The sequence below is a fragment of the Spea bombifrons genome, chromosome 1 (assembly GCF_027358695.1).
Source record: "Spea bombifrons isolate aSpeBom1 chromosome 1, aSpeBom1.2.pri, whole genome shotgun sequence".
Lineage (NCBI taxonomy): Eukaryota > Metazoa > Chordata > Amphibia > Anura > Pelobatidae > Spea > Spea bombifrons.
This window is the reverse complement of record NC_071087.1, coordinates 108,367,690-108,479,768: the sequence shown is the minus strand read 5'-3', so window position 1 is coordinate 108,479,768 and position 112,079 is coordinate 108,367,690. Positions and strand designations below refer to the sequence as shown.

The 112,079-nt window shown below is 41.6% G+C and overlaps 6 protein-coding genes across 10 annotated transcripts in view; 2 read left to right on the top strand and 4 right to left on the bottom strand.

Moving 5' to 3' along the window:
- Nucleotides 1-11,954: 11,954 nt before the first annotated feature.
- Nucleotides 11,955-20,041, bottom strand: JPH4 (junctophilin 4). Its single transcript, XM_053468328.1, has 5 exons — nt 19,456-20,041; nt 18,485-19,277; nt 16,685-16,803; nt 12,996-13,387; nt 11,955-12,885 (listed from the first exon to the last, which is right to left on the bottom strand). The coding sequence occupies exons 1-5, from the start codon at nt 19,832-19,834 to the stop codon at nt 12,805-12,807; spliced, it is 1,764 nt and encodes a 587-aa protein (XP_053324303.1). The 5' UTR covers nt 19,835-20,041; the 3' UTR covers nt 11,955-12,804.
- Nucleotides 20,042-27,757: 7,716 nt separating this feature from the next.
- LOC128498118 (dehydrogenase/reductase SDR family member 4-like) lies at nt 27,758-44,871 on the bottom strand. Of its 2 annotated transcripts, none has more exons than XM_053468421.1 (9): nt 44,805-44,871; nt 39,882-40,040; nt 38,372-38,549; nt 37,696-37,797; nt 37,110-37,180; nt 35,677-35,728; nt 35,048-35,182; nt 34,854-34,909; nt 27,758-27,948 (listed from the first exon to the last, which is right to left on the bottom strand). In XM_053468421.1, exons 2-9 carry the CDS (start codon nt 40,022-40,024, stop codon nt 27,834-27,836), a joined length of 852 nt encoding a protein of 283 aa, XP_053324396.1. In that variant the 5' UTR covers nt 40,025-40,040; nt 44,805-44,871; the 3' UTR covers nt 27,758-27,833. The 2 variants fall into 2 exon arrangements, with proteins under 2 accessions (XP_053324396.1, XP_053324406.1); XM_053468431.1 differs by having other exon boundaries at nt 44,811-44,828.
- Nucleotides 44,872-50,531: 5,660 nt separating this feature from the next.
- Nucleotides 50,532-67,171, top strand: AP1G2 (adaptor related protein complex 1 subunit gamma 2). 2 transcript variants are annotated; one of them, XM_053456825.1, is made up of 21 exons: nt 50,532-50,923; nt 52,335-52,459; nt 52,557-52,698; nt 52,879-52,975; nt 53,299-53,375; nt 53,491-53,583; nt 54,393-54,473; nt 54,576-54,674; nt 55,350-55,405; nt 55,553-55,666; nt 55,846-55,986; nt 58,125-58,179; nt 58,839-58,961; nt 59,251-59,340; nt 59,470-59,597; nt 60,577-60,681; nt 62,663-62,813; nt 63,210-63,348; nt 65,688-65,848; nt 66,481-66,579; nt 66,676-67,171. In XM_053456825.1, the coding sequence occupies exons 1-21, from the start codon at nt 50,723-50,725 to the stop codon at nt 66,775-66,777; spliced, it is 2,379 nt and encodes a 792-aa protein (XP_053312800.1). In that variant the 5' UTR covers nt 50,532-50,722; the 3' UTR covers nt 66,778-67,171. The 2 variants fall into 2 exon arrangements, with proteins under 2 accessions (XP_053312800.1, XP_053312807.1); XM_053456832.1 differs by having other exon boundaries at nt 50,538-50,923; nt 59,254-59,340.
- A 1,468-nt stretch (nt 67,172-68,639) lies between these two features.
- ZFHX2 (zinc finger homeobox 2) lies at nt 68,640-104,704 on the bottom strand. Of its 3 annotated transcripts, XM_053468191.1 has the most exons (11): nt 104,645-104,704; nt 103,905-104,035; nt 87,073-89,208; nt 85,975-86,528; nt 85,224-85,431; nt 82,978-83,049; nt 82,478-82,536; nt 79,331-79,531; nt 78,728-78,821; nt 74,379-78,554; nt 69,948-71,795 (listed from the first exon to the last, which is right to left on the bottom strand). In XM_053468191.1, the coding sequence occupies exons 3-11, from the start codon at nt 89,165-89,167 to the stop codon at nt 70,990-70,992; spliced, it is 8,265 nt and encodes a 2,754-aa protein (XP_053324166.1). In that variant the 5' UTR covers nt 89,168-89,208; nt 103,905-104,035; nt 104,645-104,704; the 3' UTR covers nt 69,948-70,989. The 3 variants fall into 3 exon arrangements, with proteins under 3 accessions (XP_053324174.1, XP_053324166.1, XP_053324184.1); XM_053468199.1 differs by lacking the exons at nt 69,948-71,795; nt 104,645-104,704 and adding an exon at nt 68,640-69,028 and having other exon boundaries at nt 103,905-104,134; XM_053468209.1 differs by lacking the exon at nt 104,645-104,704 and having other exon boundaries at nt 71,536-71,673; nt 103,905-104,134.
- Nucleotides 104,705-107,650: 2,946 nt separating this feature from the next.
- Nucleotides 107,651-109,445, top strand: THTPA (thiamine triphosphatase). The gene is made up of 3 exons (XM_053468252.1): nt 107,651-107,717; nt 108,216-108,770; nt 109,133-109,445. Exons 2-3 carry the CDS (start codon nt 108,233-108,235, stop codon nt 109,231-109,233), a joined length of 639 nt encoding a protein of 212 aa, XP_053324227.1. The 5' UTR covers nt 107,651-107,717; nt 108,216-108,232; the 3' UTR covers nt 109,234-109,445.
- Nucleotides 109,446-110,516: 1,071 nt separating this feature from the next.
- The window catches only part of NGDN (neuroguidin), a 5,812-nt gene continuing 4,249 nt past the window's right edge, over nt 110,517-112,079 (bottom strand). Inside the window, exons 7-10 of the mRNA XM_053468241.1 lie at nt 111,175-111,343; nt 110,938-111,091; nt 110,687-110,747; nt 110,517-110,598 (exon numbers count right to left, since the gene is read on the bottom strand). Coding sequence (XP_053324216.1) covers nt 110,582-110,598; nt 110,687-110,747; nt 110,938-111,091; nt 111,175-111,343 — 401 coding nt within the window. The 3' untranslated portion in view covers nt 110,517-110,581. The remainder of the gene's footprint in view (nt 110,599-110,686; nt 110,748-110,937; nt 111,092-111,174; nt 111,344-112,079) is intronic.

Genomic DNA, 112,079 nt, shown 5'->3' with positions numbered 1-112,079 from the left:
GCGTTATAAAAAATCGTTTCCCAGAAACACTTTAATGCTTGGCAGGCACCATAGCCTACAGTAATGTGCAGAAAGAAGCCAGCAGAAACTAAATGGAGAATCAAATTATTTGTGTGTTTAGAAAGCGTCAACGCATTTCGCATATAGTAGGCCAACTCGACATCATGGCGGCTGCAGGAGATGGTGGAGGGTTCCTGAACCCCACTCACTTGTGGACATTACTTGGTAGTCATACAGGACATGTTTCATTTTTTTATGGATTGGGGTCTCCTTCATTTGGAATGAAAACCCAGAAATATACATATCCCTTGATTTTGTAATCGCCTCAAAAAATCCCCATGAACGTCCATGCTCTAAATAAAACTAATTGGTGACATTACACATTTGGGATTGCTGAGAAAGGAAGGCATGACAGGACTTGAATAAGATTACAAGTCTAGCCGTTTCTTCATGTTATATAGTTCCGTGTAATAGTCATTATTTATTTCGGATACTGTTATTCACTCATCTAATTAATTTAGTGTAATATCCACACCTTTAAAAGGCTGTTGAAGATAATGGATGTTAATCTGCTAGCTGAACAGTAAACAGGATTTTTCAGGGATGATAAAATAATACGACTTGTAGCATGGCCCTTGCACAGGCCAAATCATCTAGATTTAGGACTTTTTTCTTAAACTGACATTTCATTAACGTTAATTCCGTCCAGTTGAATTCACACAAGCAGGGGAAAGTTAACAGTCTTGGTTATTTTCTAACATGAACCAAGGCAAAACTCTCTGTGTGTGAGATAGCCCTGTGCTTTTTGGGAGCCTCAAGCTAAAATACAGGTACAATTCTATGTTTTTGGGGTCCCTGAGCAAAAAGAGATGTAGGGGCCAATATTTAACATAAAAATGTATCTGCTAAAAAAAAGTTTCTAATGCTTTTGTATCTACTCTGATGAATGAACCACTTTTGTAACCACACGCTGCACTAGTACTAGTACTTTACAATGTCCAAACCCTTCTCAAAAATAATTCTTTAATCGTGTAAAATTCTGCCCAATTCATGTTTGTGGGGAACAGTTATGTGTCATGCGCCACAAACGTATGTGTTGATAGGTTGTTGTCATAGAAGCTGAAACATCTTAAGGCTTATGTAATTAAACATACCCTTACGAAAAAATTACTGCAGTTTTTCTGAAGTAATACTGCAGTTTTTTGGACATGAAAAAACTGCAATACTGCACTTTTACTGCAGTATTACTGCACATTTACTGCAGTTTTACTGCATTTGTACTTCACTGTACTGCAGTTTTACTGCAGTTATTTTTGTACGGAAGTACAATTGCAATAAAGCTGCAGTACATTGAAGTACAATGCAGTATAATTGCAGTAAAAAAAAAAAGCGCAGTAAATACGCAGTAATAATGCAGTACAGTGAAGAACAAATGCAGTAAAACTGCAGTAAACGTGCAGTAATACTGCAGTAAAAGTACAGTATTGCAGTTTTTTCATGTCCAAAAAACTGCAGAAAAACTGCAGTAATTTTTTTGTAAGGGTAAAAACACATTGGCAGATGTAAGAGTGCAAGGAACTTTTGTCTAAGCGGAACACCAACATATCAGCCATGGGAAGCTTCTTAACACACTTGTTTGATGCTTATGGTTAATATTGATCTATGGGGTTCCCATCAGAGAGATGCCTTTGTCAATGTGACACACAAATCTATTTCATTATTATTATTATTATTATTACTATTATTATCATCATGCAGACTAACAGACTATGACAGACTAAGACAAACCAATACATTAGGGAACCTAACCTTTCAATCTAGATGCTATATAGACAGGTGTCCAAACCAACGCATGACTTTTGCCGCCATACCCTCTCACAGCGTTTATCTTGCAGTTGCATACCTGTTTTGCTGCATAATTTGCAAGGCGCATGCACAATGGGACGGGGCAGGGGATGGTGTGACATGCAAAATGTGTCGGGTTGCCGTCCATGTTGTCACCGGAGCATGTCTTCTCTGTAGGTAGCCAAAATAATGTATAACAACACATGCAGTAAAAAAATATGTATATGGTACATTTATGTCATGCTGTATTGAACTAAGAAAATCTGGTGAAGTAATGAAAGTCATAATTATTTGGTTTGATGAGTTGACATAAAAATAGTGGACATTTCATAGTGTAACTGCACATCTACCTTTTTAAAATAACCTTTGAGACATCTCCATGGGCAGTACACCTGCATCCACAAAGCCGACATGTTTCGGGGCTAAAATCCCAGACCAGGACTGATTAGTGTTCAGATCAATATTTTTCACGGCAAAGTCAATAAAACATTTATTGGTTACATTAAGATCCACGGGGCCACTAGGTGTATTCATTTTGGGGTCTGTTCCTTTCTCATTCTTATAACACAGATAATTACTCTATAAGCTCCATCCAGGTCCTATTGTGTGCGCATGGCCTAACGAGAGAGACTCTGCTGGATACACGATATTGGCACTTTCAACACAAAGCGAGTTGGAGATTTAGAGCTCACATCGTCACCAGGTTGCCAGAACTGGCCTTGGGGGTATGTGAGAAATGGGGCACATAGACTCGTGCACCCGTTGCTTAGCCCATTGTGTGTCTCTGTATGCAAACATTGCATTAAATGCCTTAAAAAGCACATTATGTGTATCCACAGCTATGGGTGCACAATTATGTTTTGCAGATCGTCAAATGATTTTTCTGCAATTTCAAAAGCCTCAACTGGGCCCTCTTTCGAAAAGAACAAATATATAATTGTTTCCAATCCGAACATACTTAAGAAGTGTGGAAGTATGTACTTTCGTATTAATGTTATATTATCAACCTGTTTTATGCACTAAGTTAAATTCTGGCTAATGTTACCATAGTAACACTCCGGATCGCCTGCCTAAACTTACATACACCCTCAAGCAATCTTTGTTATTTTAATCCTAGCTTAGGTTTATGGACTCCTTTTTCATCAGAACTACTTGATAGTCACCCAATTGGCCCCAGCCAAAAGTCCACCTATACAGGACCATTCCTCAACAAAGACATGCAAAAGAATCTAGAATTTATTTTAAAACGGAGGTAAACATAATCAAATAAAAACTAATTATTAAATATATTTAAGGTAATTGGCTTAAAATTGTCCTGATCATGAGAATTCACAGAATAGGACAGGTGTACATTTATTAGTATAGCGTTTGTGAATAAATATCAATCTGTGGTGTAAATCACCAAAATAAGTAAATAAGGTATGTAATAGTACCCCGATGTACACCAGTAACCCATATTTGGCCCTCTCCAATGCCTATTCAGAATAATCTATTTATACCCAAATGGCGCTCATAAAAAGGGAGAAAAAAGAACCACAATAATAGTTTAGATAATGGTAATATGTGGTAAACAGTAGTGCACTCACAAAAGAATTCATGCAAGCAGGCTTATCTCAAAATCTTTACCTTCTCTAAAATTAAAAAGAGGTACACCAATGGCACAGCATCTTCAAGATCACATGAAGAAAGAAAGTCTAGAACACGTACGGAATGAAAAGCACATCCTTTAAAGTGCTTGCGATTTTCTTTTAAAAAGGAGGAGACTTTAACTTTCCAAAGTGCAATAGCCATAAATAAATACGTAAATAAAGTCATGGAAAATTTGACAATAAACTGCAAGATCAAAGTCTTCTACAGTCTTTAGCAATACTCAACCATCAAAGCTCGGACTAGCCATGCCTAGGTATGGGTATGAAGAATAAGGAAGGGGGGTGGGAAATAACCAATTTGAATCCGAATTACCGGTATTATATGCAACTATGTTTGGCGTACTGTAATGCATCCACTAATACTGGAGCTTGGTTGAAATCTAATGCATTTCTGTGGAATATTCAGTGAAGTGGAAACTTAAGCACCAGACCATGACCGTTAGATATGCTTTATTAGACGGTTGACGTAATACCCAGTGTGTATTACTGTTAATTTACTGATAAGCATTAAAAAAACATGAACAAGAGTAGTAATATAATGCGCTGCACCATTATTGTTGACAGTGACTGCAGGAAAAGGGTATTCCCATATGTATTACATCCTAGCGTTATTGGGAGAACCGTATCAGAACAGACAAACAGAATATATCCAAACACATAGCATGCTTGAGAAAACATGGAGATATGAATGCATCATTACACCCATATGTCATACTCGGGAAGTATACAGCCGGCACTTGACTTAAGATCTGTGTCCTAAGTGGGACAGCCAGGAACAATCTTGAATATGGTCCAAGAGATCATGGGTAAGACTGGATTAGATAATCCTTGAGAACAGAACTAGCCAGGTATAAATAATAATTCCTCAACAAGGAGGGTTTGTTGCCGATCAGCAGCCACTGACAGTTTAATGCCCATGTCACTCATTACATCAGCAGCTATTTACTATACTCAAAGGGGATAAAGTGGTATCTCAAAATATTATATTGTAGTGATACTACAGAAATTGCTGGGATTGCAATTGCCACCGGTCACATTTTTGATTGATAGGCTGGGGTGGATTAGATGACAGAATGACTTCATAGATAGTTTCACTGTTTGAAAATAAGGGATTGTGGGCAAAGCATGCGTGGCAGCAGGGCAATGGGAATTATCCTGTGAAAACACATGGAAGGTATGATGTAAGTACAGTGAAGAATACAGTAAAGGGAAGACTGGAACCTTTTGTGCCATTGGGCAGGTAGCCAACTGATCTGCCAGTTTTTCCAGGGTACATATTAGATAGGAAGTCACTAGGGATGTCATAATTCCAGATCTTTGCATGGTAGCAGGGACAGGGTGTTTCTACCAGTATGCCAGCCAGCTGACCCCACAATAGATCAGTTGACAGCATGCCACCACTTTAGTCCCACCACCAGGTTCAGTTTCCAAGGTAGCAAGCAGCCATATTGGGGTTCTTGGTCCAAGGGCCGGTATTTACCTTTTTTTCTTTTTTTAGATAAACTGCTGCAGTTTTTCCTCTTCATTTTAAGATAAAAGTCACCATGTTTAATATTGAAGTGTCTAACATAGCAATTTAAAAGTTGTTGATCCAGGGATTATTCTGACTGCCTTTAAGTCATAATTTCCCCCCATACTGTATAACTATGTAATAAGAGGACTTGAATACTCTCCTTCTCAGAAGTATTTATGTTGATTTCAGCATTTACACCCAGTACCACCCACCATCTAAGTTAAACTCACATTGACAGCAAAAAGTTAAAAAAATAATAAATAAAGCAAGAAAAGAAAAATCAAATTACAATAATATCTGGGAAGAGCTGTATTCAAGGCTGTATAGAAAAGTATGGAATAATGATATTTTTAATGTTTAAAGAATATCCATCATTGTAGCTGTTTTAAGGGATGTATTTGTCTGTCTCGGGGAACATTCCTGTATTAGTGGTCAGTGGTTTATTGACCCACCAATGTTACAATGAGGTATATTTACTGAGTGACAAATGTTGCTGTTTCCAGTCTGTTTAGATGTTCTTCTAAAAAGCCTTCGTAGCTGAAAATGGATATTTTAGACATCCAATAAAAACGCTAATGCCTACAACAGACAATAAACAGTACAGTAATTACATTGTAACCACACTGTTTACAAAAGCAATCTGCATTAATAGGGCTGATTTACACCTGTAATTGCCAGTAACTTGTGTTTCAATTTTACAGAAATCCACTCACACAACCCCTAACCTAAGTAGAGTTTATTATGTGAGACTCCTCATACACTAAGATAAATTGCTGTATTTTCCAAAAGGGCCAAAGAACCAAATGCTCAGGGCCCAAACAGTCTCAGGGGCCATCATGTCACAGGTTGACAGGAGTGCCAAGAGGCATATTCACTAAACTCAGAGTTAACATTGTTGAGCTTCTCCAGCAAGAATATCTAAGCTGGCTTTGCATAGTGCATATTTAAGTCAGTGAGGTGTTCAAAGAATTACAGTACTTATGCATTAAACTAGGATAAATCAGCCCTTCTTGCAGGAGGAAATCCCTTTGGTGTTGACCGTTCATCATGTGGCTAGCTGTATTTAACAACCCAAGCCGAAATCATGTGTGTTTCAGATTACAACCAAGATATGTAGTGTGAGAAATGTAGTTACAGTAATATATAGAGGAGCTAGGGCATAAGCAGATATTCCTGGTGGTGCCTTTCATCCACTTCATGGAAGAAGATGTTGGGAGGTCCATCTAGCTTTGTAACACGTGTGCCTAGATGTGCTAACATGACTCAAGTTTCTCCGGTGATTCTGCTATGTTATATATCAAACCTCTTTTTCCATTCGGAGAGATGATGAGACACGTCTCTCACATCTGTGTGTATGGACCCTTCGGTACTGGGTACAGTTATCTTATGGTGTTACTATGCTAAATATTACTGTATATTACTGTATATCATAGTTGTCCAACTGCTGACCCATTAAGGCTGTGTGTATCTATATATTTTTTAACAAAAAAAAAGCTTAAAACATATGATTCTTCTTCGTATTGGGTATAGGAGGATGGTTTTAAAGAAAGGTGTAAATGAAAGGGGAGGATTGGATGAGACATGGATGGAACCAGAGCCTGGTCTGGAGGGTTTTGTTGACCTCAATGCTGGTGTACTGCAAATCTGTATCATTGGCTGCTTGTCCTGCAGCGCCTTCCCCGTGGGATTATGAAAGGAAAAGGAAGAAGGAGATAACAATGATATAGAACTATCAAGGGATAGAAGCATTGTGTTCTATTTTTATATTTTTACATGACCTGAATAATATTACTGTTGTTTCACCTACACCTAAAAGGAAACCTTAAGACTTAGAAATGTTATACTGTACATGTATACATTATTCGCTGGAAAGCAACATCAAGCTTAATGTCTATATCAGCTGGTTTCACATCTGATAAAGAGTATATCAAAGGTATTCTCTCCAGTGATTATGTAACTCATAATTCACATAGCAGAGGATGTTGCAGCTCTCCTCACTATGGTAACAGTTTCCATGGGACCTACCTCTCATATCTTCTGGTTGTCATGGTAACTATATTCATGGTTTGGCTACACGATGTCACTAGGTAGTGGAGGGAGACTGCTTTGGATGATAGATTAGTACAACATACTTAAGCGTGAATAAGTGCATTAAAAACAAAAACAGAAAACATTCACAAAAATCTAGTCTCTGTTTTGTAACCCTGTAAACATGTCAGCCCTATGCATATTCTGGTGTGTACTTCTGCTAATGGTATAGACACATTACTGCAAATTTTACGATTGTACTTTAATTGAAAGTTGGTAATATGTAAGTAATGATGGATAGATAACCTCATCCTCTACCCCCATAGATGGTTACATTAGTGGGAACTTACTTAACAAATATGATGAAGGCAATACTGCAGAAACAGTTTGTAACCGGTTTGCACCTTTATCCCCAGATGACATCGGAGATGGACTGGGAGTAAAATTGAACACTGGCTCCAAATGTTATAGTGCCATTATTGTATGCGTTTGCAGGTCCTAGCCCCCCCCCCCAAATGCTTTCATGTTGTGCATATTATAAATACTTCATACGGTTGTGTTATTCATGTTACTGTGCTATATTATCGTTATACTGTGTTTTGGATCATAGCACGTTGACAGATGTGTTCCTTGCCTGATTGCCCTCTCCATACTCCCTTGAGTCTTCCCAGTGTCTATGTGACCATTTTCAGGTTTGCAAATTGTAATTGTAGGCAGGACTTTGGAGGGTCGCCTCTTCCACCTAATTGGAACCCCATGGTTGGTCTTTGTGTCCCACTTTCCTAGCTTCAAATTCAGTGGTTCCACTCAATTTGTGTTCTGTGCGTTTACCCAGAATTACCATTATTACGCTCTCCTTAAAAACCTGATGTCCTTCTCCAATCAAATGTGTTACTTTGCATCGTGATTGATGTATCACACCGCAGCGCCCATTTTTGCACCAGTGATTCCATGCACATAGCAGGAGGGTAAGCGCTAAATGCATATGGAGGATTCTGCAGAATTGCTTTGCGAATGTCCAATGGGGACCACATGAAAATGTAAAGGCATCTCTATTTTTTGCATTAAAGTGTATATGATGGCTGGAGTGTCCCTTTAAAGGAATATTTCCCCATTCCCCACTAGAAAGCGCAAGCAATCTTATGTTTATCGACTACGTAATATACATTTTCTGCAGCAGCCACTTTTGAACTGCCCTCCACTTAATCTACGATGTAAGGCTTTGCATTCTAGCATACTGCAGCACTGGCAAAGTTAAACCATGCACATTGAAGCTTTGCACTGCAGAACTAAAAAGGTTAAATAATTACCGTCACCCCCTAAAACAAAGCAGCATAGCATACCATGTACAGTTTATCTCTTATAGTGCTTCCTGCTGCCAGCTAGACACACAGGGTCACGTGTTAGGTGGTCCTGCTATTAATCTCAGAGCCTGCTGCTACGAGGAGGAGGTAGCTAACCCCCAGATCAGCCCCAAAGAGACAGCTTACTGGAAAATTGACCAGTATCCCAGTAGAGCAGCCCTGACGGAAGTATACTTGACAAATTGAAAAAAATAAATGCAAAATAATACATTACAGAATCCCGTGATTGATTTCCACCCCAGAGGACACAATAGTGTGCATATTATATATTATAGCCCTGTGCCATGGATCTCCACCCCAGTCCCCAGTAGGGCTGTGACAGGGCAGCTGACTGCAGGAACCGATCCAGCATCATCCCTGTCACATGGGTGTCTTTTGTGCCAGGCGTGTAAGCAGGAGGCGTTGGGAGACACTGCAGCTAACATCACCACCGTCACAGTTTGAGGAGATTGATGGATTATGGTCTCTTTTAGAAGGAACATGCTCAGTTCAGGTATAAAACCTTGCAGGCGCACTCAGTAGGTGCTCAGGGGTAATATCATCGTTCACAGGGTTTATAGTCAAAGACAGGACAAGGTCCAACCAGGAGATACATTTGCCTGACAGTCAGAATCAGAATCAAACTATCTAGGTCAAAATCAGGCTGAGGTCAAACCAGGTGAAGCAGGATAAACATGGGCAGCAGTCATAACCGGTATCACACTACAGGCAGCAGACACCTGAGCACCTACTGAGTGTGCCTGGAGAGGTAACTTAGCATGCTCTGCCCATAGGAGACCCCCTATGCACCAATAACCTCAAGTGGTGATGTTACCCAAAGTCCATGGTCCAGGCCATTGGTCACCCTGCGACAACCTGCAGTCATACACCATGCCGTAACCTTAGCAGTGACTGGTGATGGGACCCACAGTGCAGGATATGCCGGCTAAGTACATGAATTAGCCTGACCAGGGCTTTTCACATTAAGCTACAATTGAAAGCTGCTATGGACGTCTGCAGAAAGTATATGAAAGGTCACAAAATGAGTGAAATCATTTCAGAGCCTGTGGGAATTAAGACAGATATCTAATTATTGTGAGCAAATGCAAGGTAACAGAATAAAAAAGTGCGTGAAAATGTCACAGGGTTCCTTTCTCATAAAATGAAACCTATCATCTAGAAGTTGAAAACATATTATACTTGTAATAGTGTATAAATCATGCTACACTTTCCAAATTCATCTGAAGGATGAACCAGTAACTATTATTAGATGTTTTCAATCTATTCCTGTTTACGTAGTTGCAAAAGTCGTGAAACTTGCTGTCCAAAAATGTCTCTATTCACCAATTTCACAAAGGACAACAAGAGGGTAAACAAACAACTAATTATTTAAGTAAACTAGAATGTCATGATTGTGGCAGCAGCGCAGTATTGGGATTTGGAAGTATTATTTTCTAAGGCCATGAAAGGCTAGAGACAGAAAGACAGAACGAGTAGCCGAAAGAGGGAAGTGTTTATGGCACCAGATGTCTCTGGTCAGACATAGTCTTGGACATTGTGTATAGTCCTGGAGAACCAGTGTCCAGGAGGATATAGATATTCTGGAGAAAGAGCAAAGAAGGGCTACCAAAATGGTGAATGATTTGCAGGAGAAAAATCATCAGGAAAGACTAAAGGACATGCATAGCTTGGAGATGAGAAGAAAGAGAAGTCATAGAAACGCTAAAATACATAAGTTGATCAACAAAGCACATAAAGGAAGTTCAAAGGAAGAGAAATGAATAAGGGGTCATAATTTACAACTAGTTGATCAGAGGATTAAAAGTTTTAATGGACTCAGAAGATGCAAAGGTCTTTCAGCAAAGTGGGGAGGGTTAATATAGTGAGGGGATTTATTTAACCATATATAAAATAGACTTAAAGCAAGGCAAGATCAAGCACCAAATTAACAGGAGGAAGACAATTAGCAGAATAAATGGGTCCAAATGGATTTTATCAGCTGTCAAAGTATTTTCTGTGCTTTTTTCCTGAGATAATAGCTTTATCCTTACTATGCCTTTGTTCATAATCAATGAATAAGGTGTTGCTGATACAAGAGACTGCAAAATCATGAAAGCCTGCAGCCTTGGTTATCCTGGGGCTTATCTCCCTGTGATAGTTGGGGGGGGGGGGATTAGCCCTGGCTGTGGAGTTTATTGCAAAGGTTGGAGAGTAAGGTAGGGTCCAGTACATGTCCACCCCAGTTGTGTTAAACTACCATGCCTTGACTGCTGCTCTGATGAGTGGGGAAGGCCTGACTGCCCCCAAACACCTTTCTTCTGCCATTCTGGGTTGCAACAGTATCCTGTGTGGTGAGGATTATTTTTTTGTCTCAACTGCCCATAAACAAGAACAATCCTCAGCAACATATCGTATCAGGATTTATTTTCCGAATATAATGCCAATTTGACCACCTGGTTCCTTCTACCAACTGTCCAGTTACTTCTAAGGACAACATCCAAAGGGTTGCATTTAAAGTATATCAATACTTTATCCTGAAACCTATATTGTCTAAATTTAAGGCCTCACAAATGATTACTCCAAAATCTGTCTCGTCTTTTGTTGGCGACAAAACAGTGCCCTAAATACTATATTATGTCTTTGGATTTTTTACGTGCCAAATGCATTAATTCACATTTATCCATATTGAACTGCAGCTGCCAGACTCTTGACATTCTTCTAATACAGAGTATATATCAATGTCTTTCCCTGCAACTCCGCTAAGGATTTGTTTTTCCTTAGCACTTCAGTACGCACAGGACTTCAGTAAGCATGCAGGAAACCAATGCACTAAGTAGTGTAAATACATATATATGCACAAATGCACTGTATATCAATGACATTGTTTAGAATATATGCGAGGAAGATACGCAGGTACAGGGTGTAGTTATGTCATTTTATGTTATGTTATTTTTCTTTAGCAAAGGCAGCCGTTCCTTTAACAGGGCCAGCAGAAACCTTTGTTGTATCCTGAGATTTTTGGTTCAGATTGGTAAGTAATTCAATGCCATTTCATCAACGTGGAGGATTAGTTTCACACTAACTAATTAAGGGGGCACATTCATCTGTGTATAACACTAATTTCCCCTTTCACCCACCACAAAGACAACAGGTATATATAACACTGTCAGGATGCCTACATCTGGTTTACGAAAGCACCAATGTGCACCCATGCCTTTATATAGCACCTATGTCCAGATGCTTAAGTGGGAGGCATTATGTTTATGTGCTGTGTATTATTTTTTGGAAACCTTGTATTAATCACCTAACTCCATTGCCTCTATGCACAACTGTATTGGCACTCAGAACAATAAGAAGAATAAGACCTGCCCGCCGTGGTGGCAGAGTTCAGATAAACGTTCCCTCCTCTGTTGCTTGTTCAACATGTGAAATAGAACGTTGTGAAGTGAGATGGGCCTTTCATTTTTCTCCTCTGACACTACATGTTAGCTATAACACATATCTTTGTCCAACACGTATGCAATACTACACACATTGTGCCGCACTGGCATTGGTAGTGACCACCCCATTCTGCAATACATTTTACTTTTTATTAGATCAGGTTTTTCATTTCTTCCTTTTTTTTTTGCATCTTTCATGTTCAAGAGAAGGCAAAATACTGCTACAAAAATAGGAATGTAGTGCATGCTCTGAAAGGGGCGTAAAACACAAGGCAAGGGGGAGCACAAGGCTTTGGGTGAGCTGGCTCATATATTTTGGTGAGAAGAAAGGAGAGGACAAGGAGCTGGGGGTGATGCAGGAGAGGGCAGGGTGTGATGCAGGAGAAGTAAGATGCAGTGCAGGAGAGAAGAGGGAGCTAGACAGGAAGTTACCAGGCAATTGGGAGTTGGGTCACTTTTTAGGTCAGCAATGGAAAAATCTAGCAAATATATTGAGCTGGATGAAATTCCATGAAGATGGTTTCTCAGAGAAGAGAGTAAAAGAGAGAAAAAGTGACGTAGAAGCTATGATGAGGGGTGGTGGCAGAGAAGAGAAAAGAAAGATAAAAAGGGGAGGGTGTTCAACAGTCATAGTCCATATAGTCATTATATCGTGGTTTACAAGACTGCATCTCAGAAAAAGAGAGACAGAGACAGGGAAGAAGCCACAAGAGGACTGGATCCTGATATATGTTATAAAAAAATCTGGGATCTCAAAAAGTACTAATATTGTCAAGAGGAAAATTTGAAAAAATCGGTTTTGTTTTATATAACAGAATCCAGGCCAAAGAGGGAAAGAAAGTGACACAGAGAGAAAGCCCTTTATATGTAAACATTAGGGTGAAAGAGGTAGAAGAAGAGAGCCAAAGAGCAAATGAGAGAAAATAGAGAATGGGAGAGACAAACTGTGTGCAAGAATTTCCGATAAGGGGCACTTCTTCATCCCATCATGTAAGAAAATACGAGATGAGGAATGCAAGCAAGACATCAAGAAACAACACGACAGCCACCACAAGAGGGTCAGCATCCTGCAAAAGAAGAAGACAGATATCAGTAAGGTACAGACACAGAACAAAAGAACACATAGCTTAATGACAGAAAAGTGTAACACTCCTGGGACTTGTCTTGTGCTACTAACCATTTGCATACGTGATATAAGGGGGGGTTCCATTGCCCCCCCAGAGTCCACAACTTCCTCTGTGCGTTCAATGCTGGGTGAAGGGTGAATTAGTCCACTGACAGGGAGGGTTTCAGAAGTCTCCTGCTCTTCTGAGTTGAAAGTTGTATGTGTGGGTGTTTCCACCTCAGGAAGGCTCTCCTCCTCCTGGATGGGAGGACAAGGAGTTCCTTCTCGCAGTGGGCAGCAAGCAGGACCTGGAGGGGTGTCAGGGTGACTTGGAGGCAAGCTTGGATCTGGGGTTTGGTCAGACAAAGGGGTTCCATCATGACATGACTCAGGAGGACGCTGCTTGAGCCAGGGTAACCCACCCTCAGCAGTGTGTTCTTCTCCATCTTGGGCACATAGGGAACCTGCAAGGAAATATTAGTTAGTATGTGGCATCAACGTATAGCCAAACAATTAGTACAGATCCAGATACTATGCACGGATGCTTTTACATACATACAGCAGACATGACAAGATCCATAATGCTTGGGGAACTCAAAAAAGCTTGTCTCAATTTGTAAAGCACTCCAATGTCTAGACTCATGTGGTGTGCACCATAGAGCTATAAAATTGACCATGTTGTGTGCTTACAATGAATGTACATCTATGTTTGTGCACATTAAATTTGCTGGTCTTGTTCCTTTTATACCAAAGTATATAAGTACAGATTATACATGTAACAAGGTCATGAATCTACTGAGGAACATCTACAGATGAGTAAATGCAATACATAGTAGGCAGAGCACAGGTAATTATTTATTTAGGAAGCTTTTGGTGGCTGTGTGGCCATGCACTTGACTGTGTGCTGACTTAGTGGAAATGGATGGAAGTATCCACAGAATTTTAACATGACTTTTTTCCCAAAAGCTCACAATCTAAAATTGTCCCTTGAGTCCCCGACTTTTCTTTATCACTACCAGATGCTTTGTTTTTGCTTGGGAGTCTGTCTACGTGTTAAGATTTTTCAGCTTGGGCAGTCCATTCTTGTGGGGTCATCACACAAAAGCATTCGTAAGAAAGGCAATTAATACTGCTTAATAAATAGGACAGGACATCAAAAGTGGGCACTGCATGACATTGGTAAGCAGCCTATTTATAAAATGTTTGTTGCAGTGCTATATGTCCAATGGTTCTTAAAGGAGCTGTAAAGGCACCAGGTGTTCTTGCAGTGACTCCTCTGTAGCCAAGTGTATATTAGGACTCACTGTCAAACCTTGTGATTGATTCTCGTTGATTGTGTAAATCACAATATGGTATTCTGTTAAACCCTCATGAAACGAAGCAATAATATGCAATGTAATATAAATACTGATTTTAGAGATGTATATGTATGCCCTTGTACAGTCAATGCAACACCAGATTTATAAAATTAAGTTTGCATTTTGCTTCAATCTTCAGGATTACAAAATACTGGGGGGGGGGAAGCGCCAACCAAAGCCTCAAATCTAAAATCCATTCTTGTATACGAGTAAATTAGGGGGTATCTGAGACCATGTGGTAAATGCAGCTGGCTAACTACTACATGGAACCTTGTAGATGAGCTATTAACAGGCTAATATATTGAAGACCATCTAATATCTTGTATGATCCCAAGCATGAGTATGAATTCAATTTAATAGCTTTGATATATTATTATTCTCTATTTATTATTATTCTATATTTGATAGCATCTATGGCTGAAACTTTGCCCGGTTCCTGCTGAGGCACCGGTTCAGAGAGAAGGAATATTTCCCTTATTTACAACATACATTTAAATATACAGGATACAAAAATAAACAGTTTTTTATGATTAAAAAAAACATATTAAAATAAGATATGCATGCAAGGCAGTCAATGTTATTTTCTATAAGCAAGACTACAATCTACAAAAATTAGACTATTTTTTTAAATAAATCAGATGATTTAAAATAAATACACCAGACTGAGGGCTTGAAGGCACATGTATATGTTGAATGCACGCTGCACAACTAAAAAAAACAATGAATGTTTGTTGGTCTGTATATGTGATTTATATAGCATTCCTCCTTTATTGATGGTACCTTCATGGTGTTAATAAATCAAATAAAAAATGAGTATAGCATGTTAATTTAATGTTATTATATTATATGGCACATGTGTGATTCTACAACTGATAAAACCAAAACTGAATCAATGCAACCAATGGCAGTAAATTTTATGTCGTGGATTTTTAAAGTGAAGAAAATATAAAAAAGGTTGCAGATGAGATCCATGGATCTGTAAATAAAACAGCAACACAAACAGGAGATGCTGGGCAGACTGACAGCCTCTGAAAATCCTGCCCACAATACAGCATGCATGTGCCAAGTCACATCACCGAGAGCGCTTGTCTCGCCAACCTCATCAAGAAGAAATAACAGATCCTGAAAGATCCGGCTTCTCCTGAAGAAGAAATGATTTCTCAAGTCGGGATAAGAATTGCGTTAGTGGATGTGAACCAGTGATCTGCATGCATGCAAGCAAATGAATGCTGAATGCTAGCATAACAACCCACATAAGCGTGCACAGATATATCATAGAAGCATAGAATGTGACAGCTGATAACAACCGTTCGGCCCATCTAGTCTGCCCATTTACTGCTTCCCTTTAAACTCCTAACAGCAATAAAAAATTCAGCGGATGCACCATCAAGGCTAAGTGCACGTTCGCACACACAATTATTTCTCATTATCTGTCAAATCAACATTTCTGCGTGACCACAAACAGCAACGTGATAATCCTCGCATTCAGAAACCGTGACCATTGCCCACTATAAGAACAGATGGCATGGCAGAGTGATAGGTCAGCACGGTACAATACCCTTACCAACAGGTATATGGGAAAAGATAGCAGAGGTCAAAATGATAAAAGTTACGTATAGAAATCGGTGAGATTCATTTTAGTCCAGCTTTTCTGCAAACTCCTGGATTAGTGAATACAACCTTTGGAATATTCTTGTATTTTGTGGGGTTTATGTGAAGCCCATGTTTAGAACAGCATTTGTTATTTTATGAGTGTTTTTCTTTTACATCTCATTAAGACCATACCTGAGAACTTTCTAGCCTTGGAGCCCCCCTTGCAGGTTGCGGGTAGGAGGTCCCACTGGCATTGCGGGCAGTCTCGCTGCCGTCAGTGGGCGGCCCTGCTGATATTGCGGGCCCTTCAACCCATTACCGCTGCTGTCCAGGCTATTTTTAATGGGGAAGTGGGCTGGAAATGGGGCATGCCGCAACGCCGCTCCCGCAATCCAGAGTTTGCCCTTAGTGACTCGGAGAAACTTTACCCGGAGTCTCTGGAGGAAACCTGAAGAGTTCCCAGGGATAATTAAGATTTTTGTACAGATAGTATTGCCTGCTATTGAGGTCTCTAATGTGCTCTAATGTATACTTTAAAATCTGTATTCTGAGATATCTGTTGTTGGAATTACATATATACAACGCATCATAAAACATAATTTACACCAATTGGCATGTAACACCACTTTGAATGCAAAAGTTTGCAATGCACTGCGTATTATTATCATTAATTGTTTTATATAGCTCCATCATATTCTGCAGCGCTGTACAACGGGTAAACAGGTTATCCAGAGTGGGTTATTCCAGAAGTCAAACTGGAACTATTGTTTGTATTGCGCCTGCTCTCACATTATCTAACCATACACTCACTTGGCGTCTCCAGGAGCTCCTCCAAGTCATGGGACAGGATCCGGGCAGCATGAGAGGCCTCCAGTGCCTGCTGTGCCGCTACTGATGCGGATTCAGCTTGAACGCGAGCATCTGCAGCACTGCCAGAGGTAAAAGAGAAACTCGGCACGTAAACAACAGTAAGAAAACTGGAGAGGAACTACTGTACATATCATACCAACAGAGTAACCTAGTCGGATTTCTTGAATTTGGGTTATTGTCTATTTTACGTCAAGTTATGGATATATCTACAGGAACGAGTTAGTGTGTTAGCCATATTGATCTGGGCAGTCAGCCAGCTTTTATAGAGCCAGACAGCTCTATTTGCACATCATGAGAATGAAACAGTACTTGGTGCTTCCATGGAGAAGCACATGGGGCAACTATGTCACAACCATCTGAAATTCCCAATCACAAGGCGTTTGCTGCTGAATAGGATAAAATGAGGTGGCTTGGTCAAGGTATATTGCAGGCGGTGTAAAACATTAGAGGGCTTCAAACATGATTACCGAGGAACATGAATAAAAAGCTCTGGGTAGCACCACCATAGCTTTCTAGGCCTCGCTTATCCCGGAGCAGAGGATCACTGGGGTTGGTGCTTCATAATGTATAGTGAAGTCAACTCTCCTATTTGCGAATAAACCACAGAGACTCTGTATCACAGGTACCACGCAGGACATACCAAGCTCAATTTTCTCCCAGATTTAGTGTAACAAACACCACTTCAGTGACTTTAAACACTTAGATTTATAACGTTGAAAGTGGCAACATCTCACATATAATAGAGTATCTGATGGAAAACGCCAGAAAAGAAGAGACATATTAAAATTAAGAATTTAAAGATCATGGAAGTTTTCCCCCAATTCTACATTTGACAGTTCTATGTACTTAATAAACCTTGGAATGTAACCTTCTTTACAGATACCTGTATTAAAAAATCCATTATTATATTAACTAAACCCCACCTAACATGAATGGAAAAGGCATCTTAACTTCCCTTTCTGCATAATTATTACTCCTGCTGATTGTCTTTGGTTCAAGGCAGCCTTTTTAATGAGAATCAGAGAAGGGAGATAACTTTAGGACATGAAATTGTTAAGACGATGCCAGCTCTGCCACATGCTGTCACCTTTCTTGAAAAAATTCAAAATGAAATTACACTGCTTGGTCAAACAAAAGTACAAACTTTAGATAGTTTTAAGTCATGAATTTAGTAAAGGTTAGGATCTGCCACTTCACAAATCCCAATACCAAATTTCCAGTTCCCCTCGTTAATTCTAAATCGAATAATTTTATTTATAGCTTAAAATATGCAATGGACGTAGGATTTCAATGGAATGATTATTCCAAATTCATTTCATTGCTTCCCTTTTGTTAAATTACCTTTGTAGAATGGGCACCATTTTTTGCACATAGTAAAAATATTATAATGAAAATGAAAACATACATATATGAATAACTAAGTTTGCTGAAGACATCTGTGCATCTACCCCGTATCATAAAGAATTGTTTTACCAATAAACTATAAACCTTGGTTTATATATAAGAGATATCTATTTAATAGTAAGAGCAAGCGAGAAGAGCAGACAACAGGACTGAACCTATAGGAAAGAATAAAGCTGTATGCTGCTTGGCTGTAGAAAAAACAGTGGCGCGTTATGGCCAGAGGGAGGCACATGCACAATACTGATCCTGCACTAAACTGACAGGCAAATTGAATTGTACTGTACTGGCAAGAAGGGAGAGAGCGATGCTGGGGTTGTAGTATAAAGACACACTTACCTGGCCACTGCCATCTCTTGCTTCTGTTTTGCAGTACACTCAGCTCTCCTTGCAGCTTCCACAGCTCTTTCCACTTTCTCTCTCCCTTTGCCCCTTCGTAATGGAAACAGGCTCTTGACTTTGCCGCTGGCCAGCATGTTCATTTTATACTTGCCTTCTTCTCGCGAGCCATCTGGGTACGTGGTTCTTCCATAGCCATGCCTTCTGTTCCTCAGCCATTCTCCCTCATAGCAGAGCCCATTGGATCGACGACTGACCCCATACCCACTGCGGCGGTCTCCTCTCCATTCACCTGCATATGTCTCTGTTTCCCAGGCACCAATTGGTAGTTCACTCTCTGTCTCTGCAACACTTGCACTGGAACCATCTTGACTGGCACTAGAGCTCAGGGATCCTCCAGCTCCCCTTGTCTCACTCCTCAAGGAACTACGTTGACTGTCCCGACCGGTAGATGGATTTTTGGCATCTGAGCCACGATGTAGTCGTAAACTATTGAGGATAAGTGAGCGAGTGAAGAAGAATCCTCTTTTTTTTGGCTTCCCATTTCCACCAGCTCCTGGAGGTTCTGAACCAACACCTCTAACTTTTAGGACAAAACCTCCACGGGATCCTGTGGCTGGACTTCCAGGAAGGTGACCGGGAACTGTAGGACAATGTGGACCAGGAGAGTGAGGCAAAGAACCTAGAGTTGGAGTTCGTGGGGAACGTAGGAGAGCCGCCTGATGGTATGGGACACTTTGTCGCACACCATATCCATGTCTCTTACCAGACAGCCACTGGCCTTGATATGTACCTGCATAAGTACATATGTGTAAAATTGGGGGGGAGTTGGGACAGTCAGTCATGTTATAATCATATGTATCAAACATGTACAGAGTTACAAATCTTGATGAAATCTTTGCATGCACTATTTTTCATTATCATATAACACTCATTCTACCAACATATTGCTGAATAGGTTAGTATCTTACCTCCATCTGAGTATGTCTCTACGCCATAACCATCTTGCTGTCCATCTGTCCATAGTCCTTCATAACGTGCTCCAGAAAGGCTCTCTCTCACGCCAAGCCTTCCCTTCAGCCCGTGAGTCCATTCACCCCGGTACAGCCAACGGCCCTTGTGTTCCTCACCTAATCCATTTTTTTTCCCTTGGTCCCAGTATCCACGATATGTGTTCCCACTGGGCCAAGTATAAACTCCCAGAGATTCAAATCCATTACTCCAAAGGCCACTGTACTCTCCCTGCCTTGTGGGACCTTTGCACACACCGTATCCATGTGCTCTGCCATCCTGCCAGTCTCCCACGTAACACCCTCCATCTGAAAACCCAAATGTTCCCCCGCTGAACATGCATGAGCCGTTCTCACATCTAATTCCAACCCCAGGGATGCTCCCAATTAGCTTCCTCGCACACCATGCATTTCTTGCCCCCTCTCTGGTAGTTACAATTTCATAGCACAGCAGAGACCCACAGCCTGCCAGCTGTCAAGAGACAAAACACATTATAGTGCCCCTAGTCTATCTTGGTTGCTTTGCCAGTTTCCCTGGATATCACACACACACAGTGCCCTACTGGTTGCCCAAAATATTATTTTCTCCCAAGATGTCTAAGAGGGATCCCTTTAACTTTACAAGGCTTCTTCTCTTCAGCTGTCTGAGGAAATGCGTGAAAGATTTTCCCTACAAGCTGTCACTGGAGACCTTTTCCAGTGTGTCCTGGACAGCACATGTGCCTGAAAAGAGAAAACATGATAGGTACAGAACATTACTACATTCTATGTTCCAAGCGTATGCAGCTCTGTCCCCGGCTGCATTTATGATTATCCAAGATCACAGGGAACTAGCATAGAAACTTTTGCCCATAATTTGGTATTCATATATTAGAATGTTTAGTGTATATAGCGATAGATAGATAGATAGATAGATAGATAGATAGATAGATAGATATACATATATTTCTAAACACACACATACATAACATTTGCATACAGAAATCAGAATACACCCAGTTTATATGTTTATGTATTATATGAGCCAACTGTCATATCTAGGTCCTCTGATTCTGCAATGAGATTGCATATACTAATAAAGTGACAGTGAACAATAATAGCACATGTGTATACAATATCACATTTGCTTTATTTTATATGTGCACAGTGCCCTACAAAATCATTACTAGCTCAGCACCGATCCACAAGAAAGCAATGTTTATACATGTCAAAACACAAACTCTATTAGTAAATACATTAGAAACATATGAATCTTTTATTATATACCTGTGCACCACCGATTCTATGTATTTAGTGGCATGTGACTCTCAGTTGGTATGATATACATGTATACAACAACCTATATATGTAAATGTTTATTAGCAATACTCGCATCCATACAATATAACATGTACAGTAAACATAAAACAGCACACATTTATTGTTATACCCCAAAACACGACTACTGAAAAATGAAATAAGCAGATCTCCAAATTACACAGATATATACAGAACCCGACATAAGGCTGGTGCTTCTGTGTACATTTAGCTACACGGGACATGCATGCTTGCAAGCATTAAAAAAATAACAGCGAGAATATCTTAGCCAACACGAACATGTGAATACATACACACATCATATATATCACATAGATGAGAATCAGCTCACACGTATCTCTTTACTCACCTCTCAGTGGTTATAGATTCAGTTTGGAGACAGCTGAAGGGGTGGAGGTTTGGAGAAGAAGGAGTGTTCAGAGTGGAGGGTGGAAGAGGGGCTGTGCTGGGGTGGAGGATTGTGAGCAAGGTGCATGGGGGGTAGAATACATGTTTTTGTTTTTAAGGATGGGGTTATAGGGTTTGGCATTCATGGGCTGCATTGCATAAGGTGGACACTTTCATTTTTTGGGTGGGAGATTATCAGCTTTATAGTATGAGCATGGCGAAGGGTCCAAATGGTATATTGTGCTAGGTGTGATAGGTGTTATGAAATTGGAGTGACCACTCGGAGAGGCATTGTAGTCACGATGTGAGATAGGATGTAAAAATACGTAGTATGGGTGCGATTGGGTATAGAATGTTGTGGATGTGTAGGGTTACAGCGATTGTGATTTAGAAAGAAGTTTTTTTTTGCTTTGTAGGAGGTGAAATATAATGGTTAACCCTTTACTGCAATGGTAGTATTTGGTACATGCCTTTTTCATATTGATTCAACAATAAGTGTAACGTAAGTAAATGACTGAAGACTAAAATCATATTTAATGTATGTGGTTATAAATTTAGAAAACTGGCTGTATTTAGCAGGGACCCTACGCTCGCACACTGTATACAGATCTATTCATTAGTGCGCAGTCTTCCTGTCCTCCCTAGTAACATCCTGCAAATGTGCCATGGATACCATTACTATAGCAACAGGAAGAAGAGAGGCGGGTCCTATGGAAACAGTTGCTATGGCGAAGAGGTTTCCAGCATCCTCAGCTATTTTGTTACATACACTGACATACACACACAGACAAATGCATAAAAACACATATGGTGACAAAGGCAAACATATTTTGTGTAATAAATACAACACCCTCAATGTGATCCAAGGTGGACTGCGAAGATCTGAAGATTTGTACCACCATTAGGTTAAAAGTATAAAAGACGGTTTTGTGTGAGAGATTTTAAGCAGATATTTAACTTGGCTCCTCTGAATAAAAATGTTTGTTTAGGACGACAGTACACAAACTTCTGGCATTGACTACACATAGAGCCAAGGTGGCCATTCCGACCGCCAAAATAAAGTTATTTCTCTTAGGTATTTATTACTCAGTTTAAGGGAATATTTTCATGGTTAAATTCACATGGGATCTGCAGCCCCAGCCAAGTTCCAGTTTGCATTTCTTCTAAGCGGTCCAACCTCAGCATCAGGCGATGCAGGTCTGTCTCTACAGGGTAGGAAAAATATACTGCATGCTGTTTCAGTATTAATCCGTAGCCACTGGCACTGTTCACCCCCGGAATAGATGGCAGACTTGCAGTAGGGGCCACACACCACCATGGGGACAGCCTTGCTGTCCGCTATCCAGTTTCAAACTGGACAGTCAGACTTTGCTTTGGTCCAAGAGAAAAAAATAATGTTTTAATCAAAGTTAGTGATATTTTAAGAACCCTAGACACCTTTTCTTGAGTCGAGACCCATTTAAAGTCTGTGTGAGTTTAACCAAGGGAAAATGCTATGAACACATGCTGAGTAAAGCAACTCTGGGATCATTGCATTGACTCCATTCATCAGTCAGACATCTGAGGCTTTCACGGTTAAGTAACCATATTCACGTATGTAGTGGTCCAGTATTATTCATAATAAGCCCAATCATCTATCAAAAGTATATGATAAAATTGTATTTGAAAAGGTACAGCTGCAGTGTGATATGGAACAAAGATCTCTTAAATGTAGGCTGAGAATCTAGTTTTTTGACCTGCTTAGCTAATAACATGCAGTCACCACTTCTACAGGACATGAAAGCAGCATCATCCAAAGATTTCACAGACACTCCCCGTGATCCACAGAGGATTTATTTAAACAGACTGGTCATCCATCAAGCATGTATTGACTAATGCAGTTCTTGGCGAGTAAAAATTGCAGTTAAATCTATGAGAGGAGAAGGGGGCAGGGGGTTACTAAAAGAGCGATGCCATTATGGAGAGGATAGCTGTACAGCAAGATGTGCTTAAATATGATAAAATAATTTAAATGTTTACTTTAAAGCAGATCTGTAGCTTTCTTAAATCCTGCTGTACCGATTAGTATACTAAACAAACGTGTAAACATGGTGTAACAAGGTGCGGGGTGTTGTTGTGGAAGGGGTATACATTCCTCCTCGATTTTGCAGGGTTTTCTATGACATATAGGGCAGACTGGTGCTCCGCCCCGCAGTTTACATGCACCTGGACTGACCCAGGATCCAGGCCAGGAGTTTAAGCTGACTCCAATGCACTGGTCAGCTGCAGGTAATTAGCTGCACTGGCTGCAATATAACCTGACCTGTTGGACAGAAGAGGGAGAGTTTGTTTGGAAGCAGCAGGGCTTGCTTTGCACAAGAGAGACCATCAAAAAGGTTGGTGGGATTACGTTTTGTTTAGTTTTAGACCCTGTGTAGTGAGGGAAGTTATATGTTAGTAAGCGCTCAGACGAGCTAGGCTTTTGTTTGTAGAGAATTTGTATGCAATGTAATCCTGTAAATATCTTCATACGTGGACTACAAATAAATTGTGGGTGATTACCTAATTGAGCTGTGGCGTTAATACCCTAGAGGACCGTGCTGTTTGGTACCCTGTGTGGGTGCAGGATCACAATATGGTGGAGAATGCGGGCATCAGCACATAAAAGGTCTGTGGGTATGCAAAGTCTCTGCCAGTCTGCATATTGAAGATTGTTTGTGAATCGTGGGACACCCACTCAGTACAGTACCTTCATACTAGTCGTCTGCCTTGGTGTTATGATGGAAGAGCTGGTGAAGGCTTTGGTACAGGCGACTGCTGTACAGCAGGAGACTAATCGTTTACTGACTGCACAGGTTGAAAACCTGAGAGAAGCCCAGCATGAGGACAGAGCTGTCCTTGCTAATGTTTTGCAGAAAGTGCTGTCGCCCTCTGCAGGGAGCCCTACTGTGGATAAGGGGCCCCGTATTCGAGCAACTGATTTCCTGCATAAGATGTCAGAGGCGGATGATGTGGAAGCTTATCTCACTACTTTTGAGAGGGTTGCTACCAGAGAAAACTGGCCAGCAAGCCAGTGGGCGGGGTTACTAGCTCCTTGTCTAAGTGGGGAACCCCAGAAAGCCTATGAAGATTTACCTGATGACCAAGCCCAGGACTATGTACAACTCAGAAAAGAAATTCTAACACGTATAGGCATAACCCCTGCCCTTAGAGCCCAAAGGTTTCATAAGTGGGCTTATGACATGGGTAAACCTACACGGACCCAGATGTATGAGTTGCTGAGGCTTGCTCAGAAATGGCTGAAACCTGAGATCAACTCTGCTACTAAAATAATGGAGATGGTGGTCATGGATCGCTTTCTCAGGAACTTGCCTACAGAACTGCGACAATGGGTCAGCCAAGGGGACCCGAGGGATCCAGAGGAGATGATGTGTCTGGTTGAGAGGTATTTGACCGTTAAGGAGCTACGTAGTACTTCTCCACAGCCAAAGTCCAGATCCCTTAACAACCGGACAAGCGTGAAAACCGGAAGCAAAGGACAAAACCCTGTACCCCGCATGGGACAATATGACTATGGTGGTAACAGGCACCCGAAATTCCCATTACGGCCACAAGAGCAGACTGAGGAACAGATAAGATGCTTCAAATGCCACGAGCTGGGACATTTTGCGCGTAATTGTCCAGAGGGCGAAGAGCCCATGCAGTGTGATGTAGGAGCCAGGGCCCTACACAAGACTGTGTTGACTTGTTCAAAAATGTGTGTGGTTACTAGTGCTGTTGATGCAACTCATTTAAGACCAGTGAGGGTGGAGGGGAAGAGTGTACAAGCATTGATTGATTCTGGGAGTGAAGTTACCTTGATAAAAAGTGCTCTGCTTCAGCCAGAGAAAGTAGATACCAGGCAGCTTCTTGATATTGTATGTATACATGGTGACACCCACTCATACCCCACGGCAGAGGTTGATATTGTCACGGATGTAGGAAAGGTCAAATGGCAGGTAGGGGTGGTACCCCTGTTGCCCTACGATGTAGTATTAGGGAGGGACTTCCCCCATTTCCGCAACATAACAGGAAAACCCTCAGTTCCTCAGGTAACGTGCTCTGAGGAAACCCATGAGGAAGAAGGAATGGATAATGTTTTTCCTTTCTCCAGTATTGATTGGGAGCCATGCAAGGAACAAGAGTCACCAGTAGTGTGCCTGGGTAATGAAGTAGAACCTCCCCATAATGAGGCCCCCTTAGCACAAGTAGAGTTTCAGGATCTGGGAGTCCACCCTGGAAAATTCCGAGCTGCCCAATGGGAGGATACAACCCTGACAGCAGCTAGAGAGAATGTGCAAGTAATGGAGGATACCACTGTAAACCCTGACAAGCACTTAAGTTCTCCTTATTTCAAAGTAAAACATAACCTGCTTTACCGGGTAGAGAAGAAAAGGGTTAGGGATCAAAATTTAAAAAAATATCTGGGTTATACAATAGGGCGGGGGCTCCTTAAACCACAACAGAGCAAGGTAGCAGCCATCTCCAATTGGCCACGTCCTGTAACAAAGAAACAAGTAAGGGCATTCTTGGGCTTAACTGGCTATTATCGCAGGTTCATCCCTGACTTTGCCACCATTACTGCCCCGTTGACTGAGCTCACAAAAGCTAAAGGCCCGGTTATGGTTAAGTGGACCCCAGAAGCAGAACATGCCTTTCAGGTCTTGAAAGAGGCATTGTGTTCTGACCCCGTATTGGTAGCTCCGGATTTTTCTAAACAATTCATTGTACAGACCGATGCGTCTGATGTTGGCCTGGGCGCGGTTCTTTCTCAAGCACATGATGGAGAGGAACATCCAGTCATGTATCTAAGTCGGAAGTTAAATCCTCATGAACAGAGGTACTCAGTGGTTGAGAAAGAATGCCTGGCTGTTAAGTGGGCACTAGAGTCCTTGAGGTATTATCTGTTGGGTCGAAGGTTTACACTGATTACTGACCATGCACCTTTAACCTGGATGAGGCAGAACAAGGAAAAGAATGCCAGGGTTACCAGGTGGTTCCTTAGTCTCCAGCCATTCCAGTTTACTATGGTTCACAGGGCTGGTACTGCCCAGGGTAATGTGGATAGCCTCTCCCGAGTTCACTGTTTGTGGTCCAAGGCCGCTCGCCCCGATGGGTCTGAGCTGGGGGGGAGGATATGTAACAAGGTGCGGGGTGTTGTTGTGGAAGGGGTATACATTCCTCCTCGATTTTGCAGGGTTTTCTATGACATATAGGGCAGACTGGTGCTCCGCCCCGCAGTTTACATGCACCTGGACTGACCCAGGATCCAGGCCAGGAGTTTAAGCTGACTCCAATGCACTGGTCAGCTGCAGGTAATTAGCTGCACTGGCTGCAATATAACCTGACCTGTTGGACAGAAGAGGGAGAGTTTGTTTGGAAGCAGCAGGGCTTGCTTTGCACAAGAGAGACCATCAAAAAGGTTGGTGGGATTACGTTTTGTTTAGTTTTAGACCCTGTGTAGTGAGGGAAGTTATATGTTAGTAAGCGCTCAGACGAGCTAGGCTTTTGTTTGTAGAGAATTTGTATGCAATGTAATCCTGTAAATATCTTCATACGTGGACTACAAATAAATTGTGGGTGATTACCTAATTGAGCTGTGGCGTTAATACCCTAGAGGACCGTGCTGTTTGGTACCCTGTGTGGGTGCAGGATCACAATGGTTACAGCCTAAATAGTACGAATAGTACTAAATATCTTATATATATCTTATTTGTATACCATAGGAATAGCCAGTTTAAAGGACAGTTTATTGCTCTAAACAGCCGTGCCAAACTTGTAAGCACTACCTTTGTCTCTGTTTCTTACTTCACTAAGAAATACTCATTCTTTGGGTCCTAAAAAATGTTAATATATATTTTTATGTATATTGAGTAGTTACTGTGGAGGGGAGGGAAATTAGTTAAATAGGGTTAGGGATAACGGTCAGATGACTATTGCCATCGATTGGCTGTTTGATGTAGCCAATCAGTGAAAAGAAAGCGCTCAAATTTAATTCCATGGGGATCTAAACAGGCTCCTGTCCTCAGCATCCGCTGAATCAATGCTAGACCTTACTGGCCGCAAGTATATCACACATCAGACACATCTCCTGCACAGAAAGTAGCTGTAGGAACTCCCCCATGCATTTCCAAGAGGGACACCACTGCTATCATGCACATTAAAGTGCGTAAGGGGTTCAAGCAATCTTGAATTAAATAATAATCATTTGAATAAAAAAAAAAACATGATTAAGATTAATATTTAATTACAAGGTAGTTGAATATACATAAGCAAGGTGTTGATATTCACAGAGACAAATCACTAAGGTTCCAAAAAAAAAAAAATACAACTAAGTAATTAAAAACAGGCAATGAGCGTTCACTCAGAAACCCTTGAGCACAGTACCTGAGTGTGTCTGCCTAACCCAAAAAGCACCCAGAGGGACGTAAGATAGTTGAATCCAAGATGACAAATATATTAATATGGGCTGTGTTTCAAAGGATAGGTGTTCTTCTCAACAGGAGAATATTGCTGTAAACGATAATTAACAGATGTGCTGTTTTATCTTTCATAAATGTATTTTATTTATAGTTTTAATAGTATGCAAAAGGGTATTTCTAATATCACAGTATCACTCATAGACGAGAGTGACTGCCTCCTGACACCACGATAGTTTCCCCGGTGATATATGATGCGTCGGGAGAGCAGAGGAACGAGACTGCTCCAGCACAATCTTCAGGCTCCCCAATCCTGTGAGACAAATAGTAATGTCAGTACACACTATTTTGTGTTAAAAGGCACATGTTTAAGATGTATCTTCTTCCTTTATCCACTATTAAGCAACATTGTTCATTGGATATTCAATTGTTACAGTGGCACTTACAGTACAATAGGACAAGGTGATTGGTTAAATGGGAAACAATATGACCAAGTTTATTTTTTATATGTGTTTGCTGCACGGAGAGGTTTGAATATACCGTATTTGCTCGATTATAGGATGACCCTGATTATAAGACGACCCCCCAAATCTGAATGTTAATTTAGGAAAAAAAGAAAAAGACTGAATATAAGACGACCCTATAGGAAAAAAGTTTTACCAGTAAATGTAAATTCATCTAAACTATTTTTTTTTTAATAAAAGCTATGATTGAGAAAAATATTTTGGTTTTATTTCCTTCTATTTTCCAACCTGCCCCCCAGTTATGCACATCTGCCCCAGAAATGCCTTATACTCCCTATATGCCACTGTGCCGCATTATATGCCTTTTAACCCTCTAAATGCCACTGTGCCCCATGATATGCCTTTTAACCCTATATGCCACTGTGCCCCATGATATGCCTTTTAACCCCCTATGTGCCACTCTGCCTCCAGAAATGCCTTATACCCCTATATGCCACTCTGGCATTTAGAGGGTTAAAAGGCATATTATGGGCAAGAGTGGCATATAGGTAGGTTTAAGGCATTCAGGAGGCAGAGTGGCGTATAGAGGGTTAAAAAGGCATTTCTGGAGGCAGAGTGACATTAAGGGGGTTAAAAGGCATTTCACAGAGCACTCTGCCTCCAGAAATGCCCCCCAGTCATGTAGCCGATCTTAGTCGTCTCATAGTCAGACCTATTTGAGGTCTGATTATAAGACGACCCCGATTATAAGGCATTTGCACTGAAAAAAACCTTGTCTTATAATCGAGCAAATGCGGTATTTACTCCAAACATGTCTGCTTTAAGCGCATGAGCCACAGATCTGCACAACACTATATTAAAGTACGTCTATTATCAAAATGACAGGGTATCACTTTGCATAGGAAAAACCTCCATCTATTATGTGTGTGTCAGTCAATGTACACTCACTGGCCACTTTATTATTAGGTACACCTTGCTAGTACCGGGTTGGACCCCCTTTTGCCTTCATTCTTCGTGGCATACTTTCTACAAGGTGCTGGAAACATTCCTCAGAGATTTTGGTCCATATGGACTTGCTAGCATCACGCAGTTGCTGCAGATTTGTCAGCTGTACATCCATGATGTGAATCTCCCGTTCCACCACATCCCAAAGGTGCTCTATTGGATTGAGATCTGGTGACTGTGGAGGCCATTGGAGTACAGTGAACTCATTGTCATGTTCAAGAAACCAGTTTGAGATGATGTGAGCTTTGTGACATGGTGCATTATCCTGCTGGAAGTAGCCATCAGAAGATGGGTACACTGTGGTCATAAAGGGATGGACATGGTCAGCAAAAATACTCAAGTAGGCTGTTGCATTTAAATGATGCTTAATTGGTACTAGGGGCCCCAAAGTGTGCCGAGAAAATGTCCCCCACCCAATTATACCACCACCAGTCTGAACCGTTGATACAAGGCAGGATGTTGTTTACACCAAAGTCTGACCCTACCATCTGAATGTTGCAGCTGGAATTGAGACTCATCAGACCCCTCAATTGTTCTTCCAGTCTTCCACTGTCCAATTTTGATGAGCCTGTGCGAATTGTAGCCTTAGTTTCCTGTTCTTAGCTGACAGGAGCGGCACCCGGTGTGGTCTTCTGCTGCTGTAGCCCATCTGCTTCAAGGTTCGACGTGTTGTGCATCCAGAGATGGTATTCTGCATAGCTTGGTTATAACGAGTTACTCTTGCCTTTCTGTCATCTCGAACCAGTCTGCTCATTCACCTCAACCATCCATCATCAACAAGGCATTTTCGTCTACACAACTGCCGCTCACTGGATGTTTTCTCTTTTTCAGACTATTCTCTGTCAACTCTAGAGATGACTGTGTGTGAAAACCAACCATGCCACGTTCAAAGTCACTTAAATCCATTTCCTTCCACAGTTTGAACTTCAGCAAGTTGTCTTGACCATGTCCACATGCCTAAATGCATTAAGTTGCTGCCATGTGATTGGCTGATTAGCTACTTGTGTTAACAAGCAATTGAACAGGAATACCTAATAAAGTGGCCAGTAAGTGTATAAGCTATAAAGGTTATAAAGCAAAGACATACAGTAAAACCTAGAAAATATGTCTTTTAGGTTGGCTCTTGCATCCACAATGCACCGTGCAAAGTCAGAATGTAAGGTGGCATTAAATATTCCCATGAAGATATCCTGCTATGTATATAGGAAAATATATAGAATTTGACAGCAGATAAGAAACATTTGGCCCATCTAGTCCCATTTTCCCTTAAATACTCAGACCATAATCAGTCCTTGGTGTAGTCTTAGATACAGGATAGCTTTATGCCTATCCCATGCATATTTTAAATTCCCCACTGTATTAACCTCTACAATTTCTGTTGGGAAGGTGTATTTTCATCTGCCGCCCTCTCAGTGAAGTAAACGTTCCTCACATCTAAGCCTCTAGTCTTAGATTATGGCCCGTTGTGTATAACAAAAGCCCTTGCAAGTATCCAAATGGACGGACCAAACCTCTAACAAAAGGAAGACTTTAAGCTGACTCAACCCCAGTTCGCACACCTACAAGCTTTGCGCCAAGCTGTACACGATGTAATTCATCACAGAATGTAATTCATCATGTATTTAGGCTGACTTGGCCTTTCTCACAGGGGAAATTAACCAGACTGAACTTAAGCAAGTTATCTAAGAATTTAACTGGCATTCGTGAATTCAATCTTCAGACTCAATGTGACCAATGAAAAATTGCAAAACAGATGAGCAAAAAGTCCATATGGCATACTTTCACAGTGTGGGTTGTATTTCCTTAGGGAAGGCCACTGTGGTCAATACAGACAATCATTTTCAGAGTGTCAGAGATCACATAATTGATCTCTAATGCCAGCATAGCCCAACTGGCCCTTTTAACTTGTTTAGGAGTACTTTACAGGGGGAAATGCATCCACAGGAATTGGTGGTCCATGTAAAGATGATGTTAGGTACCATGTGCATCTGCAATACATCTCTCATGTGCTCACGATACAATGCATTCACTGCATTCTGATAGAACCGCATTATAAGTACATGGTGCAAGTATTAATTGTGTCTTAACTGGTTGTTTCTTCAAAGCGACTGTGAAAATACCAATTACCACTATCAATTGCCTTCATCTTTACACAATTGGTCCCATTTCCTCAGCAACCACTGTGCTACTAATGACATATGTGTATGTCGTGCTTTTGTTTGCTAACAAGCCATACCATTTTAACAAGGTAGTATTTCCCAATTAAAATTTCATGGCAGTGCATTCATTAAACCATGAGAGTGGTTGTTATATTCCTTGGGATTAACAGTCGTGCTCATTTACACATCAAGGAAACGGTCCATTGGCTTTTTAGTGCTTGTTACCACTTTATGGACAGTTGTTAAAAAACTGTAATATGTTGGAAAACCCGGTCTTATCCCCAAATATTCTTCCATGGTACCCACAACACAAATTAGTAATCTTGCATGTCAGTATATTCTTTATGTATGACCATCTAATTTTGCAAACAAGTATGCCTGAGGCAAAGAAAAGGGGAGCAGCTTAGACCTAATGAAATGAAAAATGGAAACCTGATACACCACAGAATACTTTTTAGGTAATGTTTTATGATGGCCGAATCCCAGCAATGAGCAGTTAAGAACTGGAGATATAATATGCAGTAGGTCAACAACAGAGTCAGTGTCATCAGAAATAAATTTACTTTGACATTACGTGGCCTATTTCTTAGGAAAAAAATCAGATGCATGTACTGCAAAGATGGCATTATAACCCTTTGATATACTTCTATTTAATAATTTAGACATCTGCAAGTGAAATTGAAAAAAATTTGTACGCATGTTTACAGGCCCCCAGCTTGTCTCTACTTAAGCCACTTTCTGTAATAGGTTTACATGGTTGGGAGACTCCATGGTTGGGAGACTTCAGCTATACTAATGAATGTGATGACGTACAAAGAACAGAGCTTGGGTCAGACTTTTGTGTGTAGGTGCTTGCTTTAGTGCGGTTCAGCAAGTGGCCTCATCAACGGTATTAAACCTCTGCACAAGTCGCTTGTCTCTTTCAGTGCTTTATGGCAACTCTATTACTCTTAACCAGTAGCATTGCTACAGGGGGGCAATTGCCCCCCCCTAGGTTATACCTTGCCCCCCCTGCCGAATTTGGAACCACCCATCCCAGGCTGGCCCACCGGGACACCAGGAGATTTTCCGGTGGACTGGTCGGTCCAAGGCAGTAGCGTACCTAGCAGGAGGCGGGGCTGTCCGTCCAGGTGCTGCTCATCAAGGGGGTGCCACCACGCCGGCACCCCTCCAGAGACGGACTGTAATGTCCGTCTCTAGAGGAGCTGGCTCGGTTGGGGAGACCAAAGATTTCCCTCTAACCGGCTTAAAGACAATCAAGGGTGCGGGAGGTCTGTTAATGCAGACCTCCGATCCTGTTCCCTTGTGATGCGCGCGGCAACTGATGCTGTGCGTCAGGGTTTGATGTCATATCCCGGCGTACAACACTGAAGCCTACCGCACTCACTGCACTGGAGGACAGGACACAGAAGAAGAGCCAAGAAGAAGAATGAAGAGGAGGAGGGGCAGTGACAGAGGAATCCAGTGAGAGTGGATTAGTAAGTGTGTGAGAGTGATGGGTGTTATGCTGTAGTTTATTCTGAATGTTTGTGAATGAGTGTGTGTGTGATAGCATGGATGTGGTGGTGGTGGGGGTGTAGCATGACCTAGGGAGGCTGTAATCACATTCTTATCATGCCCAGGTTCAAGCATGTACTGGCTGCCTGGGCATGATAGGAGTGTGATTGCTGTTAGCAACTATATATCTATATCTATATATATAATATTGTTGATGATTTTTTTGTCCAATTTTGGTGTGTTACTTACTTTTAATAAAAGTGTGGTTAACAACAACAACATTAGACAGAAGAATTCAATAACAATATTAATATATAGATATATATATATATATATATTAACAGCAATCACACTCCTATCATGCCCAGGCAACCAGTACATGCTAGAACCTGGGCATGATAGGAGTGTGATTGCTGTCTTTAAGTTAATAACTTCTAGTTATTCAAACAAAGTCAAGTCGACGTTTCAGTCATTGCTGACTTTCATCAGCAATATACACAATATACACATATTAATAGTGTTATTGATTTTTTTTTGTTTAATTTTGGTGTGTTACTTACTTTTAATAAGTGTTTGTTTTGTTTTTAAAGCTTTTTAAAGGGTCATTTTCGGTTTCTGTCCAGAATTTTCATTTTGGTGCATCCCTACTGTATACTAAGCCATACTAAGGTGAAGTGGTAGGCCTACACCACATCAATGTTTGGCTTAGTATATAGTGATAGCGGTTATGCTGCATTATTGTCAATTTTTGGCGCAATGTATAGTGATAGGTGTTACCACCGTCAATGTGTGCCTCAGTACATAATGATAGGTGTTACGCTGTACCACCGTCAGTGCGTGCCTTAGTATATTATGATAGGTGTTATGCTGTACCACTGTCAATGTTTGCCTCAGTATATGATAACAGTTATGCTGTACCACCCTCAATGTTTGCCTCAGTATATAATGATAACAGTTATGCTGTACCACCGTCAATGTTTGCCTCAGTATATAATGATAACAGTTATGCTGTACCACCGTCAATGTTTGCCTCAGTATATAATGATAACAGTTATGCTGTACCACCATCAACGTTTGCCTCAGTATATAGTGATAGGTGTTATGGTGTACCCCTGTCAATGTTTGCCTAACGATAGAAGCTTTGCAGTTTTAAAGTGTGTGTGTGGGGTGCCACATACAGGATCCGCCCCAGGTGCCAAATACTCTAGGTACGCTCCTGGTCCAAGGGCCGGCACAGCGAGTTTTAAAGTGGCCGCAAGACTGCCTCCGCAGTTTAATTATTTTAAAGCAGCCAGCGTGCCTATTCCATGCCACAGCTCTATGTCCCTCCCCTTTTAAGAAGATATATATATATATATATATATATATATATATACACACACACACACACACACATACATATACATATATCTACAGCGTTTATATGTTTTTTTCAGTGGTATGATTTAATGGTGGACTGTTTTGACTGTGATATCTAATGTGCCCCCCTATATATTGTTTCTAGAGTCGCCACTGCTCTTAACGTGTGATTAAAAGGTGTAGCTGGTCAGGAGAATTTGACATTTTGCATGACTAGACTTTAACTCACCTGAAACATGAATGATTCTAGTAGGCATTCTTTATTTGCTGTAAGGTTGATTTGATGGAGCACAGAACTTAATAAGCATACCCCATAGTGTGACTGCATGCCAGGAGCCAAACAGCAGGGCAAGTAAACTAAATAAGATATATTTATGACTGAAATATTATTTAGCTGTGAGAAGAAATCTTCACTGAGAGGGTGGTAGATAAATGGAACTGTGTCGCACCAAAAGGTGAGAAAATTTAAAGATGCATGGGTTAGACATAAATCTTTCCTGAATCTAAGATGAAAGCAATGACTGACTGAAGTCCTTAATCAGAGACTATAGGCAGACTATCGTCCGTCAAATTATGTTTATTTGGGATTGCTCAGACACAGGAACGTATACAAAAAAGACATGTGCAGAGAAGCAAATATTGAACAATTTCTCAAAGGTTTATGTTTACTTGATCCCATTATTGTTAAGATTTACAGAAGAGTGTAAACAAAAAAAAGCCCATGTGTGACTTACCTGCTGATACCTAGTGTGCTCATCAGGTGGGTAACAACTGCTTCATTCTTCCAAAGCTGCATGGAGAGCAGAGTCATAAACCATTCTGGAGGATGGTACACTATTTAACAATCAACCCATTCCACCTTGCATTTGCATTACAACCATGAATTCACATTTGTACTTGGATGATTAAAATTTCTTTTAAGACTCACGGCTGAGCTGAATTTGGTCTTGATCAGTCCAGGTGCAAGGCAGTTAACTCGGATGTTCATAGGAGTTAATTCTGGTGCCAGAGCCTTGGTAAGGCCAAGGAGTGCCGTCTTACTGACACTGTATGGCCCTAGAGACTAAAGGGACAAAGTTTAAAATTTTGTGTTAAAAACACAGTGTGCTATAGGTGCATGAAATGGCTGTGTGTATATATTAGAGGCGTAGGAAAGGAAGGAATAGCCCAGTCTGTATGTGGAAGGAAAGTTGAAGTGGGATATCAAAGAAGCTGTGAAAACAGAACAGATGTCCAAAGACGGATATAAACTGCAGGAGAGTGTCTGCGGGTTAAAGAATAACACGGTACCAATGGTTCAGCTCCATATAGCTATGTTAGCATTAAATAGAAAGTGCCAAGATTGAGGGATCTTAGTGTAATCAAGGGCTAAGCCAAACATGACCATATAGTGTGACAGAATTCCCAATATTTATACTTAAGATTGGTGTTTCTAAATAGCATCTGCAGTATGTGAGCGATTCCTATTTGTCGTTGTATGCACATACTGGGCATTTTAGCACCCCCCCGAAACCTGTAGTATATGCATGGAGCACAAGAGAACAGCATAGTCCTCACCGGAAATGGAGTGAAACCAGCCACAGACGAGACGATCACAATGCTTCCGCCCCTGGAAAAGAAAGAAAGTTACTACTAGTAGAGAAAAAATAATGTGTCAACTTCTGATAGACACCATTTGTAGGTGTAAATTTACAGATGGTTAATGACACTTTAATTCCATTTTGTATGCATATGGATGTTGTGTCAGGTGCTATGAGGTTCTATTGAAGCCATCTGGGATGACAGATCTTCAGATGATCAGGTACTTGCATACACTTTTGCTTGATGACGAGATCTACAAGAACTTCTGGCTCTCCATTGTCTAATTAGGGGCCTGATGGGACCATGTCTTGTACTGATGGAGGTGAACTTTGGTTTCATGTATCCTTTAACTTTAAAGTACTTCTGAAAAGTACTGGCAGGTATAGAAACAGTATACCAATATTATCTGGTAGAGTCCAGATATAATCAAAATACCTAAATGAGCCTTACAGCTATTTATACGAATAGCTGGGCTAATTAAGTCGGCATTTAATTAATAAGCCCCAAATTCAGGAGGGTTTCAAATAACCCAGTAACAGTATCTTTACAAACAACACCTGAATTAGCGTGAATTCAGAGCGATATATCGGGAGGGGCCAGAAAGTAAATGGCGCACATGATTTATAATGTCACACCTAATGACCGTGTCCCCCGTCAAACAGAAAATAGTTATTACATTTCAAGCTAAATCAATTGCTTGAATTCTTGAGGTCATATGGTGCTTTTTGGAACTGTAACACCACTGCTGTTCTCTAACTAAATGTTGCTTAGTTTAACTTATAGTGTCTTTTTCTCTCTGTGAAATTGGGAACCCCGGCATCCTGGAGCTGTGAATAGAAATTAATAAAAGTGTCCCTGAACTCTGAGCACATAGCTTAGTCTAGGTAGCTGATTACAATGAGGAGTACCCACCGCAAGACAGGGCAAAGGGCAAAACTCAAACTTTGATTAGAATATGTTTATTATTGGCTATGCAATAACTCTGCTTGGACACGTTAGTCCACAGCTGCAATCACTAGAAGGGGATACATACATAATTAAAAGACGCTGAGCTGCGACAATTTTCAGCGCCTGAGGCTTTTTATTCTGTGGATCTGTACATGTTATAATGATCCGAAGACTCAAGTGAACAGGAAAAACATCAGATGGGACAGAAGGGTGGCTTATATACACACAAAGCATTTCCCTGAGGCTCAATAAAACATTTAAAAACAAATCTGACACTCATGTTTGCCTAAACACTGGTGATATTTAACCGATATCACAAATGTATCAATTTATTTGGAGCTGTGCATCTGCCTCCATATCACAACTTCCATTGAAACATTTATTACTTATATCTCTTATATCCCATATAATTTGCCATTCTTTTCAGCCATGTGTCACCCACAATTTACCAAATTTCTTACCCCCTTTCCTGCATTTTCGGCACCACGAGCTTCACCAACAGAAAGGCTGCTTTAACATTCACATCCAGAATCTGTGGGAAACGCACAATTGTTTTCTAGTTTTTCATTTTCTGTTGCTGCAGGTATTGCTTCAGGAACCCGTTCACCTACAGTACTTATATTAAATGGTAATGCTCACTAACTTGGAAGGTGGCAGTCTAAGAGTCTCTGTATGGAAAGGTTGGGAATGCAAGACACATCATCAACAGCTTACCACTGATACTATAATAAAACACCTGCTACCATAATTACAATGGATTCATCTGTTATTAATCAACATGTGAAAGTAGTATCAACCCCTTTACAGATTGGGGCTAGGAAAACACGGACACTAGATGCCTTAAAAAGAGCACTAACGGGCCAAAACTAGAGCCCCAGGCTTCAGATGGTGTGCTTATTGGAAGCCGTCTCACTTTACATGAGGTTGGGCATAGCTAACAGGTCGGTGTGCGGCTGTATGGATGATTGGGCAAATAAAAAAATACCAATTGACAGTGTCTCTGGATGTTGATCTGATAATTTGTGTTGGAATCCGGAAAAATCTCACCTTGTCCCACACTTCCTCATTAGAGTCCAACATGTTCCCTGCGAAGGGATTTACTGCAGCATTAGAAACCAGGATGTCGATCCCTCCAAACCTCTGCACAGCCTGAAACAACAAATAGACACCTTGACACACACGTGTACTGATTTCCTTCACACCTCGCAATGCTGACTATCCATCCCTGGCTACCTCACTACTAGTTTCATGTATTGGACAACAAAGTTTTGCTCTAGTGCCTACATTTCTCTGACTGTCCTCGCACATCGTTACACCTTGTAATCACTTTTTGGAGTTTATTCACTAATAGAAGAGTTACGGGAGAGGTGTGTTCAGCTTCATTATACATTATAAAGGTCAAACCTCACTGAGCTGCTGACGCAGGAAAAGCTTGGCTGGCCCACTATAATGCACAGGTTAATTCAAAACTTCTTCAAAATCTCCTTACACTTCGGATTATGTGGGTCCAACTCAGACTGTCTTGCAGCAGAAACTTGCCAGTGTTGGCCTTTCATAATGAATAGTGAAATGAAAACTCTCATGCCAACTCTTCTTTCAGTAAATAAACACCAATCTGTATTCATGTGTATCACCTTTTCAGTCCAGCATGTCAAACTTCCACCATCCTTTCTATTGTTTTTCATATCTCCACCTATGCCCCCAATGAAAGTGAGGTTCTCACCGTTTCTATCAGCCTCTCTCTGTCCTCCCCCTTGCCGACATGGCATACAGTTCCCTCTACGTCCAGACCTTCTTCCTTTAGTTCCTGCACAGCTCTATCCACATTTTGCTGCTTCCGGCTGCTCAGCATCACACGGGCCCCGTCCTGAGCAAGTTTACGGACTATTGCCAAACCAATCCTGGCCAAAAGAGAGAGTCAACGACTGACCAAACAGAGTTATAGGATGCGGGGATAGGAAGTCAGGCAAGAACAACATCTAGCAATATTTGTTCAAGATACCACATATTAGAGCCCTGCGCGGACCTGTTTTCTTAATCCCCCTCCCGCTGAACTTCTGACCATTATCGCCTGCTGCCGCAATGTGTGTGTTCAATCCCGCCCGCTCCCGCAACATGTGTCCACTCCAGCCTGCTCCCGCAACATATGTGTCCACTCCAGCCTGCTCCCGCAACATATGTGTCCACTCCCGCCCGCTCCCGCAACATATGTGTCCACTCCCGCAACATATGTGTCCACTCCCGCCCGCTCCCGCAACATATGTGTCCACTCCTGCCCGCTCCCGCAACATATGTGTCCACTCCAGCCCGCTCCCGCAACATATGTGTCCGCTCCCGCAACATATGTGTCCACTCCCGCCCACTCGCGCAACATATAAGTCCATGCCCGCGGGACCCGCATCCTGATGCAGTCCTCTACCACATTACTCAGTGTTTGTTGTGGTTTTGTCAAATACATTAAATCCTAAACCTCTATCCAGATTTTGTCCCCACAGACAAATTCTGACAGCCTCTTGTCCAGAACTTGTTTTCATTACAAGGAATTCACGTAAAAAATATTATTTTTGAGTATCACAGTGTTGTAGATCGTAATCTAGTGTAACAATTATGTGATTTGTTTCATTTTGTTCTGTTGCCTGGAGGCTGCCGGTGTTGGGAGCTGTGATATATGTTGGGTGATTTTTCCAGCTCAAATGACACATTGAGTTGTTTATGGCACAGCTAAAGAAGTCTTGCTTGTCCAATAAAATTTTCTTTTTTTCTCTTTATTAGTGTGGCAATGAGTGGTTTAGACAGAGCTATTCTACTGTTTATAACAGGCAATTTCATAAGGAATCTGGGTGTTTGTTTAGTAGATTGAGCAGGTAACAGATATTGAGTGAAAACTGCATCTCTTCCAAAAAAATTATAAAAAAAAAATTAGCACAATATTTTTGTATCTAATAGTGTAATAATAACAAATTCTGGAGGGAGTCCAGCCATAATTTCATTTACTACAGATGATCTATTTTGAAGATGAAAGAAGCCAGGTTATTGATGTCTGTACACAAGACCCACACAATTCATTAGGGTTACCTCCAACGATATTGATCATTCTAAATAAAAAAAAAACATTATTATGGACAGTCTCAAGTACTGCCTTGTATGGTACAGCAAAAATAAACCTGTATAATGGGCCTGTTTATAGGGAATTATAAACACAAAAACAAACATTGAAAACCCATGACTTTTACCCTTCTGTTGATGCGGTTACCAGTGCCACTTTCCCTTGCAATTTCTTGAGGTTCTGCGTTGCCCCTGAGCTCTGCATTCTGCAGGACCGTGTAACTGGGGACGACAGAGAAAGCAAGCTCCGCAGCGAGGGTAATCGAAGCATGAGGGAGTACTGTGACCTGTGAACACGGTAAGAAGAGAAAAGGGAGGCACATGTGCGGTCAAAGTGCATAGTAAACATCAGCACACATTAATCACAGATGTTATCACAGAGGATACGTATAATGTACTCTTAATTGTAATTTGACCTCTAAATTTGTATGATATGTAGAGAAAGGCTGACATGTGTCACATGTAAACTTAAAGACACATTTTGACTTTTCTGTATTCATTTGCTGGATTTGATACATTTAGAACTAAATGCATCACTGAAAATGTCTGTTTAATCCTTAAACAAGCAACTCTATTAGTCTCCGGCAGGGAGCTCCTCTGGCATCAACCAATGAAGGGCAGCTGATTTCTTCATTTCCAGCATCCTCTGTGAAATATGCAACCAAGTCTATCTGCTTTAGTCAATTTAAACTCAATATGAACAAAAGATTTACCCCACACTCACATGGCACAAATAGACCAGCCCTTTGCGAGCAATTTTGGACTGCCTGGGGAGCATTAACAGATTGTGGTGACTCAGTGAGTGGCACTTGGGGCAGACCACCCTCACACGTATGCCACAGGACACTAGAGCATTATATCCTGGCACTAGTCTGGGTCTTGTAACTGAGAGATATATGATCTCCAAAACTGGATCATAGCTCCTAAGAAAGATTTTGGGACTAAAGTGTGCTTAAGCCTTAGAGTCTCCATTCGGAGCTATAAAGTTGAGACTTGGGGCTTTAACTTCAGTAGCTCCCCGCTAGTGAGGCCTCTGACATGCCTATGTCTCTTTTCTAAACTTGACATTTTCAAATTGTATTTTCTGAAGCCTGGGTGTGACTTGGGGCTGTTTAGCAGCCCACCAGTTTAAAATACACCCACCAAAGTACATATATTGGAGAGATGACAACCCCGAATATTTTACAAAGATTATTGTACACTTATCATGCAACTATATGGTCACCAATCTCTTGGAAAGGGAATCAGAACATTAATTGTCATGATTGAGAAAACTTTTCTAGGCAATGTTAAATAAAAAAAAACCAATTGATTTCACAATTATGTGGGATTGTGTTTTTATAGAATAGGATATAAATCTCTGTCACAGCAACCCACAGTGCTCTGAAAAGGAGGATTTTGCGTGGATTTCCACTAACGATGTTGCTGCATTTTCCCAGGGAAGAGATGAATTTATATATATAGTTTTCAGGTTGAAATATTGGACATTATTCTGAAGAATTTGGAGAACATTAACTGATTTATGAGCTAATAAACTTTATTTCACAAACTTCTATGGGCACAAAGTCTTACAAAACATAGGAAATTGCATGAGAGTTGCCATTTTAACTCAGTTCACTGTGCATCAGGGGAGGGCTGGGACCTCCAGGTGTGGGGGGAGGTAAAGTAAAGTTGCCCCGGTGGCACCTTGCCCACCCTGGTAATTCACATATGTACTGGCACACATATTGAAACATGCACACACTATGTAGTAGCTCCGTAACCTATAAAAATCCCAGATATCAAACATACAGCTTGAAAAATTGTCTGAATCATTGGTACGGACTCTGCAGAACAGAACGGCTCAGCATACTTTTCCGTCCTATCTAAGGTCTGTCTCATTTTACACTTAATACAGTCAGTTCACCCACCTCTAATATGTTTTAACCTTTTACTACACATATGCTGTTTTTTTCTCAGGATTATTAATTTATTAAGGAACACTCACCAACGTCAGAGAGACTGTCCACTGACATCAGTGGGAAGTGATGGCCGCATCCTCCAAGGGTAGGCTCTGGGTAGCCGGAGCCCACAAGTTCCCAAGTATGACTATAATTGATGATTAACCCCTTTAATCCCCTATAGACCTACCTGTACGTCCTAAAATGCATTTAGCAAAGCCCTTTAGGGCGTACAGGTACATCCTGGCTTTCTTGCAGCGGCAGGGACACAGCCTGGACTCCCCCGTGTCAGCAGAAGCCAGCATCGCCCTTTCCTAACGGCTACTGGCGCGAGCACCGGAAAGCTGTTACATTTTGACGGAGGACATCAGAGGACAATATATCTTATTGCTCTTCCTACGCCACAATGACAGACGTGGGGGATCGCAGGGAAAAAAAATCACCAAAATAATACAATAAATAAAAAAAAACAATAAAGTGAGCTAAGTTATGTCATTGTGACACTACTGGCATAAGTAAGATGTTCGAGGTCCCTGAGAGGACCTCTAACCATACTACACTGATAAGAGTGCAAAAAATAAATTAAAAAAAGATAATAAAAAAGAAAAAAACCCTTACATCCCATTGCCCTAACACAGCATCTTAAAGGCATAACCCCCTGCCCTATACGGTACTATATGTAAGGGATGATATGGCCATCTAGAAGATAAAACCTAAGCATGTCGGGTATTTCCGTAATCGGGAGATGCAGCTTAACAATTTCGGCCAGGTTTCACATAACCTGTTCAAAAAAATCTAAGCAACACAGAAGTGTTGGTGAAGAAAAGAGCAGGAAATTATTGCTACAGACAACTTTGGCAGTGACTGATGGGCAAATGGCTGCATGAAAAATGTCCAAATGCCCCTGATGAGATACTCTGGGTTGTCTGCTTAACAGAAATATACTTTTGTGGGTATTTTTGGTTTATTTGTTTAGAGTTGTAATCCCATCATACCTAATGTAAAAATTCCACGGCATTGTAAATAATAATGTACGCCTCATAGTACATTCCCTATAAGTGCTAGGAAAGTATGGAAATTCTATATAAATTACCACGTGGGGCCTAAAAACCGGGTGCGTGGATTTTTTTAATCGGAAATAATCATCTGCAGGGGACCTGCTGCTTACCTCTGTGTTGCTCAGCAGCATAACTTGTTCCGTCAAGGCGACACAGGAACCCAGTGGAGTCACGTGAATGTACATCACATGACTCTGCTCTGTTCCTTTTCGAGCAACGCAGAGGGAAAAAGCGGCCCCCATGGAAGTCTGCGAGCAGCACCAGAAGATCTGCAGTTCAGGTAAAGTGGGGGAGTAAATGAATGAATATATTTGTGTGTGTGTGATAGCATGAATGCGTGTGTAGGGGGCACAGGGAGGCTGAAAGTGATGTGCATGTACTGGCTGTCTGAGCATGATAGGAGTGTGATTGCTAACAATTGCTAGCAGCTATCAATCACACTCATATCATGCCCAGGCAGCCAGCACAATAACTTTATGTATATATATAAATATATTTTTTTTTCAAATTTCGTGCCCCACAACTCAGGTGCGTCTTATACATGGGGAAACACGGTATGTATTTCTGAAATCAGGACACCTAAATTGATACATTGGGGGGGGCTTTTCCATCACTTTACCTAATTTTGTGAGGATTCAGAGGGGAAAATACATTTTAAAAAAAAAATTCTTTCTAATTTTCACTAGTTTTTACTAAATTTCTCATCCTAAATTTTCAGCAAATTATCTAATTATGGCATCAAAAGAAAGCCATCTCTCCTTGAAAAAACAATATATAGTTTACATGGGTACACTATTCGCAGGAAAGGGGAATAATTGCTGAACCGACATACCGCAAAAATGATAAAATCTCTCCAGGACTTGAGGCACCAAAACCCCTGGGACTGAAGGGGCTAAATATTTTGTTTATTATTATTTGTTTTATATATATATATATATATATAAATGTTTAAATAAATATAGCAAAGTCTTGTAACGTGACGCTAAACCTGCGATGCTTAGGTTTCTCCGCATCTTTCTCTGATTGGGCCAAATATGTCAGCGATGGCTTTAAAATTAACATTAATCAAAAACTTTAATTATAAGAAGCTCTAATTTTCTAAAATTACATCACATCTCTGTCTTTGACCGCTGTAAGCTTATTGATTAAATAAATACAGGCTCCAGTGTGACTGGCACTTCCATACATTGTTCATGCGGATCTGTAACTTTTGCTACATTTTGCTGTTAATAGACACTAAATAATGATATAAACAGCATGCGCAGGTAAAGTTGAGCAATACGTCGGTACTAGTAGAAACCCACCTGAGCGTACCATCGGAGCGCACCGTTTAAGTGCCAGTGCCCTGGGTTTGTAGGATTATTTCTCTCCATTACTTTTCACATCGGTTTAAAACTTCCTCCATTTAGTATCAGAGTAAGTTTTGTGCTCTTTTCTTGTTTAAACAGTTCTAGACTTTGCACATATGTTTTCAGGAAGGTGCATATTAACCATTTTTATATGCTAAATCAGCCCAATCTACCGGACAAGATATTTACTCCCTATTTTACCACCTGCAGTAAACAATAGTATGGCTCGATCTTAATCCCCCAGTCACCGGGGTCTATTCACTAAACAGAGAATTGACTGAACGGTTGCGTTTCAGCTCCTTGACTTTATTATATATTGGGAAAAGCCAACCCCAGTGATCTTCTGCTGCGGGAAGAGCTTAACAGGCCCTGTACAATGTATAGTCCAATCAGTGAAGGTTCACGAAAGCCTTTACACACTGATTTATGCATTATACTGGGCCAGAACTTCTAAGCCTCCTAGTAATGGCCCTTCATAATGAAGAGTGAACCTACAACAACTGTCCCTTCAGTTCAGGACAGGGGGCTCATTCTTATGCTAGCCCAGAAGCTCTGAGGGTGACATTTCCCTTTTGGTACATTGAATAATTCAAGGGCTGGGTGTACCTACGAAAAAGTATTTTGCTATTCTTTCCCCATAACCCCTAAACAGGTATAACGCAGTGTATTTCACATCCATTACACTCGCACATCAACTGACTTACGCAAACCTGCCAGACAACACAGAAAGTCACGGCGCCCACTTCCTAACTGCTGCACCGCCCCTCCCCCTCTCTCCGTCCTGTCCCGGGATAGATAGTCTCTGCCATATGCTGAAGCGACACAAAAATCTCGCCCCCCCTGCTGTTCATGTACGGGCATTACACCAGGAGGAAAAAAGCAAGGGTGCTAAGAGCAGGGTGAGATTGTGTGTGGGATATGTGGGAGACAATCGGACAACAGCTAAACAGCATTAATATACAATGAAGGTAACTCTCATATCCCTAGGAGCCCTAAACAAAAAAGACTAAGAGGGACAGTGGGTTGAGTGTGACCATGGGATGAGTGTGATTATGTTTATGAGTATGTTTGTTTAAAAACACTTGATGGTGGATCCTTGTCACACTTATATAGATTTAAATATTCGTGACCAACACATGTAACGCGCAGCCCCGCAGTATGTATGATGTATAGCTGAGTAACTGATTCTCTTCTGCGAGAGAATGCTGCTGTCAGCATTTTTCCAGGTTTCCTAATGCCAAACATTAGTTATATATTAATTATTATTCACTACAATTGTAGCATTCAGTGCATTCATTATTATTATTATTATTAGTTATTGCTTTAAAAAGCACCATTATATTCCACAGGCATCTCATATTTCTAAAAGACCAACGGAAAAATAGTTGTTTTTTAAACAGCTACCTATTTATATATTTTATATATTTTTTTTTATTCTCATTTTTTGGAGAAAGAAGAGTTGTATTTTTTTTTTTTTTTTTTTAGATGCAGCCTATATTACACCCACCTCTAATATGTTTTAACTTTTACCACACGTATGCTGTTTTTTTCTCAGGATTATGAATTTATTACATACAAATGAACAGTATACATTAAATCGCTCTCTGGTCCAAGTAAAGTATCTGAGTGTTTTCTTCTTCTGTTGTTTTCTTCCTTCTCTAATCGAATTTGGCCAGACCTTTCACTTTCCAAACATTCCTCCAAACCAAGAGTATTTGTGGGAATTTTCTTTAGGTTTTTCTGTGGCTGGCTGTCTTCCATTTGTGGTCTTCTTTAAGAAAAAATTTGCCAGCCTCTCCAACACATTCTGTCGTCTGCTCACCTTTGGGGTTGGAGTAGGTGAGCTGTTATGATCTGCTTCAGAGGAGGAGATGGTGTTATCAGATCTAGTTTGTTCGTTAGCTTCAGCAACGTTCTCTGGAATGATTGTGTTAGAGATGGCTTCTCCTGTGTCCTCTTCACTTTCCTCTGGTGGAGGAACAGCATTGGTGTAAATGGTGTTATCAGATCTAGTTTGTTTGTTAGCTTCAGCAACGTACTCTGGAATGATTGTGTTAGAGACGACTTCTCCTGTGTTCTCTTCGCTTTCCTCTGGTGGAGGAACAGCATTGGTGTGAATGGTGTTATCAGATGGTGTTTCCTCGTTAGCTTCAGCAACGTTCTCTGGAATGGTCATGTTAGAGACGGCTTCTCCTGTGTCCTCTTCACTTTCCTCTGGTGGAGGAACAGCATTGGTGTAAATGGTGTCATCAAATCTAGTTTGTACGTTAGCTTCAGCAACATACTCTGGAATCTTGTTAGAGACGGCTTCTCCTGTGTCCTCTTCACTTTCCTCTGGTGGAGGAACAGCATTGGTGTAAATGGTGTTATCAGATCTAGGTTCCTCGTTAGCTTCAGCAACGTTCTCTGGAATGATCATGTTAGAGACAGCTTCTCCTGTTTCCTCTTCACTTTCCTCTGGTGGAGGAACAGCATTGGTGTGAATGGTGTTATCAGATGGTGTTTCCTCATAAGCTTCAACAACGTTCTCTGGAATGATCATGTTAGAGACGGCTTCTCCTGTGTCCTCTTCACTTTCCTCTGGTGGAGGAACAGCATTGGTGTAAATGGTGTCATCAGATCTAGTTTGTACGTTAGCTTCAGCAACGTACTCTGGAATGATTATATTAGAGACGGCATCTCCTGTGTCCTCTTCACTTTCCTCTGGTGGAGGAACAGCATCAGAGTAAACACGACCAGGGACAAATTCTTCTATATTCTCCTCCAACTCTTGAATTGAAGATTGTCTGTGATCTCTCTCGATGTTTCTCACATCATTAATTGTAAAGTTTATCACATTATCTCCAATAAAGCAACTCACTATTACAGACTGCCATTCATAGCAGCAAAATCCATCATCAATTCTGTCAACGAAACCCAAAGCGCTATATGGTACAGGACCGGTAAAATCAATTAGTGTCCAGTAAGACATATTTCCGAAGAATATATCAACAAAATTCACAAAATGGAATATAAAGTTATCCAAGACAGTGGCAGCTCCTCTCAACTAACTGGCAGAGGAACAAATGCTCAGTGCCCTGCACTCACTAAACTTGTGCTACACATGATGTCATAAAGACTGAGCACAGAACACTGCAACAGCATCACAGCCTGTGTCTGAAAACTGACAAATTATTAAAATGCAACTGACACTGACCTTAAAAAAAAACAGTATGAAACTATAAACATACCTGGGAACTCTTCGGGTTTGGCCCGGAGAACTCTGGCAGAAGCGTAGATTCTTAGGTTCTCCGAGTCAACACCTGAGTCCTCCAGGTTGTGGGGTCCTGACATGCCCCACCCCTCTCCCATTTCCCCTTTAAATGGGGGCGTTTCCCGGCGACATCAGAAGGAACGCTCACCAATGTCAGCGAGACTGTCCACTGACATCAGTGGGAAGTGATGGCCGCATCCTTCAAGGGTAGGCTCTGGGTAGCCGGAGCCCACAAGTTCCCAAGTATGACTATAATTGATGATTAACCACTTCAATCCCCTATAGACCTACCTGTATGTCCTAAAAATGCATTTAGCAAACCCCTTTAGGACGTACAGGTACATCCTGTCTTTCTTGCAGCGGCAGGGACACAGCCTGGACTCCTAAATTATGCAGTGATGCAGTGATGCAGTGTGATGGCCCTGAAATGATTACTTGCATAGTGGCAGCAAATATGTGCTTTTCCCGAAAAACCATGGAATGGGCAATTCGTTATTTGAAACAAAATAAGGCGCAAGCACCATAGGGTTAGCAGCTCTTTGCTTAAGCTTTAAAAATGCATTAAAACCCACAATATTAATAGATGCTGTTAAGACAAAATGTTAACTGCAGTCTCTAGTATGCTTTAAAAAATAACCTTAACAGGTCCAGTACCGGACTGGAGAAGTAAAATCGGTCCTGATGCTTTAAAGCCTGCTTTCCATGTGTGTTGCCACATGCTAAAAGTAACAAGGAGCAGGGCTGGACTGGGGATGGCGAGGTGGCACTTGAAGGCCAGCATTCGGCCGTAGGTTACGGAACCCGATCTCTCGCTGAAGAAGCAAATCAGGTTAGTGTGTGGCACTGATGTGCAGCGGCCCACCGGGCATTTGCCCAACATGCCAGATGGCCAGTCTGGACCTGAGTGAGAGGCAAAGTCAGGCACAGGCCTATCGGGCATTTGCCTGTTTTGTCCAATGCCCAGTCCAAACCCGAAAAGATCTGTGATTTTATTCATTTATTCAAAACACAGAAACTTTTAGGAAGCTTTTTTCAGTTTCTATGGAAACGACCTATCAGCATCTGTTTCATGCCACAATTAAGTGTTCCAAGGGAAAAATAAAAAAGTAACCTAGGTTACAGAGCCCTTTTCACAAAAAAATATATCATAGAAGATAAGAAGTTGTATTCCTGTACCTATAAAGGCACATCCTTTTACGCAACGTTTATTTATATAATATTTATATTTAAAAAGATAAATAATTCCATTCACAGAAATAATATGAATCATTTTAATGTTGGATGCATAAATAATGTGTTATATTTGGATAAATTGAACACACCTCTGGCACAGTCTAAACCTAAAATATAAGACAAAGGACATCCATGGAAATACATTGCAGGGGCTTTGGCTAGGGAAGATACACAAAGCCAGAATTAAAGATATTTCCTTCCTCTGCCCGCTATATAAAAATAAGTTTTTTTTACGTATGTGACGCAAACAAAACACACACTCACAAACTCTGAATAAAAAAAACACATTTTATTTTGAATCCATAATTATTACAACCTAATAACTTAATAACTGACGCCAGTGGCTGTTACCCGTGACATCATTGGAAACACCCTAATTTAAAGGAGAAATGGGCGGGAAGCGGGGTGTGTCAAGACCCCTTCCCGCAACCCGGAGGATTCGGGTGTTGACCCAGAGAAGCGGAGATCTCCAGGTCAAACCCGGAGAGTTTCCGGGTATTCTTATAAGTGATTATTGATTGAGCTCACCGATCAATGTCAGTGGCCTAAACTTGTCACTTACAAGTGATCTGATACCTAACACTATAATGATTCACTAACAGGAACCGACAGCTACCCCTGGTTAGTTATTTGCACACGAATTGGTTCTGAGACACCAAAAAAAAAAAAAAAAACATTTAAAAAAAATACCCCCAAACCCACGGAAGGAACCTCAGCAAATACCTATGCCATGTGATATGTGCAAGAAATGTGAAAATAACTCAGGTGTTAGATTTGTGGTTGTGGTCCAGAGAGGTAAGTGGGAATATATAGTTGATGGGGTTATTTTGATGTTTGAGGGCAGTTTTAGCCCCAAAAGCATGATGTGTGCTTTCCTGGTTGAACTTTAAAAAAATTGAAACCTCATGATTTGGGGGTCTCTTGCGACTGTGTAACGCTGACATATCACACATACTGTATGTGGTCTACATGCTCAGGAGAAAAGCATTTTTGGGGTTTTCTTTATTGTGCCAGGTAGCCCAGCTTGCAGCATCCATCCCAAAGTGTCCCTGGCATGTTGGAAAGCAGAAAGCAAATTTTGTAAAGATGATACCTTTATTGACTAACTGATGCATAATGAATTGCAAGCTTTCAAGACTATCAAGGTGTCTTTTTCAGGCATATTATACCTGAATAATATTATACCTGGCAAACACCTGAATACATTTTGTTTGTTTTTAGTTCCATTGACTATGTGTAGTTTATATAGCTGAAACTGTTGAAAAAGCAGCTTTTTTTTCTAAATGTTTCCATTTATTTTCATAGTAAACGATGTTTTATATATATATATATATATACAGTATAAAATATCTATACATATATATATATATATATACTGCTCTGGTCCTGTAGTGCAAACATCGTAAAAACAACTTGGTCTGTAAGGGGTTAATATGTATATACTGTAACTCTACAGTATTCCCCAGTCTGGTTTTATCACATCTTTATACTCTTAGTTCGGGGAAAATGGTATACAAAATAATGCAAAACTGACACTAAAATAATAAACAATAATACTTATTAGAAATAAATAATGAATCATTATTATAATCTGCAATACTTAGCATAACATGTGCCACGTAAAGGGTTAATGCTTTGTAGGGGGGGGTCATAAATTCAGCCAGTTTAAAGAGATAGCAATACATAATTTATTAAGTGGCTAAAGTCTGGATCATTTGCAGGTCACTGTCCTTAAAAATGATCTATTATTACTGCTCCTTAATACGAAACCTGGATAACAAACCAACGCGTTTTATTTAGGGTGAGAACGTAAACATGTGTTCATATACCTTGCTTTAGAATGGATTGGTAAACATCTGCTGTAGGTGCAGGTGGATCACTATTTTTCAGGAAGTAAGACACTGAAAGAAAGGGATCCAGGTGAGAAACAGGAAGGGAAGTGAAGCTCGACAGGCAGAGAGAGAGAAGCTAGTAGAGGCAGATACCTGAAGGGCGATAGATCAGGTGTACAACACAAACAGAGGGAATTGTTTTTTCCCCGTATCTTAGCGTCTCATTCTGCACAATATTAGTGTTTTCTTTATTGTACTTTTTGTGAGTTAGCCTTAGAGTTCATTGTGTGTACCGGCCAGCAGAATGGGCCCTCCCCTAAAGGTGCATGAGCTGATCAGAGTAATCCGCAGCGTTAAGACACAGAACGAAGAGCGAGAGGTGATCCAGAGAGAGTGTGCTGACATCCGCTCCTCCTTCAGGGATGAGGACTCGCTATACCGTGGCCGCAGTGTGGCCAAACTCCTCTACATGCATATGCTGGGCTACCCTGCACACTTCGGACAGGTAGGTGAATGATGGTTCTTAGCGTTAGACGGTTCATGTTGGAGAAGAACAGGTGGGCTGCTGTGGAAGAGAGGGACAGGTCGGCTGCTGTGTAAGAGAGGGACAGGTGGGCTGCTGTGTAAGAGAGGGACAGGTGAGCTGCTGTGTGTAAGAGAGGGACAGGTGAGCTGCTGTGTGTACGAGAGGGACAGGTGAGCTGCTGTGTGTACGAGAGGGACAGGTGAGCTGCTGTGTGTACGAGAGGGACAGGTGAGTTGCTGTGTGTACAAGAGGGACAGCTGAGCTGCTGTGTGTACGAGAGGGACAGGTGAGCTGCTGTGTGTACGAGAGGGACAGGTGAGCTGCTGTGTGTACGAGAGGGACAGGTGAGCTGTTGTGTGTACGAGAGGGACACGTGAGCTGCTGTGTGTACGAGAAGGACAGATGAGCTGTTGTGTGTATGAGAGGGATAGGTGAGCTACTGTGTGTACAAGAGGGAAAGGTGAGCTATGGTGTGTACGAGAGGGACAGGTGAGCTGCTGTGTGTACGAGAGGGGCAGGTGAGCTATGGTGTGTATGTGGGGGATAGGTGAGCTGCTGTGTGTATGAGAGGGGCAGGTGAGCTATGGTGTGTATGTGGGGGATAGGTGAGCTGCTATGTGTACGAGAGGGACAGGTGAGATGCTGTGTGTACGAGAGGGACAGGTGAGCTGCTGTGTGTACGAGAGGGGCAGGTGAGCTGCTGTGTGTCCGAGAGGGACAGGTGAGCTATGGTGTGTATGTGGGGGATAGGTGAGCTGCTGTGTGTACGAGAGGGACAGGTGAGCTGCTGTGTGTCCGAGGGGGACAGGGGAGCTTCTGTATGTAAATGAGCCACCGTTAAACTGCTTTGTGTTGAGCTGCTCTGTACACAGCAGCGAAAGGTGAACTGGTCTGTGCTAGGAGGGACAGGTGAGTTACAATATAGGCTTTCTCCCAGAATAAGGGAACGAAGGTAGAAATTACGAAATAGGAGCGACTAAGCAAACACCAGAGAATGTGTTGCCATATACTGGAAGAAAATTGAAAAGCAACGGATAATTGGAACTTAAGAAGAAAATAATAGTAGGGTAAATAATCACAGGTATACTATTTATTCAACGACAATGTAATCTTAAAATATTTTAGCATAAAAAGTTCAATAGACAAACATTTTTTACGATAAGCACAATAAAATACACCTAACGCGGTTTCACCTCACTAGTTTTCCTCAGAGGCGAGTATTACTATCTGCCTTCTTTCTTTCCTCCCCTTGTTCTGGGCACAAGCCTGTATTGTACTAGCACTGTAATACTCGCCTCTGAGGCCAGCCATAACATGCGTTCAATTTCAGAATTCCAAGGCAATGCGTGACAAAGCTGACTATTTACATTTAACAATCTTTCCATTCTAGATGGAGTGTTTGAAGCTAATTGCTTCACCCAAGTTTAATGACAAGCGGATTGGATACCTTGGCGCCATGATGCTATTGGATGAGAGACAGGATGCCCACCTTTTGATAACCAACAGCATGAAGAGGTAAGACGCGGCAGAAGTATTTAGTTGCCTTTCTGTCACAACTAGGCATTACATTCAAATATTCTCTCCATTCTCAACACTCTTTCTGCTTGATTAGGGATCTAGAGCACAGCTCTCCCATCGTCCAAGGGTTGTCTCTCTGCACTCTGGCCTGCCTAGGGTCCACTGAAATGTGCCGTGACCTGGCTGGGGAAGTGGAGCGTCTCCTGCGCACATCAAATAGCCACATCAAGAAGAAGGTAAGGCGAGGCAGGAGGACACAAAAGGACACAATTGGACAAGAATGACCATTCTTCTTCGCTTTTTGACAGCACTCGTGTATCTTTTGTTCATTACCAATCCTGTAATTTTTTATTCACATTCTGCTTTTCTTGTACCTTACCTTCCCAAACAATTACTTACGTAACACCTTCCTACAGGCTGTTCTATGTGCAGTCCACATAATACGGAAGGTTCCAGAGTTGGTGGAGATGTTCATTCCTGTGAGTGAGGAGCTGCTTGGGGAGAAGAGGCATGGTGAGGCTGATCGTATAGAATAGGTTTTTTTTTGTGAGAACATTTGCTGAAATGTAGGTCCCATCAAAAAGTAGATTGCAAGAAAAAAGGCACCGTGTCTTCAAATTTGTCACAACTCACATGGAGAGATTTGTCAAGTTTTTGAGCCAAAAGCCAAACCAACTCAACGAAACTTATTTAAATCACCCCCACTGAATTGCGAGAAAATAGGCAAAGAAAGCCGAACGCTGGTAGAAAGGAGGTTAGCGTCAGGCTCAGTTGAGCAAGTGATGATAAATTACATGGTTTACTTACCCTGGAGGTGTGTGGGGGGCTCATTTCAGGTGTGCTGTATGGAGCTGTCCTTTTGGTCACCGAAATCTGTCTGAGACACCCTGGGGCGTGCAAACGTTTCCGCAAGGTATGTCTATACTGAAAACACAGTTGCATGCTTTTATTGTAATAAACTTCTTGGTTTTATCCATGGTGTTTGTAGCATGCAGTATCGTTACACCCATTTGTCCTTGTCCCCTCAGCTATTCCCATTACTTCTACAAAAGCTTAGACAGATCATGTCTGAATATTCTCCGGAGCATGCCGTGTCAGGTGTCACTGACCCTTTCCTGCAGGTAACACAAGTACCAAACTACTTGCCGCTGCTACCTTATACAACTTAACACTTGTGCCCAGTCTAGTTGATCCTCTTCTTCTTCTTCTTCTTCTTCTTCTTCTTCTTCTACTCCTTCTACTCCTTCTACTCCTTCTCCTCATTCTTCTCCTTCTTCTCCTTCTCCTCCTTCTTCTTCTTCTTCTTTTTCTTCCTTTTCTTCATCTGTCCCACTTCTCTGTCTAGCAGGAAAAAAATGGCATCAAAATAAATATACATTTGCTTAGACAAGAGGAGATAAGGTGATGTAATAGACTTTTGAAATGTAATCCCTTCACTGCTAAAGAGACAAGCAGACTAGGTAGGACTTAGTTGGACACAAGACAGCCCTTTTCATCATTTACAATACCGTGGCGTAACAAAATCCTACACTGTCCAGCAGCAACCCCTCCAGCCCCAAACATTAGGCTTAGGTAAATGGCTCTTGTAACAACCGGAGAGGTATCATTTGCCCCAAAAAAATATTTAAATAATAAAAAGTATTTTAAGAGACGCAACATTTCTGTTCAGATCAACAAATCAATGAATAGGTATGTGATGGAACACAGTCTGAGAAGAAGTGACATTTGCTGAGCTTTTACAGTCTAGAATCCTGTTTCCTACACTGCGTCATCTCATTGATCAATGTATGTCTTGTTCTTCTCCCCTCTGCTTATGTCACCAAAAGCTCTTCGAGTTAATAACCCCACTGACTGTTCTCAATGCACTGCGGTACCTGTGTCATATGACCATTTATGACCATTTCCTTTTTTATCTTCTTGTTCATTTAAGGTGCGCCTCTTGCGGCTAATGAGAGTTCTAGGACAAAATGATGAGAGTGTCTGTGATGCCATGGGTGACTTGCTAGCCCAAGTAAGGAATGCTACGAGTAAATGTTGGTTTAGTAATAAACTGTACTGGAAAACATAATGTCGCAATGACGTAATATCCATTTTAAAGTAGAATCTCTCCTAGGTCTCCACTTGCACTGAAACGCAGTCTAATGCCGGAAACGCTGTCTTATATGAGACAGTTCTAACTATTGTGGAAACTAAATCTGCAAGCGGCCTGCGGGTGAGTACACACTAAGCAAAAGGAGGCTTGTCACACTGATATGTGACCTAATATAGGTTAATCCTTCTCAGAAGGGCACACGGATCGAGATCTTTACAAGTGGCCTTTTTACTACATACTGTGAGCAAACATTACATACTATAAACTTCAATGAGGGTCTTGCTTATGGTCTAAAGGTTGTTAGAGTGCATGTAGCTATGTTATTATTATCTTTTATTGTTATAGCACCAACAATCTACACAGCGCTTAATACAATACATATATTGAAGGGGTATGACAAGATGAGAATTGACAGACTAAGACAAACCGATACATTCGGTGGAGAGGGTTTACAAGCTTACAATCTTGAAGGATCTGTGTCAACAGAAGGACCACGGACCACAGTTACCCCCACCCTTCCCATTTTGCTGTATTGTCCAAAGCAGTTGTTCTTAGGGAAACATGCACCCAGCAATTTCACAATACCCAGTACATTTCCCTGTACACACACTAGGGTGTAAGTCCGCTTCTGTATCAAGATGTCTTAACATGTGTTAATGTCCCTGTTAGTTTGAGTGATATTTTTCATTTTCACTCTCCTCTATTGAAATAGCTACAGAATCTGCTGGCGCTCCATGAACAGAATGTTCTGTAATGTAATATCCACAAACCAAGCATCTTTGATTAATTCCCCAGGTTCTTGCTGTTAACATCCTTGGACGCTTTCTGCTAAGTAATGATAAAAACATCAGGTAAGACGTGATATGTTTCATTGTCATTCCACGAATAAATTAAGCAAAATTGTATTTTCTACGTATTGTTTATTACCCTATGAGTATATCACATGCAGTAGCATGTTCCCTACCTGCTTTGTTCATATGACATATTCTCTCTCTCAGATACATTGCTCTGACGTCTCTCCAACGGTTAGTGCAGTCAGATAACGCCGCGGTACAGAGACATCGATTAACCATTGTGGAATTTCTCAAACAGTCAGACACGTCTGTCAACAGGTGATTCCACATCTTTGCTAGGCAACTTGTATGTCTACATAAAAACCTAGAATGTGACAGCAGATGTCAACCGTTTGGCACATCTGGTCCATTAGTGTATGGGTGCGATATGGCACCATATTTGTTAGCCAAGGTCAAGGAAAGATGCTACCCAAAAATGTATCTTTTTCTTCTCCTAGGAAGGCCCTGGAATTATGCTTTGCCCTAGTAAATGAGAACAACATCCGTGTTATGATGAAGGAGTTTCAGAGGTTTCTCCAGACCTGCTCACCAGAGCTAAGAGAGCATTGTACGTCTGGAATATTCCTCTGCGCCGAGAAGTAAGAAAGTTTATTAGTAGTGGTTAACTTAGGTTTTAATGTGTCTTCACAAACTGACCTGAGGATCAAAGTAAGAGCCAAGTGCACAACGATACAGGTTAATATACTTCCTAATGTTTCAAATGGCTGAACAGTTTGACTTCAAGGGGTGCGTCTAAGGTAGAACTTCACCAAGACCTGTTATCCTCACTTTACGACCTATTCATAACATGTATATAACAGGTTATTAGGTGTATAAAGTTAGAATAATAATGGCTGAGGAAAAACGTTATACATTCACACCCAGCAAACATTCTGAGCTCTTGGAAATAAGGCATGGAATGACGAAAGATGTTTTTGGAGCCCCAAGAGGAACTGTAGAGGGGCACTTGGGAAGTAGGATAGGAAATACCGTATTTGCTCGATTATAAGACGACCCTGATTATAAGACGACCCCCCAAAATCCGAATATTAATTTAGGAAAAAAAGAAAAAGTCTGATTATAAGACGACCCTATAGGAAAAAAGTTTTACTAGTAAAAATTAATTCATGTCTATTTTTTTTTGTTTTTAATTTCCTTTTATTTACCAACCTGCCCTCCAGTTATGCACATCTGCCCCCAGGCATGCCTTATACCCTCCTATATGCCACTCTGTCCCATGATATGCCTTTTTACCCCCTATATGCCATAATGGCATATAGGGGGTTAAAAGGCATAACATGGGGCAGAGTGGCATATAGGAGGGTATAAGGCATGCCTGGGGGCAGATGTGCATAACTGGAGGGCAGGTTGGTAAATAAAAGGAAATTAAAAACAAAAAAAAATAGACATGAATTAATTTTTACTAGTAAAACTTTTTTCCTATAGAGTCGTCTTATAATCAGACTTTTTCTTTTTTTCCTAAATTAATATTCGGATTTTTTTAATTTCCTTTTATTTACCAACCTGCCCTCCAGTTATGCACATCTGCCCCCAGGCATGCCTTATACCCTCCTATATGCCACTCTGCCCCATGTTATGCCTTTTAACCCCCTATATGCCATTATGGCATATAGGGGGTAAAAAGGCATATCATGGGACAGAGTGGCATATAGGGGGACACTTACATACCCAGACACTAATATACCCACCCAGACACTTACCTACCCACTGAGACACTTCCCACCCAGACACTTACCTACCCACCCTGACACTTACCTACCCACCGAGACACTTACCTACCTACCCAGATACTAATATACCCACTAATATACCCACTCAGGCACTTCACTCAGCAGGCGCTTGCTGCAGCTCCCACGGGATTTCAGCATGACGCTGTGTGACCCCGCTAGGCCCCGCCTCCTCCAGAAAAAGAGGTCTACCGGATCTGCTTTGGGACGGCACAGTGCCGCCGGGTCCCGGTCCTGCAGCAATCTCCCCAACCGGCTCTGCTTCCCCGCAGTGGGCAGGCTATCCCAGGAGCAGGAAGGTACGTGCGTATGCAACCTCGGCTGCTGCCGGCACTTCCGCCGGCACTCGGTGATAGACGCCGGCAGCAGCTGAGGTTACCGCACAGGAGGATCCAGGTCCCCTGCAGCGATGCGGGGGATCTGGATCTTAGTCTAATAGTCAGACCTCATTTGAGGTCTGATTAGAAGACGACCCCGATTACAAGACGAGGGGTATTTTTCAGAGCATTTGCTCTGAAAAAAACCTTGTCTTATAATCGAGCAAATACGGTAATTATTTTAGCTCACTGGAGAAGCGGAAGGGCAGAATCCAGTTAACAGGAAAAATGTATGTGCATCAATGCTGGCAAATAATAAACAATGCACACTTCTGCCAAGGTGGAGCATGTTATGTGCCTCGTGTGCATTATGATCACAACAGAGCACCAAGTCTACAAGGATCAAGGGAAAGAGCAGTAGATGCATGATAAAGTAATGTAAAAGTACCGCGTGTATCCTAATAAAAGCATTGGCTATATAGTACTTTTTTATCTATCGGGTCATGTTGAAGACCCGGTTCCCATAATGTTTTTTCCCACAGTAAGAGTACAGTGCCCTTCGCATATATGGGGCATCAATCAAATTACACATATAGGGATATACAACACAAGAAGAAGGGAACTGCACACCCCCAAACTGTGACTGTAACACAAGGTCTTTCTCGTTCTCAGGTTCTCCCCTTCCAAGCGCTGGCACATAGACACCATAATGGAAACTCTAATCACCGTGAGTACTGGCCATGCTGCGTGATAGGCAGTGGCACCCAGTGGCTGCTGTCTGTATAACAATTCTGTGGTTATCACTCCAAGGAAGGAATACCCTGCTGGAGCCACATGCGGTGAAAAGGACCACCTTGCATAAAATAATAATAATAATAATATGCAACTGTTTGGTCGGTTTTCCATGTGCAATATCCTTTGTAATAATCTTTATATGTTTTATATCTCAGAGATCCAGTAAACTATAAAATGGCATACCCTTTTAATCTTTTAAGCAAAATGTATCCTTCAGCATCAGTTGGATTACTTTTTAAAGTTATGGATACATATAAATACGCTGTTCCTCCTGCTCTGCTGGATCAGGCACATTCCTGCTTCTATTAAATGTCCAAATCCTTCCTAAAAAACCAAATGGAGTCCAATTTAGCTGGGAAAACCTAAATTGCTTTTACAGTGAATGCGGTTCTCTATTCTGTAATGTTCTCAGCATGCAGGTGTCATCCCGACCCAAAACAGATGATACTTTTTTGGACGTGTAGAAAATGCAGCTATGCTTCCAGAATCCCAAAAAATGAAGGATTTTTTTTCCAACGCAAGATTTGAAAGCGATTGTATTAAATGTGATTTAAAGGGTGATTGTGTCTCTCTCTGTATCTCCTGTGTCAGGCTGGAGAGAGTGTTCGTGATGATGCTGTCTCACACCTTATTCAGCTGATCAGAGGTGCCAGCGAGCTGCACGCGTACATCGTACAAAGGCTTTTCAAAGCAGTGAGAGAAGATATTGGACAGGTGAGATTCACAGGGAGAGCGGCAGACAAAAGCCTGAATGACAGTGATAGACGGAGGGAAGAGGAGTGGGGGTAATGTGGGGGAGTGATAGAGAGGAATGGATGCTGAGTGCGAGTGAGTACAGAAAATACAGGGAAGCAAGGAGAGCGAAGGGAGATCAAGAATTAGCAAGAGGACTTGCAGAATGATGGAGGTTGCAGATGATGTGAGTGACAGGTACATTAACCCATTGTGTCATGGTCACAACTGGTGTCAGCAGTCTGAGTCTGTCTTAATTTTTACTCTGCAGCAGCCATTGGTTCAAGTGGCCTCCTGGTGTATAGGGGAATATGGGGATCTACTGGTGCTTGGGTCCTGTGAGGATGATGAGCCTGTACAGGTAAGAAGTTCTTTCAAGCCATGAAACACACCATATATTTGTATACAGATGGTAACGTGCTGTGCGAATAGCACAGAACTCAGCGCTGTTATATAGATGACGGTGTCAAAGAGATGTCGATGTCCTCAGGTAACCGAGGATGAGGTTCTGGATGTCCTAGAGGGGATACTGCAGTCCCATATCTCCATGGCCAGCACACGAGCGTACACACTGACTGCTATAATGAAACTGAGCACCCGCTTCAAGCACTGTGTGGAGTAAGTGGCAAGTATACATCTGGAGTGTATGTTTTAGCTTGCCTTATCTATTTGAAACGGCAAGGTTTTATTTACAAGGTTTATTTTAGCATATAGTGCCAACACTATAGTCTTCCAATAGCAGTGCCCTTTATACTTATGGTACAGGTGAGGCTCTGTGATACTCTAGATCCCCTGTACAAGGACTCTGGGTAAACCGGATGAAAACTGTAAAGAATGCTGGTATTATTATTTTTATTATTATCCTTTATTTATATAGCGCCAACAATTTACGCAGCGCTTAATACAATACATAAATTCAAGGGGTATGACAAGACAAGAATTGACAGACTAAGACAAACTGATACATTAGGTGGAGAGAGCCCTGCTCGCAAGCTTACAATCTAGAGGATTGTATGTGAAACCTTATAGCATATAGAGGGCTAACTATTCTCCTTAATGCTCATTATATTGTGCTTCTCTTGTATAGTTCGGTGAGAAGACAAGCAAGAGGGGAAATTACAGAAACACTCAAATACATGAAGGGGTTAATGAAAGAATCAATTAATAGAATTAATGAAAGTAGTTTATTATAACGAGGCACTGTAAGCATGCATGGTTTATGCATAGTGCTCTTGTCCCTGAACCTAACATAAGGCCAAGGGCCGAGTGAGGGTTGTGGTATTACAGCACTTAGAAACGCGAACCAGATGGATCACATTATTTGTTTTCCCTGTAGGATCAGCAGACTTTTGTGTAGGGTTTATTTGCTGATTATCACAGATTTGAATGCGCACACTTTATAGAATGTGAAACTATTCTATTCTTTCTTTTTGCCAATACATGTTTTTAACCCTGTAGCGAGGATCTTCTAGGAATATATTGTTGATACGTGTGGCGTCCAGTGGGCTAAATCTCTTCCAGTTATCCGACCCCGTTTCCCGTGTTAGTAAATGTGTATGTATGAAAACATGTATGAGCGCCCTGTGTTTTCTCCCAGCCGCATACGCCGCGTGGTGTCTATATACGGAAGCTGTCATGACACGGAGTTACAGCAGAGAGCGGTGGAATACAATGCCCTATTCAAGAAATACGACCACATGAGGTATGAGCTTCGTGCTACTGAAAAAGCCATATCGTAGCAATGTTCACCATGTTATCGATCATTTTAATTCCAAAAAGACAAATATTCTCCTGGTAAATAATTGCAAAGTGTAAAGCACACCAAAAAGTTTCAGATGTTGCCTTCAAATCTTTATATCGGAGCAACCCAGTGGGCTAATGACCTCCCTTGTTAACCTATGCAGTATCATGAGGGAGAGCAAGGTAACCTTTAACAGGGGAAATGTATTAAGGCGATGCTCCCTTATCTCATGCAAGGTCCCTGAAAGTCATCTGCAGGACCACCAAAGCTATGCAGCGATTGGTGTTGTAATATTAATGCCTTCCAGTTTAAATTAAGAAATTAGTTTTATCATTTTAATATCTAGGCCAGAAGGCTGAAACCACTGAAACAGCATAAATGGCCAAAATAAATTCTCGTTCTTCCATACAGCCCACGGGGTTTTGGTTGGACAGACCGTCCTAGACCACTAATTACTGCCACTGCAGTGTGCTTCACTGCACCGATCCATCCCCGCACAGAACATCCTCCGTCCAGGCTAATTATCCTTTGTGGTGTCTAGAGAGGATGGGGCTGTGAGCAACCCAGGTGGTCTTCAGATACCCCGGGGAACAAAATGAAACGCCACACAATTAAACAGGATAGTTACTAAGTAGCGTCACCAATGTGAATTCATCTGCCAGTCAACGTTAGGGTTAATGTTGGGTATTATTGGTATAAGTAAATTATACGAAGATATTTTTTTTTCTTGTGGCTTAAACATATACTGCATGTGAAAATAATGTAACTTTACAGAAACACCAAGAAAGGCCATTCCAGCTAATGAGTAGAAGTACAGAGCTCTGTGAAAAACTATTTGCCCCCCCCCGACGTTTTCTATCGTTGCATATTTCTCACACTTAAACATTTCAGATCATCAAACCAGTTTTAATATTAAACAAAGATAACCCGGGTAAATTATGATTTTTAAATGATGATTTTATGTATAGAAGGAACAAAGTTATCCAACCTCACCTGGCTTGAATGTCTGGCTATGAGTTCATGGCCTCAGTCCAGAGCTCAAGCGCAGTTGGGTTATGCACATACCTGGAACTCTCTGGGTTTGACCCAGAGATTGCAGGGTGAGCGCCGCTCCTCCAGTTGTCCGGGTTGCGGGAGCGGGGTCTTGACACGCTCCGCTCCCCGCCCATTTTTCCTTTAAATGGGGGTGTTTCCCGCTGCCATCAGCGGGAACTCCCCCAACGTCAGTGGGAACACCGCCGACGTCAGTGGGAACACCGCTGACATCAGCGGGACCACCCACCAACGTCAGTGTGCAGTTCTGGCCGCGTCCCGCAAGGGAAGGCTCCAGGTAGCCGGAGCCGAGAAGTTCCCAGGTATGGTTATGCAGCAGGACAATGATCCGAAGCACCCAAGTTAGTTCACCTCTGAATGACTTAGAAGAAACATAATTAAGGTTTTGGAGAGGTCTCGCCATAGTCCTATGTAGTGTGACCTTAAAAAAGCAGTTTTTCCATACTGGAAAACCCTCCACTATGGTTGAATTAAAACAATTATGCCAAAAAGAGTGGCCAAAATTACTTCACAGCGTAAAAGACTCATTGCCAGTTATTGCAAATGTTTGATCCTGGGTGACACAGCCAGTTATTGGGTTGGGAAGGGGCAATTACTTTTTCACATGGGTGATATAGTTTTTCATTAACTCTATACCTCAGTAATGAAATGATCATTTAAAAGCTGCATTTTGGGTTCACTAACGTTAGAATTAGGAAGGCGGCATACAATATATGATGAGCAATTTCTTGATGTAACCTAAAAGCAATATATATATTTTTATTGTCGGTTTAAATGGCAAAAGCTATTTTACAAGTAATTGCCATTACAAAATATTTTTCCTAGACCTCAACAGAGTCTACATATACTAATGATCTTTATTTATTTTCATGGTTCCTGTGATGTTCAGATCAGCCATCTTGGAAAAGATGCCAATAGAAGACAAATCCGTTGAAGAGAGAGAGAGATCCGGAGAGAGTCATCCCATCCCCGAAGATAGCAGACCACCACCCGTGAACTCACACCAAAACCTTCCTGCATCAGTACCGCCAGTGAGCCAGGTGAGATAGTATCAAGATGATCGTTTTCATTTTCCAGTCTGCACAAATGCATAGCAGGACGTAGTTCAAGTAAATCTAAATTTCTTTAAGGACTTTGGAGTCCTGGGCAGGTCTATGTTTTTGAGGACCCTTAGCAAACATATCTAGGGGGGACCATCTTTAGTGTAAGTGGACTTACTTACAAAAACAAATATGTTTGCCACAAAAGTGATGTAACGTAAAAATCTTGTCACCTCCTATAATTGTTTTGTATTGTGTTTCACCCCTTTCTTGTCCCGCACACTTAAGCTCAGTGAGTCAATTGATTTGGATCAGTAGTAGAAGAAACCAGCAGTTTGTAGGGGTTTAGAGCTGCAGAAACATGTTCTTCAGACTTCTGTAAATGTACATTTTCAGGTTGAAGATCTCTTGGGGTTGTTGGATGAGAGTGCTGACAATCTGATTACACGAATACCCACTGCAATCCCAAAGACTACCCAAATTGTTCCCAATGGTGGCAGTCTATTGGATCTCTTGGACGAAACGCTAGCCCCAGGTAATGTGTGTAGAATGCTAGAAACACAGTTTGGGTATGTGGGAGAGAAGCATTTGGTCTACCATGTTATCAGTGTCATTCTTTCATACACCATGCACTGGGGTAATGGTGTTTCTATTTTAAAGGGGCTGAGCTGATATGAAAGCCCACTTACCTCTTTCCCTAAGGTTCTACTTCTATAACTATGATTTCTGTTAACACAAGGTTTTTATACTGTTCTGTACCATAAAGTGTATTGTTATGACATCATAACACAGTGCATGAATCCCTAGCAGTGTGGAGAGTGGGAAAAGGTAGAAGCCAATGAAGGGACATATCTCTCTTTACTACAGTGTGGCAGGAGTATAGCATAGACCTCAAAAAAACATTCGACATACCATGCACACAGCTGAGGACATGGTTAAGGCCAAACCTAAATACAGCACTTACATTATCTCATATACTACTCTCTGGCTTTTTGTCCATGCAGATCAGTGGAGGGTAAACCCTGTTGGATATCAAACTCAATGCCCCTTAGATTGCAGAAACCTTATGTGTGCCACATGATACACTATATGACAGTATGTAGACAACCTTCCTAATTATTGAGTTTAGGTGGTTCAGTCACAACCATTGCTAACAGGTGTATAAAATCCGGCACGTAGGGATGTTTTCTCCATAGACAAACATTGACAGTAGAATTGGCATACTCAAGAGCTTAGTGACTTTAAATGTGGCACTGCCATAGAATGTCACCGTTGCCACAAATAAAATAAAATTACAAATAAAATTAGTAACATTTTCGCCCTGCAACATCTACCCTGGTCCAAGTATCATTATTGTGAAGTGGAAGTATCAACTGCTCAGCGACAAATCCGTAGACCACGCACAATCATTGAGTGGGGTCACTGAGTGAGAAATTGTCTGTCCTCTGTAGCATCACTCACTACTGTGTTCCAAACTGAAGCAACAATGTTGTCAGGAGCTTCATGAAATGGATTTCCACGGTCGAGCAGCTGCATACAAGCTGATGACCACTATTAGCAATGCCAAGTGGCAGCTGGAGTGATGAATCACGCTTCACTATTTCAAAGTCTTATGGATGAATCTGGGTTTGGCAGATGCCACCAGAATGCTACCTCCTGGAATGCATGGTGGGTTTGGGTTAGACCCATTAGTTCTGGTTAAAGATAATTAATGCTACAGCATACAAAGGCATTTTAGACAATTGTATGCTTCCAACTTTGTGGCTGCAGTTTGGGGGAAAGCTCTTTCCTGTTCCAGCATGCCTGTGCCAATGTGCATAATGTCCATAAATACATGGTTTGATGAGTTTGATGTGGAGGAACTAGAGTGGCCTGAACAGAAGCCCTGACTTTAACCCCACTGAACACCTTTGGGATAAATTGGAACACTAATTGTGAGCCAGACCTTCTTGCCCACATACCTTTGGTCATATAATGTATTATTGACCCGAATGCAATCAGCTTTCCAAAGTTGTTCAGTGGGGTTAAGGTCTGTGCAGGCAGCCTGAGTTCTCCACATCAAGCTCATCAAACTATGTCTTTTTGGACTTGCTTTGTGTGCAGGGGCACTGCCATGCCTAACCAAGGAAAGGACCTTCCCCAAATTGGGGACATGCAGTTAGAAGCATACAGTTAATGATATTAATGATACAGCATGTCTTTGTATGCTGTATCATTAACATCACTCTTCACTGGAACTAAGGGCCCCACAGCCCTAGACCATTATCCTTCCTCCATCAAACTTTACAGTAGGCACTATGAATTCCGTTATAGCAGCAGTCAAACCGAGATTCATCTATCAGACTTCCAGTTAGTGAAGTGAGGTTCATCACTCCATAGAAGACGTTTCCGCTCCACCAGAGTCCAGCGGCAGTGTGCTTTACGTCATTCCAGGCAATGCTTGGCATTATGCAGCGATCTTCACCATGTGTGGAGTTCTGCTCAGCCATGTGATCCCATTTCATGAAGCTCCTGACACACAGTGCTTGTGCTGATGTTGCTTCCAGAGGAATTTTGGGACTCTGTAATGTGCATTGCTACAAAGGACAGGCTTTTTTTTTACTCACTACACGCTTTAACACTTGTGGTCTGCTGCTTCGTGGTTGGGTTATTATTACCCCTAGACGCTTCCACTTCACAACAATAGCACAGAGTGGACTGTGGCAGATCTAGCAGGGCAGACATTTTAAAAACTGACTTGTGGCATCCCATGACACTACCAAGTCACTGAGCTCTTCAGTGCAACCTATTCTAGCCTCAGAACTAGCATAGTTTGGCTCAAATGTTGCTAGGAAATGAAATCATATACACTTACATCTATACCTTTTCTTGCAGCGTTGCCTCCTTTGGTTGTATATAATAATGGTGGACTCAACGTGGAGTTTTCTTTTGTGCGCCCCCCCTCAAATCCGGCACTTCTAGTTATTACCTCCTGTGCAACCAATTCCTCTTCTGCAGACATTACAGACTTCCAGTTGCAGGCAGCCGTGCCCAAGGTTGGTGAAAGAAGCACATCCCTCCATGCCAACTTGCAACAGTTGATTTCCAATTGGTTTCTCAATAGATTAACAAGCTGTAACTAATCATGTCCTTATGACCAGTCATATCCCTTTATATTCTTCTTTGCTTACAACTGTATTTTATAGTACATCCCTGTGGGTGGTGAATTCTGCATCTTTATTATTCTTTTCGCTGATTTAGGTTAAATTTGTGTTCCTCATGTCTGAATGAATGACCTTTCTTTCTTTGTACAGTCCTATTAATGAACATGCCATTAGAGGAGCCTAATATCATACAGTGATTTCATATCCCCTCTAAGATGCCTGTTTTATAGCGTAAATAAATCCAATTTCTCTAGCCTTGCTTCATAAATAAGGCGTTCCATTCAATTTCCGTAACACCAGGTATCAGACTTACAGGTCTCTAATTACCTGGCTAAGATTTTGATTCCTTTTTGAATAGTGTGACCACCTATGCTTTAAGCCAGTCTTTTAGTACCATGCCAGATGACAAGAGAATCCTTGAAAAAAAAAAACTGTCACACTCTTCGTATGCCGGAAGCCCTGTGAGTCTTCTCTGTGGCCTTTCTGTGACGTCCCGGTGTGATTCTGCGTTGTGTATGTTGCAGAATATTCAGCTCCAGCTTCAGGCTCCCAGTGGTACTTTACTTGATGCATCTGGTACAGGATCTGTGACACAATCTATCCGGGTCCTCAATCCTCAGAAGGTAGGAGGGTGATGGATTGGCAGGGGGAGGGTGTGCAATGCTTCACAATGTGAATAGCTTTGATTTACTTGTTTCATTCTCTCCCACGTTTTCCAGATTCCTCTAAAGATGCGTCTTCGTTTTTCCTTCTCACACAATGGAAAATCCGTTCAGGAAACTTGTGAAATTAGTAATTTCCCGGTAGGGACATGGCAATGACCTGATGGGAAAGAGTTGGCTTTAATGGGACACTGAGATGCAAAGGATGTAAGTGCAGACAGGGGGAACTAACATGCCCAACATAACCATCATTAACCATCATTGTGTACCATCAAAACGGAGTAAAAAGTATCGGACAGACTGGGTCATGTTACTAGGATGTATTACAAACGGATGAAGCATCACACAAAGTATTTGATACATTTGAGATTTGCTGAGAAAGTGGGTGTCTCATTTATGAAGATGAAGAAAGGGTCAGTGTGTTTGCTATAATATATGCCCAAAGGAACTTTTAATAAATATTTTTGCTTTAATTGCTTGCAATTTTAAGGTGTCTTGTGTATTCTGGATACATAATATAAATGGTTAGTAAAAACTGAATATTCTTATCCGACATCTGTAAAAAGATCATTTCTGGTGATGTGTAACCATGCTGTTTACCTGTTTATTAGCAGCTGTGTACATGTTCTTCGCCTTGGATTTCTGGTACAGTAATATCTCTTTTACTCCTGTAGGTGGGGCTGTCTCACCTTGCCTCCTGCCTCATTGCCTCTTACTATCCTAATCTTCCAATGTATTGAACCAATCCTCCTGTACTAGGGCACTCAAAATTGGGATCATGAGTGTTATATAGAGATGGAACCCATCCCTAAGTTCCACAGGCAGAATTCTGCACAGCTATGGTTAACACTTTTTCCGCCATGCATAGATTTGTCAATTCCCCTTAGGCTGTTTGTGTTAATTAGGATTTGTGAGTATAATGAATTCTCCAGCTAATTAATGCTGTGTGGTGATGATGGGGGGGGGTCTGGATTTCTGTGGAAGGGGGGAGTAGTCGGCAGCGGGGGGGTTCATGTGAGTGGCACAGAGCCAGCCTGTACCTGCCCCCTTCAAGATGACAGACTGCAAGAGACAACAGTGTGTGAGAGAGAGACAGCGCAGTGACGGAGGAGGGAGAGTGCGCACAGAGTAGCAGATTCATCCGCCATCGAAAAATCAGCATATCCTTCTACCCTCCCACCAATATCTAACCATACATGTATATTTCACCCCCACCAACACCCACCGCTCCAGCTCCCTGAGGTGTGAGCTGGCAGCTGTGGGCACTGACCATCTGTGTGCGTGTTCATGTATTTGCATCTGTTTGTGTGCCCTGCGCGCGCGTACCCGGGCAGCGAGCCTGGCAGAGACAGGGAGACTGGGGATGAGAGATACACGACGGTGAGCAAGTCAGCATGAGCGAGATATGCACAGACAGAGTAAGATGGGCAGAATGAGGCAGATAGCGGGAGTTGGCAAAGATACAATGCTGGCGGAGAAGCTGGCACAGACGCGGCCCCCTCAGAGCTGGCATCTGGTACTTGGTATTGTGCCGTACAGAAAATGCATGAAAGTGCGAGGAAGGGTACGTAACAACACGAGACATGGCACAATAAAGGGACAGAAGAGACTGGCACATCAAAAGCTACTACCGACCTTACCCATCCTAATCTTTCTTATCACTATCGATGCATGTGTTTTGTGCCATCATATATGTGCCTTTGTCATTGAGTGAACGTGTCAGGTGTGCCATATTGCATCATGGCCTGTATGTCACCGCGTCTGATCCAAAGAAAGAAGCAATCCGTACTAAAGAACTTTGTGAAATCATCAAGGATAGCGATCAGCGAGACTGCAAAGGAGGAATGGATAAAGGAGGCCTCCAGAGAACGGTGAGACAGAACGCAAACATAATACATGTGGTATTGTTGTGACCTTATTGAATGAGGGAATAAGCTTTACAGCCTTATTGTCAGGTACCTTGCGGCAATGGGGATAGGTTGCATTAACAAGCTGATTTAAAGATGACACAGACACCATAATAACATTTTATCTTAGTTTTTATAGTTTTTTTTTAACCATTTATACATCACTCTGAAAAAAAAATCCTTGAACTCTTTGCATGCGATAATCCATGGTGAGTGAGCAGCTGGTCACTATACAGCATGAGGGATGCAGGTATAGAGTAGAACATATACATCTCTTAAGATATGAGCCAGCAGGATTTTATCTTTTTTGGATCATTTTCTAGCTACCAGTTTTGTCCTCCTTGGTTTGGTTAATATAGCATTTCTGGTCTTTGTTTTGGTTTTTTTTGGCGAGAGACGCAGGTTTCACCTGAATGTTCAACCAGAGTCATAGGCCCAATCTGTATGTGTCAAACTCTTGTGTATCCTCACGTCATTATATTCTTGAAACAGGTAAATGCGAGCTGGAAAAAGGTTAAAATTGAGAAAGAAAGCAGGGGTTACTCAGATGATAGTGAATCTAGTCTATGCAAGCCAGGTTGGATGATGGTTGGGGGTTGAGGATGTCAGTGGAAAGCGAGGCCCCAGGGATAACACAATACACATTGGACATGCACAGGGAACAGCGCTGCAGGGTTAGTTTTGCCCCTTATGTGTTTCTATCCTCTGTCTAAGATCTGGCTGAATGGTTATTATATGGTAGTTTTGGGTATAAACTGAGATAAATTCAATATGGGTGCATGGAATATCTCAAGCCTTGGTCGCCTTTCAGAAAAACCCATCTTTGTGCACTGCTGAGCTGTCCTTAAAGTGTCTTTAGCATAGATCTTAGCTACTGTTGTTATGGATTTTGGTGTAAGAAGATGAATTATGTTCAATATATATAATTGGCTGAGCTTTTCTCATATTAAGGTGGATAAATTTGGGCCTTCCCGTAATACATGGGCCAGTTTAGAAAACCAGACCCGTGGTAGAACTTTCAAATTGCGTGTGTTGGTGTCCTTTGTAGAAAATACGTACATTGTCTGGGTTGTAAGAGTGGACAGCAATGCAGCTGCCAACAAGTTGTTAACAATGCATGTAACATAAAACAGCAGTGAAACACACAAGCGAAAAATGTTTGGAAACAGTGACAAGGGCGGCAAGGAGTGAGGTAATAAGTCACGCAAATGAAGAATTGACATGACTCACAGAAAAAGGATGAAATGAAGCAAAGATGGTGGGTAAGAGTTGGGCGAGGTAAAATGCGTAAAGATGGCAGATGGGATATCTTTACAAGTAGTTCTATAAACAAATTCAAGGGTGTTCCAGAATATGTGAGGTCCATGCCACGAGTGTTGACACAGATCACACGCTGCTTGGCGCGACGTACTACACAGTGACTCAGCTTTCTCCGGTTTACTTTTTTGTTTTTTTACATAATACAAATAATTGTCTTCTTGTACAAGTCATTTCCTTCCTTTTTGTTTTTTTTTTGGTGTGAACATTTTAATGAGTTTTTCACTTTTTAAACTTTGGATTCAAAAGTCTGTGTTATTGTTAGTTGGCTTAACCCCTCCAACCACCCCATAATACCCCAATCTTTAAACAATTGAATGAGGCATTGGGTGAGCTATACAGGGAGAAAGGGTGTGAAAAAAAAATTGCCCTTTCCCTGTCAACCCTCCCCCCCACCCCCAAAAAAAGATAAAGCCCTTCCCTTGTCCCCTCCACAAATAGTTAAAGCATCACAGAGAGAGTTTTCTTCAGGGTACAATCATCAACCCCATGTTTTAAAGTCATCATTAGTGGAGGGGTGCAATATCCCCCATGAAATACAATTCCTCAAATATCTATCCACACACACATACACATATGTGTAAGAGGGAGCGGGTGCTGCCTCTGGGTTTGGCTCCGTAAGTCTTGGAACTTTTGGTTATTCTTTACAGTTTATTCCTCCCTCTGTTCCCCAATTCATCATTCTGTCCTTTCCCTCCCCTCAGACGGTTCGTGAGGGTGCAGGATTCATGAACAGGGAGAGGTCATTCACGTTTTGGCACCAGTATCAAGAAATGCAGAAAAACTTTGGGTTCTCGGTATTTCTCTGTAGAGGTTTTAGGTTTTGTTTTCTTTTTTTGGCCTATGTTGGATTTCTTTGTGTGTAACTTCCCTGCTGGACAGACACAGAAGAAAGACAAACACAAAAGAGAGACAGTCTAGGAAAGAGGGCATTGTCACTCCAGCAAGAGAAGGTTTACGAAGCATCCTAGAACAAGGGAATGCTTAATTCGTAACAGACAGATACAAAGAGAGAAATAGAAAGAATCATACACATCAAAAAAGGAAGATAACACAGAAAGGCAGAAGAGCAAGCAAAAGAAAAAATTGTAAAGTAAAATATTGTGAGACAGCTGAAAGCATTTCTATAATGTGAGACAGTGTGTCTCTATAAAGCCATGAGCACGGAGGTAGCAGTACTCTTTGGCCTGAGTTGAGGTATTGGAGTGGATGCTCCATCACCACACATGCTTTGAGCACGGTGCTGCTGTGACCTCAAATGTTGGCTGCGAGCCGTTGGCCCCTGCAGCAGGACTTGGCAAGACAAACAGTGGTAGGTGCAGACTCTCAGCCTGAGTGGAGGTGGGTGGGGTGCAGGACCAGTATAACAGCTCTCACGTTGATGAGCTTCAGCTTCCCCTTCTTCATCATAAGTAGCTTTGCAGCGCTGGCACTGGTATCTCATTGCTACATCTACCATTGGGATATCTTCATCATCTGGGCCATCTTCTCTCTCCACACTGTCCTCCTCTCCCACTTGTATCTGCCCCTGCCCAACACTGCACTCGTTTGTTGCTTTGGTCTTTGTGCACTCCGTTTTTCTGGTTGGTGTTGCCTCAGCCATTGGTTTTAGAGGTGCAGGGAGAAGTCCTAGCAGTGTGTGCGGTATGACAGGGTTAATTGGGAAGAGGCGCTTCTTTAAACCATATAGTTGCTGGAAATATGGGCCCTGTATTTGAGGAGTGAACAAGGGAGTGGCAGTCGGGGCTAGCGGGAAAGGCATGAAAGGGGTTCCCATGAGAGGGGCAGCTTTGAGAGGCGAGGGACCAGTGGCGTCAGAGGTCACTGCAGGCTGTGAAGAGTCCACAGAAGCATCATTAGAAGAGTGGGAAGAAGAGGGGGCATGTGGAGCTGCACGGGGAAGAAGGGCTGGAGTTACAGAAGAAGCCATTCCGAGCAGGCTAGGAGGAGGGCCTGAAACAAGAGAAAGATAGCAGAAGAAGTAGTGTTAGAGAAATCTTGTAGTGTTAAAAGGGGTAAAGTGCGTTTAAAGAAAATGTGTATATGAATGGAAGCAAAACATGCCAATCTTGAACTTAAAAAGAAAGATACGATGTGTGTCAGGACAATAGCCAAGCAAAAGTATTTACTATTTTGTTTACTTCTGTAGATTTTAATGTACGAAAGAGCAAGCAAAAAAAGATTCTTCAATTCTACCTCTGTTCCATGTGAATAGCCAACACTTAGTGATCAGTATATGCTAAAGCCACACTTCCATTACAGCAGTCATCTCCAGTCACAGACCAGTTATTCACATTTCCACCATTACTTCCCATTTTGAACCCAGATTTTTTTTCCCAACAAATTATAACTGCCCATTAATATCGAAGTCTAGCCTTTCAGTCCTGTCCACCTGGGACACTACTTATTTCCCTACTGTATTACTGTTGTCTCTTTTGCTAGGCAGGAATCTGTTATTATTTTGGACACCCTCTAGCTCTTTCCAAAAGTCTACTCATAATGTGACTTTTCTCAGGTATGTGTGGTTGTGATATGGCCTACCATAACTATATTTTTATATACCTAAAACAGCATAGACTGTTGGCAGTCACTAACGGTATATATATATATATATATATATATATATATATAAAAAAATAAATACTCTTTCCTTTGGCTTAGTTTTGTTACCATACACCACCAAGAGCCATATATATATACTCTGTTCAGACTTAAATGACCTCTCATCAGTACTACTCAGCTATTTCTTGCTCCATCTTTCTGTAACCCCAATTCATATGCACGATACCCTGCTAGGGCATGATGTTCAGCAGTATTGGACTAATGTCACTAGATTTTCCTCTCCTACACCAAGTTCCTTGCTGTGACATGTGTTTTAAATGATCGTCTGCGTCACAACTCTAATATTTATTTACAGGATTGCTGTAAAGATTTCATAGATTTGGTATAAAGTATAGCCATTTTCTGTCTGTGAAATGTTTTTTTAAATTAGCATTACGCTTGGTCCTGAATTATTACTTATTTTTAATCATACCCAAACAATCCAGACTTATTTCTTGCCTGTCCCTCCTACCAGTTGCATGCCAAATACGGATCTATGAATTTTCTTGTTTTAGGTTAGCTCCGACCTACTGCTCTTCTGCTCTTATGGTACCATAACCAGCGTTCTTACTACCCTAGAATGCTCCGGCTCTGTAGTGTAGAGTCAATACATTCCTTCTCTTACTTCCATGGCGGCCAAAACCCCTTTATGTACACTTTCTGCTGAGCCTCGTCAAAAAAGATCTGTTCCCAACAGCACTCTGTGTCACTAACTCCTAATCCACTCTATACTGTGCATGTTTAGAACCTCTGTTTCCTCGGTCTTATCCTCCATCATTATTCTTCTTCCTACGCTTTCTGTCCCTGTATAACCCACATCATCCCCTTCATGGCAAACGCTATACACTGTTTTCATAATACATCCATTCACGTCCCCATCTAACATCTAAGCCCGTTCTACACCAAGTTTTTTCTTGTAATCGTGTTGTTTATTTGCTAGATGACGTTCCTCTTTTTATTCTGTGCATTATGAACACTGAAAGATACAAGTCAATCAAAAGCAACAAGCATTTACCAATCTGACATCATCAGGCCACGTTATTTCTAAATTACTGCCACGACTTTTATATTGTTATGTTTTCCTCCCCATGTTACGCTGAAGTCAGATTTTTTTTCCAGTTTTATGTCCCCTATCCCTTAAACCTGGTTATTGTCTTCTCTGCGGGTTATGTCCAGCGCTTTCAACTTTAAACTATCCTTCATGGACAATTCTTTTAGATGTATATTATCTTCCCATACAAGTAATTTGTAATGTATTTTTTCCTTTGTTACATTCTTCTTTTTAGTTTCTTTTTACCTTACATATTACCTAATACAGATCAGCCCCTGGGCATTGCCCTTGTATGCTACTCCTCCTCCATTAGTATTCATATCATTTTTCTTCCACTAATACTTTTTATCAAAACTTTTTCAAGCCAAGATAATTTCAGCTCCCTTACACATAGGTAAGGCCGCTTTAGGCTCGAGATTCTATTTTTGTAGTATAGGATTCAGTCTGTTTTTTTGCAACTCATGATTTTATCCAAGTTATACTATATTGACTCTACATGTTCTCCTCCCTGTATTATTCCTCTTTTGATACATTGTTGTTCCCTAAGTAGACTTCGGTTTATTCCATCATCACACATTCCATCATCTTTTTCTTGACCTATCACTCGTCTCTAACTTTTTCCCCCAATGCATTTTTCCACCTAAGTTGCTGTTTTAAATGTCTGTTCCATGGTTTCTCATTCCTCTGTTCTCCCCTCTTTCCTGTTATTTAATTAAGCTCTCTTTTGACACACACACACACATGCTGTTTTTGTCATAATCCCATGTGTCACTTATTTTACTGTCCATTTCCTCCCCCTATTCTCTAGATTACATCCCATTTCTCTTTGCCTTCCAAACTTCAAACACAATTTCTAATTGTCTCTCATCTCACCCATTTTTTACCTGTATTGAATGTTGCCAGTCCACCAATAGGTGCAGGAATGCCCTGTCCTGGCATCAGTAATGGGGTGAGTCTCTGGATCGGGGGTGTTACTGTATTTGGAGCCTGGAAACCGAGTATCTGTGAGGTTTGTTTGTTTTCTGAAGCAGGAGTAGCTGATCCCCCAGCAGGGTGGGTGTCTCTGTACCGACTCTCTTCCTTCAGTTGCTGTTGAATGGACATGCGCAATCTTGCAATATGTTGTCTGGAGAATATGTGGGTTCGACATGGTGTGGTGGGTCCATATTTTACATTGCAGTGGGTGCACTCTGTAGGTTGTGGTCCCTCAATGGTAGAAGCTGTGCCCCCAAGACCCTGCAGTTTGGCCTTCTTTTCCTTGGCCCTTGCATTCTGGAACCAAACCTGGACAACTCTCTTCTGGAGACCAATCTCCCCACCAAGGCACTCACACTCCTGCATGCTTGGTGTGCGATATTCTGAGTAACATGCCTTCAGTATCCTTAACTGGAGACTGCTCATTTGGGTCCGATATCTTCTGGCGCCTGATGATCCCATTGGTCCTTCCAAACTGAACCCACTTTTACCAGGGCTGGGAGGCCCTGGGTCTGAGCTTGAGTCATCACTTATGTCGCCAGTCTGTGGACTGTGCATCTGTGGCTCTATGGGTTTAGGGGTTCCTTTGTCTTCAGGTGTTTTCTGTGTGATTACTCCCTGGTTTTCCAAACTTTGATGTTCTGTTGCCTGGTGACAAGATTGTGGTTCTGAAGCTGAGGTCTTAGACAAAGCAACAGAAGCTGATGCTTTGAAAGGTTCCACAACCTTTTCTACTGACAGAGAGACAGGCTGACCAGGGGATGGACTGGGTATGACTTCAGTAGCAGCGGACAGTAGTATAGGTGGTGCTGGAGGCTTGGCAGCATAAGAGGCCAGTAGCAAACTTGGAGACGCTTGAGTTGTGTTTACTAAGCCAGAAAGTACCTGGACAGGATTAACTATACCAGATAAGGCCTGTGGGTTACTGACAAGACTGGATAAAGCTTGATTTGAATTGCCAAGGCCTGGGATAGCTTGTGATGAACTGGCTAGGCTTGGTAAGACTTGTGCGGCATTCAGCAAGCCTGAAATACCTTGAGTTGTATTAATAAGAGATTTACTGGGGACTGGATTCGCTATAAGGCCAGAGGAAGTCTGAGTTTTAGCAAGCATTGGAGAGGTGGTTTGCCCAGTTTTAGCTGGTACAGGGGCTGTAACTTGACTTGCCCCAACACTGTAGTAGTAACTGGGAGGAACCTCCCTTTTTGTGCCATCTGCATCATCCTGCTGCCGTGTTGCAGACACAGTTGAAGAAGCCACTCCTCTGTACTGGCCCTTGCGTTCGCGAGCCCTAGTGTTCTGAAACCAGACTTGAACGACTCTCTTCTTCAGGCCTACTTCAAGGGAGATGCGTTCAAGAGTGCTCCGTGTGGGATTGGAATCCTGCAGATACCAGCGATGCAAGATGTCCAGTTGTTCAGGCAATATAGTTGTCCTCAGGCGCTTGTCTCTGGGGGGTTCATCACCACCTTCACTACCAGTAGGGGAAAGGCTCTCTTCCTCATGTTTTCTTTTCCTCTGGCAGCTACCATCACCAGACCCCAAGGAAATTAACAATGATAGATCAACAAGGGGAGGAGTAGGATGACTGTTATTTGAGGCAGACTTGTTTTGGTTTTGTTCTGAAGAAATGGCCGGGAGAGAAGATTCATTGTGGTCTACGGCCCGATTATTTTTCTCAAGAATTTGTACTTTTTCTTCATTGGCTGTAGGGACTTCAACATTTGCATTTGAATCTCCTGTCTCAGTTTCTCCCTTCTCTTTTGCCTCAGCTTGCTCTTCCTCTTTCTTCTCCTGGGTATTTGGAGTGGGGTGCTCTTGGGTAGTTGTCTTATCTGGCAATGAACCCTCTCCTTGTGTGGTTTTGTTTACCTCTTCCCTTTCTTCTTCTTTGTTAATGTCATTGCTCTGGTCACTATAGCAGCCCTTTAGATGTCGGATGAGCTGAAATATGCAGGGCAGGGTAACTCCACATTTCCTACAAGGTGGCACTTTACTATTGGAAGCAGGACGCTCCCCTGGTTGGTTGGAGTGCAAAGGAGATGAAGGAGAGTTGCCTGTTTCTGCAGCTTGCTTTCGTGCTTTCTGGCGAGCGTTCTGAAACCACACAACGACAACTCGCCCTGGTAGTCCCAGCAATGTTGAAAGATGTTCCACCTCGCTATCACGTGGGTAAGCACTTGATTCAAAAAAACTGTTAAGGGCTTGAGTCTGAAAGTCAGAAAATTTAGTGCGTGAGAAACGGCGATTTCCCAAGCGATCTGTTCTTGAGGGCTCCTCCAAATCATCTTCCTGTCCATCTTGAATTCCTTTCTCGTGCTGTGTATACCATTGCCGAACAGCTGCAGAAGACAGCCCAGTCTTATCAGCAGCCCAGAGAATTTGCTCTTCTGAGGCATGATTTGGTAAATCAAGGAGGCTACGTAGGAAGCTAAGCTGTTCTACAGTCACCCCCCACTCACATGTAGCATCTTGTTCTTCAATTTCTTGAGAACATTTTGATGTGGCAGAGAAGTCTAATGGAACAAGGGTTGACTCTCCTGTTTCAATGGTCAATCCAGTAGGGTAGTGGTTATCATAGCTACGACGATAGTGAGCAGCATAACGGCTCAAGGCTTCAAAGGGAAGGAGGCGTTGGTGCATGTGCTCCTCATGTGTTTTAAGAATTAGATGATTGGAGAAAAGCTTTCCGCAGGTACCACACTGAAGTTTTTCTGCAGAGGTGGGTGTAGGGGGAACATCAGCTGGTGGAGCAGGAGGTTGTGGCTGAGGTTGAGAGTGGCAGGAGGATGGTTGTCTCCCCTCATTGTACTGTGTGACAAGCTCAAAGCCAAAATTCTCTAGCAGAGCTCTAGCTGCAGATCCTGTTAGGTCTCCAGGTCCTTTGGGTGGAGAATCCTCATTTGACTCTGAATTCTGTGGAAGATCAGTCTCTGCTGTGGCTGCATCCTGCTCATCTGGTATCTTTTCTTCCTTCTCATTTGCCGGTTTGGGAGTCACACTGGGTTGGCCTTCATTATCTTTAGTTAGTGGTGGCTGCTGTGCACCACCAAAAGACAAAAGAGGTGTAGCTCCCCCATCACCACCAACTTTCAGCTCTTGTAGATAAAATGGAAGTAAAAGCTGCTGCTGTTGACGCTGAAGCTTTAAAAGAGTCTCTGGGATCAATGGGAATGATGGAAGGAGCGAGGGTGCAAAGAGAGGTGGAGGTTGGACAAGTGGGGGTGGATGTGGCAAATCTATGGACAGCTGCATAGTGGGAGAGGCTACAGCAGCAGGTAGAATAGGGACTCCCAAACAAGGACCTATTTGAGGATGTCTTTTTTTGGGAGCTTCAACACCTTGCAGATCTCCAGTTGCTTCTCCTTTCAAATCATTAGTAGTCTCATTCTTACAACCACTTTCTCGTTGAGTTTTTTCTATGGGGACCCTGGTCAGATCCTGTTTTGAACCCCGGGAGCGAGTTTGGTGAAGCACTGAACGCATGTGAATTTCAAGGGTGGAGCTTTGGTTGTATGATACATTGCACACGGTGCACTTATACGGCTTGTCTTGTCCTGTCTGCACTCCATGTCCTGAGGAACCTGTTCCGGCCTCTTGACGAGTGGACAAGGATGGATCTAAGGAGGCTTTACGCACTTTGTGCAAGTGTGATACAGAATTATAATGTACAAGGAGGATATTTTTTTGCGTGAAGGATTCCTTGCATACAACACACTTGTGTGGTCTTGATGGGTCCAAGAACTTATCCATGGCAAAGTTTGTGGTCTTTCGGTATGTAGCTTGTTGGGAGTGAACTGGTGTTATTTCCAGGGAACATTTCTTATCTCCTGCTTCCCCACCCTCTGTCTCCTGGCTCCGGACTTCACATGCTTGTTGGATATCGGATGGGCTGAGCTCAGGGTGATCTTTTTCTAAATGAGTCCTTAGGTCTTGTGGACTCTCAGAAGTATATCGACATAAGGGGCAAGAAGTATCCTCAGCTGGTTTCTCAGGGTCACCTGAGGGCTCCGATGCTCCTACAAGATTTTCATTACAAGGTGACTCAGGAGGAGACGTTTCTGTTCCAATATGAGTGGCTTCACCTGGGATGGATTATAAAATGTAAAAAAATGTGACCAAAAATTATTTAATGGTACAACGATATCAATATGTGCGTGGTACATGTTAGGCAGTGGAAGAAGCCATACAAGAAAGAATATATGACACATAGTGGAGCATGTGGTAACCATACATGGAAGAACTCCGATATACTCACAGGATGACTGGGTCTCTGGAACAGGCTGCTCCGGTTCTTCTCTCACTCTCAAGGGAAGAATCCTAGTACGAAAACTTATCTCCACTTTCTGTGCCTGAAAACATGCATAATGCGTACATAAAGAACGTTAGAAAACACATTCTGTACACAAGGAAAGAACCCACGGTTTTCCCCCAACATAGTGTGTTACCCACAGGAGGATCTTTCCACATTACCAGGGGCCATAGCCAGTAGCTTTTCTTTTTAAAAATCAATCCTACTCTTAAATGCATTATATGTAGTGCTTTTCTCAGTGTTTGAAGGTCATGTAATTTTATTCATGACTTGACTGCTCCTTAAAAGGTAAACCTAGAGTCAGCCCAACCTCTTGCTAACCTACAGAATATCTATGTGCAGGACAGAGATCACCTAAAATGCTTAAACGCACTTTTTTTGTTTAACCCACTTTTCTACTCTCTTTTCTGCTCTCTACTCACATAGATATATATTATAACAAGAACATACATTTTACATCTAAAAATGTACTAGTTATGTATTATTTAGTTCACTACAATCCAATCTGATCATGAGTGTTGTGGACTGGTGCTGCATCCATCTACTCACCACTTGCAGCAGCTTCTCTACACATTCTGATACTACGTTGTGTCCATGCCCCAAGTGGCCCCTAAGATTTGCAGTTCCTGTGAGTTTTTCCTGGCACAGTGGGCAACGGAATGTAGGTTGCAAAGCATGTTGGGACACAGCATGGCTATGAACATTCTCCTCAGATGGACTGACATAGGTACAGAAAGGGCAGCAAAAAACCTGCAGCAAAAGAAAAAGTAGAGACGTAAAAGGATACCGCGACAGAGGGCGAGACACACAGACACAGAGGTGGTAAAAATAAGTGGGGGTTTATATGGGTCTTTGTGGGACCGGGTGTGGATGTGTGTGATCAAGGGGGCTTGCTCTATGACTATTCTGTTCCATCACAGGACTTTCTGCTTCACTCAGAGTGCCAGGACAGAGCCATAGCAGAGTAGGTGGCAAGGGGCAAATAATGCTACAAATGAAGGGGATAGGACTCTGTGAACGACTGCAAGAAATATAATTCATAGGGTTATGAATACAAAGTTATACGCACACTATTGGGTTTATTCAGCAAAGCAAGACTTTACATAGGAGTTTGCGGGAGAGTTGCAGTTGCATTACAAAGGCCCATGCAAGGTTCTCCATGAATGCATGTTTAATTGGACTTTCCAACCAAGTTCTTTTTACAGAAGAAGCTCGCAGAGGAGAAGCCTACTTTGACAGCGCATTGTCGGGAGGCTGAAATTGTTACCTTCTTGCAAACTCCTGCTTTAGTGATTAAACATGTGTGTCTTTTCAATTGGAACATAAGTCATTAATATGGAAGGTTCATGTGAATAGCTGAGAGTCCTTCTTTCATATTGTATTACTAATGCAACCCATTGTATAATGAACAGGTTGCAACTTACAGTAAGTAAGTACATAGTGAACATTCACTCATACTGATGCTCTCAAAGGTTTTAGCATTTCTGTAGGTACCTTAAACTACTTTGAGTACTCATAGTGCACTTAATATTACTTCTGTTGATACAACTATATTCTCTAAAATGTACATTATTATACACCATATATACATACATGCTAGACCACTGTCAGTTTACCCCTGAAACATACAGATACTTATATTGTTTTAATTGTGATGTATAGAATGCATTCCTCATTTACGATTTGCAATTATATACAATGTGTGCATGTTACTGTAAAGGTGTGCTATTTGTTTGTGATTGGGGATGTTTCTTGGTACCTGTCTGTAACGGGGATGTTCTCAAAATGGAAATATGTGCATGATCGAGGATGTGGGGTTTGTAAATGTGTGTGTAGGTTCATGGCTCATTTTCACACTAAGCAACATGTTACTGGAGGCCTGGCTGACATCCACTAGAAATTAATAGCAAATCGATCTATGTCATGTGTTGCCGAACCTGCACCGTTGTCATGTTGTAGTTGTCGATGTTTCAGCTTTCGAGGATTATGTGTGCGAGGCTATTTTGTGCAAATGATCAATACAGATTAGAATGGTCAGATGTCCTTCTGTTATTCTTTTTGACGTGCATCTGATCATAGTACACTAAAAAACCACGCACAACCCATGAGATTCTTAGAAGTTAATACAAGCCTACAGTTGCTATAAATCTGTTGTGTGACTGACGTTTGCAGCAATCTAATGCTGTCACGGTGACGGTGTCCACATGAGCCAAGTACAACAAAGTTCTTAATTAGATTTGCATCATATGTACCAGCCCATATAAAGAGGTATGTCTAGCATGTGGTTAGGAAGCTGATTCTGTGTTTATGTAAATAGGAGGGGGTCTTGCGCTGAATATTTAGCGTCATAGATAAGATTGTAGAGGAGTTATTTGGGTGTTATATGCGTGTTTGCGGTTTCTGAAATAGACTGTTAGCTTTGTAGGCAAGCAGCACGATCTTTGTTGATGTCTGTTAATACATATTGCATGGCTGCATTTTGTTACAGATTTTGTTAGCAGAGGGGGTTACAGACGGGTCCTATCCGTTCTATGAACGTGTTACTTTTTGCCGTTACGTGTTGCATAGTATATGTGTGTCATTGTTCTGGAATTTCTGTACATGCACGCATGCCCCATGTGTTCTGTTTGTTTATTCTTCAGACTACTTACCATTCTGTATACAATAAACTCATCTTCCATTTCCAGGTTGGTGAAACCTGCACCATCACCCATCTAGGTGAACCTCACTTCAGCCCCCGTCCCTCCCCTTTCTTACCCTTAATTCTAGCTTTCTCTAAAAACGCTCTCCCACCCGTCACTTGTCCCCAGCTCAGCTTCACCTGTATTCTTCTTTCTTGTCCTTTCTAGTTCACTCCCCTCACTTTCTTGCTCATTATCTCTCACCCCCACAGCTCTTCCTCGTTCGCCACCTCTGTATTATGAGCCTTTTTGTCCCTTTCTCTCTGCTGTGTCTCTTTTTCAGTACTTCCTCCTCTTCCGCGGTCCTGCAATAGCTTTCTCCTCTTCCTTGCTTTCCTGTCTTTTTTTTTTGTTACATTTATTTCATTCTTTCTCCCCTTTTTCTAGTTCTTTCCTTCTTTCGGCCTAGCTGGTAAACAAATCCCCTCCTATCTCCTCCCCTGCTGGGAGTTACAGACTTGGGCCCATGTTTAACCCTGAGCTGCCCAGCCCCCCTCCCTGGGAAATATGTCTCACTTCCTGCAGCTCCTGTTTAACGCAAAACATATGACAGGAGCCGGGACATGCTGGAACTAGTGAGCAGTTGTAACTAGTATTACACTTAGAATCAAACACTTTATTTAATGTGTATTTCCAGTAGAACTAGTTTAAACTCTTGTAATTAAACAACCACGGCTACAATCAGGGGAAGCCATTAACAAGGGAACAAACAGAACGCTGCTTTAAGAAGCTGGGTTTTTTTTAGCACGGGTGTGTGGTTTCTGTTGTGACCTGCATACAGTCTGACGCTAACAGTTTATTTTTTCTCCGATGGGTTTGATGAAAGTAGATTACTATTTGTTTTGGGTTTTTTGGGACAAATAATACGTTTGCACCCTCGGTAAAATGTTAAACTTGAGTGAAAATAAGTATGAGGTTAGCTGGAAGTCTGGAACACTAATGGATCGGGTCTCTCCTAGTACTCAAACCATGTGGTCCACTTGGTGACACTTGTGCGACCCAGTTGGACACGTACCGTTGTGCCTTCACTAGTATTCTCACACGTAGTCTTCGGTGTCTCATCCTGTGTAGAAACTAAATTGAGAAATCAAGAGTTAACCTAGTTATCTGCCACTGACATAGATAAGTCCTACACACTGAGCAAGGGTTAACGGTGCAGAATACTGGCCAACAAGAACAGGAGATTGTGGAGATAGCATGTTTGCAGAGAGATGAAGTGGAAGCCGATGGTACAATAGCCTGTGACTACAAGATATTTAAATCGGGCAGACTGAGAGCAAAAGCCCACAGGTGTAAGGGGTTATAGCTCTAATAGATTGGGAAAGGTTCAATAAATGTATACTTTGGATGTGAAATAAACAATCCAAACTGTGTGAAATCATGCATTTTTGGCCAAGAGGTTACAATCGTTAAAGGTTTTAAGGTTTGGGCAAATAGTCGCTATTTCTTTAAAGTAGAATTGAGGTAGGAGATTCACCCATTATATGTGAATGTAGACTAGTGCTGCTGTCTTACCTTTGGACGTGTCTGTGCTCTCCTCATCTGGTTCTGGTTTTGAAGCCGGTTCTGTTGATTTCTGAATTTTAACTAACAAAAAAAAAAGCATCCATTTATTAAAGAAAGAATAGACCTGCAGCATACATTAATGCACACACAATTTTAATACATAGAAAGTGATCCTTAAATAATTACTGTTAGCATCACCTGTAATACAATATTCAATGAACAGCTTTAGTATAATACTCACGATAGTGAATACAAAATTCGGATTATCATTACTGAAGGACCACTCAGGCCCTCCATTGGGGTCCATTCTGCAATGCGTTTTTACCGCATGCAAATCGGCAGATACATTATTTCGTTTCTGGGAGCTGCCTCTACTGAAAGCAGGAAAGGTACTTAAGTATACTTCCTGCACATGCTCCGCTCATACTGAAATCAATGGCAGGAACAGCAGCCAATCACAAGTGTGATTGCTGAATATTCATCTAACTTAAATATGATTGGCTTTGTCCATCTATTTCAGACCCTACAGGGTATGTGCAATAAGTGTACTTAAGTATGCTTCCTGCTTAAACTAACTGTTTTGTCAAGGCAGCCAGGGGGAGGAGGAAAGTTAGTTTAATTGTCTAACTCCAGTAAGAATGCATGCAAGAATTTTCATGCTTTGGAGTCCACTATTTAAAAAAATAATAAAAATTAAAACACTTGGAGACTAGTCCTTTCAGGTAAAGAAGCTGACATAACACTTTCACCCATACGTGTGCAAACCATTAACATGGTCCTATGACACGCTTACACATAGCACACTCACACATCAAACACGCACACCAAGAGTACTTTGCCACATGATCATACATGAACACTACATACACATTTTCACACAAACTGCACAGACAGCCAGGTAATTTGAAAAGCAGAAAGCAATTATATGACCATTGAGACAGAAGGATAATCATTTAAAAACGGAGGCGCGTGGTCTGACAAGGCTCAGATATTCAGAGAGGCCGGGAGAACGGGCACTACGAAGCACAGAGGCAGTCGGAGAGACGGAGCACTCCGTGTGAGGACAGGCGTAGTGTCACCAGATAAACGATTATACTGAAAATTGACAGTTGCAGGGAATTTATTCCCGTTTCAGCTAATTAAAGTGTTAAAGTTCTTTAACACCATTCAACAGCCGCCAAAATCATAAAATATTGATCAGGAGATGGGCAGAAAGCCAGGGAGGAAGGAGGGGTAGTGAGGGAGGGAGGAAAGGAGAAAGGAGCATGTAACAAGATAAAAAAAGGGGAATGGAACAATGATACAAAAGAAAGAGGGGGAGACATTGAGGGCAGAATGCATAAAAAGGGGTCAATGTTTATAGGTAGCCTTCATAACTCGAACTCAAGAGTGAGGAGGGCATTGACATTCTGCATTGATTGCCAATAAATCCTCGGACGCTAGGTTCTCTGCATACTGCTAGCGGTTCAGTACTGGTCAGCGTGAAGGCCTTTGCCATGCTCTGAGGACAGGATGGAACACCTGCCTTAGAACTCTCTCTTTAATATTTTTATTAGTGATATTGCAGATGGTCTTGATGGTAAGGTATGTCTTTTTGCTGACGACACAAAAATTTGCAACAGGGTTGATGTTCCTGGAGGGAGAAGCCAAATGGCAAATGATTTAAGTAAACTGGAAAAATGGTCAGGCTGTGGCAACTGGCATTTAATGTGGATAAATGCAAAGTAATGCACCTGGGGCATAAAAACCCAAGGGCAGAGTATAGAATATTTGATACTATACTAACCTCAACGTGTGAGGAAAGGGATTTAGGGGTAATTATTTCTGAGGATTTAAAGGTAGGCAGACAATGCAGTAGAGCATAGTCAGCATGAAGAGAGTTTATTTAAAAGAAGAAATACTACCACGACAAGAGGACATAGTATTAAACTAGGGGGCAAACGTTTAAAAGTAACATCAGGAAATATTACTTTACTGAAAGGTAGTGGGTGCATGGAATAGCCTTCCAGAAGTGGGATAGGGATAAGGCCAGGGACTAAGGAGAGTATTCAGAGGTTGGGCAGACTGGATGGGCCGAATGGTTCTTATCTGCTGTCACTTTCTATGTTACTAACTGAGTAATGATTTGCAGTATAACAAGTATATGTATAATGCAGCGTTTTTTGAAATACCAAGAGGCTCAAACGTCAGGGACCAACTTATATATTTCTGGATCACTGCTTAATGGATAAACCTTGCTTTCAACAAGTTCCTACCATGCTCCTGTGGGGTGTTCCTGTAAACGCTGATGATCCCCTCTAGTATGACTTCCCCATGTGTCAGCCTCCATTGCGCAAGGTTTTGATGGTGACTTGTTGAGCGTAGGTGTGACATCATTCCGAGGCGAGAACCCACACTGCTATCACATGGGGCACACCGAAAACATATGTCCCTTGTACCTCCACTTTCAATGGACTGCAGAAACTGTGCAGGGATACATGCAGACGTTATTTAATGTATATTCCACCAAACTATATACTCCACAGAGTTGGCTAATGTCAAAGGAAAACGCTACTAAGCTTAAGAATACCATTAGACATTACATTAAACGGGTCATTGCAGACAGTATGCAGAATGCCAGTCTCTACCTTTTTAATGAATCTTACAATCTGTGAAGCTAAACATCTTGGTAAATGCTGTTTCTTATTATTATTAAGGAAATTCCTTCACATTCTTGACATGCAGATGTGCCAGAAGGTACTGTATTACAGAGAGACCCCACAAACATTGGCAGTCTTAGATTATATTCCACTATACAGTACGGTATTGTATACAGTACAGTATTAGATACAAAATATCAGCCACAATGAGATATAATACACACTGTTACATAAAATAAGATTCAGATATAATATACAGTATGTCACTTAAGAAGCAAATGTGTGCAATACATCTTACACAGTATATCACACTGATCACACTACATGGCCTGATATTGTATTGTAAATTCTGGATATTACATTTTACCTTATAAACCCGTAGGCTTTCTTCGTGGCTTCCTCCCTGTACATGTAGCTGCATCTTCTCTCTGCTGTTGCTCTCAAACCCACACAGGTTACATCGAACATGCAGCGGGGGGAATGATGATGCTTGGCTATAGCCACTGATTGGTAGCTCTGCTGCCGAGGCTTGTGCAGCGGCCAGCGCTGCACCCCCTTCTCGCATGTGGGCAGCCAGCTGGTACTTCTGGGCATGTTTGTCCGTCTTAAGGTGTAGCTGGAAGTTGGCTTTTAGTTGGGTGCTGTAGGAGCAGAGTCGGCAGCAATGCAGGTCGCCTCTCACCTCCCTCCATTCCCTTTCAGGAAGAGTTCGACCTCTGCTGGCATGAGATAGCAGCCCCTCCAAACTATCTGTGGTAAAGCAGTGGCACACCAGGCAACGGAATACTGCAGGGGACAGTTCCTCCTCACACATAGATGTGGGTATGTCCTGAATGGGTGCGGGTGTGGACATTGTGCTGGAGGGTCCCAGATTGCTGAACTGGGGACCTGAGGAGGAATCTGGAGCGAGAAGGTTGCAAGCTGCAGGGAGATTGGGAGAATTAATCAGGATGAAATATAACATAAAAATACTTGCTACCTCACTATAAACCCACTGAACCCCTCCCAGTACTTTTTGTACTGCTTTCCACTAGACTACACATAAACATAGATACACAGATAGCAACGGCAAAAAATGACTAATTGCCCCATCCAGTCCACCCATTTTCACCTAATAATTCTTTAGAATAGTACTAAACACATTCCTGGCTTTCTTGAATTCCTTTACTGTGTTTGCATTAGTCCTCCAGTCCCTGTAGTTCTACCACTCATCAAAAATGCTTACCTCTTGGACTTTGTTTAATCCCCTGATATAGCTCAATGATTCTTTCATGGTAATTAAAACACTGTCATCTGAGACCTGGATGTAAATAGACATTTTCATCCCAAACTAAAAGCTATTCATCAAGTTAATCAAATGGATGATTCTTATATTACCCCACAAGCAAAGTCTACTACATACACAGTGTGACCTGAATGGTCTTTCACATGTTCCTTTAGAGACAACTCTCTCCAAAGTCCTCACCTTGGCCACTGGATGAGTTGAAGGGCATTGGATTAAATAGTAGTGGGTGATCTAGGCCCTGTTCAGGTGCAAGAGGACCTCCATAGAATGGAAAGGTATCTTGCCCCATTCCCAGCCCCTGATGGAGCAGCAGAACGTTCTGCATGTGCTTCTCACTGGTCATGTGAATACGCAGATTTCGGGATATATTGGTTTCATAATTGCACACCTTGCAGTGCCATGATGCCTTCTGCTTCAGCTGCCGATCAGGGGGTGAAATCTGACCACCCTCTACCTGTCCTACGCTGACTGCTGGTGCAGCCAGTGGAGGGGTTGATGTATTGGGGGTGGCTCCTGATCCTTGGTAGCCCTGCAAATTGGCCAAGTGCTTGTCAGATTGCATGTGTATGGTGAGGTTGCCCTTGGTTGTGGTGGAATAATTGCAGGCTTCACAGCGATACGGTTTATAGCCACAGTTGTAGCTCTCACCCCTGGCTAAGCGTGGATGTTGCTGGCCGCTGTGGCAATAGGAGCAGTGACTCTGGGTCTCTGGGTGCTTTTCCTTCATGTGGACATCCAGTGTCTGTTGATACTTGTAATGCCAGTTGCACTTTGGGCATTTGAGGGTTTTGCAGGAGTTGCGGGAGTGTAGTAGCGAAAGCTGGCCCTGTAGAGAGAGACTTTGGAATTGTTGCGGGCCTGAGGTTGGTGTACAGTCATCACGGGCTTGTGCACCACGGTCAGCTTCAGTTTGGTCAACCCTTTTGTCAGTGCCATGTAAAGTTCCCATCTGTGGAAAGCTATTGGTCATCATTGGAACGTAGAAGCTTTGGTTTGCAAGTAACTGCTCAGCGATGTCAGAAGGCTGAGCAGTTGGGAGAGTGCTTTCTCCTTCATCTTCACGCTCTTCTTCACAACCTTCACCCTGTGTCTCTTTTACTGTTGGGCAACACATGGCTCCATCATTCTTTTCGTCCAAGTGGAGCATTGAATCTTTGGCTTCAGTTGAGTGGTGTGTTCCAGTGGGTTCACAGCGGTGATACACTAAGGGTGATAAGGGCATCTGGCCCTGGGGGAGATGGGGATTAGCATCTGGATTCCTATCACAAGAATCTTGACTTTTCGTATCTTTGAGATTCATTTTAGTAGTAAACTCATTTGATGTTCCTGGCTTTTCTTGTGTTGCTTGAATGATTTCTAGATATGGGGTAGACTGAACTACAGTCTCTGACTCCTGGCCAACTTCCAATGCCTTGCAGGGATTTTTTGGTTCTAATAGGCTAATGAAAAGTTGCCCGCTAGAGCTATATACAATGCCCGAAGTTTCCCCTCCTGCCAGCTGATCTTGATAAGGGTGATCCAGGCCATGAATACATGAGGCATGCTGCCCCAAGCTGCCTCCATGTTTAAAAGTGAGTTGGCATGGGATACAAATCCACATACTATCTACTGTCTGGGTGTTTTTGGACTCCCCACATGGTCTGTGTCTTTCATCGTCTTCCCCTACTTTCTCCCCCGCCTCTTTTTCTTTGGGTTGATCTTGGATTCTGGGCGAGGTACCAGGAGCCGTTTGGGTAAAATCGGCTGCCTTGGCTGAGGTATGTCGGGATATTTGGTTAGAGCAAAAGCCTTGGTAGGTGGCGGTGAGACGGAACGAGGTGAGTGGAGGACGGGGTAACACTGTGCTATTAGGGGAGTCCCGCAGTGAGGATGAAGTAGGAAGAGCTCCCTCATCTTCCTCATCCCCTTTCAGGAGGTAGACAGATCCATCGCTGGAGAACAGGACATGACCCAGAAGTGCTTCCCCTTCATCCTTATTTTCCTCCTGAGAGTTTGGCTCTGCAGGAGGAATGAGCTTTGGCAGATAAGTGGGGTGAAGTGGGTCAGAGGTTGCAACAAGGGGTGGCTGCAGGTCAGAGGATGTTGGGCTGGCAGCACTGTAGCCCCCTCCAGTGGTGGAAGCAGAGGAAGAGGTGGTTGAATCAGGACAGGGAGACGTAGGCAGGAGGGGGGTATCTTTGGTGGCTGACGGGCAAAGGGATAGATTGAGGTCCAGGGGCCAGGGGCTCCTGTCATCCTGCCCGGTAGAGGTGAGGAAGCATTCACCAGCATCCATGGCTGTGCGGTGGATATGCAAAAGTCATCTCAGACACGGCCCTGAGAACAGAGAATATCATATGAGAATCTAACAAGATAAAGGAAATAGACAAGTAATGATTTTGTACAGGAAATGTGTTAATAACTGCTGCCCATCTGACAAGAAAGGGCTATTCATTACCCATGGGCATTTATAACAAAATGCTTAGAGTAAATGAGTCTCTTTATATGGGATGGGACATGTTAAACTCTCTGGTAGAGAAGGTGTTCATTTTTACTGAACTGGTTTTGAGCTAGTAGCTACAGGGAATTGGTTTTGGGCTAGTAGCTACTCTGCTTATTGGGCTATCAGCAGGGTAAGAGGTGCTCTGCTAGTCTGTTATGGAAAGGTTCGGTTAATGTTCTGCTGCTAACAAGGTGGTCAACTAGTTCTCTGCTTATCGCCAAGATAAATGTTTTGTTAGTGCTGCGTTTGTATTTTAAGAAGAGGAAGGGGTTAATTCATGCACTGCTGGTCTCTCCCCTCCCCCTCCCTTGAGTCCTTATAACTCTGCTCCCCACAGAGTCTGATGTTGAGGTGATTAAAGAGCTGTGAGAATGAGCACATTAGCATGTTAATGAGTATGGAAATTATTAACTAAAGAGTGTGTGGAGGGTGTGGGTGAAGCACTGGTGCAAGGATGGGGTACTGCAGTCCACGCAATGTAACGAGAGACAGGTCCGTCTTACTCCATTCCCTGCCACATAGCGCAGCTCGGAGATGCCATATTAATAATGACCCCCATTCACAATTCTCCTCATTATCTAATTGTTTATAAAGTGCATTCCACTTAATAATCCAAATGAAGGCCACATTCAAACAGTCTACACATATAACCAAAAAGGCCAGGATGGAAATAACCACACAATGCAGTTGTGACCAGTTAAATTATTAGGGGACCAATTATAATTTTTCCTTATCCTACCTCAGGACACAGGCTATTTACTCAAACCTTCTCAGTAAAAATATACGAGCGTTTTCCTACGCTGCCATTTCAGTCCATCCGCCTGCACTGCCCCACTCTTCCCAACATACATCTGTATACTCATATAAATGTTACATAAATAATGTATGTAGTCAGTCTGTTAAGGAACCTGGTATTTCATCATTCCTACGTTTTTGCAGAATTCTTGTGTAACTCCAAACTCCATAAAATGCCCAAGTAAGGGCCACAATGGGAGCCAGACCTCCAATCTTCATTTGAAGGGATATGCAACTACTTCCTTCCCTCTATGGCCTGTAGGCCTTCAGAGGGGCCGGTTCTTCATGTCCACTGGAGTCACCTAGGGACGGAGGACCCCAAAAAAGGGTACCACACCTCCATCACTTAAAAGTGGAATCTTTGGGGGACCTGGTTCCACTGTGGCTATTTTCAATGTATGAATAAAATACTTTCAATACAAAAAAATCATGGCCACCTGTGCACTGTGCAAAAATCAAATGCATCATAACAATGTTCTTCACCACCATCCAGCCTAAAAGGCTGAGGATAGTGACAGATAAAAACAAAAAGTGCTTAGTGCTCTTACCAATGTGTCAAACCAAAAAGGTGCGCTGTGTAACTATCACAGAGACACATAACAAGTCGTAATCATGCCAAGTGATTTGTTCATAATTACCCAAAAGTGTGATAATCCACTCAAAACCTGCTAATCAACATTAACACTGAAAAACAATCAATCCATCCACCATAACTGGTCAAAAGTTACAACCAACAGGTATGTGCATAATCCCCCAACGCAGGTCACTGATTCGGCCACTGAAACAGTAATCTGACAAATTTGCCTTAACCTGCTGAGGAAGTGGCATGGTGTTAGCAAGATCAGTTTGCAATAATATATTTGTGTGGTGTCAACTAATCACTGAAAGTCAACTGCAAAATGCCAACCTGTTACCATGAAAAGGTACGGTATCCTACCAATAGGGTATTTATTTGTCCACAGGAGCTAACCCTCAATAGTTTGCATTTACATCATCATTGGATAGCAGGGGGATGACAGGTCAACAGACCCATAGCCAACATGATCAGCTCATGATAAAGCCATACTGCCATAACAGTGGCTCCAAGTCAACACAATGATAAACAGAGGCATTTGGGTATCAGTCAATTCCCCATGGGTTCAACAAGACAAAGGTTCTGCACTATAGTATATGGGGGTTATCAGCGATTAAATTATATTTCCTTGTGATAATTTTGTTTATAGATTGGTGGAATTGTAGTGAAATGAGAACAGCTATTAAACACTGTGTTGTACACCGTATATGCATCACCCAGCAAACACGTCTCTTTATCAGTAAAGATATTTGTAACCTTCCAGTAGAGCCATAATTGCCTAACATGGGAGAAACAAACCAATGCGTCTTTAGTCTACTATCACGAGGATAACCTGCCAATACAGATATAAGAAGACAATGCTCCGATAACAAGCCAATGCACCCGACAAGAGATAGCCAGCCAGTACTTCATCCAATCAGTCTAGCAACAATCAATATCAACAGCATGGAAAAAAGCAAAGCAATGACCAACGCAGAGATTAATATCCCTGTAACTAGGCATATTGTGATTAATTTGTTAGTCAACACTGCATAAAGAAAAAATACGATTATAACTCCCACATGTAGTACCTGGTAACCAAGCTGATCTCAAACAATGCAATCGCTCATATAACAGAGTAACAACCAACCTAACACAAACCAGTATCAGCTAACATAAGGATAGCCAACCCAGTACAGACCAATACAATAAATAAATTAGCATAAACTAACAATATTCGGATTCTCGGCTTATCTTAATCGGTTCAAACAAGCAAATGAATCTTCCATTTCTCAACTCTGATTAACGGAAAGTAAAGCGTGGTGACATTTCATCTATTTGGTTCCTGATAAAAAGAAATAGCCACACCGCAGTCCCTTAGTTATTAAATTGTCTTATGCTGCACATACTATTCACACAACATACATACGACATCTTGAAATGAAGAAAGTGAATGAATGAAGTGAAACCCAAATCCCAAGTGGTGTTATTTCATTACTCCAGTGTACCAGGCATGCCTTTATGGCTGACAATGGAAATTCAAGCTGTCAATGAGAAATGGCTGTGTTCATAAGTGTCACTCTGACAAGCCAGGAAGCAGGAGGTGACCTTTTTCGCTTGTGTCCCATCTGCAGGGTCAAGCGGGATTTAGATATTATATTGGTGTCTAGTTAATGGCTACAGAAGGTGATATAGAAGAATAAAACTGCATTTCATTTTCTAGGGCTTATCCATCTAGACCCCTGCAGTACTGTTAGAGTGGTCTGGGATACTTCTTGTGTGCTATCATGCAGCCATCTATACTCTCTTTCATGCAGTGAATCTTAGGGTTAGGAAGCCCGACATGATAGTCATTGTGTGCTTAGTATAAGAATAAGCTTTATCTGGAAATGTATAGTACAAATGCAGAGGGCAGAGTAGGTATGAAAGAGTAGAACCAGTAGGAGAGAGACAAGGAAGACAAAAGATAAGACAGGAGATGTGAAGAATGTCCAGAGACAGTAAAGGAAAAAAACATTGTGAAATGGAGAGAAACGCCAGAGAGGTGACAAGAGGGAGCAGGGGGGGATAGCGAGGCATAATAGAAGGAACATAAGCGAAAATAAGGAGACAGTCGAGAGAGGCACCCAGATGATATACAAAGAGACAGAAGAGAGGAAGCAGATTAGTACAGGAAAATATTCAGAGTGACGTGAAAGCAGATAGAAGAGAAACAAGTGAAAATCCAGAAAATAAATTAGAGAAGGGGAAGACAGGGAGCGGACCGGAGACAGCAGAGTACAGGAAGACATCCAGGGAGAAGCAGAAAGGAGACGGCACAGAGCACACAGAAAGCAGAGAAGGGGGGAAGTGAAGAAGGATGGAAAAATCAATACAATTACTTTCTAACGGTGTGTTAAGAGAGTGAGGTGTCGACATACTGTCTGTAGACAAAAATATGATCTCCCGATACCTACTGGTACTGTATGGCAGCCACAAGCGGAGATTTAACATACATGTATCTTCACCTGTGTGCAGCGCTCCTCGCTGTGTATAACTGCCTGTTTTTTTGCTGGGTTCCTCTATAGAATGAGGTGTTGTCCCCTGGTTATTATCACAGCACGCATACTGGGTGTACACACTATATTAATGGGACTGTTAACAGTACGTGTTCTTTAACCATGTCTGCAGGATATGTATTTTAAATAATATTTGCTGCGGAATATGTTGCACTATACAAATCAATAAACAATAATCATATATTTACAACCTGCAGAATGTACAATATATATATATATATATATATATATATATATACGTGACAGACAAACAACACTGGATTATAATAAATAAAAAAGTGGGTTTTCCCAACACAAGATATTCTACATAAAATCATGAGCAAATTTGTTAGCATTTTTTACACCTAAATTCCTTGGTCACAAACACAAATGACTGCTGTATTTCGCACACATCAGAGGGATTTGGTAGTCACAAAAGAACAGAAAAGGCAGGTGTCACACTCGGAGGGGGAAACATCTGGGAAGTGTCACGTAATTTAAAATCAGAAAAGGAAATGCAGAGAAACTGAGTGAAAGGGATGGAAAACCTCACTGAAAAATACATGAAGGCTGAGAAAGGAGAGAGACTAGAGGCAAAAAGAAGGAGACCGAGGAAGACAAAAGCAGAGTGACAGCGAGCTGGAGATGGTGGGGGGTGGAGAGAATGCAGGAGATCTCCCAGAGACAAAGGGAACTGAGGGAAGATGAGAGAGGGATAAAAAGGAAGAAAGGAGAAACATAAGCAAGGCTGCCTGTGTTCTGCTGCCAGGCCGGGAAAGAAAAGTGGGAAATAGCCAATACTACCCATACAGCATTAATAAGATGAAAATGGCAACCATTTACTGTTATAATGCTGTAAAGCGTTTGGGAAGAAAATATGTGTTTTCTTCCCAATGTGAAAGGTTTGTATGTATACATTTTATAAGCCAGTTGGTCACCCTAGATGAAGTGATCTCGGCACGGACGGTCTTCTACTTCTCTCACATTTACTGCTGTAGTCATATCGGCCTTGTCGTGCTAACGGTTAATCCGCTGCCTGCATGGCTACACTAACAAGCAGGGTAAAATGCGACAAGCAGGACTGCAGAATATGCAGGTTCTTTACATATAAATCTGCAATAAGAACTAAGAACCCTGAGAGGTTCATTTCCAGGAAGGGGGGAGGCATTAATTTAAAACCCCCGTAAATAGCACTTGTCTTAATGGGCATGCAGCTGTATCTATATATGTGATGTACAAAAGGTAGAAAGCATGCACCCTGTGGGTCAGATTTCTAATAAGCTGTTTTGAAGCAAAGTGTTAAACGTGGAGCAGTCACCATGGAACCAATGGAATATTCTTGCTGACTGCTGCACATTTAGCACCATAATTGCTTTTTATAAGTATGGTTCTGCGTATGTGTGCATTATCTTTAGTATCAGAGAGTCAGAATGCATGACAGGTATGATACGGGAGATGTATTATAGGTTGAAAGGAATGCATTGGATATGTGTTTGTGAATTAAGGAAAAGCACTACATGTGCACATTTAATCATTTACATTACTTACACCTTTGACACGCAAAGCTGGGAAATAATCTAACCACATGTGTGACAGCTTTTGTTGCCATACATAATGTGTGTATTTGCACCATGGTCGTCTATAATTGCATATACGGGTCACACAGATCTGAAAGCATTCTTACACCTTACACTAGTCCTATAATGTAGTCTATAGCTCATCTTTAGCATTATTATTTTTTATTTCTATGTCTTTCTGAGAAAGAGAATAGTGGATATGCCAATGAAGAGCAGTATCAATGGAAGGTCGCCCCGGTAAGAGTGCCATGAGTCTCGCATCACAAATCGCATTACACATTTGCTGTAGAATCTCTCTTCATAGTCTTTGCCTAAACAGTGATTACACTAACCATACAATATTTATACACTGTGCCTCTACCGGGCTATTCCTCTCACCAGCTGTGATTACTAATATTAATATATATTTTTTTTCTTACCGCCAACATACATGCGGATGCTGATTTAGGTGCATTATCCAGGCAAAGATGGTTTGCCTCTTTATGCATTGCTATGTAAAACGGAAATGTTAATGCCATCTCGCATGGACCTCATGTTTTAGTGAATCAACCCCCCTATGCCTCACTATAGAGCAACTACAGCTGGCTATACAGAAATAAATATATATATATATATATATATATATATATCTGTAAATATCTTTGTAAATATCCCCTCCATTCCTCTGTACAGCTGTTGCATAAGTAAATTAATGGTAAGCACCTCTGGTCATGAAGAGTCATTAACAAGCCAATATCGAACTCAGAGCAGCACAAGTATATTAATCAAAGTGAATGATCTAGCATTTAGTCATTTGTGCTGAAGAATGGAAATCCTTAAAACCTGCCCTGCTAATGACCAGATATCCTAATTGTATATCCTTACGAGCTGGGCTTAATAAATCCCTGGAGCCAGGTAGCCATGTTCCGGCTGAGCTTCTTCTAAAAGAAAACATAGGTGCTAAAAGTGATGCTTTAGCAGCAATGGCTACCTGGATTCTTGGTTTGGCCAGTCACATTTGAAGCATTTAAAAAAACGTGAAATTGGATAGTCGAATAATGAACCATCTAGAGGAAACTCTTCCTGCACATTAACACCAACCCCACCACCATCCCCTCCTCTCAATGTTCTCTCTATAGCTGTTCTCTCCATAGGCATAGTAGTGGGGCCACAGAATCCTATGTTTCTGTGTATTCTTATCTGTATATGTAAATTCTGTTGCCTCCCTGGCGCAAGTCTCTCCCTCTTTGCCAGATTGTCTGCCCTTCTGTATCCTTCCCAGGGCGCAAGTCAATTGTCTTCCATGTTAACTGCACATTTAAATGATTTTTTAACAATTTACAATGTTTGATTTGGTTTGCAATTCTACTGCGTCCTTAAGCACAAAACTTCAATTGGACGTGCTTCATTTTCTTTATCGATTTTCATCCAAAACACACCATGAAGATGTGATTCCTATCGCTTTTATTGTTAAGTAATACAATGTTTTGACAGCAATTTCAGGTATAGCAGGCAACTGCAGTAGCTGAAGGCTTGGGATAGAATTAGGTAACAATACCATTTGAAATACCAACACACATGGCCCTTTCTATCAGTTCAAAGCCGCTCATGCTTGCACAGATGATTAAACAGTTACCTCTAACGGTTTTTAATTTCAACCGCCATCTGCATTTTTTAAAGAACTGCCGGTAGTTTTATTACTGACTGTGGACACATACATGTTGATGTGTGCTCACTTACAGTATCATGTGGGATGGCACAGCTCATCCAAGAACAGGATCATTGAAGTACAACATATTTAAACCTTTTAAAATGACCCGGAGACCACAGCTTTGCTCCTGTGTGCTTGAAGGCCGCTATCAGGGAGGTACAAACAGTATCCATGTATGAGGCCCTGTAACTGGCCCCCTGGTTTGCCTCCATGGCCCATAATCCAGGACTGGGCCACCACTACCTAATACACGGAACAGACTCACTGAGTCCTAACGGCCTGCTATCTGGGACTGGGCCCTCATGGGCCTTGAGGCCCAGGAGGCTTGTTTTTGCCAGGGGGAACGGAAGGACCGCGTGGTGGAAAGCGGCAGGGCGGATCTTGTCTTTAGGTTTGTACTGGGCCTCGTTCCAGATGGTGGCCCTAGTCTGTTGTATCCAGTAAATTAAACCTGCAGAAAGGTAGCTAGCTTTTAGATTGTATTTGGAATCGGGTAGCAGTGACTCTGCATAAAGCCCTAGAAAGGCTGACTCTTCACCGAAGAGGGACACACAAATATCGCTTGATCAGTAAGGTTGACTAAGGCGTCTACCTGTGCCAGCGACATGACTGGAACTTCAATATGAATGTGGACTGATTCAAAGGAGAGTAGGACGTGACATTGTTGCCAATTACATTTCCATTAAATAATAGCAGCTCAGACACACAGTTTAGAGAACATATGCCTCTAGAAGGCAAAGTGCATATCCATGAATGAGAGGCTGTCTGAGAAGAAACATAAGACACTTTTTTAAGGTAATGCTCCTCTCTATCCTAAAAAAAAGACCACCACACAAAATAGTTCAATATTCTTTTATAGTGAATAGAATACATAATCCGTGATGCATATGGTTGAGAATAGCTAGTACCTTAAACAGAATCCAAAATAATGATAAATGGAAACACAACACATTTGCATAGACAAGAAGAAACCCTTGTCTGCTCACAAATATATATTTTTTTGTTTCAGTCTGGCTTCTTCTGGAATAAGAGGCAAAGGCCATTTGTGAAATCACAGGCCTGGATGATCACATAGAGCATATCTCAGTGGCAGGCAAGGCATGAGACGTGCTGTGCCACACTTACAAATTAATAGCTGGCTATACGCCCATTATAATATGACGAAGCTGGGGACTGCATTTTAGACTTTTTTTTTTTTTTTTCTTTTTTGTGCGCCGGCACCTGGAAGACAAAAAATAAAGATTGTTAACTATGCAGATATAACAGTAAGGATCATAATAGAAAACGCAATCCAGAAACATGATTATTCCCTAAACACTGAATGGTAGATGATGTGATGTAACTATTCATTATGTGGTTAGCTGTTCAAACTGGTACATAGTTGGTATTGGTGAGAATAAAACCCATTATAACTAGCTATACCTATGGTTATTAAGACATGGATTTTACCAGACATTTCAACATACTGATTCCCACAAGCTACCTTCAAGAGATTGCAAAGATATAATGTCTAGAACAAAACAGAACAACAAAAGCAATGATTATTTCTACCATTCTAAAAGCAGCTATATATTTAAGGCACTGCATAATCCACAAGTGTTCAGATGCACTTGTAAAATAGCTGACGATAAGTAAAGCAGATGTCGTGAAAATGGCTAATTAGGATAAATTAATGAGATTTCATGTTATTACTAAGAACAGAAAGCCTCACTGCGATCTAATGTGTAATGCAGTGTACCCGTACATAAGTAACTTAGGTTGTCTTCTTACCTTAAGATTAAAATATATATATATATATAGACCAGTCACTGCAGTAGCAAAATAGTCTTTCCGAAGTATTTCCTCCTGGGTGATCTTGACAGCAGCACCTGTCCCAGCTTCGCCACATCTGTACTTAAAGTCCCATACAGCGTCTTGCAGAGATCAGCAGAAATTGTAAGTGTTTCCCTTCTGTTTACAACTGCCTCAAATACTCTCCAGGGTATCCTCTTTGTGGCAGGTACTTTGCAGAGCCAAGGATGCTTCAGACAGACCCAGATATGCCTTTATTGGCCATATTCTTCTCATGCGTGTAAACAGTGATGTATTTGCTTTAGCTGCTGCCTTCGGCCTGACCAAGGGCAGTGCCCCAGACGAGGCTGCTGATCTCACTGCTGATATGATGTCAAATCCCGACACTCCGCATCTTAAATGTATGTAGCACAACAGTCCTCTAAAATGGAAATGGGCCTATTAAGGAGATCGGAGATCTCTCTTGTAACTAGCCCATTGAGCAGAGGCACACCAGGGGGCCTGTTCGCCCAGAATCTGGATTCTCCCCCGGTTTCATGGCAGAGAGACTGGCCAAAATATGTTACCGCATATGCATGTATGATCAGCTGGATGTATGATCAGCTTATTACCTCGTTCATAGGGACTTCACTCCTCCTATCACCTCTTTGCCTATTTATTTATATCTTGGTTCTCCCTCTTAGACTGTGTCTTCCTCCATCTTTCAGAAGATTACCACCTGTCTCCTTACCATTGTATCCAAGTACAACCTTATCCAACTCAGTCTATTTCACCATCTTTTAAACATACCTTACATACTTACATATTCTACATATTCTAAGCAAATCTTTATGTGTATTTCACAGGGATTTTATCCATAGGCACTACGTGTGAAGACGCAAGCAAATCTCTAGAAAAGTTTAATCATGTGATTCTTATTGCTCTATTATGAAACACTACACGATTAGTATACAAATAATAAAGTAAAATCCAATAAAGTGTAACTAAGTCTTTTTTCCCATTAAGTGTTGGAATGGATTTACATACTGGGTATTATTTTGATTATCTTAAACTTTGGGATTACAAGTTAAATTATCACATTGTCACGAGGCTTTGTTGGTTCACACAACTGGTAAATGAAACGCAAGTATAGAGTGTTTTCTTTTCCCTTTGCAAATAAGAACACTGCCCGTTGTTGCATCTGATACAAAATGCAAACATTCACAATCAAATATTTGTAATATTAAACCGGACACTATTTTTATTTATTATTTAAATAAATTGAAATGTAATAAGTTGGTCATCCTCTTGCAACCATAGCATCTTCTTGGGGTATGAAATACCAGTGGGTGTCATCTAAACATGAATGGTGCTGACTTTTGACATCATGTGAGCAGTTCCTGTTATAGATTAACTTCTGCTGACATCACATTGTTATAGAAAATAAGCAATCTGGATAGATTTCATTTGTGTGATTGTATAAAGTACCAGGGGATGATGTACATGGACTCACATAAACTCCAAAGTCTAACAGATCCACAGCTAAAAGTACAACCTATTTTATATTATTTTTAACTCATTTTGATTCCTGAAAACAATTTAATTTCATCATCATCATCTGAGACATAAAAAGCCACAATGCATTGAATTTACTTTCCGTCACAGTGAACATTTTAGCCACGGATAATTGCTTGTAGTTGTGGTCTTCATTTTGGTGGCATCACCAAGTACAAGCAGACACTAGTGGAATTCTCCCCATAATAATTGAATATAAGGAACATTTGAAATATCTTGCTATGTAACCAGTCAATACAATTGCCTTAATGAGATTCACAATGACTTTCCCACCTCAGTTTCCAGGTGACTTTTATAAGTAAATGTGTGAATGAGAGTAGCTGATATACACCTAAAGATGTGGTTGCCATATCTTCTATTTCGTGTACACATGATATATGTCCAACTGTTTTTTAATCTAATTCCTCTTTAGCTCTCTTGGTATCTATATATGTTCACCTTTATCTATAACTTTCTCTACCCCTGCTAGAGGCTAGTACAGTAAGGGAATTTAAATGTGAATGGTCCTGAATCTAGAACGAAACTAAGGACTCATTAAGGTGTGACTCTTTACATCAGGACGAGATGGGGCAAATGGTTCTTATGTGCCATCAAATTATATGTTATTTCATATATATTTATTAAATGATTTTCCCACTAAATAAAAACATATAGCTGAATACTAGGGCCTATCTCTTATGTACACATATGAACATTACTCTTTTATCTTCCACTCATTCCGTGTAGCCCTCACTGTATATCTTCATTTTTTCTGTTTCTAGTCATCTCTATACCTACCTAAAAGCTGTTCCTCAGATAGTAAGCAATATGACATTTGTCATTTTATTGATGTGATGACGTGGTTCTCTGGCCTACAGTGTGGTATGTCCTACTCTGGATATATCTGTTCTAAGGGGACAAATGATGATTCCCTTCTTGGAAATGGCTGCTTTTTTCTGTTATATAATTTGCTTGAGTCAGGCAGGTGTACGAGTATGTTTCATCTATGGCCTTAGTGTATGATTTAGGTCCCTCACAGCGTCCATCATTTTGTTCTCCATCTTCTCATCATTAGTCTTACTCAAACTCTCATCCTGGTGTCTTAACCCAAGCCCTTATCCCAGTGTCTGTAATTCTGCACATTACACATATCCTACCGCTTGTTAGCCTTGGACCATTATATATCTGCCGTTTTCTGCTATTGTGCAATGGGTGCTGCACAGTTTGAATCTGTATATGCGAGTTTGTGTAGGAGAATACGCCATAAATGTGGTAGAAACCTGGTAGACAACAGGCAATTATATTTGGCATTAAAAAAGCTGTGGAAGATAGCACAACTGCACTTAGTAAATTCATACTAAACCAAGCTCTAAAACTAAAATTAAGACTGTATTTTACCCTATATTATTCTGTCTCTCTATTCTCCTTATCACATAGCACCTCTACTTTGTATCTCAGAAGCGCTACAATGTAAACCAGCTCAAGTCCACTACATATTCTTTGTACATTAAACTGCATGGTTTAGATTTCTTCCTGTAGCATCGCCTTTATTGTTTGGCCTCCCGATAGCACGCAGAGATCTATTTTGTGTAAATTCCGTTTCTTTATCTCACCCTCTAAGTGTATTGGCAAGCTATCAGTTTATCTGTGTGACCTTCTGATTCATCAATAAAGATCGTCTATGCCTGGCTTCCCAGCTTTCTCTAGATACGAGTCTGTGTGACTCTCAGTAAAGAGAACATTTCTTTTTTGTCCCAATGTATATGTATAGCTTTCATATTGCTCTGTCCATGCCTCTCTCATCACTCTTTCCGCTATGCTTCTTCACTGTAGATCTCATTCCTCTGTGTAGGCCGCGTCCTTCTGTGTGACACCCTGCTGCTTTGTTTAGATCTCTCCTCTATGTCCATCTGTCTCTGAACAAATCGAATCGCTCTGTGCCCCTCTAAAGAGATCACAGATCTTTCTATGGCCTATGACTCTGGTGTATAGGTCTCTCTCTCTACACCGTGCCCTTAGGCTCATCCCTGTGCATACAGATCTTCTCTGTGTCCCGGTCCCTCTTACTCTTTGTAAGTAGCTCATCCCTCTGTGTCCCTCTACCTGTATGTACCCTTCAGTCTCTTTGTACTGAACTGATCTCTCTCTCTCTCTCTCTCACTGATCAAAGATTTCACATTTCCATAAATCTAATGTCTCTGTGCATGTCTCTGCTTGTGTCCCTCTTTATTACACCCACCCCCATGCTTCTGTATAATTACAATCCCACTCTGCCAGTGCTAGCATTCCCTCTGTACATATCTGATCATTTACTTAATCTCTGTCACTCTACCGTGACTGCGATACGGGAAGATTTCAAAGCCTTTATACATATGTATATTAGTGTACACTATCATTATTATAGTATTTCACTTAGCGCCAACCAATTCTGCAGAACTGTACAATAATGCATGACGTATTTACCCAGAGACAGAAAAGCAGCCTACACAGGGTTTTTCTGTCCCACTGTTTCCGATGCTTCAAACCTCTGGTTAAATTGTAATAATTGAAAGACTTGTACATTTGTATAGTCCTAAATATGTTTTGTGTTAAACAGTGCAAAGAAAAAAACCAAAAAACTACAATGGATTTAAAGCGGACTAAAAATGGTTATTCAATAATAAATCTGACCACAATGTACTCCATTAGGTCCGTAAATAAGCCCCGATGGACCGAGTGTGTGTTATTTGTGTATCTGCTGTTTTGAGTGCTTACTGTGTTGCTCTGTACATCCGTAAGCATCAAAGAATGTCTTTTGTAAAATGTAACCGTCTCCCCTTCAGTCTGCTTGTTTGGATTCTGTTCAGGTAATATGTATATTAAGCGTATGCCATTATATCCTTACATCTTATTTCTGTTTAAGCATAGCTCCTTGACTCTATATGTCTGCCTCTCGTTACTACTTGGCCTCTCTATTGGCATAATTCTTCCTCTATGTATGCATGCTCCTCCTCTTTCTAGCTCTAGCTATCCTTCTCTCTTAACATTACCCTGTCTTGTAAATCTGCCCCTCCTCTCTTTCTCAGCATATGGGTTCATTCTCTTAGTCTTAGAATTACACTCTTTGTAAATCAATTGTATTCTCTTTATATACCCGCTCGCTCGCTGCACATCATATTTTCTGTATTATTCTGCCTCTGTACCTGTATCTTTTTGTAGCCATCTACATTCTGCGCCGAGTCCAAAAACAGGGACAACTGTCAATCACAGACACACAACAACTGTGATGTCACAGCGCATACAGGACAGGCGTGAAGGACTCTCAGGCCAAAGCATCTTTCACTCTCTATGCCTCTTCCTCTCGCTGTCCTAGGTTTACCTACACACATCCCAGCAAAGGACTGACCATGGAACTGTGTGTAATGTTTGCATGCATGGCTATGTGTCGGTGCTTACATACCCGCGTACATCTGTGTATACAATATCCCTGACACGAACATATGAACATATATGTATGGCTCACACCCCTATCATTTGCAACATTGTTAGCATGCCTTTTTAAATTGGTTGCCTTCAGTATAAAAGCATTCACATAATATACAGCTATTACACATATACATCTATATTTTCTAGAAAAATATGAAAACATTTCAAGCATACATACATCTATACATACAGAGTATAAAATTGCTACATATAATTGCACACCTATATATATATATATTTATATATACATATATATATAAACATATCTAATTTATATATAGATATTCATGTAACTGTAATTGGATGAATGCATATATATATGTATATATATATATATATACCTATAAACACATATATACCAATATATTAGGAAGGATAAATTTAAACATTCCGCTATATAATTGTATACGGGTAACATTTTTTGTATCTGTATACAGTGTACGTATATATATTTATATAGATGTATCTGCTCCTCTCAATCAATCGCCTCCTGACCTACAAGCCACAGAAACAGAGAAAGAGGGAGAGAGCCGAAAAGAGAGAGAGAGGAAAAAAAACAGGAATAGATTGTAAAATCAATGCTACTTACAGCTTAGCTGGTGCGAGAGGATAAAGCTGTGTCTGAGGGATGCTGAGGAGGCGGTCTCTCCCTCTCTCCCTCTCTCTTTCTCGCTCTCTCTCGGGCTTTCTTGCTCCCCCTTTACAGAAGGAAGATGAAGACTAGGAAAAAATAAATCAATGTCTTTGTGGTGTGAGGTACTTTCTCTGTGTGGACAGGGCTTTTCCTATTGATTTACAGTCTCCGAGACACCTCTCCCTCTCCCCCTCTCTCTCTCCCAGATCCATTCACAGACAGCTTCTCTCCCTCTCTCTCCCCAGCACAATGGAATAATCAATACGCACAGACACACAGACACACACACTCACACACTGTACAGTGCTGGGAGACTGAGCAGGTGCAAACAGAAGCAGCCTGGGAGAGATGCTGTGTAAAGACACGGCTCCTCGGCTCTGGGCATGAAGGGGTGTACAGAGTGGGAGGTAACAGGAGGACAGTTTAAAGGACAACAGAGGTGTCAAGATACAGACACAGAAGAAACCGTTCCTTCACCTCTCATATGCAATAGTGGAGAGAAACCGACAATAAACAGAAACCATAATGAGACCAGGAGAGACAGTAACCTTCTAGGACACAAAACGTAGAGCGCGAAATAAGGGCCAACATCTACATTTGAGGCCATCCAACCTGTCCTTCCAGGGTCTTCGGTGCAGGAAGAGCTAAGCGAGAGTGTGCATGTGCAGTTAATCAACAAACTTCGTAGTACTCACCATTAACTGATTCATTTCAGGGGCAATAATTCAAAGAACTCTCAGGAAAAGGAATGCTTGTAGTATTACGGCGCTGGGGTAATAAGAATTGCATTTCCTGTAAAAGATATATAAAACATCCTTAAGTTTAAACCTTAAGCAATGCAACGTTGAACATATTTGAGCACATTTGTAGAGCGTATGTTGCCTATGAGTATGTGCCATAAGGTATATGATCATTTAGGTGTTTTGCTCTTCCCATTCCTAATCCTTGTTGATTTTTCAAATTTGCTTTACGGCTGTCTAGTCGCTTTTCCCCCCATTCAATTAGGCTTTAGGAAAAGACTGGAAACTTTATATTCTTCCATGTTTGATGATTATCACTTGATCAACTGCCCTCAGTTACCATAGTATGAATAGATAGCCAGCACCATTTTTACCATCCTAATCATCATCAGCCAATAGTTTATTTTCCATGCCCTACGCATAGAAATTCTAAGGAGGTCTTCCAATCCAGTAAAAGATACTTGGACATACTTACAATTACAAGACCCTTTTGGGGGAAAACAATAAACATTAAGTCATTGGTTAAATAATCTGATACTTGTACTTGTAAGAAAAACAGATCAAGTAGTGGTCACACTACTGGGTACTATCTGAGCCTGTTCTGATTAACTGTGCTAAGGTGGTCTTGAAATGTCAAACAGAAAGCCACATCGACAGGGCCTGCCCTCAAAATCTGCTGGGCAACAATCAAATCACATTAGCTAGCCACTCAGAAGTCTTTCATCTTACTTTGATCAGTGATTGCTGGCTAGGAGGGCACTGCTCAAAGGAACTTACAATCTATTACCTAACTGTAGTGGGTAAGGGTCCGAAAGTGCTTGGTATCCAAGTGAAGGCTCCTAGTATAATGTTAGCTTGCAGAGTACAGCGTAGTTGTGGCATGTTCGTATGATATTGGGTTTCCGTGCACTAATCCAGCCTTGTGTGAACTTGTCCCTGAACATTAGAAGGAAAGAGGTCATTCTACAGTAACACTGGGTCTTCATTTGACTGCAGATTAATAATGATACTCAGTTTAAAATGTCTTTAGCTGTAATGCTACAGAACTATAGAGTCTATAGAACCTCAAGCTCTATAGACCAAAACCATGGCCATGCTCGCATTACTCAGGTGTGTTAAGATCTTGTGCAAGAGGAGTGGCCTTATGAAAGGTAGAATTTTAGTACATATGCTGATTCCCCCCCACACACACACGTTATTTGGTATATTGATTATCTGTGTTGTTTATTTTGATTTAACAGTGAGAAGGTCTGCTCTCCGGTTTTAGGGTTTTTTAAGCACTTTTTCCCCCCTCTTCTTTTCCATTACATATTCTATTGCATACATACCAAAAAAATAAAAATCACTGTATTATTTCTACAGTGCATTTCTTTACGTTTAAATCTGAAATGACGTCAGTTGTTTTCAACCATCACACAATAATATCAATATTTTAGTAGTGCATTTGGCATTATTAAGAATAAAATATAGGCGAGACCTACAGTATTGGGGAGTTACGGGCATTTTTCTTCCCAAGTGCCATTGGATGGGTGGATATATAGTAATGTTCTACCCATATGGCAGACACGTCTAATTTGTCTTATCATGTAAGTAGCTGTACACTATTACTGCCCAAGGCAATGCAGTTTTGTGCTTTGCCTAACTGGTTGTATAAATCATAACCGGGCACTCCCAAGAAAGTTCCATTGTTGTATGTATAGCCAGCAGTAATTATAAATGTGCGGACTCAGGAATAGTTACTTACCATCCTGGGCTGACCGTAGTTTAATAGGTGGTGACGTGATCAGCATCTAATGCACCCTTTATTGGTTGAATAACGTATTCAAAGCCAGCCTTTGCGTTGATCATCTTAGGCCAGGCCTAACTTTTACACTAGGTTCACAGATGGGAATAAAAACTGTAAAGCGTGCAAAGCCATCACACTGCACTTTAAAATTATTTTTTTTTAAAACGTATTATGGAGAAACTGGCTCATGTATTTTGGGTGCCAACTTGGGTGTATGGCAAAGACGCCGGCTATCTTACGGTTGCCGATATTACGCCAAGTAAATCTACATTCATAGGCATGCAACGTAAGCGTGCGAAAAAAGCTTGACACCAGCGGGTTGCTAGCACTGGTTATTAAAATTATTACTAAAAAATACCTAAAATGATATAGGTTACTTCAGGTAATTATTATTTAATTGAAAAAATACTATATATATATAAATTGTGTGTAGATATGTGTGGGTAAATATACTGTATGTATATATTTGTAGGTATATATATATATATATATCTATAAAAAAAGTGTGAGTATATATGTGAGGGTATAAATATATAATGTGTGCGTATATATATATATGGATACATAAATTTTGTGTATATGTGTAATATACTGTATGTATATATAATTGTAGCTATATATATATATATAAAATGTGTGCGTATATATGCGTAGGTAAATATACCGCATGTGTATATATATATATATATATATATATATATATACATATATATAAAGTTGTGCGTATATATGTGACAGCATATATATAATGTGTGCGTATATATGCGTAGGTATATATACTGTATATATATGTGTAGGAATATATATGTGTGCGTATACATGTGAAGGTAAATATACTGTATGTATATATAATTGTAGGTGTATATATATATATATATATATAAAGTGTGCGTATATGTGTATGTATATACTGTGCATGTATATGTGTGTTTATATACATATATGAGTGCTTATATATGTAGGTATATATATATGTTATGTTTTTTATTTTTTTCTCCCCCCGAATCCTTTCCTTCGTATATTATCGCAGAAGCCGTGAGACTGGAACCAGGTCTGGCCCGTGGCCCGGCTTTGTGTTTCGCGCTCCCACAATCCTCTGTGTCGCCATGTGCACCCCGGCCCATCGCCACCTCGTTTGCCTGCCGTGGAGGCCCCGCCCCCTCCGGCCATGACCCTCTGCCCTGCACGGAGCGGCTGATGGGTTAGCAGCCACCTGCAGGGCTGAGGCGCACGCAGTCTGCGGTAAGAAGAGCCGGAACCGGCCTGCGTTATACTTATCGCATGCATCCGCATTGCTGCTGATTATGGGAACGGGTTTTTCCTCGTCCTTGTTTCCCTCTGCAAGGGGGAGTTTATTGCGTTGCAGGTGCGCCGCACGGGGGACCGTTCCGTGCAGGTCCTGCTCGTGATCCGGGGCTGTTTTTTTTTTATATATTATTATTTAGAGAAACGAGCACCGAGCACACTAGGTTGTCATTCTATTACTCTGACGGATAGGGGGAGTGGGCTTATGATTCTTCAGTGCTTCACCCCGAACTAGTCTAAAAACACTGGAATGATTCAGATTCCGAGCCCTATGACGCTGAGTTGTAATAAATGCCTATCGCAGGGAAAGTTATTTTTAGATGTGCTGGTCCCATGATTCCATGGTCCACCCTAAATGGCTAATCAAGTTTTCCCCTCATTAAGAGTTTAATCAAGTGCCTTCAAACTGTCTCATCTCACTTCTCATCTGTCTAGTTGTAACAAGCTTGCCCATGTCTCGCTCGTCTGGCCCCATTGAGGTGGAGAGGAAGTTTGTCCCAGGGCCAGGTGTGGAGGACCACCTCCGTTCTATGGGAGCAGAGTTGCAAGATGAGATGGTGTTCCAAGATTCCTATTACGATACCCCAGACCTGCGCCTCACCCTGGCTGATCTATGGTTGAGGAGAAGAGGAGACACCTGGGAGCTCAAGCACCCACCTGTGCGAGGGGCACGGGGATTAACCGGCGCCTCCACCCAATACCAAGAGCTGAACTGTGAATCAGAAATTAGGCGCAGGGTGAGTGAGGAACTAGGTGTCCCATGTCCTCCAAGCTTGGAAAATCTGGACCTGGAAGAATTTGCGAGATTTGTGACAACAAGGCGTAGGTTCCTGCTAAGCCCACAAGATGGTTCTGACTTTAAAGCGGTGGTGGTGGATTTGGATACGACCGATTTTGGATTTGCCGTGGGAGAGGTGGAGGTTCTGGTTCAGACGCAAGAAGAGGTGCAAAACGCCATGAAGAAAGTGGAGGATATCTGCAGGCAACTGGGTAAGCGTGAAAAATAGAACACAAGCAGAATGGCTACTGAATTTGATGTTAGCCAATACTATATTATCCCTGCATATACTGAAGTGCTATTCCTAGGAATCTCAATCAGCTGGGGGGGATTGGAGTGATGCAATAGACAGCTATTTGGTAGATACTCTTCTCTGACACAAGCTTTGTTTGGAACATTCTAGAAAACATGACGAACATGAACACAACATTTCAAAGTGTATAAAGAGGCATTTTTGTTTGTCAACAACAATATTGCCTGGCTATATTTTTTTAAAATCAGTTTAGAATGATTAATGTATCAATTCAGAACAATGTCCACAAAAAAAGTGAAAAGTTCTATTTTTGTGTTACAGGCGTGCTGAGCGAGTCTCCAGTTCCAGGTAAAATGACAACGTTTCTGCAGCGGAATCGTGTTGAACATTACAGGCAGCTGCTGGAGGCCCATGTGCTTTAAAACCCGTTCTGCCACTCTTCACAGCACGCGGAATGCGACCACTACTCTTACAGTTACGTGCCCTTGCATGCCTTGTTTTCAGGTTTTGGCCTGACTTGGTAATTAAAAATATTGTATTAACCCTTTTCTACTCGATTACCACATCAGCAGACTCTTTGTATAAAATACCATTAACCCGAAATTTTAAAAAAATGTTCTGGAGTACAATCCAAGCAGTTTACAGAACAGTTTGGTAACCTATTTCTTCCCATTAACAGCTCTAATGTTATTGTAAATTTCTATTCATTTTACCGTGTCTCCTTTGCCAGCGATTGAGATCTTTTCTACAATGTTTGCAGCAAACAACATGTGAGACCGAAGCCAATCACAGCCCAGCCAATTTTGGCAGAGATCAAATCTGGATGGAATAGCTCTGATACTTATTTCTACTCCTATCCGGTTTCTCTGTCATCGGATCTCACTTATTCTCATTTTGTCTCTCCCCCTCCCTTGGTCTCTGCCTTTCACGGCCTCCCTCAGTCTCTCTCTGCCCTGCATTGATTTCCTGCTTGCGCATATTGACTTTCACTTAGCGCTGATCAGTGTTTAAGTTGTCTGAAATCCGCTGCCTTCTACCCGCTCAATACCTTCGATCTCATCAGCTCCTCCTAATAGCCCAACAAGATTGTTTTACCCCCAGAGGTGGGGAGCCAAGGCCAATACAGGCTGCAGCTCAGCAAGACGATGGGCAGCCATACTGAAAAACATGTGGACTAACCAATTACAATAGAGGTGGTCAGTCTACTTCATGCCATTAGCAGCCTAGGTCATCAGGGTAAATAGCAGATGATTAGCATTTCCTGCAAATCAGCATCTAGTGATTTTATGCCCGTGCTCATTATTTATACTTCCTGGTTCAAACAGCAACATAATACCGGCGATCACAAACAACTTTTATAGTTTTCCTTTCTTTGTATTGAGACAATCCACACAGCTAAATTTAGTTTTAGGCGTGTTCTTTCATTCAATCCCAGCTTAAAAACTTTACAATCTAAACATGTCAGGAATAGATTTAAGTCTCCCACTTTGATTAAAATGATCTTTTTCCATAAGTTAGTAAGTTTTTAAGTGTTTATTGTATCATTGAGGGCAGATTAACAATTGCTAGGTCTGATCGAAGTACACGTTCCCCGCTCTGGACATTGGTCTAGAATACCTCCCACGGCTGCGTCATTTGACATTTGATGGAACGTGGAAACTATTTTCTGCCTTTTGCTCTGCGTGATAGATGTTTCTTCAGAAACCAGATCTGGTAAATGGCCAAACAGTGATATAAGATTGGACCAGTGGTACTCTGTGCTGTCAGAACTTAACGTTTCCGGAAACCTATAGAAAGTAATACAATTCCAGTTATAATACAAGATAGTATCTTCACAAATATTAGACAAAAGACATAGCAACAAAGAACACTTACCTCTCTTTTTCTTCCCTTTCTTGGGGCCCTTTTTTGATTTCTTACCCGACGGTACCAAGTCCTACAAGACAGGCATAGTTTGCGATATATGATGACATCACCGACCATTACATATCCTGCACAAACTAAGGCTACATTATCTTAATGACTTTGCATCTAAAACCTGTATTCTAGAATTTAGAATCAAGTGTTTTGAAACACCCCCATTGTTTTCTCTGTAGCCCCTTGCTTACGCTGCCACTTGTTCTTACCTCAGATCTCCCTTCACCTCCGGTCAGTGCACTGATATCCGTGAAGTGGGTGAGAGAGTTGAGCTGGGATGTCATGGAAATCACTCTCTTCTTCCGTGCCTTTTCTTGTCGTGTCATATTCAGACGGACCATCATGGACTCCTCATAGTTAGTCCTATAAGTAAGTTAGGAAACCATGAGACTGGATCACACAATGTCCAATACAAGAACTGTGACAGACTGATCATAGCTACTTACCGGTGCTGCTCTTCTCTTTCATGTCGCATCATATGATATGCTCTGCCTTCTCGTATCTCTTCTGGAGCATCTGTATACTGCTCCTTCAGTTCCCGTATAACAGAGCTGCTTAAAGCTCGTTTCTTTGCACGCTCCAGAAGTCTGCGTTCCTTCTCCACCTCTGTGTCATCTGATGGGGAGACATTAAAAGCAATGACCAACATTATAGGAAGACAGCTCCACATATATTTCCAGGATAAGAAAAGGACAGTTTTCTATCTGCAGATTCTAGTTCGGGATGCAGAATGTTTAATGCTAGCTTTATGCTTAGGGACTGTTCTGGGCACTCAGCACAAAGTCATCCAAAAAAAAAAAAATCCTATATATTTCATAAAAGGACACCAGTGTCCATGGCTAGGTTTATAAAACATTAAATTGTCCACCATGAACAATGTTAGTGCCTATCCCCGCACAATACATCGGTGAAACAGTCTCCGTTAACGCATATTAACATTTTCAGGCCCAGGGGGTTACAACATTTGTTAAACCATGATTCGCCTGTTCCGTATTTAATGGAAAATTACAATTTTGTTCAGGACAAGTAGGACCTTTTAAAGTCATAGATATACATGAAACATAATTATTAATGCTAATCTGTAACAGTTAAAAAAGAACTATACTAAAATAGAAATACACAGTTGGTCGCACAGCTAAACAATGACCCCATTTATGTTCATCAACATCCCCTGACTACAGGAATACCCAACATACATATTTTTTATATGTTCCACATCAATGTTACCCTATATTATCCATTTATTAATACTGGCTTAAGGGGTTTCAAGTTATATACTGTGTGTGTGTACATATATTTATTTTTTTACTTTCAGTGGTAGGGCTATGAGATATAAGGGCACATAAAAAAA

Coding starts and splice junctions, on each gene's coding strand:
- JPH4 (XM_053468328.1), bottom strand. CDS start 19,834: ATGTTCAGCGGGGGAACATTTGGGTTTTCAGATGGAGGGTGTTACGTG. Junction 19,278..19,455: donor AGAGACATACTCAGATGGAG/GTAAGATACTAA, acceptor GTACTTATGCAG/GTACATATCAAGGCCAGTGG. Junction 16,804..18,484: donor CAAGAGATGGCAGTGGCCAG/GTAAGTGTGTCT, acceptor TACCTCTGGCAG/TGCTGCAGATGCTCGCGTTC.
- LOC128498118 (XM_053468421.1), bottom strand. CDS start 40,024: ATGCTTCGATTACCCTCGCTGCGGAGCTTGCTTTCTCTGTCGTCCCCA. Junction 34,910..35,047: donor AGACCAAATTCAGCTCAGCC/GTGAGTCTTAAA, acceptor CTCTCCATGCAG/CTTTGGAAGAATGAAGCAGT. Junction 27,949..34,853: donor AGCACACTAGGTATCAGCAG/GTAAGTCACACA, acceptor TTTGTCTCACAG/GATTGGGGAGCCTGAAGATT.
- AP1G2 (XM_053456825.1), top strand. CDS start 50,723: ATGGGCCCTCCCCTAAAGGTGCATGAGCTGATCAGAGTAATCCGCAGC. Junction 54,675..55,349: donor AATCTGCAAGCGGCCTGCGG/GTGAGTACACAC, acceptor TTAATTCCCCAG/GTTCTTGCTGTTAACATCCT. Junction 55,406..55,552: donor AGTAATGATAAAAACATCAG/GTAAGACGTGAT, acceptor TCTCTCTCTCAG/ATACATTGCTCTGACGTCTC.
- ZFHX2 (XM_053468191.1), bottom strand. CDS start 89,167: ATGGATGCTGGTGAATGCTTCCTCACCTCTACCGGGCAGGATGACAGG. Junction 82,537..82,977: donor GAGCACAGACACGTCCAAAG/GTAAGACAGCAG, acceptor TTCTCAATTTAG/TTTCTACACAGGATGAGACA. Junction 78,822..79,330: donor TAGAGAAGCTGCTGCAAGTG/GTGAGTAGATGG, acceptor GCATGTTTTCAG/GCACAGAAAGTGGAGATAAG.
- THTPA (XM_053468252.1), top strand. CDS start 108,233: ATGTCTCGCTCGTCTGGCCCCATTGAGGTGGAGAGGAAGTTTGTCCCA. Junction 108,771..109,132: donor GGATATCTGCAGGCAACTGG/GTAAGCGTGAAA, acceptor TTTGTGTTACAG/GCGTGCTGAGCGAGTCTCCA.